General features: G+C 40.4%; 1 protein-coding gene, 2 long non-coding RNA genes and 1 other non-coding gene across 7 annotated transcripts; 1 reads left to right on the forward strand and 3 right to left on the reverse strand.

Moving 5' to 3' along the window:
- Positions 1–22,778: 22,778 nt before the first annotated feature.
- Tsc22d2 (TSC22 domain family member 2) lies at positions 22,779–76,411 on the reverse strand. 4 transcript variants are annotated; one of them, XR_005726759.2, is made up of 5 exons: positions 73,512–76,411; positions 62,288–62,359; positions 49,614–49,772; positions 30,903–30,954; positions 29,179–29,220 (listed from the first exon to the last, which is right to left on the reverse strand). XR_005726759.2 is itself a non-coding variant. In XM_005339905.5 (4 exons), the coding sequence occupies exons 1-4, from the start codon at positions 75,488–75,490 to the stop codon at positions 28,960–28,962; spliced, it is 2,364 nt and encodes a 787-aa protein (XP_005339962.2). In that variant the 5' UTR covers positions 75,491–76,409; the 3' UTR covers positions 22,779–28,959. The 4 variants fall into 4 exon arrangements, 2 of the variants coding, with proteins under 2 accessions (XP_005339962.2, XP_005339963.2); XM_005339905.5 differs by lacking the exon at positions 49,614–49,772 and having other exon boundaries at positions 22,779–29,220; positions 73,512–76,409; XR_005726760.2 differs by lacking the exon at positions 62,288–62,359 and having other exon boundaries at positions 73,512–76,410.
- LOC120884724 (U6 spliceosomal RNA) lies at positions 45,086–45,192 on the reverse strand. The gene has a single exon (XR_005727134.1). It is a non-coding gene; the product is annotated as a U6 spliceosomal RNA (small nuclear RNA).
- LOC144376305 (uncharacterized) lies at positions 75,657–77,811 on the forward strand. The gene is made up of 2 exons (XR_013436614.1): positions 75,657–75,794; positions 76,561–77,811. It is a non-coding gene; the product is annotated as an uncharacterized LOC144376305 (long non-coding RNA).
- Positions 77,812–101,844: 24,033 nt separating this feature from the next.
- LOC120884351 (uncharacterized) lies at positions 101,845–110,370 on the reverse strand. The gene is made up of 3 exons (XR_005726761.2): positions 109,880–110,370; positions 109,572–109,642; positions 101,845–105,569 (listed from the first exon to the last, which is right to left on the reverse strand). It is a non-coding gene; the product is annotated as an uncharacterized LOC120884351 (long non-coding RNA).
- Between the last annotated feature and the right edge of the window lie 33,809 nt (positions 110,371–144,179).

Genomic DNA, 144,179 nt, shown 5'->3' on the forward strand with positions numbered 1-144,179 from the left:
TTTAGTACAACGATTGAATTCTTCAGCTTCAAAATTTGTTTGATTTTTCTTTATCATTTCTATTTCTTTGTTAATATTCTTATTTTGCACATGTATTGTTTTCCTGACTATCTGTATTCTTTTGGAACTCACTAAGCTTCTTTTACATGATCACTTTTAATTTTCTGTCAGTCAATTTATAGATTTCCATATGTGTAGGGTCAATTACTGGAGATTTCCTTTGTTCATTTGATTGTGTCAAATTTTCCTGTTTTTTGTTTTATTTTTATTTTTTTATGTTCCTTGTAGCTTGGCACTAGTATTGGCACATTTGAAAAAACAGTTCCCCCCCCCCAGTCTTTGTGGACTAGCTTTAATTGGGAAAGACCTTCCCCAGTCAGCTTGGCTAGAGATTCTGGTTCTTTGGTCCTAGATGCCCCAGGCATCTGAATTTTGTTTTATTTCACAGCTCACAATCTCTTGCTTCCCTTGATGTCTGCTCACATGGGTTCTGTCAGCACTCTGTGTGGCATGAGACAGAGCCTGACTGTTGGGCAGTACACCAGAAAGCAAGGATGTTGAGAGCATGTTCTACTTCCTATCCCCCCTGGAGGAGAGGCCTCAGTTCTGTGCTTTCTTCAAGCCCCGCAGATCTGTGCTGGCCTTGGGAAGGTTTCTCTCACACTAGCTGCCCCAGGAAGCTGGGCTATGCATGTTCTTTCAGGACTCTGTGCAAGACAGAAGCCAGATTCCTGAGGAGTACACTGATAGGCCAGAGACATTGGATATTCACCTGGCTCTACCCCCAAGGAAGAGTCATGATGTTCCTCATTACTGAGCTGATGCAAGTTAAGTGAAATTGTTCATCTAATCCATTTCAATGTGACTGACCCTGATTTTGGCTCCCATAGGAGCACTTCAACTTCATAACAAGCTTCTGAACTTCTCATAGAGGTAATTTTGTTATTTATGTCATTGTCAAATCTGTGTTTCTGTGGGGAAAGAGGACTGGGACTTCCTAGCCTGCTCTTTTGCTGATGTCACCATTCAGGTGATGAACAGCATATGCTAAATTTTGGAGCCACTGGCTAGAGCATTTCTGGGATTCTTCCAGTTGCACAAATGTAAGTTTGTGTTAGTTATTTGTATAGTTAAGGCAGCATTTAAAAAATTTATCTGCGCATAAGAAAAATACCCCAGAGACCCTAATTAAGCAGAACTTGGGCAGAGAGGGCCTTGGAACTGTATTTTTAACAAACATCCATGGTGCTTGCTTCTTGTAAGTTGTGGGAGATACTATAGAAACATGAAAACTTCAAAGTCTGTAGAAAAGAAGTATTTTCTACATAAGAGAAATGACTATTTTCTAGAGCAGAAAAAAACTGTTATATAGAAATCAATTATAAGGAAGGAAAATGAGCTATTTGAAACAGAGCCTTAAAAGGTAAGAATTGTCTGAACATTCTAAACTGAAGGGAATGAACTTTCTTACATTTTGAACGCTGAGACTGGGACGTTCTCTCTGGAAAGCTGGCTCCGGAGCCTGTGAAAGTGCTTTAGGTCTAGACCTAGCAGGTGCTGAAAGGTGCCACTTGAAATGAACCCTGTGGGTCTATAGGGTCTGCTCCTGAGGCCCTGGACCCCAGAGTGCTTGAGCCAGGCATTGAAGGAGGTGCTCTCAAGTGTCTCACTGTGGGAGAGGCGACTTCACACGTATTGGTAGGGTGAGACTTCACCTTCAGAAGTGACAGATTCATCCAATGTGACAGACTTAAAATAAAAGGAAGCAAACTTAAAATAGTGTTCTGGGCTCACGTTATCACCTCACTAAATAGCTACTGTACTGTTTTTTGATGAGGAATCTTATATACATTAGAACATCAGATTTGTGGCTGTGCAGAGTCTCGTCACAGTACCATAGATGAAAATCCCCCTTGTACACAGGACACTGTGGTGCAGGAAGGAAGGAAGGGTATGCAGAGTGCAGACATTTACAGTCTTCATGTATTTTTGACTTACATGCTTTTAAAATTCTTAATTAAATTCTCCTTCATAGTTCTTTTTTTTCTAGAAATCTGTGGGTTTCATTTTTATGTTGATATGTCTCACCATTTTGCTTCCTTCTTTTCGCTTTAGATCTATGAGGAACAAGGGGTATGAGTGTTTATTTATTTATTTATGTTGTTAATTTTTTTTTTTTTTTTTTTTGGTGGTTCTGGGAATGGAGCCTAGGGCCTGTGTATGCTAGGCCAATGCTATACCACTTAGCAACATCCCCAGGTGTATGAATGTTTAAAAATATTGCCAACATCAATATCTATCTCCAGTGCATGTGGTAATCATGAGATGAGACACCTATCAATGGATCCATCATCCAGGACAGGATTGTGCAAGCATTTCCAGGCCCGGGTGCTCTGGGAGACATGGTCACATGCTTTCTTATGAGTTATTTTTCTCTTTTAATTTCCTGGCATTCTGGAGTGGAAGGTAACCTTAGTATTCTCTGTGAAGCATTTTGTGTGTATTATTTCATTCAGCATCGAAAACGCCCTGGGAAACTGGAAATCACCACATGAGGGGAGGTGAGCCAGACTCTACAAGAGAAGCACCACTGTTTTCTCTTGTGATGAAGCTTGTGGGAGATTAAAAAAGGGCACCATGAAAGCAGAAGGGAGACCGGCAGGGTAGAAGGGAATGGGGTGAAATGAGGAGTTGTGTCACACACATGCCCCAGCAAGCCACAGCAGCCCACCACCTGCATGCTCAGTGGGCACCAGTTAGGACCCCCAAGACACTTCTTTCTCTTGTGCAGAAGCTAGAGCAAAATGAAGGAAAGGCGGGGAAAGATAGGATAACATGCAGAGCCAATCAAATGCAAATTAATAAGGAGCCAAAGGAGGTTTAGAGGGTGGAGAGCCGGAGGGGGAAGGCGGGCGGGTGGGGGAAAGGGGGCATCTTGAACCAAACTCAACTCTGTGGTGTATGAGTTTGTGGGAATGAACCCAATGAGGAGGCATAACTTAACAACAACAACTACAACACACACCCTGTGAAGCAGGTGCCATTTTACAGAGAAGAGACCAAGGCTCAAGAGAGGTAAGGTGCACATACAAGTTGCCTAGAATTCAATTCATATTTGACGTCAAGGCCCTGTGCTAGCCATTTGCCCACCGCTAATGTTTTTTTCTATATGTATCACTGTTTTATTCTCACTTAAGATATTTTTAAATAGGCTTATTACTTATATATTAATTTTGGTTTTTATGTATCTACATTTTGAGAGTCAGTTTGATATTGGTGATATTAAAATGGGTACCGAGACTTCACAAAGAGAAGCAAAGAAGGATAACTTTAAACAATCAACTCTCACATGTCGGCTTCCGTAGACACTGTGTCCTAACTGGGATCTGAGAACACACTGTCTCCCCTCCCCCACCTTATTCTTATTGGGCAGGTTTGCCCTGGGGTACACAAATTTCAGGGACCCAAGCAAATGACAATTTGAAATATATGCTCAGGTTTTATTGACTGGATAACAAATCCTTCTGCTAGAAAGGAATTTCTCACCTTTTGATTTTGGCAAAACTGAAGAAAGACCTAACTGAGTTATGAACTTCTTGACCACTAAAAATAATACCTGATGAGAGATCATGATGTAGATTTTGGCATAGAACTCAAATGGCTTAAATATTGATATTGATGTAACAAAACTCCAGTTCTTATCTACTTACGTCAACAAGATTTTTCAGAGATGACATCTACAAAAAAGAAAAATAGAATTGATGCTAGATCTCTCTTGCTCAACCAGTAACTATTCTCATCCATGAATAAATGAGTTAACTCAAAAAAATTCTAGCCATGGGGTTAGAGGAATTGCTCGTTGGGAGAGCACTTGCCCAGCATGCGCAAGGGCCTGGGTTTGGTCCCAGCATAAAAAAAATTAAAAAAGAAAGAAAGAAAGAAAGAAAAAATTACCAACCATATTGCCATATTCATTTTATTAGAATATGCGTTTTTAGTACAACTTTTTAAATTTGGAAGTTGTCTATCAAGCTGGACATGATGGTCAATGCCAGCAACTTGGGAGGTTGAGAAAAGAAGATGGCAATTTCAAGGCCAGCTTCAGCAACTTAGAAAGACCCTAAGCAACTTAACAAGACCCCCCTGTTTGAAAATAAGAATGAAAAGATCTGGAGATGTGGCTCAGTGATCAAGTGGCCCTGGGTTCAACCCCCAGTATCCTCCCCAAAAGTTAACTATTATAATTTTTAATAGATAGATATAGGTTTTTTCCCAGTTGTGTATGAATATAATTGTGATAACTGAGAAAACAATTTAATACCTTGAACTTTATGGTTATGGGCAATAAACCATATTTTGATTTATAAGCATATTTTTATAATAGACAAAAGAACATCATATCAATAAAACATGTTTAGGCTTAAGAATGTATTGCATGAGGTCAGCTGTTTTTTAACTTCATCATGCTGGGGAGGGCATGTGATTCTCTGCTGTACTGGGTGGGGAGGGGGAAGGCTGACCTGTATTCGTGGGAACAGTTAGCAAACACCTGGGCACTAGTAGCACCTCCCACAAAGTGGTCCGGATGTTGCTAGAAGTTCCCAAACTTTCGGTGGGGAAAATTACCCATGGTTGAGACCCACTGCAATAGGTTAAGTTCTGTGGGGGGAACAGAGTAGAAAAGGGAAAATCAGGGCAGGGGTGTGGCTCGGTGGTAGAGCCCATGCCTGGCCTGTGTGAGATCCCAGGTTTGATCCCCAGGCCTGCAAAAACAAACAAACATGAGTCACCTCTGCTGTTGAAGAAGAGCTTGTTTATTTTTGGATGATGATGAATAATAGTGAGTATCCAGTCCCTGTGGAATTTAGATTCTACTAGGTAAGTTTAAAAGTGAGACCTAACACTTCTTTTTTCTCTTTTCAGTTGAGGCGCATATGTACAAAGTAGAAACGGATGTATTATTTCTATTTCAAGATACCAATTTTCAGATAGCCTTCTTGAAGCTATTATCATATATTGTAATTATGAACACATTAATTGTTGAGGTTCACAGGTTTCACGGTGGCGTTTGCATACACACATGTGGAACTTTGATCACGTCCCCTGTCTCTTCTCCTTCCCTTCTCTGTGCCCTCTCTAGATCTGGATTGTCCCTCTTCTACTTTCAGGTGAAGAGAGAGGAACCCTGCACACTGTTGGTGGGGTGTCAATTAGTTCAGTCATGGAAGACAGTATGGAGGTCCCTCATAGAGCTAAAAATAGAGCCACTAAATGATCCAGCTTTTCCACTCCCAGGTACATTTCTGAAGGAAATGAAGTCAGCAAAGAAGACACCTGCATGCCCATGTTCATGGTAGCAGTATTCACGTCGCCAAGTCATGGCTTTGGGAGGGACCTCCACAGTTTTCGGGGCTGCACTCATGGACACTCCACCGACAGTGAGCAGGATTCCTCTCCCTTCACACATGACCTTGCCAGCACTTGTCACTCTCTCTGTGCTTTGGTAATAGCCATTCTGACCAGGTGAGATGGAGTATCAAGGTGATTTTTATTTGCCTTTCCCTGATGGCTAGAGATGTTGAACATTTTTTCCACATATTTATTGGCCATTTGTACCTCCTCTTTTGATTCAGATCATTTGCCCATATATTGATTGGATTGTTTGTGTCTTTGTTGCAGCCTTTGAATTTTTTTATTTTTATTTTTTGTGGTGCTGGGGATTGAACCCAAGGCCTTCTGAATGCCAGGCAAGCGCTCTACCAACTGAGATATATCCCCAGCCCATGAGCTGTATCCCCAGCCCCCTGAATTTTATATATGTTCTGAATATTAATTCTCTGTCAGATGCACAGCTGGAGAATATTTTCTCCATTTCCTTCCCTCTGTTGATGTTTCCTTTGCTGTGAGAGACTTTTTAATTGGATATAACACATCTGTCAATTCTGGCTTCTGTTTCCTGGGCCACTGGAGTCCTGTCCAGGAATCCACTGCCTGGGCCACTCAGGGCCTGAAAGTGCTCCCCTTCTAGAGGCTTCAGCTCCAGATCTTAGGGAAGGTCTGTTGTCCATTTGGAGTTGATGTTTGCACAATACAGTGGGATCTAGTTTCAGTTTTCTCTGTGTAAATCTGGAGCTGTTTAAAGCACTGTTGTGCCGCAGTCTGGCTGGGCACAATTCAGGAGCCACTTGTCAAAAGAAACTAACTTTATTTTTAGAACTACACACGCCAAACAAAACAGCTCCTCAGGAAAAAAACCCTCAGAGCCCAACTGCCACCACCGGCTTCCCACAAGCCTCTCACCCCAACACCAGCCTCCCCACCTCCCACAATCCTCCTGCTCTTGAGGCCAATTGGCTGGGATGCGTGGGCGGAGCCAAAAAAGGCCCCCAATGAGCAGCTCCGGGGTCTGAAAGGGCAGGGAAACAGCCCAATGAGCATCACCGCAGAGGAGCCAATCAGCTAGATGTTGCTGGGGCCGCTGTGAGCCAATCATCAGCCAGCAGCTGGAAGTTTGCTGGCAGCTGGAAGTTTGCTGGGGCCCCTTTGGCTGTAGCTCTCAACATCTCCCCCTCTCTGTTTAAACAACAAACATGTGGCTTAGGGACCGTGCCTGCCTTAGGTTGTCCAATACTACATATGGTCCTTACCCGTCTTCAGATGAGCTGACCTCAGGGTGTCAGCCTCCTGTCTTAGGTTGGTACCATTGTAATTGGATCTTACCCGTCATTGACTACTGGTCCAGTATACAGCCACACCTGTGGAGAGGTACAGGGGGGGGTGAGGTTCTTTGCCTCACCTTTGTTGGCCCCCAAATTTTAGCTGAACGATCATGACAAGCAGAAGGGAGGAAGATACACCAAGCCAATTGATGGCTCTTGTTGGAAAAATTGTACCACCGATGACATCATCAGCAAAAATACCCCAACACTACCACAAGTCGCTGCACCAACAGATAGTTCACAATGCATACAAGTGAGTTCACAATGCATACAAGTGACACATAGTCTAGGCAAGTTCTGCAAGCAGTTCAGTGATGGCTATTGCAGAAGCTGTAGATTAGTTTTATCTTTGTCTTCACTGGCACTAGGATGAAGATAGGAATTCTGGCAATAATGGCTAAAGAAAAAATTATGTAACATTCCAGAAGGCACTAAAAGAAAACAATTTTCTTAACAATTTACATTGTCTTCACTGGCACTGGGATGAAGATAGGAATTCTGGCAATAATGGCTAAAGAAAAAATTATGTAACATTCCAGAAGGCACTAAAAGAAAACAATTTTCTTAACAATTTACATTATCTTAAGAGAATTATTAAATATAATGAAAAGGAAAGGTGAAAGTAAACAAACAGATCTGTTAACCTCCTTTTTTTGTTCACATATTAAAACAATCCTCAACAGTTGTTTACCCAATTTAAATTAAACCATTTAAATCATGTGAATAAAAAAAAATTTGGATCCATTTTTTCATGAGCGCTCATCATATATGATATATGGACATACGAACATTCAAACATATAACACAAAACACAAGTGTGCACACATAATATAATACATACAACACATAACATAATAGTAAAGGCCTTATAACTTTTTACAGGTGAAATCTCCATTGCAATGTTTAAAAACTGTATAGTCAAAAAATAGAACTGATCAGCAAAATATTAACCTAGGTCTGTATGAGCTCAAAAAACAAAATAGAACTTCATGATATGGGAAAGGGCAATAATAAAATAGATATTGAAAAAAGCATCCTGGTTCTGTTTCAGATGAAAGAATAGCCAAACTGGAGTTTTGGATATCAGCTGTTATGGATTTGAGTCAAATCATCTTCTTTTTGGTCTGTAGAAATTGCTTTAGTTAATCTCTCTGGAATCCAAATCGGCTGCTCTTCTTCCTGTGGAAACACACAAACAGACCTCCGACTCCATACAATCACTGGGTCAGGACCTTGTCCATCAGATACCTCATCAGACAAACCAGAGGGAGCGCAGGGTTGGACATCTGCGCCTCCGCCAGATCAGTACTAACTCCAGAGATGGGAGTTCAAATCATTCCCACAGGGGTGAAAGGACCTCTTCCCCAAGGAACAGTAGGCTTATTATTGGGACGCAGCTCTTCTACTCTAAAAGGACTTATGATAAGTCCTGGGGTAATCGATCCTGATTATGAAGGTGAAATAAAAATTATAGCCAGTTCTCCAAAGGGTATATCAGTAATTTCACCAGGAGATAGAATAGCACAGTTACTAATAATACCAAGCCTGCATGATAAATTTTCCAGTCATGCTGTAGAAAGAAGTTTCAAGGGATTAGGCTCCACAGGTGTAGATTGGGCTATGCTTTCTTTAAATTTAGATTCTCGGTCCATGCTAAAACTAAATATTCAAGGACATGAATTTAATGGGCTACTGGATACAGGTGCAGACCTTAGCATCATCTCTCTTCACTCAAACGCTTCGAGGCCTAGGAGTGGCGACTAATCCCCATAGAAGTGCAATGGTATTAGATTGGAAGGATCCTGAAGGATGTGAAGGAACTATACAGCCATATATATTGGATCATCTTCCCATAAATTTATGGGGACGAGATGTCCTATATCAATTAGGTTTGACATTAACAAATAACATCAATCAAAATGCACCCACTATTATGGCTAGACAAGGTTTTAGGAAAGGAAAAAGATTAGAAAAACAAGAACAAGATATAGCAGCACCAATACAAATAGATCAAGGAACAGACAGACATGGGTTGGATTTTCAGAAAGGGCCACTGAGACCGTTGGTTGAAGAGGCTGTCTTCTCCAACTTGGGCTTCTAGCTACAAGTGGGTCTATCTCTGGGTCTCCCCTTCTGTGCTATTGGTTTGTGGGTCTGTTTCTAGGCCAGTGCCGGATGCTCTGACCACCAGGCTCGAGGTGTGCTGTCAATCTCTTTGTGCTGCCCCAAGCATGGCTTTGCTTCCTTTTTTCTGAGCACTGCTTTTGCTGATCAGGGTCTTTCATGTTGCCAGGTGAACTTCAGGGTGATCTTTTTTTTTTACTTCTGTGAAGAACAGCATCGGTGTTTTGAAGGGGATTGCACGGAGTGTACAGATGGCCTTGGGTAGCATGGACATTGTCACAATGCTAATCCCCCAGTCTGTCAATGTGGGGGATATTTCCAGGGTCTCTTCTGTGTGTTTCTCCAGTGTTTCATAATTTTCATTGTAGTCTTTCACATCCTCACTTAGGTTTAGTGTGTGTGTGTGTGTGTGTGTGTGTGTGTGTGTGTGTGTGTGTCTAACTACTGGGACTGGGACTGTTTCCTGATTTCTTTCCTTCTCAGTGAGTTCATTGTTGATCTACGGAGAAGCTACTGACCTCTCCATGTTGGCTTTTTACCCTGCTGCCTCACTGACTGCTCATCATGTCTTTTGGTGCCACCGGTGGGATGTTCTAAGTGCAGAGTCAAATCGTCAGCAGTCAGGGGTCATATGACTTCTCCTGTCCTAGGTGTAGGCCTTTTCTTTCTTTCTCGTGCCTGATTGCTATGACTGGCACTTCTAGCACTATACCAAGTGACAGAGATGAGAGTGACAACCTTGTCTTTTTTCTGATCTTAAAAGATATGCTTTCCGTTTTTCCCTTTCCGTATGATGTTGGCTGTGGGTTGGTCATGCAGTCTTTATTATGTAGCGGCATGATCTCTGTGTGCCTAATATATCCAAAAAATGTCTCCCTTTTATCATAAAGAGATGTTGACTTTTATCAAAGGCTTTTTCTGCACCTATTGAGATGACCATGGATTTTTACCCTTGATTCTATTAATGTGATATATTTTGTTTGTTGACCTTTACTTGTATCCCCAGCATGAAAACAATTTGGCATATCAATTTTCTAATGTGTTGTTGAATTTGATTTCCAGGTATTCTATCAAGGATTTTTGCATCTATGCTCATGAGGAACATTGATCTGTAGTTTTCTTCTCTTTCTCTTTCCCTTTCTGTCTCTCCCTCCCTCTCCCTCCTCCTCCCTCCCTCCCTCCCCCTTCATCTCTCCCTCCCTCTCCCTCCCCTTCAGCTCTCCCTCCCCTTCAGCTCTCCCTCCCCTTCAGCTCTCCCTCCCCTTCAGCTCTCCCTCCCCTTCAGCTCTCCCTCCCCGTCCCTCCCTCCCTCCCCCTTTATCTCTCCCTCCCTCTCCCTCCCCTTTATCTCTCCCTCCCCTCCCTCCCTCCTCCCCCTTCATCTCTCCCTTCCCCTCCCTCCCTCATCTCTCCTTCCCCCCTCCTTCCTCCTCCTTCATCTCTCCTTCCCCCTCCCTCCCTCATCTCTCCCTTCCCCCCTCCTTCCTCCCCCTTCATCTCTCCCTCCCTCATCTCCCCCTCCCCCTCCCTCCTTCCTCCCCCTCCCTCCTTCCTCCCCCTCCCTCCTTCCTCCTCCTTCATCTCTCCTCCCCCTCCCTCCCCCTCCCGCCCTCATCTCCCCCTCCCTCTCCCTCCCTCCTCCCCCTTTATCTCTCTTCCCCCTCCCTCCCTCCCTCCCTCATCTCCCTCTCCCCCTCATCTCCCTCTCCATCTCTCCTCCTCCTCCCTCCCTCCTCCCCCTTCATCTCTCCCACCCCTCCCTCCCTCATCTCCCCCTCCATCTCTCCTCCTCCTACCTCCCTCCTCCCCCTTCATCTCTCCCTCCCCTCCCTCCCTCATCTCCCCCTCCATCTCTCCTCCCCCTCCCTCCCTCCTCCCCCTTCATCTCCCCCTTCCCCTCCCTCCTTCCTCCCCCTTCATCTTCCTCTCCCCCTCCCTCCTCCCCTTCATCTCTCCTCCCCCTTCCTCCCTCCTCCCCTTTCATCTCTCCCTCCCCCTCCCTCCTTCATTCTCTTCATTTCTCCCTCCCCCTCCCTCATCTCCCCCTCCCCCTCCCTCCTTCCTCCCCTTCATCTCTCCTCCCCCTCCCTCCCTCCTCCCTCCCTCCTCCCTTCCTTCCCCCTCCCTTCCTCCTCCCTCCCTCCCCCTCCCTACCTCATCTCTCCCTCCCCCTCCCCCTCCCTCCTTCCTCCCCCTTCATCTCTCCTCCCCCTTCATCTCTCCTCCCCCTCCCTCCCTCCTCCCCACTTCATCTCTCCCCCCCTCCCCCTCCCTCCTTCCTCCCCCTTCATCTCTCCTCCCCCTCCCTCCCTCTTCCCTTCCTTCCCCCTCCCTCCCTCCTCCCTCCCTCCCCCTCCCTACCTCATCTCTCCCTCCCCCTCCCCTCCCCCTCCTCCTTCCTCCCCCTTCATCTTTCCTCCCCCTCCCTTCTTCCTCCCCTTCATCTCTCCCTCCCCTTCCCTTCTCCCCCTTTATCTCTTCCTCCCCCACTCTCCCTCCTCCCCTTCCTCCCCCACCCTCCCTCCTCCCCTTCCTCCCCCTTCATCTCTCCCTCCCCCTCCCTCCCTCATCTCTCCCTCCCTCCTCCCCTCCCCCTTCATCTCTCCCCTCCTCCCCCTCCTCCCCCTTCATCTCTCCCTCCCCCTCCTCCCCCTTCATTTCTCCCTCCCCCTTCCTCACTCATCTCTCCCCCTCCCTTTCTCCTCCTCCCTTCATCTCTCCCTCCCCCTCCCTTCCTCCTCCCCCTCCCTTTCTTCTTTGTCTGATATTGTACCAGGGTGATCTAGGACTGGTAGAACAAGTTTGTAAGTCTCCTTCCCTTTCTATTTTGTGGAATTGTTTTAGAGCCTTGGTGTTGGTTCCTCTCTAATGTCTGATAATACTCAGCAATGAATCCATTGGTTCTGGGGCTTTCTTTATTGGGAAACTTTAACAACTGCTTTAATTTCATTACTTGTTATTGATCAATTTAGGATTTTTCATGTTCTCTTGATTCAATTTCAGCAGGGATTATGCATCCTGAAATATATCCATTTCTTCTTGATTTTACAAATGATTGGTGTGAACTTTTTCAAATATTCCCTAATGGTCCTTTGAATTCCTGTAGCATCTGTTACATGATCTCTTTTTCCACCTGCAATTTTATTTATCTGGGGCTTCTCTCTGTTTGTTAGTTTAGCTAAGGGTTTGTCGTTTCATTGATCTTTTCAAAGAACCAGCTCTTAGTTTCATTGGTCCTTTGCATCATTCTCTTAGTCTTTATTTCATTTATTTCTGCCCTGCTCTTTATTATTTTTTTTCCTACTGATTTGGAGTTTGGTTCTTACTTTTCTAATATTTTGAAGTGCATTACTAGGTTACTTATTTTAGATGTCTATTTTTATTTTTTTTAATATTTATTTTTTAGTTGTAGTTGAAAACAATACCTTTATTTAATTTATTTATTTTTATGTGGTGCTGAGGATCGAACCCAGGGCCTCACACGTGCTAGGTGAGCTCTCTACCATGGATATGTAGAATTCCATCAAGCATCTTTGTTGGTATGTGGTGCTGAGGATCGAACCCGGGCCGCACGCATGCCAGGCGAGCGTGCTACCGCTTGAGCCACATCCCCAGCCCAGTTTCCCCAGATTCTTTCAGGAATAAATAAGGAAAAAACAGGTTGGAGATCACTGCTTTCTATCACTTTATAAGTGGAAAATCGTTATCCTGGTCTTTGGGTGTTGAATTGGTCCCTCCCCTCCCAAAGGAGTAATCAAGTTAAAATGGGGCCAGAGGTTGGGTTCTAATCCACTATCACTGTTATTCTTATGAAAAGGGAAAATCTGGGCGTAGACACTCACGGAAGGAGAACCATGTAGAGAGGTGGACTCCTGGTGACTGAGACAGAGATTGGACTAACAGCCGTGCATCAAGGAAGGTCAGAGGTCGCTGGCCACCACAGCAATCAGGCCGAGCCTTGGGAGGAAATCTACCCACAGGCTCACACCTCAGTTTTGGACTTCTAGCCTCCAGAACTGTGAGGCAATGATTTTCTTTTTCTTTTATTTTTTTCATCCAGGTTGTGAGTCCTTTGTCAGGAAAACCTTCACCAATTCACACACTCGCCATAAAATTATATAATAAGAGTGTAATAAGAAGAAGACGATGCCCTTGAATGTCACGAAATTCCATCAGTTCCCCAAGAGCCCACTGAAGACAGGCCTGAGTCTTTTTCTTTATTGGAAGGAGACTTGGCAGAGGCACCCCGTGTTCATAGCTGCTTATCTGCCAGCTAATAGGTACAAGCAACCCCAAGACCATCAGTAGATGAACAAATAAACAAAATGTGGTACCTACGCATGGTGGGGTGTCATACAGCCTTTTAAAGGGAGGGAATCTTGATGCAGCTGCACTGTGGGTGGAGCTTGAGGCCACTATGCTGAGTGAGATGTGCTGATCACAAAGGACAGCTGCTGCATTACTGTCCTTTTATGAGTCCTGCAGAAGAGTCCAAGTCATAAAGATGGGACACTAGAGGATGGCTGGAGGGGCTGGGGAGGCGTTTCGAGGTACTGTTTGGTGCATATGGAGTTCCAGCCAGACAGGCGAAGGGTCCTGTGGGTGGTGGTAGGGACGGTGCGGCTAATGTTAGCGTGCTTAATGCCACGAACTTAAAAACGTCCAATGTCTAGGTTATGTATTTTACCACAATTGAGGAAAAAAAAAACAGAATAGTCAATGTCAAGAGAGAAGTTAAAAGCATAATTAAGACAAAATTGAGGTGGTTACCTTGAGCTAATCAGGAAAATCAGGCAAATTGGAAGTGAATTAGATTTTAATAGCTTTCTACGTAGTCCATGTTATTTGTTTGCTGGGCAAATGTCTACATATCACCTAAGGTCATCCCACACAGTGGAGAACTATACCCTACTCAGGTGGTAACTGCCCATAAGAATGTTTTACACCACAGAGAGCCAGGCCTGGGGATCGAACCTCAGCCTCTGGACTCTCCATCAGTATGCTTTTCTTATAATATAAAAGTTCTTATTTTGAAATAATCATACTAATCATAATAATCATAATAATGTTCTGAGATATTAGACCATAGCACCAACTCTGGGTTCAGCTCCCCTCTGCTAGGTTGGTGGCTGGAAGCAATTTGGGGTGAAGGGTAAGAGAAAGAAGTAACCCTTTAATTAGCGGAGTTTCAGGGGGAGATGAGGGGGCATTAAAGTAGAAGTAAAGTGCTAAAGTGAAGAAGAATGACCAGAAACAACACACAGTCTTTGTCATATCAGTGCAACGTAACTGGAGACGAAGGATGAGGACCCCGACTTGTGCACTGTCAAATATAGGTTCTCTTGGAAACTTAAGTTACTGATAACTGTCTCTTTTGCTCCTAGTTTGTTTGATGATTCTGGCCCTGCAACAAACATAGGTAGTTACTCAGGGAGACCTGGAAACAGACATTAGAGACATGTAATCTGGGACTAGAAGCAAGGAAGGTTGGAGATGATTTTGAGAAGTGTAAATTGGAGTACTTGAATATTTTCAGAGTAGATGTTATTTGAAACACAATCATTACACCTGAAGAATACACACTTAAAATGCTGATTCAAAACTAGTTTAGAAATTATCTTTAAGCAGGGTTGTGTAATTTTTTTGAAAACTGGCTCTCATTAAGGAGGCTTCAGGGAACAGCTGGATACCCAGTGCCTGCTGGTGTGATTCTGCAGGAGGCCCAGGCATTGTGCTGGAAGCTCTAGGCAAAGGATGAAGCTTGCCCCTAAGCACATCTCTAGAGGTAACTTTTTTTTAAAAGTATTTATAGCTTATAGTACATTTCCTCTAGTTTGTGTATTTTCTGAAAGATTCTATACAAATTTGCATGCAGTTCTTTGCATTACATTTACAGGATTCCACTACATGAGCAATTTTCACTGATGCTATTAGTTACAATGACAACCTTCTCATATTTTTCGCAAATGCAGGATCTCGACCCATTGTGCATTCCTATCCGTGGACCGACTTGTCCTTTGCCGTTGTTCCTTCTCAAGGTTTCTCCCCATTGAGTGCTCTTTCACATCTGTGAATTGAACCAGGAGGACCAGGGGCACTCCCATATGCTTAAAACTGATAATGAATTCTCTGCATTATGCATAGTCATGTTTTCTAGAAAAGTCCTGTGAAAATGAAGCTGTCCTACATTCTGTGTTTAGGGTTACTCTCCAGTGTGGTCTTCATGTTTGTGAAAGTAACTCAAAGAAGGCTTTCCCACGTCGTTTGAATGTGGAGGGTCTCTGCAGGGTGAGTTCCTCCGAGTACTTGCAGAGCAGTGAAACAAATGGAGTTTGGGACAGCATATCAGTGCTCCCAGTGTTCCCAATACCAGATCATTTAACTATGAAGGATTTCAGATATCCCAATTATGGTGGTACTTTTGTTTGTTTGTTTGTTTTCATACCAGGATTGAACCCAGAGAAGCTTAACCACTGAGCCACTTCCCAGTCCTTTTTGTTTTAAGACAGGGTCTCACTAAGTTATTGAGGCTGGCTTTGAACTTGGATTCTCCTACCTCAGCCTCCCAAGTCACTGCACCCAGCTCAGATATCCCAATTATAGTCGATCAACCTATGTGCATTTTGGAAGGAAATTGCCTGGGATTAAATCATATTGAAATAGGCTTATTTACATCACTTGCATCTTTTGAAAATCTGCTGTCATTCCAAGGTTCTGAAAGGACATTGCTCTTTTTTTAATATTTATTTTTCAGTTCTAGATGGACACAATATCTTTATTTTATTTTTACGTGGTGCTGAGAATCGAACCCAGTGCCTCACGCATGCTAGGCGAGCCTGCTACCACTTGAGCCACATCCCCAGCTCCGACATTGCTCTTTTTTATGAGTGCAATTACCTTAGATTTCTTCTGGAATCTTTATCATCATTTTCAACATTCTGGCCTACTTTTCTCCCTGTGGAGCCCAGCTGCCTGAAGGCTTCCCACGTCCCTTGTCTTCCAACTTCTTCTGCAAAGCATCCCTCCCAGCCCACTTCTCTGGGGTGGAGTTCTCACCCAAGTCCCCACAGGTCATTGGGTCCATTTCCAGCTTCTGGGTGTCCTGGTGTCCTCCCCAGGGCTCCTGAGGTCGGTGCTGGTCACAGTGCGACAGAAGCTAAGCCGCTGGACCTCTCTCAGCTTGCAGGAGGGGTCCAGACGCCTTCTCTAGAGGTAACTCTTACTTATGGAAAATGGGGAAGAGAATAAAAGGGTAGATGATAACATCAGAGCTGGGATTTGCTTTAAAACACTTCGGCAGAGAAAAAAGGCAAAGCCAATATGTACAATATGCATTTCTTCCCTGGGGCTGCCATAATAAAGCACCAAAAATCTGGTGCAAACTCTTCTCTTTCAGTCCTGCACCTTTCCCAGAGACTTTCGGGGAAAATGAAATAAAGTGTACACTTACTACCTGAACCATTAATAGGTCATTATCCACGTGATGTGAAAATAGTATCTCACACAAAGACTTGCATGTGAATACTCATGCAATTTTATTCAAAGTAACCCCCAAATGGAAGCAACCCAAATACTCATCAACACTACTGCATAAATTGTGGTATATCTCTACAATGAAATACTCAGCTGCACAGAGAAATGAATCTCTGATACACACAATGTGTATGAATCTCCTGAAACATGTCACAGAGTGAAGGAAGCCAGCCGGTGCAGAAGGTTAATTCTGCCTAACTCCATGCATGTGAAATCCAAGAAGAGAGCAAGTTAAAGTACCAGACCAAACCACCTGGGCCAGAGGATGGGTAGCAGCTGGAGGGCACAGCCCCACCTTGGCTGTGGTGGTGTTGACTTGGCTACGTCAATAAAGAAACTCATCAAACCGTTTATTTAAAATGGTGCATTTTAGTGTACCAAAAATATCTCAATAAATTGGTTAAAATTGGCTTAAAGTATATTTTGAGTGTTTCCCTGCTTTGATCAGCTTCTTGGAACACCCAGGGCCTGGCCTTTCCTGCCCTTATCTCCAGGTCTTCCCCGGAGGGGAGGCTGTAGTTATGCAGCTAGATGCAACAGAGGGGCACAGGGTTCAAGTGGAAGAAACAGCTCTTTGACATCTTGGGTGTCTGGGTTTTTGAACTAAGCAAGGAGTTTTCTACCCTAATTACACATTAAACAAACCAACCAACCCAAACTTCCTTCTCTGAACCTCAGTCCTCTGCTTTTCTATGGGGAAATGGCCTCATGGCTCTGCCAGCTTCTCCTCTTAGCCACGGAGGCGAAGCCAAAGCACTACAAGAAATGTTGGCCATTTCCTCCTAAAGAAATTCCCATACCACTAGGCAAAGATGCACAGAGAAACAGTTTCCCTTATAGGAAAAACAGAGTGTCATCTAGATGCCCATAAACGGGAATGCCACGTGCTGGTGGCTTTTTGTACAGTAAAACCAGCCATCTAAAAAGCTAAGGACAGTCTCCCAGTCACAACATGGAAGGATGCCCACAGTTACTGAGGATTTGTAGAACGTTAAGTTGAAGGGGAATATGTTTAGTATGACCCAGTTATGTTTTAAAAAATTACAAATATATGTGTATCTTAATTAAACACACAGAGAACTATTAGCACAGATTAACTCTATAGAGTAGGACTGAAAGTGAGTGAGGAGGAGAAATTTTGCTTTCTTTCTAAAAAAAAAAATCTGTTTTTGCAGTACTAGGCATCAAACCCGGAGCTCATGCATGCTGAGCCTGCGTTTTCCCACTGAGCTACATCCCCAGACTCAGATTTTGCTTTAAAATGAACAAAACCAGCACCTTCTTCATTAGATTTTTCCAATGAATACTACTTATTAAGAAAACACACGCTTCTCACCTTCCCTGCACTGGTTTCAGGGCATGGAATGAGGTTCCTTTGGAGGCAGACTTACCTGTCACCCTTCCCAGGAGCCATCTGCTCTCACTTGGCCCATCCCATGTGGCCATCTCTTGACTCACAGAGCCACCTCAATGAGATCACACAGAAAAATCACTGGGAATGAACCATGTGTAGCTTCAACAGTTTGTTCCAGCAAAGGAGTGCCTCCTCCTGTGACCTCTGACCCATCTCATCAGGATGGAAGAAGTGGAGCGCACCCGCCCTGGCCACAGTGCAGCTCTTCCACCAGGAGACGGAGATCCTGGGCAGGTCTCAAGCCCCTTGGATTCTCTGAGCCTGTTTCCACACCTGTCCAGTGAGCACACACTTGCCCTCCCAGGTCTCCCTAGTGCACTTGTGAGGTTCTACAGAGACGGGATGGGGATGTGGGGCAGGGCAGGTTTTGTGGGAAATGCTGTAAAACGTGGGTGTGTTATTACTTGGAGAAGGTGCTGAATTTATCCAGCTGGCCTGATTTATCAGAGGTGCTATTTGCAAGGCCTAGAAAATATCCCTTTCTTTTTTCCAGAGCTTCTATTCAAAAAGTGGTGAGGAGAGAGAGCCTGGCTTTCACCAGATGCCCCAAAAGAGGTCACGTGGAAAGTGAGAGCGGGCACCTAGTGTGCTCACACTGGCCTGGTCCCTGTTAACTGACATATTTTGCGTATTTGTCTCAGACTACAGTTTACTGATCGGAAAACTCATGAATTAAAAAAAATGTAGATCGAGGTGAATGTTCTCTCATTTGTTCTTTCATTGAATAAGTCCTAGGTGCCAGGAAGTCCAGCAGTGCACTAGGAGTCCCTGCTGTCACAGAGGTACCTCACTCAGGGGCCTGTTTAAGTTTCCCGGCTCCAGAGGGCGAAGGGGAACTCTTACCCTGTTTTGGCACTCAGCTTCTGCACCAAGTGTTGGCAACCTGGGGCCCTGGTCTCCTAGGCCGCTCCCCATGCAGTCCCAGGACACCCATGCCTTTCCTTCTCCTGCCCTGGCCTCCCCACCCTCGGCCCGACAGGCTCAAGTGGCCAGCGTGGAAGCTTGTTTCCACCAGTGTCTCCTCCCAGGGTGTGATCCTGGACGAGGCCTGCAGGAGAGCCCTTTCCCAGATGAGTCAGGCAGCCGTCATTACCTAGTGCTGACCCAGGACCGTCCTGGAAGCTGCAGTCAGCAGAGGAGCCAAGACTCACAGGGTTGGAACTCAGCTTCAAGCTAGGGGCTGGCCAGGTTTCCACTACTGCTGCCAAGTCTCCGCTTGGTCATCCTCTGGAGAGCAGGATGAGGCAGTGGTAAGAGTCCCGTTTTACCAAGGCTGATATTTCTGGGGACTCCTTTTCAGTCTTTCTCAGTGAGTGTGTTAGCAAGGATGGGCGATAGGAGCAGGGTGGGAGGCAGTGCTGCTCCAGAAGATGGTGAAAGGAGTGGTCTGTCAGAGGGCCACTGGGACCCAGCCCCTTGTGCCAATGCCAGACCCCCTCTGCTGGGATCCCTAGGGGTTGAGCCCAAGGCCCTTTACATGGGGCCACCTCCCAGCCCTTTGTGATTTCCTTATGGAGACAGGGTATCCCTAGGTGGCCCAGGTTGGCCCTGTCTATGCCATTCTCCTGCCTCTGCCCCGAAAGCAACTGGGATTTCAGGTGTGCCCCACAGTGCATGGTCCCCAGCGAAAGACCCATCACTGAAACTTCCTGTGTCAGGGACAGCCTGGAGGGTGAAGGGGGTGTCTTCACAGAGTCCCGGTGGCTGACAGCCGTCTGGCATGGGATGCCAGGGGTGCCTCCCCAGGAGGAATGCTGCTCCCTAGAGGTCATCCACCAGGCCCTCTCTCTCTGAGGAAGCTTTCTGCCTTGTGAGTTTGTAAGGACCACGCCCAGTCCCTGCAGGGGGACATGCGCTGGCGATGACTCTCACCTGTGTAACTCTGAGGACTGTGTCCAGTCCCCTGTGTAACTCCGAGGACTACGTCCAGTCGCCTGTGTAACTCCAAGGACACCTGTCCAGTCCCCCCAGGGTGGGACGTGTGCTGGTGATGCCTCTCACCTGTGTAACTCTGAGGACTGCGCCCAGTCCCCTGTGTAACTCCAAGGACACCCGTCCAGTCCTCAAGGGTGGGACATGAACTGGTGATGCCTCTCACCTATATAACTTTGAGGACAGCATCCAGTCCCTGCGTGCGCTGGTGATGCGTGTGCTGGCAGGGCCTCCTCACCTGTGCAACTCTAAGGACACTCGTCCAGTCTCCACTGGGTGGGACGTGCGCTGGTGGTGCCTCTCATCTGTGTAACTCTGAGGACTGCGTCCAGTCCCCTGTGTAACTCTGAGGTCTTCGTCCAGTCCTCCTGTGTAACTCCGAGGACAGGACACCTGTCCAGTCCCTGCAGGGTGGATGTGCGCTGGCAATGCCTCTCACCTGTGTAACTTCGAGGTCTGTGTCTACTCTCCTGTGTAACTCCAAGGACACCCGTCCAGTCCCCTCAGGGTGGACATGCACTGGCAAGGCCTCCTCACTTGTGTAACTCCACTCCATAGGTCCTCAGGCCACTCAGGCTGTGTTTTCCTGGCTCTTGTGAAACAGCTGTGGCTCCTGCAGCGTGGGCTTTCTCCCCTGCTCCCAGGTGCAGGCCACCTTGCAGACTGTGGCTTTGGTGCTGTTCCCTGGCCCCTCCCTCCAGACACCTGGGGTTGAGTGTGCTCCCCAACTTCCTGCTTTCTCGGTTCCTTCTTCTCAGAGTGAACTATAAGAGTTCGTTTCCCTCATCACTCCACATGGATTCCTTTGTGGGTACTCAACTTGTTACTTGAAGACTGGAAATAAATGGGGAGAATCAGGTCCCTACCTTCCTTATAGGAACCGAACCACAAGGTAACTAGACAGTTGAAAAGGACACGTTTCTCTTTAGAGCAGTGTTTTGCTAACGAGTGAAAAGGAATAACAGCATTAGGAGTCTGAAGGGTCTGGGTAATGACCATCAGTGCTGCCCACATCACCAGACAGGGGCAGCCAGACATCACGTGACAGAGTGTAGACCACTACTTACGAATTGATCTTGACAAAATGGGAACCTGAATCTGATTAGGCTAGAGATCTAATTTATAGAAAATACAAGGCACGGAGGACTCTACAGGACTTCAGTCCAGAAAACTCAGACTTCAGGAAAAGCAGCAGGACAGACCACCCAGATTCTTGAAGAATATCAAGGCGAAAAGGGGGGCAGGGTTGGGAACCTATGGATAAAACATTCAGAGGTGTGCCAGCCAATCCAATATGGGGCCCTAACTTTAACCAATATTCAGACCAATATGCTAAGAATTTTATGACAAGCAGGGAAACGTGGACATTGGGCTTTTGGTGACACTAAAGTATTACTGTTACTTTAGGGGTGAAAAATAGTTATGATCTTTTTTTCTAAAAAATTCTTATATTTTAGATATATGCTGAAATACACATATATATGAATATAAGTTTACGATATGTTGGATTTCCTTCAAAATAATCCAGAGGATCATAAGGGAAATGGGCAGGAGTGTAAGCTCAGCCATAGATAACCATTTATGCTGGGGGGATGATGGGACACAGGAATTCATTACACTTCACTTTTGCATAGGGTTAAAAATGTCCAAAAGTTAATATAAGAATTTAATATAACCATCAGAAGAAAGGATGTGGAAGGTACAACCTCCTCACCATAAGAGAGGCCCAAAATGAGCAAAGCCCTCAATTGAACGAGGCAGGAGGGGAGAAATGGGAAGGGCTTGGGAAGCATTTTAAGGAAAGAACATAAAGTCAGATTCTAGTAATAATAATAAATATGAATGAACAAAATTTGTCTATTAAAATACAGATTGGGCTAAAAATAAAAAACATTCAGTTATAATTTGTACAGAGAACTTTTAAAAAATTAAAAAGGAAAATAAAGGCATAGAAAACATCTACTATGAAAATTACATGGCAATAAACAGAAATGAGGTTCAAAGAGCTCAAACAGGTAAGAACTGAAATATGTGAAGTAGGATTAGCAGCAAATGACCAGTGGTGTTGTGAAGGGCAGCTTCAGGCTGCAGTGGGAGCCACAGCCGGGCTTCGTCTCCAGGAAAAGCAGGCACGGGGGCGTGTGTGTGTTAGCAGGCCACGAGGGCCACCCATCTGTCTTGATCTATGTGTGGAACCTGGTGGAATTTCCATGTGAAGATGCAGAGGAAAGGCAGAAGTAGAAAATATGGTGGAGACAGAAACCTTTCTGGGAAGAGAAGACTGAAGATGCAAGACCCAGAGCACCGGGGGTGGGGGCAGAGAGAGTGGACAAGAAGAAAAAAACGCCTTCTATTTTATTTTTTCTAATTTATTAATTTGCCATTACACAAACAGTACATGAATGCATATTCATCAACATGAAACATTACAGTTAAAGCTAACGCACCAAACTCCTGCTGGCAGTCCGGTGGTATCCTGCGGGGCCTTGAGTGTGTGCCCAGCACACTAGTGCACACATTGGAAGTACAGTGTGCGGCATCCGCACGTGGGAACACGGGGCTGTGTGTTGACAATGGTGTCACATGGGTTACATGTATTGCTCTTCAGTTTTTACTCCCACAACTTTTCACAACTTAACTTTGTATCCCAGATCTTTCTGTGATGGTGCACTAGGCCTCTTGTTTTTCGTTGGTACTTGGTACTTTATGACGTGTACTGTATTCTACTCCCTTGATGGGTGTTTGGGTTTTCCAGTTTTATACTATGACAAGCAAAGGTGCAAATGACATTACTGTGTAAGCCGCCTTGTGAGCACGTGCATTTCTTTTGTGTATATATTAAAAACTAGAGTTGTCGGGTCACAGGGCATGTGAATATTAAGGTTTAATTGTGCCACCCAATTGCTTTGAAACATAGCTGGGCCAACAACCTGTCAAGTACCAGCAAGGTGGGATTCCTGCTTTCCACACCCTGCCAGCTCTTGATTTACAGATTTATATTCTTTTTAATATTTGCCCCATTGGATCTGAGATGGTTTCTTGTATTTTCACCTGCATTTTCCTTATTTTGCTGAGGTCAACTCTCTCTTCCTGTAATTATTTGCTTTTCCATGGTTCAATTTCTACAAAGGATATGTGACCGAAAGAGCAGAAGGCTTCCTGCTAGTCCTGGTGGAATCCATTTTTGTGAGAGATCTAAACCTTTTGCTTTCTTCCCATATGGCTTTGCTGTCTCAGTACAAGTTGACTAATTCCTTCTTTCCCTACTGATTTGAAACACCACTTTTGTCATATACTCAGTATACCTTTGTGTTTCTTTCTGGATTCTCAGCTCTATTAAGGGATTTGTTTTTGGCATCAGGCACCTGAGTTATTCTTAACTTGGTTCCTGAATGGTAGCTGCTTTTGTCAGCCAAGATATGTTTTTTTGTGAGACAATAGACAGTATAATTCATGACACACAAATCCTGTTCTAGCCAAGTTAGATTTAAATCAGTTTCATTATCTACTAAAAACTTAGGGTATTAAAAAATGTGTAAACTTCTATCTCAGGCTAATTTCTCTTTTGCGGGAGTATCTCATAGCCTCCAAGTAGAGGTGGGAGGCTTTTTATTTTTAACCAGTTCCTCTTTCTAAAAGCATTGTTTAATGTTAGAGCTCCATAGGTGATTTGAAGTTGTTTCCTGGCAAAGGCACAGAGTTTCACATGACATGGCAATGTCACTGTTATTTACATGAACCTTTATCTAATAAAGTCTGAGGTCCACACACTATGACCCTGAACCTGAAACTGGCACTGCACTGCTCCAGCTTCGGCCTGTCCATGGATCCTGAGCTCTGGGAGGGCACGGATCATGTCCCTTTCATCTTTTTATCCCCAAATGTCTCGTACAGGGCACAGCACCTACACTAAAAGAGAATGGAATCACATTTCTACAATGTTTTTATAAAACAAAACAATGTAACCCAAATTCCTCCTGAACTTCACTTTTGGCTGCTTTATAATTTACACATTTTTTTTCTTGTCTATACAAGTCTGCCACCTGATTAAGTGATACTGTATATTTATTTCTAGTAGTAATACTAGAACTAGACACTGACCTGATAGTACCTCGTGCACACGTATGGACTTGCTCTGGTTTGATCTATCTATAGATGCGTTGCTTGCCTGAGAATGACAGCAGAACTGTGATCTAGAAAACATTCTGTATGGCAGTGGGAAAGAGCACTTTGTTGTTACGTGGGAACATTGCAGGCATTCTGGAGGCTGGAATGAGAAGGTAGCCTCGATTTTTTTTCATGGGAGAGTTGTAGGGTTGCATTTGTCTTGTTTTAAAATTCAGTTTTTTCCAAGTTAGCACACCTTTGCCTTCCCTTTTTTGAGGGGTAACTATGGCTTCTGTAGGCAATGTCTTAAGTCTGTAAATCTCTGGATCTGAGACATTAGGCTGCAGGAAAATACTTCAAACAGCCTAATCTATCAGTTTCCCTGTGCAGAGAAAGAAAAATAAAGCTAACTCACCCTCCAGGTATGTTAAACCAATTCAATGACCAAGTGGACTGTGCCAGTGCAAAACACCAGCTTCTTACTTTGCCATCACTAATCTTGAAAAGCTGTTTTAGTTTCTTTATCTGATGATTCCATTAAGGGGTGGGGGTGGAGGGGGAGTGCAGATGTCTGTGAACTTAAACTTGCTTTATACAGTGCCTCACATAGCATGCCATACTAATTGTACCCCACTCAGGAAATAGTAACCATAGCACTTATATAGGTGATCCTTCCACCTACAAAGAGAATATATGTATTTGAAGAGCAGATCTCCGTATGGATTTCTGTGACCTGGTACAGAATTAATGAGACAAGGATATATTCTGGAATGTCAAAAAAAGATAAACTGGTGCAACTGTACCTCACAGAATAATAAATGAGTAGTATTGCTAGAAAATAAAAACATGGATTACTAGGAGGCTGGAGAAGGGCAGTGGCAGGGGGCTGCTGCCTGAACTGGGGACTGATCTAGAAGTCTGCTGGATTGATCTCCCTCAAAGGACAAAAGGCTAAAACTTGGCAAAATCTAGTCTGACTAGTGTTATCAGGATCCAGAAGCCATTCATCCTTTCAGAGAGCAAGAAACATCTCTTTAGGGAAAGGCTTTGGAATTATGCTAATCCTAGTCACCATAAAAGGATTAAATTTTATTAACCTTTAGGGCTGAACTGACAGAGGCAGAAAGTGATCATCAAGGTTCCTACATGTCCCCCACTCTTTTATTAGATTCTTGAAATTTCTTTTAACAGGAAACAAAGACTTTGATTTCATAGAGATATATGAAATATATGGCTGTTGGACATAAAAGACGGACTCAAACTTTCAAGTATGAGTTGGGGCTCTTTGATTTTCCTTGAAAGGGCAAGGAAACAAGACATCTGATGTTGGGAATGGAACATCCATTGAAAAACGACACAGAAAGTCCCAACACACACTTCCTCCACCAGCTTCACAGGAACTGCCTGTGCAACTTTGCCTTTTCATCATTTCTTCTCTGAATTCCTATTGTCCCTCCAAAATTATTTCTTAGCTTCCAGTTTCAGCCCGAAATCGACTTCCCATCTGCCACTGTATCTGAGCACATATCATACTGCTTAGAACCATTCAATAAATCATTCTTGCTTTCGAATAGGTGCCAAGACCACCAGGGCTAGTGGGGTCATCACTGCCACTGTTTCCCAGGAAATTCTGGGGCTCACTTAAGACTCTTATTCATGTTTTCTGCTTTAAACCTCTGAGCACTGTTTTCTTGTGCTTGGAATGCCTTTCCACTTGGCTCTTGTAACCTAAAACTCAGATGTCACCTCTTAGGAAACCTACTCTGACAAAGCCATCTTTTGTACAAGTACCAAGTAAGGTTTTCCCCCCCAACTGGTGCTTTGTATCTGTTGTATCTGTTGTCTGTAACCTTAAACTGTAAATCTTGAAGACTAAGCTTTGTCTTTTTAACAGTATTATTGAAGAGAATTCAATCATATCAACCACTGGGCTATATAGCTTCATTTATAACTTAATTATAATTTGAGTTAAAATAAATTTTTTTTTTTGGTGTGTTGTCTTTTGAGATGTTGCAAGTTCCAACATCACATTGGAATTATATAAGATGAATTTTCTTTGGGGAAGATCATATTTGAATTATATAGATACAACTGTATTACAAAAATTTCTACTTTATGAATTCCTGGTTGCCTAAATAAACCAACAGAACACTTATGTAGCACCCAAGTCTGTAGACACTACATTGAGAAATTAGAGATACACAACATACCTATAAGACTGCCCCCAAATTGAATTTCAACCAGTTAATATTCTATTTGGAGCAAGACCCAAAGCTTCAAGGTAAAACTGAAAGTTACTCAAGATCCTAAACAAACTAACCCATTGGGGGAATGCTCAGCACTTCCAAATACAAGTCTAATAGCTTTTCCACTTTATCCCCGAATGCGAGGTGTGGATGTAGGGACTTCTCTTTGCAGCTTTCTTTTTTTTTTTAGTGGGGGTGGGAGGTGCTGGGCTAAAGGGAGAATTTTGAGTTCTGATGGAAGGAGAAAGTAAGCAGAGGGCAGGCACAATAATTTTGTATATCTGACATTGCACCAAGAGTTCTTACATCACTGAACTGAAAAGACTATTATTATTTAAGGCTCTTGATACATATTGTCAAATTTCTTTCTCAAGTACACAGAAAAGCCTGACTTACTACATTAAGCCCTGTTATTTAAAAGACACAACAACTGGTTAAAAATATTAACTTGTATTTCTTAGGTTACTAGAGGTTGAAACTTCAGAAACCACTTTATTTCTCCTGTGAATGCTTTCCTCTCCTTTTTAACATTAGTAGTGACTGCTGTTACCATTTTAAACTTTAACATATTAATTTTCTTGATCACAGCTACTATCCTTTATAAAATATTTCTGTCCCCAGAACCAAAAATTTATCTCTTACTTTCACAAAAATTGCAACTTTTTTTTTTTCTTCCCAGTATTGGGGTCAACAACTGCAGGGCCCTACACGTGCCAGGCAAGTGCTCTCCCACTGACAACATTCCCAGCTCTCCCAAGCTTTTCTTGCATGTTTTTCTTTGAGTGAAGCACTCACTGTTAGCACTGAAGGGTGCACGCAGCACATCTTTTAGTTAACACTCCCACTTCACATTCTATCTTACCCACTGTGGCTCTACTTCACGTTCTTAGGGTGACTATCAAGCCTATATAGATAATAACTAGAAATATTTGAAGGAACTAACATTAAAAATGTGTTCGCTGAAAATACATCCTGCAGCAACTAGAATATAAAATATTTGGTAATCCCATGTACATCTCAATTTTATGCCTTTTGTTTGTGGATAATCTGATTAAGCTTTTATTTCAAATAAAGAACACTTATCCTCTTTAACATGGAGAGGTAACTACCATTTCTCATTAATTCCTGATTAGTTCACTGGCTATAGATAGAGCATGTAAATTTCTACAGGCACCTTTCTGAATTCAAGTAAAAGTTTTGGTAGACAAGGATTTCCTACTTAATGTAATATGATTATTGAGTACAAATATTGCTCACCATTCTAGCAATCTTCAAATTATTTACTTTGAAAATTTAAGAACTATCATTAAATCATTAACAACACAGGTTTTCACATTTAAGGAATACTCTGAACTGTGAAAATACAAATCTAGTCAAATTTTGAACACATATAGAGCCACATATTTCAACAAAACTGCAGTTTAATTTCAGAAAATGTGTTAAAATATATATTTATACATCAATTTCTGACATACACTTAATGTGTTAGTATACACAAAATGATGCTTTCTCTTGAAACTGTATTTATGAAATGTACATTTTAATTTAAATACTCAGTATACACTGCACTTAATCTGCATGTTGCATTTATTAAATACATTAAAATCTGCAATGTAACAAAACGTTTTCTGCATATGAAATTCAAAACACCATTTTAAATGAACAAAAGATGGCTCACTTCATTTTTGTTTTTGTACAACTAGCGTTTTGCACACTAGCTCAGCTCCACCAAACCACCTGTTCGTTCTTTTTTTTATTTGACATTGTTCACAGACTAGTACATATTACAATAAGAGTGCTGGATAAAAACATGAGGTACGAAAGTGGTTCAAAGATTATAGGTCATGCAGATCATGCTAGACAGCAAAGAAAATTGTGACCGAGAAAACACTAAATAAAAATACATAAAGAATGTGCATTATATATATAAAAACAAAACAAAACAAAAAAAAACAAAACAAAAAACAAAACTCCATTACACAGCTTTGCTTCTTTGGTTACAAAGTAGGTTGAACAATTTCACAGCTTTTTATTCCCAACCAAAAGAAAAGTCATACGAAATGTCAGAAAGCAGAGGAATCGTGGCAATTTCTCTATTAGAAAGTAGAAACAAATGAACAAAGTTTTCTTCATCAAAATAGCCCAATTATTTATTATATCACAATAACTGGTGACTACCTGTACAGCTGCACTACGTTCTTCATACTTACACTATACAAAATTTACATTCAAGCTGGGTCTTTACTACTGAAAATAAATACCAAAGCTAAATTGCCATTAGTGTTAGAAATATGCCAGGATTCTTTTGTTCAATTATTGCCTAAACGTTTTATCTATTAAATGCAATCCTGTCTTTCAATTCCTTTACTGATATTTATAATTATTCAAAAAAATTAAAAAAGTTCTGTGACATTGTTCATGTACATTATGAAAATAGCAGCCCTGTAATAAATAAAACACAAATAAATGAAAACTTATGTAGGCAAATGTTACTGATGTTGAAAGAAAAGTGGCTCTTTAGATGAACTGTTACTTATGATGTGGTAAGAAGGCTCAAGGTAAATCCATGGTAACAGGAAACATGGAGAGCCACCAAAACTCTTAAAGACCCTACTCATGCGCACCAGGTGAAATGCAGACTTCTGCTTGCTTTAGAAAACCCCATCTATTTTTCTCCGTGTGTACTGATGACATAGAACTGGACATCGACAGCGCTGCATGACATCTTAGAGAGGAAAAGCTCTTGTAGAATGATTGTCTAATACTGAAAAGGCCAAACACACAACCAAAGCATGGCTACTTGCTTTCGTATAAAGTGGGAAGAACAGCAGTGGCACACAGATGGATTGCTGTCAGTGTTTTCCTTAGTGAGGCTTAAGAAAGCTTATGCTGAGGAGACATTCGGCTGCTGCGGAGGCTGCGCAGGCGGTGGAGGCTGTGCTAGCACTGCTTGCTGCTGAGAACTGCTACCAGGATTGGCCTGTTGGGCTGGGAGCTGGGATAACTGATCATTGTTTGAAAGAGATTTTAACAGTGCATTTTCTCGTTCAAGTAAAGAGTTTCTTTCAACTAATTCTTTTATTTGTTCCTTTAGAACTTCCACTTCTTCTCTTACTGCATACATCAAATGGCTTTTCACCAGATCCTGTGAAAAACAAAATTAGGAATATCAAAAATAGAAAGGAAAAGGCATTGCTTTTTGGTTCTAGACTACTTGGTGCCCTGTAAACACAAAGTGTTTTTTTATAAACAGTGTTTTTATATGTTTTCCTGCTCTTGCTTTTAATGTTCCTGCTATATCATGACTAGGCCTATGGGTGATGGGTTGAGTAAAATCTAGTTCTCAACTAGAGCAGCAAGTCCCCAGTTTTTTCTTTTCTTTTTGAGACAAGTTCTTGATATGTTGCCCAGGCTAGCTTTAAATTTGCAATCCTCCTGGTGCCTCAGCCTAAGTAGCTGCGATTAAAAGTATGCACCATCAAAGTCTTCTTTTCAAAATTTTGGATGATTTCCAGTAATATTCACTCCCTCAAATCAATTTAAGCTTAGAATTAAAAAAAAGGTTTTAAAAAAACCACATGCTTACATGTTGGAGTAATGCTCCAATGAAAAAATGATATTAAATCAGCCGCAGAACTACTTTAGAGAGAGATAAAGTGACAGGGATTTAGATTAGCATTTACTTGAGAATTCTGATTATACTTTCTCTATTTTTATTTCTACCAGGCAAGATTGAGTTAACTCTATTCTTTGACATATTTAACTATTTCAAAATGTTAAGCTTTAATATCAGTTTTAAATAACTGAAAAAACTCTAAAATTGTTTATTGCTTCTTTTATGATTAAAATCCTGTAGCAAAGGAATAGTTACCATGCTATTTTTTAATCTAACAAACTCTTGTCCTTTATTTCTTTTACAGAAGAAACAGGCTTACAAGATATGGACAATGTAATTTCCAACTCTAAAATCTTGGAATTTATTTTTCCTAACAGTCTGAGATCAAGAGTCCTTATTTATAGCTCATCTATACTTATAATGATCTTTTTTTTGTTTTTTTCCTTGTGGTGCTGGGATTGAAGTCAGGGGGTGCTTTATCACTTTATCCTATCCCTTTGTATTTTCTGAGACAATCTCATTAAGTTGCTTAGACTGGCCTTGAACTTGTGATCCTCCTACCTCAACCTACCAAGTTGCTAGGATTACAGGCATGGACCACCATGCCTGGCTACTTTAAATATTCTTGAATCAATGTATCTTAAGGGAACACCCTCCCCCTCCAAAAAATGATGGCAACAGCAGAAACCAGAACCTGAAACCAGTCAACTCATTGAAGCTCATGGAGACATGGCCTTTGATGAAATCACCATGCTCAGCTGCGTGATTTCACTGGTCCCTTCCAATGGCCCTTTCTCAACCGTGATGCATGAAATATAACATGTCCAAATGGGAGAAATATTTACTCAGCTTGTATCTTTAGACTAAAAATTCTCAGTGTTCTAACATTTTCAACTAAATCTCATTACCAAAAAATATAATCTAGTCAACTTTTAAGAAATTAGATCTTGGGCTGGGGATGTGGCTCAAGCGGTAGCGCGCTCGCCTGGCATGCGTGCGGCCCGGGTTCGATCCTCAGCACCACATACAAACAAAGATACTGTGTCCGCCGAGAACTAAAAAAATAAAATATTAAAAATTCTCTCTCTCCTCTCTCACTCTCTCTTTAAAAAAAAAAGAAATTAGATCTTTGTTATCTAGAATTGATAAGTACAAAGTGCTTCACAGGACCCACAATCTATGAAATTAGAGGACTATAAACTTTTACTTACCATTGCTTGTTCTATTTTGTTGTCAATGGCTACAACACCTCCCCCAGATGCACTGGAAAAAATTAGAATATTTCATTAAATTATTCTAAAAAATTTAATCTCCCTTCCAACTCTTAATAATGTAAAAGACATTTATGTTTTATTTAAAACCAAATATGATTGCATAAAATAGCTTATTAATAAGTCTATTCTCCCAATTTCAAAACTCAAAGAGTTCTATTAACAAGAGGATCTCAGTAAATGGATAACTTCTCAAATTCCTTTGTAGTTCCAACATTTATAATTTGCCTACAATATGCATATGCTGCCTTAAAAGTAACTCTCAATTTTATTCAGAAGATCTCATTTCAGTGGTCTTCAAAGGATAGTTTGAATGAGTAGTACCCTTTTATCTCTTACACTCCACTCTACAATCAGTCTCATCCCTCTCGTGTGGAAATCCCAGTGATTACTTGTTGTGTTAAAACTCAGATGATGATTTAGAGATGGCCTCTAAAAATAATCCAGAGGGCTTTGGGGGCACAGCTGGTTAACAAGGAACTCAACATTCTGGCAGACCTACATGCTTTGATTATAGGTTACCTGCTGGCAAAAATCACGTAATAAGGCATGTGGGTTAGACCAGTTTTTCCTGAAAACAACTGAAAGCAGTCTAGCCAGGATGTACACATCCCAAGTTTACATGCTAATTCAGCACTTGTTTGCTAATGACTTAGAAGGCTGAATATTTGTCCTCTTTGGTGGTTTATATTCTCCCATGTATTAAGTAATAAAAGTAGGAAGACTATATTTTCTTATTGGTATTTTTATCAATTTTGAAAAACAGTAGGTTTTTAAAAAAATCACTCTTGTAAAAGAACATCTGATAACTTTATTATGTAAATATAAAGGTCTTTAAAATAATTTTTATACAAAACATTTCTAAATATACAAAGTCAGAAGAATTTGGTACTAAAATACCAGAATACTATTTTACTTTAAATGGTTATATCAGATTAAGCCTCAGAAATATATTGTTCAAAGTAGTTGTATCTTTTAGATTGTGATCAAAGAAGATCTGGTTATAATTCTGGTTCTGCTACTCACAACTCACCCCTGTGACCATTAGCAAATCATCTACTTAACTTCCTTGGACCTCAGCATCCCCATTCATAAAATGAAGGTGTTGGTGTCAAAACTTTAATGAACTTTCCTCTTCTAAATCCCTGAAACTCTGGGATTTAGAAATTGAATTAATACCTGGAAAACACTATGTTTTGTTTATTTGAGCATTAACTACATTGATTACAGCAAATTGTTTCACTCATTGCTGTTGCCATTTCTAAGATGAAAAAGATTTTGTATACCTAATAACTGGAAAGGATATACAGATCGTTAACAAATACTTTATACACAGTGGGCTTTAAATGCTTGTAGAGGGCTGTGCAAAGTAAAATAAGACTATATGCAACTATAAATTACAGAAGCATATAAACTATGAGGATATAGTGTAACATTCAGTGCCAGAACCAACCATACTTGGGCAAAAAAAAAAAAAAAATGGTGACAAGGATTTAGATGAGCATTTGCTTGAGAATTCTAATTATACTTTCCATATTTTTATTTCTACCAGGAAAGAGTTAATTAATTCTATTCCTTTGACATATTTTATTTAAATACTTCGATATGTTAAGCTTTAATATCAGTTTTAAACAACTCAAAAAACTCTTAAAAATGGTTTATTGCTTCTTTTTAAATGATTAAAATCCTGTAGCAAAGGAATAGTTACCATGCTACTCTTTGAATGTTAATCTAAAAACTCTTGTCCTTGATTTCTTTCACATTAGAAACAGGCTTACAAGATATGAATAATGTTGTAGGTATATAGATGCATATTCCAATTTATGGATAATATTATAGGTACATATCCCTTGAAAGGTACTAACCCATTTTGTCCCATTGTACTAGATGTGGAAAACCTCAAAAACTTAAATGCTGTATATATTTAAGTATATGATAGGTGATCATATATACTGCCACTAAAAATTAACTATGATTATAATATTATAATATATATAAGCTCTAGAATATTATTGCCAATTTATTTTAATGTACATGTGTAATTCTGTGGAAATATTTACAGAATTGAAAACTCGGGACTTTATGGGTTAGTAGTTCAAGTCTGTTGAGTGCTGTACTCTTAGTAGAATTAAATCAGTCACAGACATGATTATTAACACTATAATGACCTGTGACTACTGATTGCTGTTACTTTACTCAGTAACCTAATGCAGTGGTCTCAAGCTAGCATACAGTCATCTGGAGGTTTGGTAAAAACAGACTAGTGGGCTCTGCCCACCCACCAGTTTCTGATTCAGCAGGAATAGGGTAGACCAAGCAATATGCATTTCTTTCTTTCTTTCTTTTTTTTTTGTGGTGCTGGGGATTGAACCCAGGTCCTATGCATTCGAGGCAAGCACTCTACCAACTAAGCTATATTCCCAGCCAATATGCATTTCTAACAAGCTCTAGATGATGCTGATTCTGCTACCTGACCATATTTGAGAACCACTGGCTTACAGAGATGACAGTTATAGAAGGAAAAAAAAGGGGGGGAGGGGAAGGAAAAATATCCCTAATTCTAATATAAAAATTTCAAGCTTGGTATACAAAATTCTTCATGATCTTGACCTATGCCTTATATGGTCTCTTTTTAGTTCTTACACTCCATCTGGCCTACTGCATTATGGTCTTATATAACTACCTACAATCTGAGGAATATAAGCTCTCTCGGGTTTCTTTGGCTTTGAAGAAAATAATCCCTCATTTGGAAGTGCAACTGTATTCCACTTATTCCTTAAGATTCTCCAGTGTCATCTCTGATACCTTTTCTAAGAGTCAATTATTCTACTCCTCCTGCAGTCCACCAATATTCACATTTTTTTTTTTTGCAATGCAGGAAGGTAGAATAGCAAATTCTGGCTCCTCCATATACTCACTGTGTGAATTTTTAGAAATTATTTAACATTTACAATTTTTTCATCTATAATAAGGATTATATGCACTAATTCATGAAACTCTTATGAGGATTAAATGAGTTTTAGTAGTACTTGAAATAGTTTCTAGCACACTGAGCATTAAATATATAATAGTGATTATTTTTACCACTATAATACTGCCACCGTTGATCCTGTTAGGCTGATCACCCCCTGACACATACCTTTTTTTTGGTATTGGAGATTTAACTCAGGGCACTATACCACTGAACCCTGAACCATATCCCTTTCTATTATTATTTTGAGACAGGATCTTATTATGTTGCTTAAGGGCCTTGCTAAATTGCCAAGGCTGGTCCTAAACTTGCAATCCTTCTGCCTCATCCTTCCGAGGTGCTGGGATTATAGACATGTGCCATCATGTGTGGTTCCTTTGGCTAAATTCCTCAGGAGGTTCCATATCTTCACTTCTGTGAAGATGTGAATACAGTGTTTGGCACATAAGAGCTCAAATGTATACTGGCAGTAATTAGAAATGGTAGTGATCAGATCTGAAACAAACACTGGATGACATTGGCAAGCCATCCAAAAACATTTATTAGTTTGGGTTATGGGGAATGACTCCAGGGGCACTTTACCACTGAACTACATCCAAGCCCCCTAACTCCCCTTTTAAATTTTGAGACAGGGTCTAAGTTGCCGAAGGTCCCACAGACTTGTGATCCTCCTGCCTCAGCCTCCCAAGTCTCCAGGATTACAGATGCACACCACCATGCCTAGCCAATTTTTAGAATTTTGATCAATCCATAGTTTTCAAAGTGAAGCTCCTAGATCAGAGGATCAGCATCATGTAGGAACTCACTAGAAATGGAGATACCTGGATCTACTCTAGACCTACCGAGTTGGGTACTCTTGGGATGGGGCTACTGATAGGAACCCTCCTTGTGATTCTGATAAACTAATGTTTGAGAACCATTGCTTTAAACAGAAGATTTATAATAAGGATATCAATATGGCACTCTTTAGCAAAAAGAAGGTACTATTATATTTCAATATCCAAGAGTAAGGTTTAAAAATACCTTATCAATGAGGGTAGAAAGGTGTATTCTATGGTGTTCAAAGTTAATAGTGATTTAGTTTTTAATATGAGAAAGATTAATAAAACTAAATGAATAACTCCCTTTCAAGTTTCTTTTCATCACCTAATGTTATAGTATCACAACTTTTATTATTGTATTCATCACATCATATTTTGATGGTTAAGGAGTTTCTCAACTTAAGCTACCTAAGGCTTCCCGTCTTTCTTTTTAGTACTCTCAACAGAGTGTACATATACCAAGTACACAATTAGGTACCCCAAAGGCAGTTAAGAATAAACCGTATGCTTTAGATGAAATGGTGTGCATATGTACAGCCATACTCAAACTGAAACAAATAAATTTCAAACCAAGTGCTATTATTACTGCCTCAGAAGCATGGGGAATATGAAGAGTTTAGAATCTTCCCTTTTAAACTATTATTATGTACACTGTAAGTGCTGAATAAAGCCAAAGAATAATTTTAAAAAAGAAACTTTCTGTTTACTATGGACCTTGATAGCATTTACACATAAATTAAAAGTTGCAGATATGGAAGAAATGAACAGAAAAACAGAACTGTGCAAAGATAGTAAGAATGAATGTATTATCTTTTATGTGATAATTTTTTACTTACGAGAATTGCCCTATAAGAACCAAATGAGCTTGAATTTAGTAAATAAAGCCAACTGCCAACACATTTACAGGAGAAGTCAAACTGAAGGTATCAATGCTGGGGGAAGACAGCATAGCTTCCTGTGCTCTTCTAACTTATCCCAACTGGCTCCCACCACAGATTTGTTCTCAGGTCTCCTTAATATTTAGGAGAGCCCTTGCAACCTCACTAAGAAATGAGGCTGGGTAGGTAAGAACCTCTACTTCACAAGTTAAAATCAGTGAAGGCAAGGATAATCTAACTTGATTTCACATTAAAAAAAAAAAAAACTCTTCATGAGAAATCAACTTTTATCTTTATCTGTAGTGATGTGGACAGATAATCATAGTTATTTGTCTAAAATAAGACCAATGCAAAATTTTCCCCAAGTGGACATATTTTGACTACTTTGTCTTCTGTCCTCTTCTCTATACAAATGCTAATTAACAAAGCAATAAGGTAGAGGAAAATAATAATTAATCACTGTACATTTTATGGCAGGCACAAATTATTTAATTCTTATGATTAAGCCTGAGCAATATTCTTGTTTTACAAATAAGCCAAGTAACTTGCTCAAAGACACACTGCTAGGAACAGAATTCAAACCTAGATCTAATGTCAAAACAGGTTTCCTTCTAAAACAGTAAGGCTGTCAAGAAGGAAAGCAGCGCTCTGTGACCTAGAATAGACCCCAAGTCACACATATTATGAAGAATGCTTTAACTAAACACCAAATATGAACTGTGAAGCCATAAGCATAGATCCAAAGATCAAACCACATTCGTAATACCATTTATCTTATCTAGCACATTCCCAGAAAAAGTTCAACTCTGAGGATAAGGGAGAAAACTTCTTAGAAAAGGCTCTTGCTCAATGGTCTTTACACAGCCAGTGTAGTTTACCTATTCATTAAGAAGCAAACTGTTGTTCTGGTTTGTCAGAAAGCTAGAGATAGATAAATATAAAACTGTAAAAAAATTATCCTGTTTCACTCAAAGACCCTTCTAAACTTTCTATGAATCACAATCATAATAATACATCATTACTACCAAATGGCAAACAGTAATTCTAACCTGAGTAACAGTTTGCCTGTTCTTTAAAAAAAAAAAAAAAAAATCCATGTTTTCTTTAATTTTTAGGGGAAAAAGTCATAAGTTGCAGATTATAAAAAGTAAATCTAATGAATGTATAGTTCAGCAAGGTTGTGAAAGTTAAACATAATTTAAAAAAATTCACCCCTCTTCTGTAAGAGAGGACTACAGAATATTTACAGTTTAATATAATATAAGAGAAAATATAAATTCTTATTTCTAAAGCATCTAGATTAATTCATACAGAATTAACCTCTGGCAAAACACAAACTTCTATTATTAAGAATAAATTACTAGATGAAATTAACAGTAAATTAAGCCAAGAACTTAAAAATTTATGTATTTTCTGAAGATAAATTCTACTAATGTAAAACAATCTGCTTAATTTTGTGATTAAAAAACCCCCCACAAAAATGCCCCATGATTTTTATTAGCAACACAAGACAAGTGATTTTAAAGAAATTATTCACCCTGAGCAAGCAGGTAAATGGCTATTTACAAACCTTACATTATTATTTTCTTAAGTAGCCACTCTTACAGTGGTATGATGAAAAGCATTTATCAAAACACGATTAAAAACCAAGCTGGGGGGCTGGGGTGTAGCTCAGTGGCAAAGCACTTGCTTAGCATGTTCAAGGCCCTAGGTTTGACCCCCAGCACAACAAACAAACAAAGGCTAAATATTTATGCAATGATGGATAGTGTCATCATTTCTACAAAAACACTGGTCACCAATGCCTTCAGTATATTTTATATTCATCCAGTCAATTTTAGGCCAAATTTCTGGTCAGGAGGTAGAAATAAGAAACATGTGAAAAGAGAACACATGCAGTGGACTGCATTAATATCAGCTTCCTGGTCTGGCCCTGTGCGGTGGTCAGGCAAGATGTTATCAGTGAGAGGAACTGGGAGAAGAGTGTACAAAAACTCTACCCCATTGTTGTCTTTTTTACAATTTCTTGTGAGTCTACAATTACTTCAAAATAAAATTTTTTTCAAAAAAGAACATTCTCATGGTAAAAAATACATCAAAGAGTATACTTTAAAAAGTATGCATCAACACAAAGTCACTTTTCTACCTCAGACCCCCTTGGTCCAAATCCAACTATATTGTTCATATTAAGGAGCATTTCGTTAATACTTCAGAGTCTCTATATATTCCTGAAAATATAGAAAAATAAAAACCTTCTTCAGCAATTTTCCTAATATATAAAGTGCTTCTAGAAGTCTAAGACCAGGAGCCCAACAAAAAATTTGGAGAATTCATACTGACAGTCCACAAGAAACACATGAAAAAATAATTTCAAACACGATAAAAATACAGATCAAAACTATAATTCAATACCATTTCCAACACATATTCCCCACCCAACTCTCATCCGCCCTTAAACCAACAATCCTACATCTGAAAATTTATCCTATAGATATTTACATACACAGAAAACACCATATTTATAAGGACACTCATTGTAGCACTGTTTAGAACAGCAAGGTTTCTGTCAACAGGAAGCTGGTTAAATAAATCATGGCTCAGCCATCTACTGGGTTTAAGAGTATATACCTATTGAAAACATTAAGATGTTTTTCTATGTATTGAGATGGGAGCAGCAGCACAGCTGGAGATCTTTAAGTAAAGGTACAGAGATATGCTCAATATATTGTCAGTTACATGAAGGGATAATATATATTGTGTTTGCTTTTATGTGCATAAACTGTGAAATAACACACATGAGCTAAGTGTTTACCTGTTGGGAAGGTGGACAAATGGAGGACAGAATAGAGAAGACAGACTAATTGTATCACATTTTTGGGAAATACTGAAAAATATATTCAAAATGAAAATAACTCATGAAGGAGTCATTACTCTATGCAGTATACATTCAAGACATGAACAAATGGCAGACAGGAAAAGTAACAACAGGAAACAGAAGCAAGGGAAAAGGAGGGAAGAGATATAAACTCTTTCCTTCTCTAGAAGCTACTTCATTCTGTAAGATAAGGTACTATATTTACCACTGGAAACAATGATCAAGAAGTGATATTGTGATTTGTAAAATTCAGGTCCTTGGTTTAGGGTGATTTATAGCTGCCTAAAAATACACCAATCATGTTTATTATTCCCACTATGGCTCTCCTCACTTTCTTTCTTTTGGGACTAGGGATTTAAGCCAGGGGTGTTTTACCACCTTTCCCTACCCCTTTTTCTTTTTAATTTTGAGATAGCTAGAACCTAAGCAATTTAGTGAGACCAAGTTGCTGAGGCTGTCCTCCAATTGCAATTCTCCTGCCTCAGCCTCCTAAGTCACTGGGAATACAGGCATGTGCCACTGTGCCTCTGGCTCAGTTATGTCTATTTATTCAAAGTCAACATGATAAGTAAATAGACAAAATTTAAGGTAAGCATCTATGATATAATAGGCTACATAAACTTAGATGTTACACTAAAAAATGCTTTCCAAAGAAGGTAAGGATGAGATTAACATAACCTTATTTTTCCACGTGTGTTTATATTTCTAAGTTATGATATTTTGAGAGAATCATTTCAATTACTAGAGAGTAATGGATACATACTAAAGGGTTTGAATCATTTCAATTACTGAGGAGCAAAGGAAACATAACAAAGGTTTAAAGTCAAATTAAGAATCCAACACCACATTGCTGAGCACTGTAAATCATTCCCTGGAGATGGAGAAAATAACACAACTGACAGTCACCTAAACTTAGAGGTACACTGGTAGCTCAGAGAAAAAGGGGAAAGGAATTAGAGAGGGTTTTAAATTCTGCTGAATTACATCTAGCTTACAGCAACTGACTATAATTATACAGAAAAGGAACAAGTGGAACACAGTTTCATACATTCATTCTAGATATTCTAAAACCATTCCTTTAGTCTGCCGGGATAGAAGCTGATGGCTAACCAAGCTTCTAAAAATTCAGATCAGAATTTAGTGATTAAAGTAAACCTTAATGTAATAAAGCATTTTTCAATACTGATTTTAAGGGACTCTTTCCTTGAAAATACAAAATTTAAATTAAAAAAGGGAGATAAATCCAATAAAAATTCTTAGTTTGCATGAATATAAGAGGTCAAATTATTTTAGGTGGTTTAGGAAAAGGATAAAGATAGACTTCCAATGAAAGGACTATGATTATTAACAACCATTTTATAGTTTGTAGTTAATGTTAATTTTCCTTTAAAAGGTTAATTACAGTATTCCTTTCCTTAACTAAAAGGAAAAATAACATTTAAATCACCTGAAAAACATGGGAAATTTTCATGATGTGACTGTATAAAAATGAACAAAATTAGAGAAAGAACACGATAGAAAAGAATGTCAAGGAAAGTAAAACAAAAAAGTGAAACTATATTAATATTCATATTTCACTTCAGAAACCAACAAGCATTGGATAATCTTTCACACTCAGATATATCCAAATCCACCTAATCTTTCTAAAACTCAAAATTCTTTAGTAATGACATAAAAATACCCCCCCCATCAGTAACTAGCTTTACACTTATTTATTTAAACGATTATTTCCTTTTTTGGGTGGCGGGTACCAGGGATTGAACTCAGAGGCACTAGGCCACTGAGCCACAAACCCAGCCCTATTTTCTATTTTATTTAGAGACAAGGTCTCACTAAGTTGCTTAGGACTCTGAAGTTGCAACTTCACAATCCTCCTGCCTTAGCCTCCCATGCTGCTGGGATTACAAATCTGCACCACCATGGTGGACTAGATTGTACACAAACTTCACTTCCTATCTCCTATAGAGCCAAATCTTAGTAGCATTTATCTTTCTGGGTAACACTCCTATAAAAATAACAGATTTGGGGTTGGGTTTGTGGCTCAGCTGTAAAGTGCTTGCCTAGTATGTGTGGGACCCTGGGTTCGATCCTCAGCAACACATAAAAATAAATAAAGATATTTTATCCAACTACAGCTAAAAAATAAATATCTTAAAAAAAATGTCAGATGCCACTCAGTATTCTCTATACAATGACTGACATTCAACAAATACTGGCTGCAAGAATATTAAGTTGGGCAGTAACCATTAGTGAAAGATCACTAGATGTGGAATTAGTAAATCCACATTACAGCTTGGCCTCACCTCAAGAAATATGTCCTTTTTTTAAAAAAAATTTTTTTTTATTTTTAGAGAGAGAGAGAGAGAGAGAGAGAATTTTTAAAAAAATATTTATTTTTTAGTTTTCGGCAGACACAACATTGTTTTTGTATGGACTTTTTTTTAAAAATCAATTAGTTCAGAGTTTTATGGAACTTAGTGTAGTCATATAAATATTGTTTACTTTTCATTCCTTTTTTTTCAGGGTTAGAGTTGGACAAAAGGAAAGTTACTAGTCATATTCAAGATAAGTCTTGGGAAAAAGTTATTGAAGTAAACAAGGGGAAAGCAGAACTTCGGATAGCAGAACACTGAAAAATGCGTGATCACAGTTTGGGAAAGTGCTATACTGAGGTCAAGGAGAATAGTTTTTTTTTTTTAAACAACAGAAGTATGGTGAATCTGTGAGGTTAGAGAGATGGTGGAGGAAAGGGATTCACCTATGGATGAAGAAAATGCCAAGGAGGACTGAGGTTTCTGAGCTGGAACAACAACCAGCTGGGAGATGGTCAGTGTGTCCTAATATGGAGGCAGCCAGATATGGGTGGGATAAGGGGGGAGTGCATAGTGGAGAAACCTGGGAATCTTACTGATAAGAACATGTTTATGTTCCATCTGAAATGGAGATCCAGGTGGAGGACTACCTAAAGAAGCTATAAGAAACAGGTATCTAGCATTTGTCCTCGACCTAAAAGACTAGATTTGGCAGGTGGCTCATACCATGGAGAAGATAAGTAGGGCCACTGGAAAAAACCAAATCTTAAGAAGAAATACGGAAAACACGGGGTTAGGAAGAAACTGCCCTTCTTTGGAAAGCTAATGATCTAATATCTCGTATTTGCCTCCTCTTAAGCATTCTACGTAGTCGTAGCATTTTTCAACTAAGCAGCCATTTCCAAAGAAATCCTCTCAATTACATTTATATAATGACACTTGAATGAAGTGAATATAAGACTATTCCATTGTACACCAAAATCCAAATACCAATGAAGAACATATCAATAGCTTCTGGTCATTTTTTTAGCTAACAATTTCCTTTATGCCTATTTCTTGAAGGTGCAGGGATGGCATTTAAAATAGCTTTAAAGAAAAAGTCTAGCCAGGTGTGGTGCCTCATGCCTGCAATCCCAGCAGCTCAGGAGGCTGGGGCAGGAGGATCAGAACCAGCCTTAGCAATTTAGCAAGGCCCTGAGCAACTCAGACAGACCTTGTCTCAAATTTAAAAAGGGCTGTGGAGGGGCTGGGATTGTAGCTCAGTGGTAGAGTGCTTGTCTCACATGTGTGAGGCACTGGCTTTGATTCTCAGCACCACATATAAATAAATGAATAAAATGAAAGTCCATTAACAACTAAAAAAAAAAGGGGGCTGTGGATGTGGCTCAGCAGTTAAGCGCCTGTGGGTTCAATCCCTGGTACCAAAAACCAAACCAAACCAAACCAAACCAAAAAAACCCCAAACCCTCGAATTCTATGGACAGTATATATGAGAAAGTAAAATTATATTAGACTAGCCATTAGGATTAATAACCAAAGCCCAGTTTTTGTTCCAAAGTTAATTTATTTTTTCTTTGCTATTTTATATTTCTTTCTAATCTGTCCTCACTGTCCAGGGATGGCAATAAATAAAATGAAGATTATCAAGGGATTTGTTTCAAAACAGTTAAACCCAGAATAAGACAGTAACAAGAGGTTTTTAAAGAAACAGTTGCTTGATTCTTGTTTAGACTAAGGCACAGCATCAAGCATGGTCATTGCTCCTTAATACAATGAGAATACTGTATTGGGGAAAATCTGACCTTTACTTTTAACAAATCCATGAATGTTTTGCATTTGGAATGTTTAAAAAAAAAATCTTACCAACTTAGAGCTCTCAGCAAAGAAATCACCTCCAATAAACATAAAAGAGAGCGTGGTGAATGTATGCCTTGAAAAGCATAAAGCTATCTAGGTCATCAGCTTACTACCACTTGGTTGAAGTTCCCTTTGTTCTCTATTTCATGCTGGGGTCACACATTCTGGGAGGTAAAACCTCTCAGAAGTTGCCTAAGTAAAAAAGCTGAATTCTCCAAGAAGTATTTCAAAGCACAGGCTTTGAAAGAAGACAAGCTGCTTTAAAATCCAAACTCTACCCACTCACTAGTAGGGTGATCCTAACAAGTTTCTATATATACAATGGGGTCACAGTTTTATATACCTGAAGGACTGCTGTTAAGGACTAGTGAGGCTGTTACCATGGGAAACAAACCTCAACTGGTTTCTTCTATTGTTTGTATCAATTGGAGCTCTGACACTTTATAAGGGCTACTTCCCCAGTGTATCTTATAAAATTATAAGTTAAATAAAAGTCAAGCTCCCAAGGCAGCAAGGTATAAATACAAATCAATCAGTACTGAGAAAAAGGTATTATAGTTATGTCTCACCAAAAGAATTAAACAATCCTAGTTATGCTGTAATAAATTTACTTGATATTTTGTACTCAATTAGTCTAATGTTAAAGACTTAATCCAGTCACAGAATACATGCTAATAAAATTTGTTCAACCTGAGATTTAAATTAATATTGTGGCTTAGTAAACACAAAATTCATGTGGACTGAACATTAATAAAGCTCTTACTGATCCTCTTTAGAGTCTCAAAGTTGCATTGTTTAGAATAAAATATTCTTAATTTACTTGGGGAAATTTTTTCATAGGTTGCTGAAACATATCTGGATTAATTTAACTCAATATAAAAGTTTCCAAAAAATTGTGTAACTAAAATATCCCAGGTAGTACTTTCACGTGAAATTTCAACAAATTCCAACTGAAAGCAAATAAAAAACTGTGGGATAAAGCATTGTTTTGCTTTTAAATCACTTCCTGTCCTTGTCAATCACTGCTTTACAATTACCTAAGTCAAAAAGGGATTATGGTGTAAATGATAAAGTATAAAATAAGACTACTATAATAGTTTTTCACTCAATAAGAACTGTAATAAATACACTATCAGTGACAAAAAGTTTTTAACAGCTAACAACATTTTCTCATTTCAATTTAGATCCATGTCCTTGATTTCTTATAGGAATAACAATTATACAGTTTAGACATGACTGAATTTTACAATGATGTGCACATGTCTGTGTAAAATCTTTTATGATTAAGTCTTAATTTTTATCATGACCTGGAGTTTGTTAAAATCAATTTAGAGGCCACATGGAGGCTGTCATCTGAAATGGTATGCCTCATTTGCTCTCTTAGCCCTCTTCTTCTCTTGCCAATAGGCATCACCTCTCTGAGTCTTCCACATTTTTGTTGTTTTTATCAGATGTTCTCTCTTGAATTAAAGCTTAAAGACTCAAGGATCTATATTATAACACTGTGCATGAGATACATATTTGATATGAGTTGATATAAAATAAAATATATTACTCAAAGAAAAATATTGAATATGACATAATATTTGGAAATATTTTATATTTAACACAGGTAATAATATTTTATTACCTAGTTGCATCTAATAAGTTTGTCATGATCTAATGTTATGTTGGGCTTATCATGGCAGGACAATGATCTAAGAAATTAACAATGATTTAAACTATTAGAAACTGACAGAAGAGTTACCATTGGAACACAGTAAAAGTAGTGGAAAACTTCATGGAAAATAAAGTGGAGTTTAAAAAAAATTCTACTGATGTTCTGGATAAAAACAGTGACAAAGACGTTTTCACATAAGAATCACAATTTAGAGAAGAGTCATCTGTAAATCTATGAGTTCTCTGAGTGGACCAATCTCAATCTAAAAGGAGAAAGTGAAAGGAACCAAAGGCCAAAAAGGTTTGCAGGATTAGTCTAATAGAGAAGATGTTGGCACGTGTTTCAGCAAAAAAGTAGAAGTTCTCGGTGTGCTAGGAGTCTGAAGAAATTCTGATATACTTCACATTTTATTTGGTGGATGGGGCACAAATAAAGACCTCCAATGAGGACATTACATCATTACAATAATTAAGAAGTGAAGAAGATATCCTCGTGATCACTAAGATATTAAACAATGTCTCCTTATTTTTAGGGGGGATGGGGAGGGTTACCTGGGATTGAGCTCAGGGACACTTAACCACTGAGCCTTGTTCTCACCAGAATCTTGCATTTTATTTAGAGACAGTTGCTTGGTGCCTCACTGTTGCTGAAGCTGGCTTTGAACTCATGATCCTCCTGCCTCAGCCTCCCAGGCCCCCAAGGTTACAGGCATGTACCACTGCACCCAGCTCTCTCTATCCATTTTTGTTTTTAATATGAAATGCTTCACGAATGCGCCTATCGTCTTTGCGCAGGGGCCATGCTAATCTTCTCTGTATTGTTCCAATTTTTGTAAATGTGCTGCCGAAGCCAGCACCCCTCATCTATTTTTGAAAAATAACTTTTAAACTCTGTTTGTACTAATATTGTTGACTTACATGGCCAATAACTGGAATCCATATTACTTATTAGGGCAGCTCTAAAAACACAGAAGTAACTAGACAATGTACCATTTCAACCCTTCCACAGAATTTGTAGTGCAGCTAACATTCTTTAATGTACTTCAAATGATGGCAATCATCTGAGTTTTCTGCTTCACATTTTAAACTTCTCTGTTGTACAGGAAGAGTTTATAAAAGGTTTAAACATGAAACTGATTTTTTAAAAAAATGACCATGAGACCAAGGTAAATGTGGTGTTTAAAGATGACAACTTGCAAGGTACACTGTTGACATGATCCAAGTGGGCCACTAAATTCCCTTCCAACACAAATGTATAATTCTAGACTCAAGGTAAGCTGTGAGAGGTGGTAATGAATAAAAGGGCTTTTTATCTGGAGTCACACCTAAGCTTGAATTTCAACTCCATTACTTTAAAGATACTGACTTCAGGCAAGCTATTCAGCCTCTCAGGAGATAAAAACAAGACTAGGTAATGGGACTCAGTGAGATAATACATTAGTGTCTGGCTCATGGTAAACACTTAATATGTTATCTATATAATTTGTAGTGGTAAATTACAGTGGCCAAAATTTAAACATCATGAAATGACTTAGAATAGGTGATCAATTTCTACATTTGTTTCTTGCTTCTAATTGTATTTAATTTCTGATATTCTTTACAGATACTGATTTATGGGATGCTACATTCAGAGGGATTTTAATATATTTAAATATTTACCAGACACTGCAGTTATAATGTCAACTGAATATAACCCTAGGGTTAGAGCTTACATTTTTACATACCGAAGACATACAAATTATAGATATGGCAAATGCTAAGATAGGGCAAGATTTTAGAGGATGTTTGGGGAACAAATAATATCTAGGGTCAGGAAAAAATGTTTAATAGAGAAAGTGTCATAGCTGGGTGGAGAAAAAAGAACATTTAAAAAATTGTTCCAAGTAGAAAGAACAGGGGGATGGGAAATGGGACAGGATGAAGAGACACTCATCAGACTGGCAGACTGGCAGTACTTTGTTCAGAGAGCTGTGGGAGATCAGGGAAATGAAAATACAAGGAGAGCCCTAGGCTGCAGGGAACAGGTGTGAGTGCCTAGAGAACACGTCTGCCTACAGCATGAAGATAAACACAGGCACTAATGTGCTCTTGGTATAAGGAACAATGCTAGAAGAGGGTATGGACAGCATCCTGAGGACTCCAAAAATATTTAGAAGGACAAACAGAAAAAAAGCCTGCCAAGGAGTCTGAGTAGAAACTACCAACAAGGTGCAAGAAGAAAAATATGAAGGGACAGTATCACAGATGTCAAAGTATCACACATCAGTCCAAATTATAAACCATTCACCTATCAGTATTAACTTTAGTTTTTAATTAAACATTTTTAAAACTTCTGAAAAGCTACTTATCAACCACAACTCCAACTATGAACATTATATATGTTCACAAAGTCAGGAAAGGAGGATACAAATGCTGAGATAGTAACTGTGTTAAAAACTTGGTCTTACTGTCCAAACTTTCCATAGTTTTAATCTTGAAAAGTCAGATATATTACTACTAAACAAGTTAGGATACAAATGCATTATCAAGAAGAATAAAACTATGATTTTCATATTCTGATGGGATTTATGAAATTATTTGTATATTCTTAATCATGGCACTGAAAAAATTGAGTTTCTACTTATCAGCAAACAAATTCAATTTAACTGAAAAGCAAACAAATTCTTACGGTTTTTCACTTGTACTTATTTTAAGCAGTATTATTACTGTAGATTTAACTTTAAACCCTATTTGAACACACAGGAACCTTATTACAAATACTTAAATATAGGGAACAGGTTATAAGGTTTGGAGCTCATATGAGAGAAAAATTAAACAACCCAAAGGGTATGTACAAAGGTTCTCGTAAGAAAACCTCATGTATCAATAGTGATTCTTTCTTTTCCTCCCTCAAATTCTTAAAATAGGCATAAAAGAGGTTTCTCAATATAATTATTCAAAACTAAGGACAAATGAGAAATTCTCATGAAGAATTCAGTAGGGAGTTTCATATCTAATAATATTTCCAACTTCTACATGGAACATTGGCAGCTCAAGAAAATTTTTTAAAATGCCATCTAGTGTTTGCTATTTAAAAATTCTGAATATTAAGGAGTGAGTTCCTTAATGGTTATGTTATACTTAATACTAATAACATTAATATATAATATTAATATAATACTTAATACTATAGTACTATTCTAGTAAGTACTAGACCTTAAAAATATGTATTATGTAATACACATTTGTGCTTACAACCATAAACATTAATTCTGAACATATTTTCTAATGCACGAAGTAATTTTGAATAGTAAGCAACTTACAACATGTATTTTTGGCCAACACTCTAAAAGATGACATTTTAGTAGAGGATGACTCATTTCTATTTAAGTTCAAGGTAAATCAAATTTATTCACACCTTCATAAAATATAAAATCCTTTGTCTTACCATTTCAAGTAAGCCAGGGTCACTCTGCATATAAACACTCTGAGAGTCTATGCTCCAGTCAGAAAGTTATATCTGAATCCTAGCTCCCACTCAATGGCCACGTGACTTGAGCAAGTTACTTAACCTACCTAAGCTTTTGATTTCCTTTTTTGTTAAACTGAAGATATTGATAGTATCTAAAAGTTAAATGAGAAAATGTGCCAAAAATACTTAGCACAATGCCTGACACATAATAACCACTCAGTAGCAAAATCGAAACTCCTTTGTGGAGAAATCCAATCAACACTTGAGCACAGGGACTGAAACTATGAAATTCCTAAGCCAGAAGCAGCTAGGCTCTGATCTGTCCCATCATTCTTATGGTTACTTAAAATAAGCTAGTCTTGGATAAATATCACTAAGAATCATTATAATTGTTGAAAATTTCTCTCATATACCACTTACGTGAGTGCCCAATAAGGCTTGTCCTTTTAGGCACAAAATATTCCCTAGCAATATTAACTGTTTTGAAAATCTGACAAATGCTCTGAACCCTTCACAGAAACCTAAACATATGAAAAATGCTACCCCATATTCCAGAGTTTCTAATACTCTGAAGCCCTATTAAATATGGATATCCTAGAGAAATTATTCTCCTTATAATCATTTATGTAGATTTGTTATAGAAAATAAAGAAAACAGAAAAGTATACAGGATAAGAATCAACTTATTGGTTTGTTGTATTTCCTTCCAGACTTCAATTGATCCAAATACTAATTTAAGAAACTTTAGTTTAGAGAATATGATAAACATGAAGCTATGGAATACTATATCAGAAATAATTTAGAATATTATTCAAAAGATAGAATGGTATGAGTGCATAGAAGGAAGAAAATAACCCACCTCTGGTTAAGTTTGAAATACATACTGCCTATTTAGTTGGCCAGGCCTTTTGCCCCCCATTCCTATTTTTTTTACTGGTTCATTATAAATATACATAATGGTGGGAACTTTTTGGCTTTTTTGGAAAATAAAGAACTTCAAATAATTTTTGATGGTAACCACATTTTAGTAATATTAATTCTACAAATACAATAATTGGACATAAAATCTAACCCAGATTCTTTTTCTTCATTTGCAAAATATGGTGATTTTCAGTTTAAAATTTTAAATCTTGAGCTAAATTATATTATTCTAAGAGCACCCCCCATACAGCTGTGTAAACAAAAGCAAAATAAAAATGTACACAAAACAAGTTAAAATTTATTTTTTTTCTAGGAAGAGTACAATTCTGAGAGGAATTAATTTTCAGGGCATACGAAAAAAAGTGTATTGACTTCTAATATATCATTTTCAGGTGACACTGGTATCTTAGGTGTTCTTGATGTAAAAATTTTGGCTTTATTTTAGAAACATTTAGAAGAAAATTGTCTTTTTATCAAGAAAGTAAAATCCTCAAAAGCATTAATAAAATTAATCTAAGCTATATTTTATGAAGAAATGGACTTTTTAAAAGAAAAATGATATTATTTATCAAATATCTCCTGGAATAATAACTCAAAGTATTTTGGGCTCTCCACTATGCTGTAAGCATCTACAGCAGATCCAACAGCAACATTTAAAAATTTTTATGTAATTCAGGATTTCACTTTCTTTTAAAAACTGATGTATTTATTGAACACCACTGCAAAGATATGGCCTTAAGGCTCATATAATAAAGATTACATACTCCAAGTATTTAAAATTTCAAATTTTAACTTATATTTAATACTATACTCTTAGTAATACAATGTGCTCATTTTGTTCATAAATAGTCATGTCAATACAATAACATCAGGTATAATACATAAAATCTAATCCATTAAGTCTTACCAATTTATGACCTGATGAGACACTCTTGTGGACAACATTCAGTCCTTAGAAGCTAGAATAACCCTCCAACCATGTGAGGGCATCACAACTTTTAAACTTTCGGCTTTCGATCATTATTATGTCACATTCCTCCTCCGATGCTGAATTCTAAAAAAAATTCTAGCAAAGAGTTTAAGTAAATAAGTGTTTTAATAAAATAGCCTTTAAAAATCTTTTATAGCAAAATTTTATGTTTTACCATGATTACACAACTGATATTTTGTACTTAATATTTTTAAATGTAAAGTAATTTCATATTTGATTTGGTTACTTTGAACTTTAAATTTCAACATGGACTTTCAAGGCCATCAAGAATACTTGTTAGTGAAGACTCAACTAGAAATGAAACCAATTAAAGGTTTAAGATCATGATCCAGAAATTATGATTTAATACCACATAATCTGAAGTAGAAAGTTTTGTGGTCCTATGGAATGGCATTTGAGTTCTACTTTGGGTCCACATCCACAGAAAAGATTTTAGAATTAGAGCTGGATCAGTTATGATATATGTGAATCATTAAATGCTTACAATAGCAAAAATTTGATTTTTATTCTTAAATCTGAATCTGTCTCCACTGCCCAATTATTAAAATAGACAACATGTTAGTATGAATGAATTTTTAAGTACTTTATATAGTAGACATAATAATGTATTCTACTCAGTAGTGGTCCTGAGTATGGGCAATGGAGAATTGGGGATAGAAAGATTTAATAATGACAAATACTACCTTGTTAAGAATATCATCCTAAATTATATTAAATTTTCACCAGAAAGTTTTCAACTGGGTATATTTTTTAATCCCTGAAGAATAATATCATTAAAAACACTGTTTGATACGAATGCACATTTACACTTTTAGTTGCCAGTAATTCATGGAAAAGACAACCCATATTTGTGGGCATATTTTACCTAAATTAGCCCCCTAAATAAAATGATATATAATGGGGCAACAGGGAAAGGGGAAAGAAAGAGGCCATTATTGAGGAAGATCAGTATGTACAAAGTTATAGAAAGCTTCAAGAGTATTATAAAGGAAATTCCGCAGCTATCTCAAGATAGATTTGACACACATGTATGGACTGGGTTATGCTGTTGCAGACCTGAACTTCCAAGGGAACTCTTCTGTCACACTTGGTTATTTACAAATATGATCTTTCCAAATGTAATCTCACAACACATTTGACTTCAACAAAATCACACAAACACATTTTGTCTTTTTTCAAAGCACAGTTTTACAATGAAATCACCTGGTGAAGGCAAAAATCCATATTTATGAGGATAAACAACAGCTTAAAGTTCTGGTCATTTCATTAACATTTTACCAAATATTTGTAGAAAGGTTTTATGCAGCTCTTACTTCCTCTCAACCAAAATATTACCAAAAACTTTTTTAAATGTTTATTTTTGATGATTTATTATTTGTGGGGCAAATTCCTTGAGAAGATCCGGTATGCAGTCACATTTAGTAAAATCAGTTCTTCCTGAAATGTCTATCAATAATGCTGGTCATTTCCTTGTGTGCAAGGCTTTGATGAATTGGTAATTTAAAGGGCAGAATGTTTGACCCTCTGTTAAAGGGTTTGCCAGCAAACATGCACTGTTATCATAAATGCCTGGAAAGCCTTTGGAAGACAGAATTACACCAGAATGAAAGCATTTAGGTATTTACAATGAAACTTATAGAAGAAAATTTAAAGGTGTGTGCATTATACGAACATGGCTTATGAGCTCTCTACACTTAAAAAGATACAAAACTTTTATATCAAAATTTTCCTGAATATTTATTATTAAAATTAGTTGTTACCAAGTACAGGGGTCATATTTGAAGAGTTTTAATCACTAAATTCCAAATTGAAGAAAATTCTTATTAAAAATCTGAAATGAAACTGGGTAACTGAAATGTTTTCATTCTTTTTTCATTTTTGAGGAAGAAAAATCCCATTTAACTGACAATGTGCCATTAAACGTTCTTATAGCTCAGTAAGAACTAGGCTTATGTTTGTCATCACTTAGCTCGTTTTCTTTCATAGAAAATCTATATTATTAGGACAAAATAGTAAGCAGGAGGGCAAAAAGATGAATGATTTGCCATTTCCAAGTGATTATCTGAAAAGTGAGTGATATGCAAAATCAATTTGCTAAGAGTTTCTAAAAGTATCCTCTCTACCCCCAACCTTTTATTGGTGCCATACTAGGGATTTAACCCAAGGCATCACATGCGTTGGGCAAACATTCTACCAGAATGTGTTCAGCTTAGTTGAATATCAAATTTTACTTTTAAGTGTAAACAACATTTATTTCTTTCTTTTTGAGGTGCTGGGAATTGAACCAAGGACCTTGTACATGCAAGGCAAACACTCTACCAATTGAGCTTCATCCCCAGCTCCCTGTAAGCTACATTTCTTTAAAAATATTCTAAAAATTATCTAACACTAGCTATTAATATTTTGCCACATTTTACCCTGCTGTTCAAGAAAGTTCACTACACTGTTTTGGGGTTAAAAAAAAAAAAAAGCCTAACCATAGTAAATGCTTGCTCTTGAAGGTCTGAAATGCTTACTTTTTAGTGGAGAAAGGAGAAAGTTTTGCATTTTCTGTATGCCCCAAATACATTAAACATAGTTGTTCCATAGATTATGTATTGGGAAATCACTGTAGAAGAAATATCAAAGATAGAACTTATTTTAAAAAAATCAGTCCACATGTACATAATAAAATAACAACACTGGAAAGAAAGTTATATTCCATGAAGTAAATGTATAAAAAGACACACAACTGTAAGAAAGCTCATGTTATCTGTGGTTGAGCCAAGATCTAATGAAAGAGACAACTAACTATTAGCTATACTAAAAAAAAACTAAAAACATCCATCTTTTCTTGGTGTTTGTGGTAATGGTTATCAAAACCAGGGCTTTGGGTATGCTAGCAGGGGCTCTTTGACTGAGCTATACCTGTCTGGGAGTGTGCACATACGCACAGTGTTAGGTTGCATATCAAATGCACCTACTGGTGAAAGATATGCAAAATACAATTTCATTAAGCTCTAAGCTATTTGTTATTAACAGTTCATGTTTATTCACAAATGAATTCTATTGCTGGTCCTTTCAAAAGTAGTAGAAACATATACAAAACAATATACATATTTCTCAATATGCACTTAGGACCTGCATACTTTGTTAAAAGAAAAACTTAGAGCTTATTAGTAATAGTCAATATAAAGGAAAAGAAATGTAAAAAAAAAATTAAGAAATATCACACATTATGCTTTTGAGAAGTGGTATCTAATTTCTTGAGACAAAGTATGTTATGACCATCCTAGATATATACTTAGCAACATTCCTGGACTTGGCAACATGGAAAGTAGAAACATCTGCTGCAAATAAACATAGAAATTTTGTGATGACCAAGGGTTAACAATCACTGTGAACAGAACAAGGATTAGTTACAACTCTTTTCCTTATTTCCTTATTCCTCTTCCAATAGTGTGTAGGACTAGAGAGAATATACTATTTTTATTTTTCTAATTACTAGTTGTACATACAGAAAGATGTTTTTGGTTTTCAGGACAAGTTCTATTTGTATTCCTAAATGTGTGTTGTGTGTGTACATAGAGAACAGCTTACTATAGGTAGAAAATACACACTGTGAACTGTACCATTAGTCTTGACACTGAAGTTGGAAAAAAAAAAAAAATCCTCAGTCTATGGACTTCAGTAACTGTGAACAGATGAGAGTCACGCTGCCTGAACACATTTTGTAACATACTGAGGACACCACTATTTCTAGTCCAAATATTACAAATTAAACACTGAAAAATATAAGGGCATCTTCCAAATCTTTTAGTATTTGTAATCAATGACCTTTAAACTTTGAAAGTAATAAAGAAATAAATTGGCATAAAAAATGCTCTTTCTTGAGGATATTTAGCATTGGGTATACATTCTAAATTATTATCATTTAAATTTATTTCTGTCCAATATGAAAAATATTTTAGAAGTAGTCAAGTAAAGCCTAAACACAGAAGTTAATTTCTAATTTAAAAGGTTTATACCCATCATAAAAATCTAAGATATTCCCTCATTTGAGTCATTTGGGATATTTCTAGGAGCATGAGCACACATATACCTACAAAGAATGTGAGCTATACTAGAAAATGAGGCATTTTTCGCCTGAACTACTTGAAATTCCAATCTTAATGAAAACAAAAATTTTACCACCTTCTCATCTGATCTAAATTTCACCCTGAAAATAACTGTAATGACCTCTCAGCAGATTGGGGTGACTCAGGTTGAGATATTTATTAAATAATGATGGTGGTAAGCAAATACACAGAAACATGTAATGATGGGGAAACAGTAAAGGAATAATTTCTCACTGTCAGTTCTGAAGTTTAATAATGGGCTAGAAGTCGATGTCGGTGTGTTGGGTGTACCAGTTCACTTAGTTACAGAAAAACTAAGAGAAGAAATGTCAAGGAACCAATGTAATACCAGTTCAAATAGTGAGATAAGATCTCATTATTTAAGACGTAAGATCTATGGTTAACAATCTGGCAGCAGACAAACCACCTAAGTATCAGTATTAAACTAAGAGGACAGGACAGAATATAAATGATAGTTAATAATTTGTAAACCCAAGTAATGATGTAAAAATGTCTTCTAATTATACTTCTTTTTCCAATTCAAGATAATTAAAATTACCAACTTAATACATATGCAAAAAAGTCACCATGTGCAGGAAATAAAAGTACATGAATATACCTCTTGCTATTCTAAAGGACACATTCATTTTAACATCTGCATACTCTCCTTCTCTGAAATTTCTCCCCCAAATTTGAGAAATAACAGAACTTTCCTTATAAAACTTCTCTAATCCTAGTTGTTCCATCTAGATTTCAGGCAGTACTCACTTGTCTTTCATTCCCCAAATAATATGAACTAGCTAGGCAGATATATTTTTTCCCCTAGTATTTTATCCAGAACAGCAGCGCTCTTTTTTTTTTTTAATCAATATTTACACTTCAAATAATCGTATAAGAGACAACAGAATTGAAATACCTGTTACACAGGACTTTATAATTAAATGTAATCTATGGTTCTGTATTGGCTTTTGGATCAGGTAAAAATGATTATGAATATTTGGGGAACAATTGTTAGAAACTGAATAGAAATTGCATATTCACCTTATACAACAGCATAGTAATGTCAAGTGTCCTAAATTTGGTAATTATTCTGTTGGTATGTAAGAAAATATATGTTGAAGTATTTGAGATCAAATGATTATGGTATCTGAAACTCACTCTTTTTTGGAGTGGGGGTACCAGGGGCTGAACCACTGATCAACATCCTTAGCCCTATTTTGTATTTTATTAGAGACAGGGTCTCACTGAGTTGCTTAGTGCCTTGCTAAATTGCTAAGACTGTCTTTGAACTTGCGATCCTCCTGCTTCGGCTTCCTGGGCCACTAGAATTATTACAGGTATGTGTAACCACACCCAGACTGCAACTTACTAAGTGGTTTCTAAATATTATGATGGCAAAGCAAATATAATAAAATGCTAATAATGAATCTTGGCATGAAGACTATTAAATTTCTTTGTTTTATTCTCACATTTTTTTCTGTAAATCTAAAATTATTTAAAAATAAAGATTCAAATATTTTCCCTTCTTTGGCTAGAAAACATATTCCCAGGGTGTTTTTGTCTCTAAAAATCACTTATCCTCCTCAGACTTGGTCCTGTTCTCTAAACATCAGTGGTGTTGCTTAAAGTCCTGGCTTGACCCTCTTACCCTATTTTCCTTCTTCGAAATCTTGGTCTTTATTAAAGCTTGAACTCTAAAAATAAGTAACAAAGTAAAACAAAAGATTCTTTTAGTCTTAATTTCTCCACCCAGCTGTGTGCACCCTGAATATTTCCACCAGCTCATCAATTTATCTATAAAATAGTTAAATACAAAAACCTCATCACTTTCTTCTTTCCAAACTAATTCCTTCACTAATACTTTCTAATAGTACCAGAATTTCCCAGTTAGGGTTTTTGACATTTTGAAGTCAAGTTTGTGTGCTTCCCTATAGTATTCAAGCAGCTGTAATAATTCCTTCTCTCTGGTAATTATTCCTTCTTCATCTGGGGACCTTTCTAGTATTTTTGGTCTCTATCCAATTCAGCTTCTCTTTTCAGCTGTCTTCAAATATATTAGGCACCAAACTGAACTATTCTTATCCCACATATTCTGTCCTTTTGCAGTGGTTCTGTATTTCCTCTAACTGAACTGTTCCCTTTTCCTCAGTTCTACAAGACCAAATTCTACCCATCTTTTAAGTTTCCAATTAAAAAGTCACCTTCTGAAGCAACTTTGACCAATCCCTCCAGCTGTTCTTGAAAGACAAAATGCTTGATTCTACAAGACAGATCACTTTTAATCTTGTGATAATGTATTTGCCCATCTTTTTCCATAGTAGACCCAGCTAATCAAGGTCAGTACTGAGTTGTCCTAATCTTGTTCTCTCCCAGCATTTACTTTTAGGAATCAATAAACTTTTGCTGAGTCAAAGAATTGCATATTTCTCTTGATATTCTCCCTTAGCTTCATTCTGTACTATTATGCAAAAGTGAAATTTTAAGACTTTAGTCTTCTGGTTAGGAAAGGTGATCTCTCAGAAAACACTTAAAATGGCAAAATGAAAATCTTTTGTCAAGCGTCTATAATTTGGGATAAGTATTTATTGCCAGTTTTTCCTTGATGTCTGCAGGTCAGATGCTCAAGTTCCTTATGTAAAATGGAGCAGTATTTGCATATAATCTATATACAGTCTCCTGTATACTTTAAATCATCTCTAGATTAATAATAATACTAATGCGATGTAAATACTTAGAAATAGTTCTTATACTCTATTGTTCAGGGAGTAATGACAGAAAAGTCTGTACATATTCAGTACAGATGCAATTAAAATTATTTTCTGAGGTATGCTGAATTCAAGGATGAAGAACCCGTGGATACAGATGACTGTACTTTATGCAATGACCAAACATCTAATACTTTACTGAAATTTGTAGGAGGGTTTTTTTCCAGAACACTGCAGCATGGTTTTCACAGTTTTATGCAGTCTTCTCTCATTTTTCACTAAAAGCCCCCAAACCTGCATTCACCATCTTTATATATAACTGTATTTCCTTTCTACATACTGTTCTTATTTTTACATAACAAGAATTTGACTTATATCTTGACAGCATCACTTTGATAACCATGTATATGGCTTTTAAAAATTTGGAAGATCTGTTTTTTTTTTTCCTAAGTATTTTATTTTTAGTGGTAGCTGGACATAATACTTTTATTTATTTATTTTTTTTGGTGCTTGAGGATCAAACCCAGGGCCTGGCACCTGCTAGAGGAGCACTCCACTGCTAAGCCACAACTCCAGCCCCTGGAAGAGCCGTTTTTATGTCCTACAACTATGAACTGCATGTATGATTCATGCATGTATGTATGTCCATGCATGTATGATTCATGACTTGAAGGAAGTTAACTTTCTTAAATTTCTACCTTTATAACACATAAGTACCCCCCACCCCAAAGTTACTTTCCCAATGTCTGGCACCACAAAATGAAGAATTCTGTAGTATTTAATATGCTACTGCTCTGTTCTATGTGAGGGCTTCATTTACTACCACGGTCCATGGCAATTCTCATTTCCAATAAGCTTACTGTCAGAAGGAGGCTCCACTGGTTCCCTATTCAGGACCCCCACTTGCTAGTCTGACAAGGGGCTCTTTCTTAATGAGGCACAGCAGTTTGCTAGCCTTCCACTCCTTAAGCAAATATTTAGCTCTTTAAGATCTGCTGATAAGGCCAACAATGACAAAGGAGAAGTAAAGGAGCTTAATTCCAACAGTTACCTTTTTCCTTTCTCATTTAGAACTACATGGGGGACCAAATTCAATGGAGCAGGCATTTTAAAGGTAACTGAATCTAAACTTCAAAAAAATCAATTTCCTGATTAACACACATGAAGACAGATTTATTATTTCTAGTGAGGGCAAAACTATTTCCCAGGAGCCCCATTTACTTTCTTTAAGTAAGCCCAAGCGTGCTTGTTAACATAACACCTTCCTGGCTATCCAAGTAGAAAATAAGGAAAGTAACTTGTCTAGTTTCTATTATTATTTTTTTAATTTCAAACATATGCCTTTAGTATGCTTTGTATTTAGATTTACTAGCCTACAGAAATGTAATACAATGTCATTATCTTGTCCTGTTTTATTCTACCAATACTGCCTAAATTACATTAATATTTTATGCCTGTTACTTGTTCATACCACAAAAATTTTGTCAACTAATAACACATCTGTACATATTTTTTACTTCACCTACTTACTCAACCTAGATTTCAACTTCCCTGAATTTCCATATTCAGTTCTTTCAATTTCTCAATTTCGGTACATGCCTTAGACTGGTGAATAAATGTCATCATTCAATAATGACTTTATTACTTGCCTGCTTTAATATCATCTGAACATTTTATAAGCATGTCCTTAAGTTTTTATCTAAATCTGGGATCTAACAATGAGCTTTGAAGCGAATATGTATAGCTTTCATCTGATCCTCAAAGTATTACTGATTATCTGCTTGTCCTACCTTGGCTCACCTCTTACATAAAAACTACAGAATAAGCTAGCAACAAAAACATTTATATAATATGATACAAAGGAGTCCTGTGAGCGTAGCCACTTTAGTAAGTACTGAAGGAAAACCTGGAAATTTGGAAGTATACTTAGTTAACTGAATCTCCACACCAATTAAGACCAATATATGTTACCCTGAATATATGTTTACTGGGGAAAACTAGGTAAACAGTACACGGGAACCCTCAGCATTATTTTTTCAATTTTCAATTTAAAATTATTTCAAAGTAATAAATGGGGGGGGGGCAGGGGAAGGAGGGAGGATCAAAAGGAGGGAGGTGAAGAACACTAAAAGGTCATTAAAAACCTGTCCTTGTTGGCTTCTTGGACTACCCTCTACTAGATGTCCTTAAGTGAAATGTAGATAAATTATTAGGTACTAAGGACAAATTATCAGGGACTCTATTTGTGGTGCTACAACATGGTTCAGTCAGTTCTATATTCTTAAGGTAATTACACATAATTATTGGGAGAGAACATTTAACCAGTACCAATACCCAACAAGTATCCCACTATACAGATGAATCTCAAACATAACACTAGGCACTAACATAGTATGGAAGTACACTAATTACATAGTGTATCGGAAGTTAGGACAGGGAGAAGGTGACTAGAAGCGGGTATGAAGAGGCCATGAAGGAGGGTTATAATATCCTATGTCCTAATCTTGGTGCTGGTTACACACGTGTTTTCAGTTTCAAATGAAAACATTTATGAATGGTGTACTTTTTTGATACAAGTTGTGGTTCATTAAAAAGATTTTTAAATATTCCTATTACTGAGCATTCAAAAATTATATTACCCAAATTGTAAAATATGTTCTATTATATGGGATAACAAGTATTGGTTAAAAATAGACCCAAGTTTCTTGGAGGATGAACAGAACAAAACAAATTATTTTATACAGTACCCATGCTACTGATATAGAAACATTTAGTGCTAATTCACTTCTAGATTCAAAAATGAAATCTCATAATGTACAATGAAAAGAATGAAATTTTTTTCTAACACAAATACTTGGGTTAAGGATATACTTTTTTTTTTAGCCAGTAATTTAAAAACCAGATGTAATTAGATATAAGTGAATAATCTAAATATTTTAACAAAAACCATCAAATATTTACTAAAAGACTTTCTATAAACTTACTTAAGACATTCATTTTAATAACCCAGTTCTTCTATTCTCCAATAATTTCTTTTTAAATAGTGGTGCTACCATAAAAAAGAACAAGCAGACTCAAGGGGATGGTGTACCTAACAATTGCTACTCTTGCTACATTTATGCAATTTCCTCATGAACATGAAAACATTGCAAGTGCTTATCAATGAGAGTAAATTCTTACAAGCTACCTAATTTCTTCCTTTAAAGTTTCTTCTCCCTAGTTCTCCTTCAGCCTTATTGACTTTGAAAGCTGTTTGCTTTTATATTTGAGAGCTGTTTGCTTTTATAGATTCCCAATGAGAGCCTGATCCTCAGTGACTAGCAAGATAGGTTCTAAATTAATTCTGTAGATTTAAGAGAGCTAATAATTAAATTTGCAAAGTTTAAAAAAAGTCATATTTTACAGTTACTGCTCTGAAACACTAACACACGAGAACATCGCTAAAAAATTGACTTTACGACGAGATATATTTCCTAGAAAGTTAATCGTGTAGCTACATTATTCACTATAATAAGTAGGCATTCCTAAGAAGAGGTTGATTATTTTTGAGCTATCTGTGTTGACTGTCCCAATACTTGAAGATAGTTTTACTGATTGATTCCCTGAGGATTTTGCAAGTAGGGAAGTCAGAAACTATGATGGCATATACAGAAAGAGGGAAAAGGCAGCTTGAGAAGAGCTTCAATATTAGTACAATTTAGGAACCCCCTGGATATCCCAGGAGAGAATATCTAAATACACGAAGAGGCAGCTGAGTTGTTGAAAAGCTTTTCAACTTGCTAATTTAAATAGGAAAGGAAATGAAGGACCATTGGGGAATTTTAAATCAATACGAGAAAAATATATCACTTATATTTTGGTTAAAAAGAGACTCAGCCAAACTCAAGGAATCCTTGAGATGGGGGTTGGCGGCGGCCAACCTGAAGCCTGAAATATAATATCTGGCCATACTGACAGGCAAGTTTATGCCTAAAATAAGTAGATTATGTAGTAGATAAAGTAAGGGACTTTCAGTCCCCTAAACTTCTGAATGGATCTAGCAACCACAGTTTTTCTCAACTGAGTACTTAATAAGCTAGTTGAAAAATCAAAAGGAAGCCATTAGTCAATTTCCATTAGGTTGGGGTTGTCACCTTGGTATCAATGGGCCAATTTATAGTGAAAAATGGCTGATCTAAAGATCTAGAATGTAAGTGCTGATTACATTTTGGCATTAACATAGACAAGTAGCCATTAGCTTCTTTGGCTTTGAAGAAGAGAAAATATTTTAACTCATGAAAAACTACAGATAAAGCAACTTGCCTCATTTCTGACACCTTAAAATTTCTGGTATCTATAAAACAAAAATAAAGGAGTATTTAGCTGTAACAACAAATGAGCAGTCAACTTCTTTGTTGTTTTGCAATGAAACAAAGGAAGCCTTTTAGTATTAGAACAGAATTATACAAAATAAAGCTCAAATCTTTTTATGCTGCTTTGAGAAAATAATGTATGTATTCACGCTGCTATGGCAGCTTGTCAAAATTAGATATTTGAAAACTCATTACATTTCAAAATAGAGTGCTAATTTTCCCTTTTTCTTCAGATGAAGTATAGATGCATCCTAAAGTATTCATACTCTGACTACACCCAGTAAGCTATTTGAATAATTAAACCTTCATGCTTGTTTCATGCTGTAATTTACATTTACATATTAATTTGTACTACTAGCAGAAATACCTAAAAACTGATTTTATAAACTTGGTGCTACAAATTTTAAACATAAAGTTCAAAAAGTGACTGTTTAAAAACACCTTTGGTGAAGTATTTTTGTGTTAAGGGATACACCATCTAAAGGTACTTTGTTAGAGAATACCTTTAGAGTACAACACACACAAGCAAATCACGCCTAAGGATTAAAAGAAAGTCTTACTGTTTTTAGGCAATATAGATCATGTCTTAATATGATATGTACATGCACTTAGCAATACTTTTTCTAATAAGATGGAGCAGATTGTTATCCAAAACTATACCAAAAGACACAAATGCATTGCCAGGCAGAGTAAAAGAATCTAACAAGCTTTGTGTGAAATTTAAAAACATTGCTTGTGCTCAACTTTTGTTAATTAAACATAGAATGATGTAGTGCTAACAAATATTCAGCAAAAATAATTGAACAGAGCATACACTCACTTAAAATATATGCTAAGCAGAAAGATAAACCAAAGTATCTTTTCTCAAAAATCACTTCTGAAACTATTCTGTATTTTTTAATGTTGAAAGTAAAATATGTAGATTTCTGTGAGAAAGCAAACTGTTTTGGGGCTTAGCAAATCAGTAATGTATATCTAATGAACTCCATAGAACCAACTTGGATATTTGAACGTCTCATCAAAAATTAAACAATGACTACTCTGATACCTTGGTCTTGTCTTTCCTCCAATTTTAAAATTTGAAATAATATTTTGTTTTACGTTATCATGGCTTTTACATAGAAATCATATAGAATAGCACAAAATTAAAATTACTACAGAAATATGTTTTTGATTAAAATAAGTGGTTATTTAATATAAGATTCACACACAGAACATATAAATCCTTCAAAAAAAATAAATATAAAGTGCACAAAATTCAGTTAAAAAAAAATGTTTATAAAATATATATACTGTCCTTTTGGTTTATTTTGCTGCTTTGTCCCATGCTAGATACCATGTGATTTTCCCTCTTAAAACAGCAAAGATCAGTTTTATGCAAAGCAATTCATGCATACATTTTTGCATGTATGCATTCCATATGTAAGTATTCATACCTATCCCAGAGGCTCTTTGATTCCTGAAACGTGTTCAAATGGAACGCTTGGTAGAAAGCAGTTGAAGGATTCCTGTGAGATCCGAGAATCAAATGGAAATGAGGTTGAGAATATACAGTAAAATCACTACTTTAAAAAAAAAAAAAAGAAGGAAAATTTTAGATTTCTAATACAGTGCAACTGCTTTATTGAAAATAAAAAGAAAAAAGCATATAAAGTTGTTAAAACACTTTGAAAGAAATTAAAAACTAGACAAAAATCCAATAGACTCCAACAATAATTCAGGATCAATTTTCTAAAAGGGGTAATAGATAAAACTTTAAATGTTAGTTAGCATCCAGTTGTGACATTGTGTTTACGTATGAATGTGACTAGTCTACAGCCCATCATTTGCCTTTTAAATATAATATCTACTAGTCTAGCAGTTTAATAAAGCTATTCTTAAGTGTTCATGTAAAATGTTAAGTCATACCTTTCTCAGAATATGCTGAAGTGGGAAGTATTTGAGAATGAACAAGAATCCTTTCCTGGGTTGGACTTGACACATTTCTACCTTCAGAATTCTCATATTTACATGTGGTTTTTCTCTGGGCTGGTGCAAAAACTTTGGTTGCAACGGCAGCTTTCTAGCTTGCATTAATACAACACCCCTTTAAAAGGTAAAAGCTTATTTACAATAACTATCATTCACTTTTACCATTCTGGCTAACAGCACAGAATCCTAACTGATGGCTCACCTGGGCAAGTCCCAGTATGTATGATTCTCCTTGTTTCAGGACTAGTTTCTTAGGGAACAAAACCTTTGACAAACCAGCTTCTTAATAGTTCACCCTCCTCTTCAGCATGGTTCTAGTCTCCCTAACCACCAACTTGTACTTTAGGGGAGCTAACAAATATCTGTCACATCATTTTTACAATTCTTGATCCTTTCTGCAGCAGAATAGCAGCATCTAACAATGTAAATGTTTATTGCACAAGAGACCCTGTTCTAAGTGCTTTATGTTTATTAGCTCAACTTTTGCAACAGCTCTACCTAAAAGGTCTAAGATTTATATATTCCTATCTCACAGATCAGAAAATTGGATCCAACAGAAGTAATCTGCCTAATGCCATAGACCTAGAAAGGTAACCTGGTTCCAAAGTTTACGTTCTTAAACCATTAAGTTAAACATGTAGCAGCACTAAATTTTGACTTCTTTAAATCTCTGTTAACAGCCCCTCAGGATGACTGAAGAATTGAGACAATACCTAAATCTCTTGGAATACAGTCAATGCTCAACAGCTATCATTTTGTATACAAAATGACACAAATGTAATTCTGAGGCCCTAATAATGTGCATTTAGAAATTCTGCAGAATTATGGGTACAGTTAGAAAACTATTTCTAAGGTCTACTGCAAGAGTACTCAAGTATCAGTGATCATCAAGACAAATGCACAACAGAACTCTGATTTCAAAACTCAGATGAAGGCTAATTAAGTTGTGTAATGTAACTGTACTTAGAAGTCAGTCTGCCAAATCAAATGAAAACCAGCTGAACCAACTGGAAACTCAACTGGGTTTTTTTTTTCCCCCTTTTTTTAAACCAGGCCTGCGTAGGACCATATGGGAACTAGTTTGATGTCCTCACAGGTCTGTTTAGAAACCCTAACTTTAGACAGAATGACTCAAAGAGTTAGGTAGTAAATACTTCCCTTCAAAGTAAACTTAGAAAGTTATTCTCCAAGTCTGGAATTAAAAATTCATAAACAACTTTAAAGATGCTCAAATATGAGGATGACATTTAAATAAAAAAACACTTCAGATTTTGGCCAATTTATCTGCCAAATAAATTGGTTTTAATAAAGTCATATGACTTAAATTACGGAATTCTAGCATTTCTTAGCATAACAGCAAAATTTCTCTTATAAGTTAAATGTAAAGTGGAAAAAAGAACATATCTACAGTGTGAAAAGAACCTACAAAATGAAATAATCAATGAACTTATCTTTAAAATGTCAAGAATATTGCAAAAGCTGAAAATTAACACTTATTCTATATATACTCAAAATGAAGAAGGCATTTGGAGTTATACAGTCTATTTACCATAGAAAACTTAAAAATAGTCTAGATTCTAAAGATAAAAAATTTAGAGTGCCTACTTATGAGACATGAGATTTTGGAATGGAATGAAGGTAAGTGACAAGAGTGCTTGCCTAACATGCACAATTCTAGCAGGCACTGGTGAAAAGAAAAAAAGCTTTTTTGGTTGTTGTTCCTGGAATACTACTTCAAGTAAAATGTTACCCATAAACTGAGTGTCCCCCTTCCTATTTTTAAAGCAAGTAGCAACACTTTAGATCAAAATATTAACAGGCGTAGATAAAAGATTTCAAATCTCTGAGACCTAGCTTATCAAGAAATCTAAGGGAAAAAGAGAAAAAGAGCCATTTGTAAATACTAACAGGCCTGATCATCAGACTTCTGTTTTGAAATGGCATAAAAATTGAGAGGATTGGGCTGGGGTTGTAGCTCAGTGGTAAAGCACTTGCCCAGCATGCGTGAGGCACTGGGTTGGATCTCCGGCACCACATAATAATAAATAAATAAACAAATAAAATAAAGGTAACATGTCAAAAAATGAGGGATTAAGAGTCCAAGGAAAACTGTTAATAGGATCATTTCATAGTTACAGTCTATTAAACCCAAAAATATCAAAAGGTAACTGAAATGTAAAAATTTATTTAAAAAATATTGAACTTTATATAGTTTGGCCACAAACTGTCTTCTGTCCAAGAAACAAAATTTGAAACCAGTTTCCTAACCATTCTAAATACAGAACCAACAAGCAATTCTTAGGACGACTGTGGTGTTTCAACTACCTAAATGAAAATATTGATTTCCTAGTTGGAGCCATTTTCAAAATCGTTGAACAAAATATATTCTTCCTTGACTTTATATACTAAATGGTCTATCACGACTATTCAAAGTACATGAAAATAGGGCATCAGAAAATGACACAAAACACTTTAGTAAGACACTATCTTTGTCAGATAACTATGACAGGGAGGGAAAAAAAAATACACACATATCCACACTGTAGAACAAAGCTACAAAAGTTGATGAGGCTTCAAAGGATATGTGAGTCCTGAACTCAGTGAACATTTTCGTTTATTTATGTCAAAATTCAACTTCAGAGACTCTTTGAATAGAAACCAGGGAAATACAATAAGCAGATGATAAACAAGGGCCACTTCGATATTACTATCTAGGGATTATAAATGGTTAAAAATATCCTTTAGATAAAGGGTTACAACACAACACATCAGTGGCTACAGTAACTTTCCCTTCCTCCCAGTATCTCATCCTCTGCCAAGTAATAAAAGCAAAAACTTCCAACTCTGGAAACACACAAGAGCACTAGTGTGGAGGTTGAAGACCTAAGCAAGAGACTATGCTTTATCACTTAACAGCCATGTGTTTCAAACTTCCAGAGCCTGGACTTTCCTAATCTGTTAAGGGAAAGGAGGAGGGCAGGAGGAAGAAAGCACTTCTTTACAGGTTACTACAAAAATCAAATAAGATTATGCATACAGAGAGCCAGACACTATTAAGCTTGGTTTGTGTTTAATATAGGGCTATGGTTTCCAAATTATGTTGTATAAAAAACAACTTTTAGTAGAGTATCTTAACATATACCAAATGTTTCATCTCCATCAAGGTAATACCCAGGCAAACAATAGTTAAGTTTAGAACTAGGTATATCAAAGTATGTAACACATTCCACTGAGTATTTTAATTTGGGGGACTCAGTGCATCTCCATGTACTCCCAAAACATAATTCTGTTGCAAGATTTTAATTTAAAATACAATGATCACTGAAAGGAGTGTTGAAATGGCTACAAAATAAGTATTACTTGAACAATAAAAGCTTCAAGAAACACATTTAATAGCAACCAAAATCTTATAAAAATTTAAATTTATCTAGATTGTAAGCCTTTCATTCTGGTTCCGGTCAAGTTAATCAAATCATTTTTCAAAATGACAAATTTTTACTCTTCCATGTCATTGCACAAGCTGCCCTTTCCCTTAGTTTGGAAAAGCATCCCTTTCTCTTATCAGTAACCTAATCTAAATGACCCTTTTAAGATTTCAAGAGTGGGTCTCAGAAACATGCACATATAATGATTTGACTCTGAGAATACAAACTAGATGTCAGAAGAAGAGAGGTGGCAGAGAGCTTTCAATTTTTCCTTTTGCATATTTTGAACTATATAAATATATACTTATACAAAGAATAACTTATAAACAGAAGTTAGTCTAATACCTCGTAATTGTTAAATGACTTGATGTTTTAAACTGTCCCCATTAGCACCTTATATTTAGAGTCTACAATGTATATATCAACATATATATATGATAATCACTTTCATATAGCTTGAGATCTTGGAAAACGGGAGTCTTATTTTTGTATCTCAGTGCTTACTATTCAGAAAATACAATGAAAAATGAATGATTGACATATTGTTACTTTAATGTTTACTTAGACATTCAATCTGCTGAATGAATATTTGCAAATCTCATTTACTATCACACAATGGTCTTGTGACCAAAAAAAAAAAAAAAAAAGGTTTAAAACAAGAGAAAGGTTTAAACTAGCAGCTCTCTCATGAAGCTTATCTTGTTAACTCAATAGAGCTAGAAGGAATCTTAAAATCTGAGCCCTTAAGTCTAGCTTTACCAATAAGGAAAATTGAGAGAAGTTAAAGAACTTGACCAAAGAAACCAGCAAAGTTGTGGCAGAGCCAAGTTTAGAACACAATTTGCTGCCAGATGTAGTGGCAAATGTCTGGAATTCTCAGCAACTCAGGAGGCTGAGGCAGGAGGATCACAAGTTCAAGGTTAGCCTCAGCAACTTAGCAAGACCTTGTCTCAAAATAAAAAGTGAAAAGGTCTTAGGATATAGCTCTGAGGTCAAGTGCCCCTGGGTTCAATCCCAGTTCCAAAAGTGGGGAGGGGGGGGAGAATGGGAACACCACACTTTGTTATACTTCTTACTACCTCATGACCTTACTGGCCTAAAACATCTCCCTTTCTCTGACTACATCCATAACATATAATTACACTTGCAGAATCAAAATTGAAGACTACTGATACAAATTGTAGCATGTCAAGAGGTGATTTGGACAGATAGTACTTTGGATGCAAAAATATTCATATTTCTATGATGAATACTTGCCATACATATTACCTTATATTATTTATTATTAACATATCATTGCAACCATTATTTAATACTTTAAACCCTCCAAGATGGGTATTATCCTGTTTTATTCAGGGCAACAAGAGACAGGGCAAAGCAACTACTTTAAAGTCAAATACCTCAAATATGCAGCACAGTGGATTTCAGTCCAGCTACATCTGATTCCACTGTCTGACTGTAATGGCCACTCTTACATGGTATGTTAAAACATAATTAAATTGATTTTGTTTGATCAAGAGCCCCCTCCCCTTTTCTGTCTTTGTTGTTTTCAAAAGGTAAGTCATATATAAGATCTATTTTATTGGGTTTAAAATGTGAAATCAAAACTGCTTGGTAAAACTGAATTCTATTTTAGTAACTATTGAGCTTTAAATTTGCTTTGGAAATCCTTTATTCACAGATTAAACAATTTACTTGTAAATAATGAAGCTGGATAGTCTGAAACATTAAAATAACATTTGCAAACACTAGTATTACTAAAATGACTGACACATTTATCACAAAATTTATCTTCGACAAAGCAATATTCACTAGCTAAATTCTAGTAAAAGCTATGGGATAGGAAATTTTAAGTGATTTTCACTTATTTGTCCTGCCTACTCTAATAGTAGGTGTGTGTTCTGGGCCACCACTAACAGAATTACTCTCAATTACCTGTAAAATTTTCATTAACCATCCTATTATACACAAACACCTAGAAGAATGAGATCTCTTTTTTAATTTTTTAAAACAATTATTAGTATAAGTACAAAGAAATAAAGGTAAAATACTTAAGTCTAATTTGAGGTTTTAAATTTTGAGAGGTTCAGAGCAGCATTTGTGAAATTGAATTTACCTGACTGAAAAGTAAAAAGTATGCCAACATTTTTTTAGAGATTCAGCGGCCAACTAATATACCTTAAATATTACCAGAAAAGTTCTAAGTGCGCATATTAAAGTATATTTATTAGTGTCGTGGAATGATGCAAACTGGATTCTGTTCTAAAATCTTTACGTGACAAACCAAGTTTCGGCCCTGAACAATGCCAGATAAAGAATATAGCAAATATTGAGACTATTTTAAGAATTGCTGTGGGAAAGACATCAAATCAATGATTCAGGTATGCACATTTGTGGATGCAGTAATTAGCATTATGCCATCAAAAATAGTAGCCTCAAATCACAAGCCACTGGTTGAGTATAAGGAAAAATTACAAATGGAAAGGATTTACTCCAATTTAGGAATTTTGCTGCAAATCCCCTATAAATACTGTCATTTCCTAAGATTTCTTACTGGAAAATCTGCTTTCCCCATTCATAAGGAATTACTTGGGGAACATCATTCAGGCAACATTTAATCAGAAAAAAATTAAATTGCTATCCTTTACTATTAACAAGTGTTCCTATTCCTTCTAAGATCATGTCACATGTTATTCTGCCATATTTTCTTCCATCTTGGTTATCTGTTATCACTTATATTTCCTGGCCTCCAACTCCTTATCATTTTAGGAAAGTTAAAATTATTTTACACTCTCCTAACAACCATTCCTGTTAGGAAAGAAATTATTTTGATTTATCATTTGGTGGGGCTACTGCTCATTACTAGAAGATCTGAGAGCATGACTGCTTCCACTCTTCTCTTCTTCTGTGCAGAGAAAGATAAACTCCATTCAAAATTACCAAGTACCAGACCCATAAATCCAGTATCATGCTACTTCCAAGTTAGTGCTATCAGAATCTAGAAGAATAAATCTCAGGGAGTACATACATACCCCTACTACCAGACCTATATAAAATGACTTATTCCCACACTGATATGCCCTTATGTTTTCTAAAAACATTAACCAATATTTGGCCTATATTAATTAAAGCACAAAAATTTTTAAACAATACATGTCACTGACTATAAAGGTCACACTCCTACTGATATAGAAATTTCAGGTACTCTAGGATATCATCCAGCCTTTCTGGAAATCTATAATTTTCTTTACGTCAAGCCATGTTTATGACTAAAATATATATTAGTAATTAGGCACTTCTGATGAATACACCAATAAATATTATTTTATACTAAACAATGTCACATATGCATATAATCACATATGCACAGAATTTTACACTTGGATTACTCTTTGGTAAAAATGCCCTCTCAAAGGCTTATGTGGCATAAGCCTTATAAGATGGCATCTAATACGTGATTTACACATCAACTGAAAAGTTGGATGAGAAAAATTACCTCTAAAATTCAATATATAAAGAAATGTAAAGCCCAGTGTGGTGGGCACAAGCCCATAATCCCAACTAACCTGGAGGCTGAAGCGGGAGAATCTAAAGTTTAACGCCAGCCTGGACAATTTAGAGAGACTGTCTCAAAATAAACAATCAGAAGTGCTGGGAACATACACGTGTTCAGCAATGGAGTGCTTGCCTAGCATGTGCAAGGCCCTGGGTTAAGACCCAGTCTGCAAAAAGAGAGAAATAAAAGCTTCCAACAAACACAGATTCAAGTAAGGAGTATCCATGTTTTTGACTTGAGTGCAGTGAGATTTTCATGTAATACAACTCTGAAAAGTACCTATAAGTTTTAAGTTTTACAGTAAAGAAAGTTCTGCCTCTTGGTACACATTTATATAATCCTCTCAACTTCAAAAAAAAAAAAAAGAAAGAAAGAAAATTCCATTAAAAGTACATATACACATTTATATAAATGAACAAAATTTGTATTTATAGTACATACCAGGGCACACCATTTAGTATTCACAATTTATACTCTGTCAATCAGTAGTCATTAGCAAACTACAAAAATAAAAACCATTAACTAGATACACACACACACACCACTAAGGGATCCTTACAATTAGGTTTTTAACAGTCTTCAACTGCAGTTGACAGTTCACAATTGCAGCCATTCATGGGAGTTCCTGGAATATGGCCTATAGAGATCCCACTGGTCAGTTATCTATGGAAAGCAATCTCCTACTGTGTTCCTTTTAGGGCCAGTAATATTTTACACTCTTCCCCCATTTAGAGGAGTCTGTTGAATGTATAGGTAGTTGTTTAATACAAATTCTATACCATTCACTGTAAAAGTGATACACAATTCTTTATAAAGTATATTTTCAGCCATTGTATATCCACCAGTTTACATAAAATCAATTTAAAGAGTCTCAACAACTAATCATGAGCCTTTTTAATGAAAATGTCTAAAAAAGATATCATGGTAATTAATAACATAGTAAGCAAGTAATGAAATTTGAGAACTTTTGCAATACAATCATCAGTCCTTTCAAAGGTATAACATTTAAGATACATTAATATAAGGCCTGGTCCTGCAATATAAATGACCTTGAAATTGAACTTATAGAGTCTCATATTAGGTAATGGAACCAAAAATCACAAAATAAGAGTTTTCGGCCTACAACCCACACTAATTTTTGTTTTCCCTCCTTTTCTCAAAAAAAAAAAAAAAAAAAAAAAAAGAAAGAAAGAGAAAAAAGAAAAAGAAAAAAAAAAGATTACATTATTGCATTTACCAAAGTCCTAAATTTTTTAAATTTTCAAATATTTCCTTGGGATCTAAAGGATTTGTCAACTAGTCACAAAGTTTGTCTTAATTACTCAGGACCTCTCATTCCGATTTATTTTACTTTGAATGACTGCAAATAAAACTGTGTAGAATTTAATAAGGCAATCCAAAACCAATGTACTAAAATTGAGATTTTTTTAGTAAAACTGTAGTATCCCTAAAAACAGTCATCTTATAATTTAATTTATGCCTGGAAAACTTTATGATTTCAAGCTTAAAACATTAAAATACCCTGTCTTTTACAAAGGCTTTTGGTTTAAAAAAAAAAAAAATTACTATTTCTATTTAATGGATTCAATCCTTCACCAGGTGTGTTGGTCCTGTGATAAAACGTCAAATGTGTAAGATTACATCTTGGAAACTAGCATGTTAAATTAAAAACCAATGAAAGTTTGTAATAAAAATTAGAATTGCACATTTGATAAGCAACACAAATTTTAAAAGACTGGGGAGAGGGAGGGAAGTCTCATGTTTAAAACAGGACTACACACGTATCAAAACCCTTGCACTAGATTAACTGCTGCAAACTGCTAAGAATGTATGATAGTATCTGTAGTTCAAACATGGAGTCTGTGAATGATTCTTCAGATGATCAACTTTTAACACAGTAAGGACAAACAAATGCATCTCTGAGGTCATACCCTAAAGAATACATTTCAGAATTTCAGAGATGTCAACAGATCTCTCTGCTTCAGTCCATAAAATCTCACTAAAGTTCTGAGAAGTATAATTACATATTTACAAACTAAGAAAGGTGTGATGTATTTTTCATTCATAGATATACTTGTGCATGGAAAGAAGGAGTGGTTGGTAAACCAGTCATTTTTTGAAGAGATATCGGGCAGTGCACAGAAACAGAGGTAATTAAAAGGTTATTTACCAATTTATCAGGAAAAAAAAAATTGGTGTCTTGCAACTAGAAGAGGTATAAGATGCCTGTCAATTATTTCAAAGGTGAAAAAAAAATGGACTCAATTTGATTTCGGGTTTGCCCCTATATGTGGAAATGGAAGCATCTATAAAAGGAGAGAGATTTTTCTAAGTGGCTTGTGGAATCAGTTTCTTTACTTGGTAGTCTCACCCATGTAAAATTTCTCAAAGACTAGCTAGCTGAGCTCACTGATGGGCATGTGGAGTTCTCAAGTGGAAGAAAGACTCCCCACAAGCAAGTCACCTATAAAAGAAGATGAACTTTGAATTACAAAAAGTAGTGAAGATAAAAGAATTTCAGTGAGCATTTTTCAAACCAACAGAAGTATATAACAAAAATACAAGGCTAATTAGAAATGGGAAGAAAAGAATGTGAAGAAACTAAGAAACATAGGTAGAAAAATTTTTTTAACATTTTACTGTATCTTTCCACATAAACCTACAAAAATAGTTTTGTTTAAAATTAATCTGGCTCAAAAAACTCTGTAAATAAATATGTAACTGTAAAATGTCTGAACTCACTCTGTAATTTTTAAATGTAATTTAAAATGTTGTAACAAGTATTTTAAAATCTAGTGTATTTGTAGCATGTCAAACTTCCCTGCAATGTTTCTTCAAAACCACTAAAAGCCCTCATTAAACTATAACTAAACATCAACTCTTGTAGAATGATGTAGCAACACACAATTTTCACTTAGGCCATTAAAAAAGCATCCCTTACATAGAGGGAGCCAATTATTGACATTTATACTATAAAATTACTCCCAATTCCAAGAACTACATGTTCTTTAACTATGTTAAAAGAATTTTCAGGCCTTTCCTTTTCTATATTAAAAGGACTGATGGAAGATAAGAACATCTTTCCAATATATTTTTTGTTTAATAAAACAAAAAAATAATATCTTAGAAAAGTCACTGGGAAGTCTCACAACCCTCTTCTATTTAAAGGTTGAACTAAGTATGATGTTTGAAGCTGAATTTGACACTTCACTCTCTCTTCAGCCTTTCCAGATACACTGGAGACCATTCCTTACCTGTATTGTTTTTGCTGTTGTTGTTGTTGTTGTTTTTTTGCTAGAGGGGCAGTCTGGTTTCCCAGAATGGAAAACTTAATTCATGTTTCAGCACCAAAATTCACACTGGTAAAACTGCTATAGTGCTCAAGTGTGATTAATATCTAACAAAAGAACAATCCTTTGGGAGCATAATAGCTACCACCTCTAAATTATTAAGGTTACACTGAAATCCATATTTGAATAAAGTGTTGCATCCCCACCCATTTAAGCACTTTTTAAGAAACCGTGACAAGCCCAGTACTCTCATTACAGGCTTTTACTTAAACAATTTAAATCAATTTTAGTAAACTAAATCTTATATTTAAAAATAGAGAGGCCTCAATTGAAAAAAGAAAATTTCCCAAAGCTGCAGCCTATGCTATGATGTTTGGCCAAGCATTCCTATCCAATATTTAAAATAAGAGTTCCATACCTGTCTTCATCACCATCAACAGGAATAGCTATGCTGAACACAGAGGTGGCGAGGTTGTTCATAGGTGTTAACTGGAGGGGGTTGGCCAGGGCATCTGCAACAGGAGGCTTCACAACAGGCTTATTTTCAGCAATGAGAGAAAGTGGTGGTTGAGGTAGGGGTTCTGATTTTCTTCTAGTATCGTCAACTTGCCCGACTAAAGGCTGGGTCTGAGTTTGAAACTGGCTTAGGTCAGACTGTGGTAGACTTGTTGGTGCGCTGTGAGTGCCTTGGGCTAAGGGCAGCCCAACATGCTGAAGGAGGCTGCTGCTCCTGCTGACTGGCGTATGGCTGCTCAGCTGCTGCGTCTGGGCCAGAGGCGCGGGTACATTTGGCATAGTAACAGAAGTGGTAGACGACACACTAGGCACGCTTGGAGCGGGCAACGCTGCAGGCACGTTTGGAACTCCGGGCACCACGGTGTGAGGGCCACCAGACACGGCTGACAGCTGACCACTGCCACCGATCTGCGGCGGAGGCACCGACGGGGGCTGCCCGGGCCCCGCAGGACCCATGCCCTGCTGCACCACGCCTCCCACAGCAGCCGGGGGCACACCAGCTGGCTGACAAGGCGCCGCCTGCCCGCCCTGCGCAGGTCCCGGCCCCGGAGCCACAGCTTCACTGGGCTGAGGAGACGCAGTTACTAGCTGCGCGGCTGCCGAGGCGGCGTTCTGGCCGGCGCCCAGGGGAAAGCTGGCCGCGGCGGAAGGGGTCGCTCCGGCGCTAGTAGACGAGGGCTGCGCGGGGCTCGGCGGCTGCAGGCCGGTCACGTGCTGCTGCAAGTACTCACTCTGGCCGGAGGGCTGGGCCGGCAGCAAGTGCCCAGGCGGCATCTGAGGCTGGGGGTACGAGAAGTGCTGCGGGTGCTGCGCGGCAGAAGCGCCGCCGGCCGCGCCAGGCTGCGGAGGCAGGGGCACAGCCGGCTGCGCCAAGGCTACATTCGTTGGCGGCAGGACCTGTCCCCCGGGCCCCGGAGGGGCGCCGCCCGGCCCAGCCCCCTGGAGCTGGCTCGGCGGTGCGGCTGCCATCATGGGCTGCGGCCCGGCAGAGGCTCCAGCGAACGGCGGCAGCGGAGCGGAGCTTGGAGCCACAGCCCCACCTACGGGCGGCGGCGGCTGCGGCTGCCCAACGCTGAAACTCTGCGGCTTGGCTGGAGCGGGCTGGCTCATCTTCTCCAACGGGGGTGGCTGTGACACAGCGGTGGAGGAGCTGTCAGTTCCCGAGTCGGGCCCGTGCGCCCCCTGCATGGAGGCCACTACCACCACCACCGACCCTCCGGTGGCGCCCAGGCCGCTGTCCCGCTCAGCAGTCTGATCGAAGGTATTGCTATGCCGAATGCAGTCCCCGGAGCGGGTCAGGACGCTGCTATCCGAGTCCCGCTCGTAGTACTCCATGCACGTCCATCGGCCGCGGCGGAAGGGTTCCCCGCTGCCGTGGTCCAGCTTGATCACACGGAAACGAGAACTACAAGTGGTGGGGGGCTGCGCTGGAGGGGCTGTCCCTGGTCCGCTGGAGGAGCCCGCCACTGGGGGGCCGCCGGGTGCTCCCGAGGTGGGGGCCGAGGTGGCGGCCGCCGCCAGGGAACTGGCGAGTGCCCCGGCCACGCTCCGGGCTGAAACTGCTCCTCCTCCGTTGGCAGGCGCAGCGGCCGCGGCCGCCAGTTGCCCGTCCAGGAGGAGGTTCGGGGAGACAGTCCCAGGAGTCTCCGTGTCCCCAACATTGTTGAGCGTCTCTTCAGAGGAGCTGCGCTCGCAGACCTCCTCAGGGCCGTAATCCGTGGCTCGGGAAACGTCGAATATCTCGGAGGAAACGTCCTCGGTGCGTGACTCGTCCGGGTCGTCCAGGCTCTCGGTGTCCTCTGTGATGCTGGTGGCCACCTGGGCAGTGGTGACACTGGTGATTTGGAAGCAGCTCTTCTTCTTGGCCGGCATCTTGGACATGGTGAAGAAGGCTGGCGAGCAGCGAAGACCGCGGCTCCTCGGGGATCCCACTGGAAACCGCGGAGGGCAACGCAAGGCCCGCAGACAAAGTCCAGTTCGCTCTGGTGCGAGGCCCGCCGCCCTACGAGTCACGGGCCGCTGCGGCCGCCGGGCGAGGCATCCTCCTCTCGCTTCCTCCTCGACTCCTGCGGCGGCTCCGCCTTCCTTTCAGTCCCGCGGCCGCGGCGCCGCAATTCAATCCCAGCGACGGCGAGCGCGGCGGCAGGGGCGGGCCGGCGGCTTCCTCCGGGCGCGGGCTGCCGAGGTCTGTCCAGCTCGGCGCTCGGCAGTCGGCGCGGCCGTAGGCCCGGCGGGGGCGGAGTGGGAGGCGCGGGCGGCGGCGGCGCGAGGGGCGGCACTGCCCCGCTCTGGCTGCTCCGGCGGCGGCTCGAAGGAGGGTCGGCGGGCGAGAGCGGAGCCGCGGCCCGCCCTCCCGGCTCAGCCGGAGAGCGGCCCCGGAGACATGTCGCCGTCTCCGGCGGAAGCCCGCTCCGGGGGAGGAAGGGAGGCCGGCGCGGTCCTCCCCTGACGGGGGAGACACCCGCGGGCGGCGGCGGCGCGGCCTCCCCTCGCGGCTCCCGGGAGAGAGAGGGGCGGCGGCGGGCCGGCGGGCGGAGGCGCCCGGGCTGCGTGAGGGAGCGGCGGCGCCTCCCGGCTCCTCCTCAGCGAGCCCGCCTCGGAAACGCGGAGAAACTGAAATTCAAACTGCTGAAGCGGCGGCTGCAGCTCCCTCCCCTCGGCCAAGATGGGGCTGAAATGGCCGCGCCAGGGATGCTGGGAGGAGCAGCCGCAGGCCCGCTGCCGCCGCCGCCGCCGACTAAAATGCCGCCGCTGCCGCAGCCGCCGCCAGCGCCGCAGCCGCCGCCGTTCCGTGACGCACCGGCGTCGTGACGTCACCGCTCCGCCCCCTCCGGTTTCCTGCGGAGCTGTGCGTGAAGGCCGCGGGGAGGGAAGTGGGCGGGGCCAGGGGTTAGAAAAGGGGAGCGGTTTCTTTATTTAAAAAATTTTTAAATTTAAAATGTGCGCCGCAGGTTCCTTGAGAGTTGAGGAGCCGGAGGCAGCTGCCATTCCCAGCCTCGAGGAGCGCCCCGCGCGTCGTCGGCTGTCCCACGGAGGCTGAGGCCGGAGGCCGCGTGTTCCCCGTCAGTCTCCGCGGAAGGGTCCTGAGAAGTGAGTGCCAGAGGCACCGGCCGTCGCCCGATGGCAGCTGGCCAGACCGAGCCCGAGCGGGCCCCTCGGGCTGGAAAGCCTGCCGCCCGCGGTGGCTTCGGGGCCGCTGCCCGGGCGACGTGGATTCCCGGACCGGGAGTTCCCGGATCCGCTGGGTTCCAGGAGGAAGAGCCCACTTCAACTCCTGAGGCTTTTTCACTTTCAGCACGAAGTCAGCTGTGGGTTTCGTGGGCGCAGAACCTGCAGTGCTCAGAGTCGCAGGTCTGCCTTTTGTTTACTCTCAACTCCTAGCTGGAGCCGGGACGTCGTGGGGTCCGGATTGGGCCACGAATGACCCTGCTGATCAGACAGCACTATTCCTTGTCCTGGCAGAGAGCAGCTATGAAAGTACTGTGATTCGATTATCTCATAGCTACTCTCAGTAAAAGAAGGTGGTAAGGCTGTCCTTTTAAACAATGGTGGCTCTTGAACTTTGACATACCATACTCCTTTAGGTAGGACCCAAGAAAGCTTGATGGAGTTCATCTCTATTGTAGCTTCAGAAATCACATCAAGACTTACATAAATCAGTACATCAACCGTTCTAATCACTTCTTTGAAAAATAATAGTCTGAAAAATAAAAAGACTTTTTATCCCAAAACATGTTTTGAGAATTAAATTTGCACAGAATTTGTAAAGTCTTTAGTTGTATTTATAGAGATAGTTTTTTTGTTTTTAACTCAGTATGTCCTTCAAACCCAACTGACAGAGGTCAGGATGTGAAATAAGACCACATAATAACATCCCTGTTTCTTAAGGGGGTAGGAGAGGAAAGAGACAAAGTGTAACATTATGCTGCTATTGTGGCAGAGATAGCTACTGGAATGTTTCATTTCCAAATCTGCAATTTTACTTATTGTTAGAGATAATTTTTCATCAATAAATTAGATGAACTAGTTAAATCCCATATGAAATTATAAAAAAGTTAATTTAATTTTGAATTGATTTACCAGATTGTTAAAAGTGATTTTTAATGGGTGGTGTTGACTGGGAGGTTTTTGGAAAAGTAAATATCATATGCCTGTTTGTTCCATTACATTATGTTATTAAACTTCTTGATTATTTGCCATGATACTCTTAAAGCACACATTTAAAGGGGGAAAAAAGTAATCTGTAAGACCATGTCTCCTTAAAGAATATCTATAGGATTTATTATGAAATGAAAGTAAAGATAAAGCTAATTTAAGAAAAATCAATAAGTAAGCTACATTCTGGTACAGAGAGGTTAAAAGACATTTTAGGATTATAAAATTTAAATGTTTCACATAGCTACTTAAGGATTTGTGTACATGTGTGTGTGTGTGTGTGTGTGTGTGTGTGTGTGTGTGTGTGGTGTGTGTGTAAACTAATAGTTCTCTTTGAACATAGTGTTTTCCAGAAGTTTAAAGATCCTACCTTCTTTCATATCTTGTTCTTTAAAAATATAGAACTCAGGAGGCTGAGAGAGGAGGATCACTTAAACTCAGGACTTTTTGAGGCCAGGCTGGGCAACACACTGAGATCTTATCTCTTAACTAACAAAACCAAAACCAACCAACCAAAAACCAAAACAAAACCCTGGTTTAAAAAAAATGTAGAGAATTTATTACACTGATCCATTAGGATGAATTGATAAGAATTCTGATTGTTGCAATAAGTTTGAAATCATGTACAGAGGACTAAAAGTGATACTGCTATATCCAAATTACAAAAGGACATCCAGTTCATAGTTGGTCCACAACAAACTAAAACCCTTCAATAACTAATCAAAATGACAGAATGTGGGATAGACACACAAGTACCTTGCTGGGTGTATATAGATAGTTGTTAGTACAATGGGACCTGACTCACTGGAACTGGAGAGGTGCCTGGAGACCCCAGCGCCAAAGCTGGGGTCTTAATGCAGCTACCCTCTCTTCACACCTGCACCCACAAACCCTAGGTGAGGCTGAGGAAATCCTTGATTATGGCTTCCAGAGCCCCAGCTTGATCATTTGTCCTACATCTGGTACTTCCCTCAAAGATTTCAAATTGCAGCAGATTATGGGAAGTACATTTAGGAAGAACAATGTGGGGGAAAACCCACTAAAAAACCAAGGACTATTTTCACTGATAAAAAAACACTACTTCAGCAAGATCTCATCATTCATAAACATCATACCCTTACACTACTAGGTTATTATCTAACCATATCAGTACCAGATGGTGAATTGTAGTCCCAAGATCCTGAAATCTGAGTTACAGATAGAGATACAGAAAACCTGATTGCCCCATGATACTTATTATATTTAAAATAACAATGATATATTAATCTAAATACTCTTGAGCCAGCGAAAAGAAACTAATACTATTTTGGTAGAAATTAAGGAACTGGCTAGGCTAAGAGAAGTCAACCTTTAGCATTTACGCTGTCAGTCATACAGTGACATTTACTGTTCATTCCCTGCATATATTAGGAACTGGGCGGCCTATATCTTGGCCATCAAGTTTTTCTGGGGTTTAGAAATAGTTTACGTTTTCATCACCAAATTGTTGGAATAATACAAAGTGAAGGAGTCATTTTCAGGTTCTGAAAAGCATCGCTAGAAGTAAATCTCAGTTGTCTAAATAAGTAGTACTTGATCTGTTTCTGTGATTTTCCTGGTGTTCCATTTCTGGAACAATATCATATTAAGAAACCCTTGCAGTGAGACCATTGTGTGATATTATCCAAAAATGAAAAAAAAAAAGGGCAGTGAAAGAGAAGGCAGGCTGAAGAAACTCCAGGACCACTTTATGAGGAGAGTGCAATCTGATGGAGGTGTGCAAAGTCTTAGAGGTGTTTAAGATTTTCACATTTAAGAAAACTTCTGTTAGACTCACTTAGAGTTTGATAGACTATGAAATGATGATGTCCTTCTTTCTTTTCTTTTTCTTTTTCTTTTTTTTAATAATGAAGATTTCCTTGAATCCCATGACTTTTGAAGTCCAGGCAAAATGTACCACTTGTGGAAGAAAAGGGTGCATTTTGAAATAATAATAAATACAATGTCCTTTTATAGCCTGTTTTATTTCATCATGAAATTTGGTTTACAATCTTAGAAAACTAAAATGTTAGTCCTCCATAGGACTTTAGCGTCTATCCTAAATGCTTCCCTGTAAGGCAACATGAGTAGAAATCTGTTAATGACTCCGGTACTTCCTCTTTTTCATATAAGGTATGATACCTCTGGGGATAAAATTAAAGAAATCTACATGGCCTAATTGGAGAGATCAGAAGTAAGCAAATTTTGCCTTTGCTCTAAATATGTTTCATGATTGCTGATGAGTCTTTTAGCCCCTCAGTGTCCCCATTCCTAAAGAGAAATAGTATTGTAGCGAAGAGGCATTCCAGTACAAAGCCTCCAAAACTGTGTGTGTGTGGGGGGGGGGGGCGGGGATAAGCCACATGGTAGCGCTTTGTTATCTTTGGAAGAAAAGATAACAACTCCAAGGGATGCTGATGGAAGTACCGTTTTCAACACCGTTTGTTAAATTAAAAAAGAAAGCTGTTACTAGCTATTTGTGATTAGTTGTTCTGTCATAGATGAGCTAGCTGTTAGCAGATCTGCAATGGCATATCCTGTGATACAGCGAAGCGTCACTGTGTATTCTTTCTTGTATATCAATTTGCTGTGTTCACAGGTGTGATTATGTATTGCTTACAATGATGGTATGCCTGTAATTTTAAGTTGTAACTTCAGCACTCATGGAAGAACATTGAAAGACATTGCTAATTTCTAGACTTCTGGGTTATGAGTCCTTCTGTCCTTTGTATGTTATTATTATCAGCTTACACTGATTTTTTTTTAAAAAAAAATGTTTGAATGTAGAAACTTGTATGAGTTGAATTTAGATGTGAAGGAGGGTCCAGATGTTTCTGACTGATAATCTGAAGGTCACTCTAACCTGGCTGATTAGGTACCAAGTATTGAAAGGCAAAGATAGACTTGACTACCCTGTATTTCCAGTTACATTTTAATTCCAAAATAACTAGCTCTTTAGTCACTGAAAACAAAACACTTTTAGCCTCTAACTTTAGAATACTTGAAATCCTACTTTGAAAGCATTCATACTCATTAAAAGCTCAACTCCTGATCCATGTTTGCATAAGGATTTGGGTATTACTTAAAATAGCCATATAACGAGCTACTTCTTAGCAAATTAATACTCACCTCCCCATCCTTAACCTGGGATATTTAGAAGAGAAGGAAGCCACTAAGCTGAAGACACTGGAGGGAAATACAAAATCAAGATGAAAAGTTAACCTTAAATTCTAATCTGGGCCATCAAATTTCTAGTGAGTAATAGTAATAGTATTATTTTGATACCCACTTTGTGAGAGCTTCCCATTTTTAAACTAAATTGGCTAGATATAAATATATTTTCATCTTCTAATGTTTAAAATTTTTATCTTTTGCCCCATTTTTTTTCTGGATTTGGAAAGTAATCTTTCTTCTTGGCATATTGCAATGGTTCTAACCTCCAAGGAAGAAAAATAAACCCCTCTGATAAAAATACATATTTTCAAGAAAGATAAATTATGTGGAGATGATTCATTCATATTATTCAAGTATTCACCAATGAACTTCCTTAACCACTGTGATCAAAATAATTTTGCCTATCAATATTTCATTTGAAATATTTTATTTTGGTGTAAAAAAGACCTCATGATAGCACCAAACTTATTTCTTGAACAACCAGCACCAAATGTAAAACATAATACTAGTTCTGCTTATTAATTCATTGATCTTACATGTAGAAGCCTACTCTGTGCTGGACTTGGTGAGAACAGTTGTGAATAGTTCTGAACTAGACAATAAAAGTTCTTGTTCTGATAGGTCTAGTATTTTAGGAGGGGAAACCAATGCCAAGGACATAAAGAAATGTAGTATAGTTTCAAATATTCATAAGTATTAAGAAGAAACAGAACAGCAACGCGAGGGCACTGCCACTTGACTGAGTGTCTACAGATAGGCTTGGGAAGGGCTCTTTGATCCAAGGACAGGCTCATCCATAGCCGAGGAGGGGCTTTTTAGAAAGGAAGACTGGCAAGGACATTGCCTCCTGGTGGAAGCCATCATAACGGGCAGGGACTGGGAGAGGCAGGAAGGGGCAAAACGATGTGAAACTTGTTAGTGGAGATAAGGAACATGTTCTCTATTTTAAACGTAACAGGAAGCCACAGAGGTGGATAAGCAGAGGATTAAGTGATCTGACTTGGATTTAAAAGGAATCCTTTGTCGTCTTTTAAACACACACTAAGTTTTATATTATGTTTGAAAACATCTTTAAAAATATATTAAATATATTTATAGGGCCATGATATTTGTGTCATATTAAAATAGTAGGAATATTCAATAATCTAAGTGACATTTTGCATCAAAATTTTCAATAACCTTGTAGCAAAACTAAGTACCTGTAGGAGAGATATCTTTTTCCCCATGAAACCCCTAACTCTAAGTTAAAAGCAGCAATTTTGATTACTTGAGATGAAATTAAAATGTCCTGCTTTTTCTTCCCCCAGTACTAGGGTACTGTACTACTGAGCTATATATATCCCCATCCATTTTTTTTTTTTTTTGAGAGAGGGTCTCCCTAGATTGTCCAGTTTGAACTTGAACTTGCCAACCTCCTACCTCAGCCTCCTAAGTAGCTAGGATTACAGTGCCACCCACACCTGGCTGAAATGCCTTATTTTATTTATTTTTGTTTTTTTTAAGGGGTGCTGGGGATTAGAACCCAGGGCTTGTGCATGCGAGGCAAGCACTCTTCCAACTGAGCAATATCCCCAGCCCCCAAATGCCTTACTTTATAAAAAAATGAATAAGAAGTCATTTCATATAAATGTAATTATTAGATAAGTGTGATAGAACCACCTGATGAGAACTTCCAACAAGTAGAACTAATTTTGGGGAGGCTGGGATTAAGTGCCATTGTTTTCAATGAGATAAAAATACACATAGACAGGTCCAGGGACACTTTGAAGTATTCAGAGACGTGTTTTGGTGTTACTGGGTCACTTTTCTTTTAGAAACCACTTGAAAGGAACACCTGAGCAGCAGGTGTTGGCATGGCTTCAGGGCTATTTCTTTATGACTGAGGTCACATTCTGAGGGACTAACCTGGGTACTTGGTCCACATCTCCTTTTCTCTCCTCGCAATTCCAGGCCTAAGTATATGAAAGTTCAGTTTATTTTTACCAAGGCAAAACCCAAAGAGAGTCACCGGTCTGTGAGCTTCAGCAGAGAGATGCATAGACTGTGATTTTCTCTGGAACACACATGGTTCATCTGCTTTCCTAGTGGAATGTGGGAGAAGAGACATCCAATGCTCTGTACGATAGTCCCCTGTGGGAATGTAACAGGTCTCTCTACATTCCAAACTGAAAGGAGAAGAAAGTTTGCTTATTTCATCCAGTATTTTTAATATATGTTGATTATAATTTGATAAGTTGATATTTCCACATATGATTATACAGCATTAAGATTAGAAAATGAAAAGAGAAGTGTGTCATAGTTTCGGTGCAGATTCTTTGAAAAGTATACACGTTTCTTTGCTGCACTTTTGTTAAATATCATTCTAAAACTCTTGGTTTGTTTTGCACCTTAATTGTGAAACTCACAAAGACTGAACATATCACCTTGCAATAGCACTTCTTATGGATGGACAAACATTACCCAAACTTCATAGTCTACCTTATTAATGAATTTTACTTGTAATTAAATCTTATTTTCAAAAATTAAAACCATTTTGAAGGTGAATATTTTTCAGTATTTGATGAGAATTTTAAAAAATGTTAAACATGGTAGAATAACAAGTGGAAAGGGGCTGGGGCTATAGCTTAGTGGCAGAGCACCTGCCTCACATATATGAGGCACTGAGTTCAATCCTCAGCACCACATAAAAATAAACAAATAAAGATATATATAAAAAAAAGAATACCAAGTAGAAAACAATACTGTGCCTCACCTTTGAAAGAAAAGTACACGTATACGCAAGAAAGTAATGTGGGCAAAAATGTGCCAGAATGATGAGATTTGGGTCTTTATTTTAAAAAAAATATTTTTGCAAATTCTCTACTATTTTTATACTCTATTTATTATATATAGTATATATAATATATATACTAAAATATGTATCTACAGACTCTAGACTAAATCAAAGGTATTTTGTAGAGGTGTGACAGTCAAGACTACAGTTTCAGTGAGATGTGGCAGATGGCACTCAGAAAGGCTATCCAAGGATAAATCACTCCTTGGGAATGCCATCAAAGATAAATATTAGGGTGATTAATGCCTTTTCAGTTGAATCAAACTAATGCAGAGAAACTTTTAAGAGTTTAGCAAGGAATCAGGAGGACATAAAGGACAGAAAATCATTAAAATAGGAGAAGTGGAGTTGAAAGAATAGGATGTCAGGAAACCTTTGTTCTGTTGTAGGCAGTCTTCCTTCTGGACATACGTCCTTGAACAGGTCATGACCTCTCTGGTCTTGGTTTCTTTAACTGGGATGTAAGGAGGTTGACCAAGAGGATGACTATTTTTAGTGCTATGATTTTATGAATCTAGATTCCCAAAGGACAAGTTTAAGTTTTTGGTTTTACAGGAGACAGTCAACATATAAATGGGCCTACACACTGCCTATGCCGCAGCCCTGGTGACAGCTGAAGGAAGCTGATCCTTACCTGGTGCCCCTTCCCTGTCTTCGCCCTGCTCTTGGATGCACTCCTCTGCATTCTGGGAAAACGAGGCGATGGCCTTCATCACTGAGGGGCTCTTGTTCTTTGGAGATCTGCTAGCAAGAGATCAAGGGCAGTGGCACTCAGAGCAGTGGGTATTCCTGCCCTCCTCCCCCTTCTCTGCCAGGCTGGGTTACGCCTCTGCCCAGTTACAGCTCCTACCAGATCTCCTTCCATGGCTCCAGCTTTTGTCCATCTTCAGTGTTCCTTGTGGGATCTCCTAACTCTGACCACATTTCTGTGATTATTATTTTCATTAATTTGTCCCAAATCCCCATTTGAACTGTGCTTACGATATCCTGCCAGGACTGGGCGAATAATACATTCAAGGGATTCAAATTTTTCTGATTCCTACGACTTTGTTCACACCCAGTCTTTCCCATCTCACTTAGGGTAGGGGCCCAAGCCCTGACAATGACCCTTTGCTCCAACCACCTCTGTCTCCTTGTTCTTCTTCCACCCCACTGAGAGACTCCACATAGAACCTCTATGCTAGCCATGCTGTCTGCTGAGTCCCTGAGCTATCTGCCCGGCTAATGTACTCACCTTCAAGTCTGAGCTCAAGGTCAGCTTTTCAGTGAGTCCTGCCCTGAGTACAGCGAGGCTGCAAGCCTCCCTACCCTGATTTTTCTTCTTTCTATAGTACTTATATTTTAGCATACTATTTTATTACTTATTTTGTTTATTTATCTTTCTATACTAAAATGGATTACTCCAAAAGGGAAAGAATTATCATCTGTCTTACTCATGCTTATATGCCTGGAGTCTGTGGCAGAGTGTGGCACATGTGATAGTCTCAGCAAATATTGTGTAAACGAATGAACTTTTCATAACACTGTACAACATTTCACTCAGTATTTTGGAAGTAAAGAAATAAGCGTGCCTAACATCAAGGAACATTGGTACACTGGGAAATTCTCTGCAAAGATTTTATTCGTTTAAAATGTATTTTGAAGAAGAAAAAAGAGATCATTTTAATTATTAGACAAAAAAGGGTTCTTTACATTTTTATTAAAGCATTTCCTTCTTTGTAAAAAATTTCAAAAATTGCTGGATATGGTGGCACACACCTGTATTTGCAGTGACTCAAGAGGCCGAGACAGGAGGATTGAAAGTTCAAGACCAGCCTTAGCAACTTAGCAAGATCTTCTCTTAAAATAAAAAAAATTAAAAAGTACTGGGGATGGAGATCAGTAGTAAAGTGTCACTGAGTTCAATCCCCAGGACACACACACACATTTTTTTTTCAGAAAATATGCAAGCTACATATTAGATCATATGCAGAAGTTTAAAAGAATACAGTATTTTTAGTGTTCTACAGACAGCAGATGAGAAAAGAATACACATTACTTGACATTAGCCATTTTTTAAACATATTTGATTCAGGAACATTGAGGTTTTAAAAATATTTGGTATAGCAGTTTAAGTAACATTTCCTTTACCTAGAAAAATCTAATAAATAGAACTATTCTAAAGGTAAAAAGTTCTTATTTAGTATTGTGAGTGTAGGCATATAGATAAATCACTGTAGTAACAGTTTCATTTTGAATTCCCAAAGTCTAAGTGCTCTGGCTTAATGAATACCTAGGTTTTTTTTTTTTTTTTTTTAAATGTCTTTTATGGGCTCTTTGGTTTTTTTTTTTTCCTCTTCTGTTTGGTTTGGCTGCTCTCATTTACATACTTGTTCTCATTAGGTTTGAATTTCAGTGCAGGCCCCCTCTGCAATGGGAACAAATGTCTCACCATGTGACCCAACTTTCCATTACACACTGAGGCATGTGCCCTCCCAAAGGCAAAGCGTCCATAACCGGTACACGAGAGAGGGAACCATCACATAAAAGAAGTCAAATTTGAGGACATTTTTCCTTAGTGTTAATATAGTTTCACCATAATAAGAACTCAGAATAATCAGCTAATGACCACAAATGAATTATTGTTAAAACATCGTTTCCTTGGCATAAAATACCTAATGTTTCTAATTGGATGGTAATTTTCATAGCCACCATGGCATTTGGTATGTCCTAACCACCTTTCATCAGAAGCCTTCAGACCCCTGGGAAGAAGCTCATTAAACCCTGAAACAGTTCTGGGTATGAAGAACAAGTTTGGCTGATGTTCTGTATCCATTTTTAAAAATTTTTTTTATTTGTCAATGGGCCTTTACTATTTAATTTGTTTACATGGGGTGCTGAGAATCGAACCCAGTGTCTCACATGCTAGGCAAATGCTCTACAACTGAACCCTAGCCCCAGCTCCATTCTGTATTCACTTAGGTGCTGTATTGTGTGGCAAAGATTTAAACTGCACTAGGAGACTTCTCGGTAATGCTTCAGCCAAGTAGGAAGCAGAGGCAGCAGGAGAGATTCAGAAGAGCTGAAAGTCAATCCCCTACCACGTAAGAGTCTGGGCAGAATTCTGAAACTCATTGTTTTATTCTTTTTTTTTTTTTTTTTTGAGAGAGAGAGAGAGAGAGAGAGAGAGAGAGAGAGAGAGAGAATTTTTTAATGTTTACTTTTTTAGTTTTTGGCGGACACAACATCTTTGTTTTGTATGTGGTGCTGAGGATCGAACCCGGGCTGCACGCTTGAGCCACAACCCCAGCCCAACATTGTTTTATTCTTTAAAAACTAAGTAAATAAATGAATTGTACAGGCTACTCCAGTAGTAGGGTCACTATTAATAGCCACAAAAATCACTCGTTGTATTTCCAGGGAGCTCTATGAGATTATTTTTCTGGTGGCATGTATTATTTTACTTTTGGCTAGAAAGTCAAGGTCGAACAATATTAAGAATAGCTGTCAATAAATTGAGAGTATAGTTCAGTGGTGGGGCACTTGCTTGGTAGTAGGAGGTCCTAGGTTTCTATTCCCAGCTCTGAAAAAAAAAAAAAAAGAATAGCATTAAATAAGTGTAAACCTCATCATAGCTCTTTTCATATCTCTGGTCAGACCTTCTACACATGGAGCACTTTATGATCGTCAGAACTTACCATGCATTATATCTTTGGGTCCTTGTAAACCTATATCTGTGTGACCTTTGGCAGGTCACTGAGCTGTAGCTTTGACTCCTGTTTAGTAAGCTAGATTGAATAGATGCCCTCTACCATTCTTGGGAATGCTTCAGAATTAATAACAGAGTACTTGAGCACATTGTGACCTCTTTCAAAGAAAAGCATTGTTACAATTACAAATCTTTATCATCTTTGTAGTTTAGGAAACTAAAATTTAAAGAGATTAAGTAAATTGGCCTTAAGTATTTAGCCACATGAGTCTCAAGAAACACACAGAATTATAGATTAAAAGGTTGATTTTTATAGTTTAGGTAAGAAATTTGAAATTTAATTATATAGGGCAAAATATTGCCTCATAAATAGAGAATGGAACTTTCTAAACAGTATAATCAGATATTCATTCTGAGCCATGAACTCATTAATTTTAATTAACTGTGTCAAACCAAATATGATCTCATCAGTTATTGGTTAGCATTCAGGCTACATATGACAACTGATGAAAAGATACAAACTTGGAGTTGATTAATCCCAGAGTTATTTTGAATTATATAGGCTGAAAAGAGAAAATATTGTTAAAAATAATATTTTCCAAATATATATATTCAGAATAATATTGCATTAGCACAATTAAAATGATTATCCTTGCCTCCAATATTATTTCATGTAACTTAGACATCAGACTAAAATCTTAAGAATATTGGATATTTTATAAAATGTTTGAGTTTGAAGGGGATGATATCCCCTACCTTGAATTACTGAGATTTATTACAAATATTATGACCTAAATCCATATGATTGAAATATTATTTGTATTTAGTAAACATTAAGATCAGAAAATGATCATTTGAAATATTTTAAATTTTTTTTATAATGGAAAATGAAAATACACAAATATTTCAAACATTTGTAAAAATAGAGAGAACTGCCTAGTGGATGATAACACTGGCGTGATCTGCTGGGCTCTCAGAAGAAACAGAGACACTGCGGAGCAGGGAGAGGTGGACCCCTGTCAACCATGAGCCAGGCAGAGTGGTAGGTGCTTTATGGACATGTCTTCTTTGAGCTTTGTGGGATAACTACATGGGATAAAGAGGAGCCATTATGGGGATTCTTGTTTTGCTTGGAGACCTCAGGCTGGTGGAAGCAGGTAAGGGATGGCCGGCCAGTGGAGAAGCAAGGTGGCTGCTGGGAGGTTCTTTCCTGAGGAGTGAAGGGGCAGGAGGGCTGCTCCCCCTGTGAAAGCAAGGGACCAGGTAGACCTGGGGTGCCACGGCTGAGTGAGCAGGAATGGTGGGCACCATCGCTGTGGTTGGACAAGTTTCTCTGGAGGACTTTCTATTTCCTTTATTAAAGAGTGGGCCTTTGTAATACTAGATTTTTTTCTGTTCTTTAAAAAAAGGTGGTGGTGGTGGCCTGTCATTCTATTTTAATTCAAATGCAGATGTGTCTTTATCTGGAATGTATGTGTAACTGTGTTGGAATTAGACTGTCCAGAGTCAGACTATCTCCACACAGCAGAGGAGCAAATTCCCGGGATACCAGGCAGTGCTTTCTGTAGACTGCCACTGTCTCCTGTCCTAGAGAAGAGAACATTTGCTTCCAGCCCCGGCTCTGTAAGGGGCAGGTCACCTCACTCCTCTGGGACCCTGCTTTTCTTCCTCTAGAAATAAGGAGACTACACCCCTTCATCCTAGACCCCCTTTCCACCTTTCTGTTCTGCAGTTCCCTGAGACAGAAATGGCAGCTTATTCCTGAGGCTTCTTAGGAGAAAAAAGCCCCAAACAGCTACCGTAACAATCTCTGCTCCACACATTTTGGTGTTCCAAAGATTTAAAGTTTTTAAAGTTCATCAATTCTGTAGACCCTGAGGGAGGCAGAGCCATTGATATTTCCAGACAGCATTTGACTGTGTTTAGCATTGTTAGAAAATATTTCTTTTCTTTTCTTTTTAAAGAGAGAGAGAATTTTTTTAATATTTATTTTTTAGTTTTCGGCGGACACAACATCTTTGTTTGTATGTGGTGTTGAGGATCGAACCCGGGCTGCACGCATGCCAGGCAAGCGCACTACCGCTTGAGCCACTTCCCCAGCCCAAAATGAGATATTTTTAAAACTGAGTACACTCCTAGAAAAATTTCACCTTAAGAAATATTTTCTTTAAAAAAAATAAATAAAATATCTCATTTTGAAATTTAAAGTAAACGACTTGTCTGTGGTATCCTATTCAGGTGCTTTTTAAACCACAAATAATCTGGTCCATCACCCACAAAATTACTCTCCATCTCAGAAGTTACTTTAGGGACCTTTGTTGCTATATGAAGGGGAACAGATAGAGCTTTTTGTTGTTGTTTGTGTTTGTTTTGCAGTGCTAGGGATGGAACCGGGCCTCACACATCCTGGCAAGTGCTCTGCCACTGAGCTACACCCCTAGGCCCTGGATGAACGTTTAAATGTTATAATATTTCAGTTATCCCAACATACATTACTTGATGAATATATGCTAAATGGAAACATTTTGCTATAGTTTTACTTCATACTTTTGTATTGTAAATTTTTAAGTTCAAGAATGGGTAGATAATCTTGATGAAAAAAAAACAGATTTTTAATTTCGTGGAAATACACATTCATCTTTTTCCCGAGGTGACACCTGCTCTGTAGTCCCAGGTCGAGTTCCTGCTGCCTTGATAAGCACAACTCTACTTGCCTAACGGACAAGGATGAGTAGTCCATGCTTCGAGGCCCTGGAAAATGAAGAGTTAGCGGAAGATGTTTGTAGCCCATCTGGAAGAAGAGAGCTCATCAAGTTGTTTCTACTTGATGATCTTGTTTGAACCCATTGGTTGGTATTATCTACTTTTACACATGGAGGACACCGAGTCTCATGGACGTAAAGTTATTTTAATGGTCAGCTTGTTGTAACTTGCTCAGTATTTTTTGTCCTCTTAATCAAGACCATGCCTGTCTTCTTTTGGGAGCCCCAGTGCCTAGCATAATACTTGGTATATAATATCAGTGGCGCTTAGTCCCTGAGCCACATCCCCAGCCTTTTAAAAAATATTTAATTATCGATAGAGACTCACTAAGTTGCTTAGGGCCTCACTAAGTTGCTGAGGCTGGCCTTGACCTTGGGATCTTTCTGCCTCAGTCTCCTGTGCCAATGGGATTACAGGGTGCACTACCATACGTGGCAATGTCAATACATACTTGATGGATTAGTAACTGTGGATTATTAGTTGTATCAAAGAAATATGGGCTGGTAGAGGATTAGCAGTTCGGATCTTCTTCCTCTCCAGCAAGGATTCCTGCACTATGCCTTGCTCCCTTTCACTCTTTCTGTTTAGTATTAACAGGATAGTCGCTGGAGATCTGGAAAAAGAATCATGTAGGGTCTGATTTTTTAAATAAGGGGAGAGATTGCCTTTGAAAAGTAGAAACTGAACATCCTAGAAAAAACACTAGGATCAATCTTCCAGAGCTCAGACACTGGGAAATCCAACCGCAAAAAGCATTCTTTCTTTACAAAGAAGCAGTTATGTCGTGTGTATCAAACTTTCCCCTTTAATGGCTTGGAATCATTTTAAATTGGCCATTAGCAATGATGGCAACAAGTCTGAGAGTCTAGAAGTGTATTTTGTGCTTTATCAGTAATTTGGATGGGATTTGTGAAGCTCAACATGGCTGATGCTAAGAGGCAGGGTTATTTGCACTTCAGAATGGAAGAATGGAATTAAAATGACCTTGAAAAAATGAAGTTAATTCTAAATGAAGTTAATTTCACCTAAGCATGAAAGACAGATGTGATACTGCAATGTACAACTGGTATAGAAAGGAATTTATAGCACCCAAATTCAGGAATTGCAAGCTAATTCTTATATTACAAAGAACTGCTGCAAACTATTACAAGAATATTCTGGTTAGTTTAAGAGATTTGCAACACATTGTATGAAAGTCAGGTGATAAAGAGTAACTGAAATTGAGAATGTGAAAACACAGAGAAGACGTTGAATTTCAGTCACTTAAGTTCTCCAATAATTTTGCCCCTCGAATACTCAGTCTTAGAAGCTACTCCAGGATGTGCTCCACCAAAATGAGGGAACACAGCAATTCAGAGGGAGACAGCAGGTACAAGAGACAGGCAAGGTGTTCCCAGCGAATGAGGAAACCTTGCGACTAGGTCAAGGCACGTTACCAGGGGTGAGCAGAAATTATTTTTTTTAAGAAATAAAAATGAAAGAACTTATGTATTTGAATTTTTTTTTTTTAAAAAAAGGTTAACAGTTGATGGGGAGTTTGGGTTAAATTAGTGACAGTACACAGAATGTTTGGCAAAACAAACAAAAACTGACTCCAGGGCAACACAGCTTTGAGCCAAAAGGGAAAGAGTTACAGTGCATGTGCTACAGAGCTTAGCTATAAATAACAGCGCGTCTTACAGCAGTGCAAACACGAAGTGTTCAGCTCACTTACATTTGGATATAATGAAATGGAGTGGATGAAGAGATGGGAATGGTTGGTGTGAGGTTTGGGAGGGAAGGGGTTGGAGAAAGCTGTGCCCTTTTAGTTCACAGTGAGAAGATGGAAAATGCCTACACTAGAAAAATCAAATTTGTACCATAAGCAAATATCGCATATGAGTTATGGATGTCAACGCCAAAAGCACCAACCAGCCAATCAAACAGAGGAACAGAATAAAATTGCTAAAAACTTTGCGGTTGCCTCTGGAGTGGGAAGAAATGGGCCTGGGGAAGTTCTAGGAACCACTATTTTTTATAATAATCCCTACAAGTTGAATTCTTTAAGCTATAGGCACATATAACTTTGATTAAAATGAACAAAAAGGAAATCAAATGACATAGTCACATGTAGACATGGTGAAGGTGTCACCCTGTGATATCCGAACGTGGGTGGCTGTCCTGTCCTGGGGGAGGCAATGTTTGCTGCACTGTGCAGCCAGGCTCTGGATTCCATGCTGTGTCCTGGCGAGGGCTGCTCTGGAGCAGTTTTTCTTTTTCTTTTTTTTTTTTTTGGTGCTGGGGATCGAACCCATGGCCTTGTGCATGTGAGGTAAGCACTCTAGCTATATCCCAGCCCCTAGAGCAATTTTTCTAGGCAGATGATGCATCTCCTTCCCTGGACTGTGTGGGACTAAGTGCACACGCCACCTGGTGAGGCTTCCACCATTGTAAGTGGGGCTTGTGGGCTCCACTCTGGGCCTCCACAGAGGATTGGGGGCGGAGACCCATATTGCATTCATGGACACACAGCCTGAAAGGCAAACTGCAGCTCAGACATGTGCTACTCATGTGGCCTCTGAGAACGTGCTGACCTCTCTGGGTCTTAGTTTGTTCATCCGTAAAATGGGGCTGTATGATACCCACCTCAGAGCAGTGCTGGTGATTAAATGAGATTGTTTTTAAAGCACTTGAAGATGCTCCAGATGTATCTGTTTTCTCCTGTCTGAGGTGGTGATCTCCTCCCAGGTTTAGAGCAGGAATCATTCAAATCATATGATGACGATATTTGACTCTTACATAATCATGTAGAGAATTAAAATATACATTTAAATACCTACTTATTTTTCTTTTTGTATGACAAAAAACTATAAGTTCTCCTATCCAGAGATAGATATGCTTTAAAAACAATTTATTTGGTCAAATTATATAGCTTTTTGGGTGTCCAGTTGACACAACCAGAGTGTTTTCGTGTTACATGGAGCATAGCAGGTGAGAAGACCTCAGGAAGCTCAGGGCCTTCGGGTGTTGCAGTGGTCAAAACATGCCCCATCCGGCCAGTCTCCAATTGCTAAGCAGCCCTGAGAGACCCAGTGAATCATGGTTTATAAACAGCTATTCATAGACACAGGCATTCCCTGGGGGCATTATTTATATGAAGCTGTTAAAGAGCAACTTGATTTTTTCCCTTTGTCATGCATTGACTGTAGCACCTGACTCATGAGATGGGCAGAGGGAGGAAGGGTCCACGGAGGGAAAAAGAGACCCTGTGCTGAGAGTGGCAAAGAAGAGCTACTGTAGAAGAGAGGCCTTCCTAAGGAGCAAGCCCATGTGGTCCTCAGGTCCTCTGTAGTTCAGAGGGCAAGAAAAACGGCCTGGTTGCTGAGGGGTGACCTGCCCCTTCCTGGCTTGTGCTGGTGCCTGAGGTGGAGTTCAAGATGAAACCCTGTCCATGCTGCCGCTCAGAGCTGCCTGGATAGAAGCAGTTATGTGGACAACAGGAAGCAACTACTTTCACATGGAAATCCTCCCATCCAGTGAAAGAATATATATTTTAAAATAAGTAGCAAGTAAATCCCTTCTTTCCTTTCTTCCTTCATCCTCCTCCTCCTGCTTCTGCTCCTCCTCTTCTTTCTTCTCCTTCTCCTTTCCTGTGGTGCTGGAAATCAAATCCAGGGCCTCAGACATACTAGGCAGACCCTCTACCACTGAGCTACATCCCCAGCCCTGTGAGTAAATATTTCTCATTTTCCATGATTGGCTCATACTAAAATCGATTTCTCACTTTTGATCTAGGTGAAAGACCACTGGATTCCAATTGAGTATTATTCCATTTTCTATTCCTCAAACAGGAAAAAAAAAATCCTTCAATGATTCATCCATCAAATGATCAGACCTTTTTGTATTGAGCCCTTACTGGACTCTGGGGCCACCAAGGTGACCAAGACAGAAGCTACCCTAGCAGAGCCCGGATAGAGGGTGATAGTGGAGAGATGCAAACCAGATTTGCAAAGAGGCAGTGGTGGTAAGAATGGCGGCCAAACCGTATGGGAAGGTTAAAACAAATGCTGGCAGGCCAGCCCGGGGCTTTCTGAGTGGGCTTCCACAGGAGAGGTGAAGTTGTGACTTGGTTTCAAAGTCCTCTTGAGAATTTGGCAATCAGCAGGGGAGATGGTGAAGGTGCTCCGGAAAGGTAACACAGGAGCAGAGCTGAGGGGCAGCAGTCTGTCTGGGGAGTGGCATGAAGCTCCAGGGGGCCGGTAAGGGAAGCTTGTGGGAAGGCAGCAGGAGAAACAAGACACAGGGTATGGACAGGGATGACAGGCTCCACGACGATGCGTTGTCCACAGGACACTGCTTGTGGTGAGGATCGGCTGGGGTGGGGGAAGCCACTAATCAGGAATAGTCCAGGTGAGAGGTATGGAGTTCTTGAATCATGGGAATAAGCATATCAAGGGAGAATGGTAAGTGATTACAAATCCCCCAAACATTTGAAGTACCACGCAAAAATCCTAAGAAGATGTGAATTGTCTATCCTAACTTGGAGTCTATTGTGATGACCCAGCTCATGTTGAATAAATAGTGCCCGTGGCCGCGTCAGTCAGTGCACAGTGCCGTCAGCAGCAGGAGCGTGTTGCCATCACGCAGTGCTCTCCTGACTTCCTGGGATTTACGATGGTGGCTATTTATGGAACAAGCCTGTTTTAGTCTCTTTAAACATCACAGGGTAAACTGAGTTTGCCCATTTTATTTCCTACAGAGGACCATTAACTTTGCTTCCAGCATAAAAGATAATGTCAATATAAAGTGTCTGGAATTGGTAAAATGGTGGAAATTGAAGTTCTGTGATCCTGTAGGTTTTTCACTTAGATGAATGAATTGATGACTTGGCCAGAGCATTCCAACATTCCGGGCTTGTGATAAAATGGAGTCCAGCTCAAGTTTCTTTTAATTTTCCACTTTAGGAACTTGTGATTCAATGTGTAAACATTTATAAAGATACACGTTTGGATTTGGTGATGATTTCACATCTTAACTACTAGTACACTCAGTGAGGGAGACAGCTGAGGAGATGCTTTCTGGGGGAGTTTGTCGCTGTTCTTCATTGTTCCTCAGGCAGGAAGCCACAGGAAGCAATGCATTGTGGAGCGCATTTCCCTGCAGGATCCGAGGGTCATTCATTGTGCAAAACTTTGCTTCCCAGCTGCCTGGAGTTCACATTTTTGTACTTGATTTTCCCTCCAGGACAGTTTGTTGAAGTTAGTTCTCAGAGATGGAAATATCTTCTTATTTTTTTAAAGCCACAGTTCTCCCAACCCTGGCCCATGGAGAGATGAACTTGATTAAAAAGAAAAGACCTAAGTGGCCAGAATTGTTTTGACATATGAAACAACCCAGACTGCAATATGAAATAGTCATTAGGTGTTCTTAATAATCCTTGGGATAAGTGCTTTTGGATGAATAAAAACAAGATCTGTCAAAATTTTAGATCAATTTAAGATGTAGTGAGTCAGAAACAGGAACATGGAAATGAAAGCCACCTTTCCCCAAAAGACCTTCAGTGAGGATGACTTTAGGTCTCTGTGCTTGCGTTTTCTTCTTACTTTTCTACATTCCTTCTTTATTAGAGAGTGTCACATGGTACCCACTCAGTCATAGAATAAGATGCTTTCAGGTAGAATGAATACTCCTAGGTTAAACAGCTGGTTTTTTTTTTAATCTATCCCAGTACTTTCTTTTCTTCCCTCCCCTCCACTCCCCTCTCCTCCTTCCCTCCCTCCCTCCCTTCCTCCCTCCCTCCTTCCTTCCTTCCTTCCTTCCTTCCTTCCTTCCTTCCTTCCCTCCTTTCTTCCCTCCCTCCCTCCCTCCTTCCTTCCTTCCTTCCTTCCTTCCTTCCTTCCTTCCTTCCTTCCTTCCTTCCTTCTTTCTTTCCTTCCTTCCTATTAGATCTTTAAGGTTATCCATAGTAGTTGGGTTCATCCCAACATACCAGTGGTTTTCCACCTGCCTATGCATTAGATCACCTAGGAAACTCTCACAGACTACCCCCACACAGACTTGGTCCCCCCAAATTGCTAATTTGATTGGCATGGGGTGGGACATGAGGGTTCCTAGGCTGACTCTACTGTACAGCAGAATTGAGATCATTAATTTTGACTGTCCTTTGAAAATGGTGACCCCAGGCTGTCTTACTACCAGCCAGACCTGACTTGCCTGTTGCCCACTTCAAGCTTAGTCTGGGGATAACTGTGAGAATCAAGCACTGTGTTCTCCAAAGTGAGGGGCCTGAGATAATGGATTAAGGTGTGGGAAAATATGAGAACTTTCTTTCTTTTTTTCCTCAGTGCTGGGGATGGAGCCCAGGGCCTTGCGTAAGCAAAGCAGAGCTGTACCACTAAGCTGTACCCCTAGCCCCCGTCTCTTTTAAAATCTCATTCTTGAATGATGTCTGTTTTTCTGACTTGTGAGGGTGCACGAGATGTAAACAGAATAGAGCCTTTGCCCCAGATGTGGGGCTTCTGATTCTGTGCCTTCCATGAGGGCAGCTTGAATGTGGATTTTTTTTATTATTGCTATTTTATTTTTTATTTGTTCTTTTTAGATATACATAAGAGTGGAATGTATTTTGACTTATTACACATACATGGAGTAAAACTTATTCTAATTAGGATCCCATTTTTGTGATTGCACATGATGTAGAGTTTCCCTAGTCGTGCATTTAAATACAAACATAGGAAAGTGATGTCTGATTCATTCTGCCTTTCCTATTCCTGTCCCCTTCCTCCCTTTGTCCCACTTTGTCTAATCCAATGAACTTCTATTCTCCCCCTCCCGGCCCCCATTGTGTGTTAGCATCCACAAATCAGAGAGAACATTTGGCCTGTGGTTTTTGACTTAGCATGATAGTCTCCAGTTCCATCTATTTACTGGCAAATGCCATAATTTCATTCTTTTTTATGGCTGAGTAATAATTCATTATGTATATACACCACATTTTCTTTATCCATTCATCTGTTAAAGGCCATCTAGGTGGGTTCCTTAGTTTAGCTATTGTGAATTTAGCTGCTATAAACATTGATGTGGCTGTGCCACTGTTGTATGCTGATATTAAGTCCTTTGGGTATAGACCAAGGAGTGGGATAGCTGGGTCAAATGGTGGTTCTATTCCAAGTTTTCTGAGGAATCTCCATACTGCTTTTCATAGTGGTTGTACCAATTTGCAGTCCCACCAGTAATGTATGAGTGTGCCTTCCCCCAACATCCTTGCCAAGGATGTTGGCTTTTTGATGTGTACTGACTGCTACAAGCTTGTCTGGAGCCAGTGTGAAGTCTTACAGGATGCCTATTCCCCATAATGGCTGCCTTCTGTGGCCAATGGTAGGATGTAGTCTCTCTGGTAGGGACTTTGCTCTTCCAGGCTCCTGATATAGCTTTACTCTTGGCCCCTTCTCTAGTCCAACTTCCCTTTGAACTTCTTAGCTATTCTAAAATGCCCAAGCATTTTGGGGGTATAGTAATAGAAGAATAAGCTTTAATGTGGAAAAGGCTTCCAAATATTCCTTGATATTTTGTGACTGTAGGAATCATTGCAAGGTATAAAAATGTTATTGTGATTATATTTTTTAAAATACAAAAGGAAAATTTATCTTTTAGAAGGATATTTAGAGGTAATGTTTATGGACCGAATGGCACAGTATCTGGAATGTGTTTTAAACTAATACATGACGATGTGTAGTCACTATAGTTAAAAAGAAAAATCTAGCCTGAGGAGGGAAATGGATGGAGGGTGGGCATGACGTGACTAGCCAGGACCCCACCATCACTGTCAGAGTCCTGGGAACACGCAGGTCATTGGTGGATCTTAGTTACTTTTTTGTGAGCTTGATTTCTCATACTTAAACATTAAAAAATCTTTGGGATTATTCATGTTTCAATTATCTAAAAAGAATATCCCCCAGCTCAAAATGAGAAGGGCACTCCAAGCCACACTCTAGCATCAAACCCTGTATAAATCTACTTCGGGGTGGGAGTTCAGACGTCTCCTGAGGCTAACCCCCCACCACAATATTACCCATTGACTTTCTTTCATACCCCTCACAACCCTGTTCCTGGAGTTATCGTCCTCTCTTCTACTTGCCATTGTGTTCTCTGCCTGGCCCTAACCCCCCCGCCCCCCACCAGACATCCAACAGTCAGAGTTGGTCAGCAGCCTTGGCCAGCTTCTCTCCCAACACCAGTTTTGTTGGCAGCTGCCACAGCAGCCACTCTGCACCCCCCCCACCCCACCCGACCCCTGCTTGTGGGCCAGCAGGGCCAGCAGGTTCAGAGGGCCAGAAGGGCCAGAAGAGCCACTTGCCTGCTGCTCATGCAGCTCAGTCTCCCATGTCGGCAAGGAGGCTCTTCCAGGTTCTCCATTCTTCCAGCCTCTATCCATCCTCCTTCAGGGGGTTTCAGACACTGTGGGCTAGGAGCTGGTGACCTTTCTGCTCTGTCCCGCCAGGCCTATCCCCTGCCCCACCTCCTCATCGAGGGAGTGGGAAGTCTAGATGTAGGTTTCAGAGCTTGTGTTAGGGGGTTTCTAGGGTGTCTTTTCATTTTAGTTTGTGTCCCTTTTAAGTATTCCAGTTGCCTGAAAGTCCCTCTAGCATTTAGCGTCATGATTGCAGGTTTTCAGATGACTTGGCCACGCACTGTCTGTCCTTCTCTGTCACTCCTTTGTGGCAGGCACAGCATCTGGTTTGCATTTTCTGTAACCACAGGTGAGAAGGGCCTCTGGCCTCCACTCTACTGTCTTAGTGGTTCCTTGACCCTAACCCCATTCTGGCCCCATTCCCAGCAGGGCTCCTGATGAGCTACTGCATCACCACCTCCTTTCCCCCAGTGCTCTGTGACCTGCCTCAGGGATAGTGAAGCCTGGTGGCTTCATTCATTTTGACCTGAAAATGCTGTCAAAGGCCTGGGCTGGGCACTGATGGGAGGCTCTGGCTTTGGCTTGCTGGAAGGGAACCTGGCAGCATGCGGCGCTGGGCTTTGCTCCCTGGTGCCCAGCACTGGGCCGGCGGGGGCTGCAGGGTGCTCTCCTCCACTGAGGCGCCTGCCTCTTTCTCGGAGGCCCCGGGATTTCTTTGACCCCTCCGTCTGTGACGGGCATTGGCGTTTGCCCATCCTGAGCCCGCAGGAAGGGCACCTCTCTGGGCCTCTGTCCCTGCCTTCTCCTGGACGTCGGGACCCTCAGGACAGGTGTGCGGGCCTGCGCGGTCGGCACGCGGGGCTTTGTAGGTAGCTCCAGCTCTGCCAGGGTGCCCACCGGGCCGGGCCGGCGGGAGGGGAGGGCCACTCTTACACGTTCCTGCCAACGTCTGAAGTTTCAGTCCCAAGCACCTCAGGAAGGGAAGTGCTTGGAAGTCTCCAGACGGGGAGGGTGCAGCTGTTCTTTTTGGTGAGTTTTCGTGGGAGCCTATAGGTGCTTTTAATACAAGGGTGACCTGCTCACTGAAGGGGACCCAGGAAAGCTCTTGTTGTCTTGGTGGGAGGGTGGCAGTCTCCAGGAGACTGGGACACTCCATCCTCTGCATCTCAGTCACCTGTGGTCCTGTCTGTGGGATGCCCGTCTAACTCTTCTACCGACCTGTCTGCTATCCATACAGACTTATGAATAGATTCCTAGCAGATTCTGGGGGAGTCTTTTGCCAGATTGCGTGGGTACCTTTCCCACCAGGCCTTGCCTTTGCTCTCCTAATGGCCTCTTCGCATGGAACACGGGTTTTGATTTAATGCAATCGGTTTATCCACATTTTCCTTCAGGGTTCCTGCTTTCTGTGAGGAACCTTGAAGGAAATTCTTGCCAATTTCAAGACCAGGACAATGTTTCTTCCCAAAAGTCACATTATCCTACTTTTCACATTCAGGTCTACGATTTACTGAAATGGACTTTTTGGTATAGTTTCAGACAGATGGCCAAGACTCTCTTCCCCATGTGTATCTAATTGAGTCTTTATCATTTGTTTAAAAGACCATTCTTTCCACCCATAATGTGAGTTTCAAGGAGCTCTTGGTATTCGATCAAGTGAATGGAACATTTAATCATTGAGAGTACACTTCAGTTGAGCATTTTCTTATTTATTCTTTCTTGATGGTTGGTCTCAAGTGACTTTTTAAAGAAGGCATTATTGGAACGAATCCTAACATATTTTATTCTATAAAGAATAAAATTCAACTCAAAGTGGATCCAAGACCTAGGTATTAAATCATAAACCCTGCACCGATTAGAAGAAAAGGTAGGCCCCAAACACCAACATGTTGGCTTAGTAACCAACTTCCTCAACAAGACTCCTAAGTGCTACAAGTAAAATAAAAAAAGAAATCAATAAATGGGATGGTATCAAACTAAAAAGCTTCCTTCAGAGCAAAGGAAACAAACAAAAGCATGAAGAGAGAGCCTACAGAATGGAAGAAAATCTTTGCCACCCACCTCTCAGGTAAGGCATTAACTTTTAGGATATATAAAGAACTCAAAAAGCTTAACACCAAAACAAAACAAAAAACAAAAAAAACAAACTAACAAACAAATAACTCGAGGAATAAATGGGCAAAGGAACTGAACAGACACTTCTTAAAAGAAGAAATACGAACACTCAACAAATACATGAAAAAATGTTCAAAATCTATAGCAATTAGAGAAATGCAAATTAAAACTACACTGAGATTTCAGCTCACTCAACCAGAATGACAATTATCACGAATACAAGTAAACATAAATGTTGGTGAGAATGTGGGAGAAAAGGATACACTCATGCATTGCTGAGGGACTGCAAATTGGTGCAAACACTCTGGAAATCAGTATGGAGATTTCTCAGAAAAGTTGAAATGGAACCATCATTTGATCCAGTTATACTGATCCTCTGTTTATAGCCAAAGGACTTAACATCAACATACTTCAGTGACACAGCCACATCAATGTTTATAGCAGCTCAATTCACAATAGCTGAACTATGGAACCAACCTAGGTGCCCATCAACAGTCAAATGGATAAAGAAAATGTGGTATATACACACAATGGAATATTACTCAGCTGTAAAGAAGAATGAAATTATGGCATTCACAGGTAAATTGATGGAACTGGATACTATCATGCTAATTGAAATAAGTCTATCCCCCCAAAACCAAAGGTGGAATATTATGCAGATGATAATTCACAATAAGGGAGGGGAGGAGGGAAGATAGAAGTACTTTGGATTAGACAAAGGGGGATGAAGAGAAGGGAGTAGGGATGGGAATAGGAAATACTGTGGAATGAATCTGACATAACTTCCTGTGTACATGTATGAAAATACCATGGTGAATCTCATGTTATGTACCTCCACAAGACTGGGAGCCTAACTAGAATAAGATACACTCCATGTTTGTATAAATATGTCAAAATAGATTCTACTGTCATGTGTAACTGAAAAGAACAAATAAAAATAAAAAATAAAAACAAAACAAAAAAGAATAAGTATCAAGATGTTGAAAATGGCCAAGCATTTGTTAAGTATGATAAAATTCTTGGTTATAATTCTGAATTGACTGTTACAGACCAAATAAAGTGTAGACTTTATTTTATTTTTTATTTTTTAAGAGAGAGAGAGAGAGAGAGAGAGAGAGAGAGAGAGAGAGAGAGAGATTTTTAAAAAATATTTATTTTTCATTTTTCGGTTACACAACATCTTTATTTTATTTTTATGTGGTACTAAGGACAGAACCCAACACCCGCGCATGCCAGGCGAGCACATTACCACTTGAGCCACATCCCCAGCCCCAAAGTGTAGACTTTAAAAAGTAAATTTTCTCTGGAGACTTGCATAAATTAGTGTTTTGGGGCAATTTAGATTAATTCTTGTTAATGGTGATGCAGATCTTATTTTATGAGGTGTACATTAATCAGTTGAGTAATTTGGGTTTATCTTCTATATTCTGAAGACCAATTTTGGGAGTGTAACAAATTATTTGGTATTTATCAAAGGAAACCTGGTTTGAAAATGCATCACACTATTAACATTTATGGTTTCTACATTACTAACATTCATTCACTCAGTGACTCATTTTAAGGGAACTTTATTTGAGATGATGTCATTTTTTTTTTGTTACCAGGGATTGAACCCAAGGGCCTTTTTATTTATTTATTTATTTATTTAATTTTGAGACAGGTTCTCATTAAGTTACTTAGAGCCTTACTAATTTTCTGAGGCTGGCCTCTAACCTGTGATCCTGAAATTATAGGCATGCACCGCTGTGCCCAGCAGAGCTGACATAATTTTAGAGGTATTAGAAAATTGAAAATTTATGAAGAGTTTCACAAAGACAGCTAAAACTTACCTAGGAAGTGAGTTCTGTATACGTTCTAATGACAAATGTATGACATTTATGTTTGAATTTTAACATTTTTTGTGTAGACTTTAAAAAGTAAGTTTAAAAAGTAGATCAACCATTTTGTAGGGTTAGATTTATTTTAATAAAAGAAGCATAAAGTCAATATTACAAGTAGACTTCAAACATAATATAATTATAGACTAGTATTGGACAGACTTGCCATTAATCTTATTTTTAGCTACTAGGAAAGTGTCACTGGTATTAATTAGCCTTTAACATGGATTTTTGTCCTTTATTAAGTTTCTATATTACAGTGAAATCTAATGTATCTAATTTTTAAAAATTAAAGTGCCTAATAGTTCTGCCATCTAAAATGGTTGTGATCACAATAAGCCAGATGAATAAAGTTAATGATGAATAAAATTAATTTTTTTTGCATTCATTGAGCAGAAATTATTAGCTTTAATTTAAAAATCTTACTAATTCATGCTATATAAAATATATTTGAACTGGATTTTTACTTTTAGAATTAGATTTTTTTTCACAAAACTTAACATTAGTATATCTTGCACATATTTGCCTTTATATGAATTAACATTTTTAGCTCTGTTAAAATTACTTTAAGGTGAATAAATGTGGTGAAATTAGATCTGCCAAGACTCTTGCACCTTTTATTTTCACACCGACAAACCAAACTACTGTATCTTTCCAAGAGTCATATTACCTTATTTATTTGATGATTCCACTGAACAAACTAGGACTGAAAACTAAGAATTACCACAGCCTGACTGTAGGTCGTGAAGAGAGGTAGGCCAGGGCTTCCCAAGACGGGCTGTGTAGACTACGGGTTGGACAAGGCAGTGCTGTCTTCAAATTAAATGAAACGAAACAGAACAAAGCAAAACAAAAAGGAGTGCCATTAGTTTGGAGGATACAGGTGAACCATGCTTCCCAAGGGCTGAGACGGGCCGGGCCGAGCTTTAACAGGCTCACATGGTTTGTGGGTGGCTGAGTGGGAATGGGTGCGAGTTGGGAGAGACATCAGGGCAACACCAAGGGCTGGGGCTGTGTTTCCTCTAAGGTCACAGCTGAGCCTCTTACAGTCTCCCAAAACCCGAGTCTGAAACAGATGTGATAATTCTGGTACTTTTCTCCGTTTTATACTTCCAGACTGAAAAGTTACTGTGCTCCTGGTTTCTGTATGGGAGGAACTGACTCCTTCCTTCTTCCAACAGTTGTGAGCACCTCCTTTTCCTTCAGCACTGAGCAGCGCTGCCCTTGATATTCCCCAGCATCGGGACCCTTGACTCTCTGCCCTGACCCGCGTGTCTTGAGTTGCCCTCCCCTTCCTGACCACTCTCAGCACCTTACACCATTTAACCTCTTCCTAGCACCTGGCACTATCTGAATTCCCTGGCTTGGCCCCCTGCACTCAGGCCTCGAGACATCAGGGACTATGCCTCTTGTGTTCTTGGTGCCTGGGCCCTCCAACAGTGCCAGCACACAGTAGGTCCTCCAGAGACCCAGCCTCTGTGGTCAGTGAACTTGCCTTCTGAAGGGAGAGAGGTAGAAAACACCTTTCCTTCCGTCTCCAAGTGCTCCACTTCCCACTGTGTGAGGCCCAGGTTGAATGAGCAATGGGGCCCTGTGGACCCTGAGAACTGGCTCTAGGACCTGGACTCTGTTCCTGGGAACACATGGGAGGAGAGCGTCCTGATCATTCAGCTTTGTCCCCGGTGTTCTGGACTATGTGAAATCCTCCCTCTGTGCTAGGCACTGTGTGAAATGCTGTGTTTACAAGGATATTCTATGCAGGTCCATGGCTGCGGCCAGCGTCCCTTGATGGTGGGATGTGTTTTGAGAAGCGTGTGGTTAGGCGGCTTCATTGAATGAACATTGTGATGTGTCCTACATAAACCCTGCTGGCTAGGTCACTCGCCAGACCCGCCTCCATGTGCTCATGAGCCACAGTAGACAGATGCATGAGGTGTGGCCAAAAGTTGCGGCAGGCTGTTCTATTAAACATTTTCTTAAAAAAAGTCAGAAGAGAACATTCCAAAATATGACAGAGGGTGGCATGTGTTCTGAACATGATGGCGTGTGCTTGCGTGACTGGCCCTGCCTTGGTGTCACCACATACATGAGAGCCAGTTCTGTGGTTCAGCATCACGAGGGCCATGACATCACCGGGTGACCCAAACTTCCAGGTCCATTGTAATTGGATGGGACCACCACGTGGGTCGTCTTTCATGGCTGCGTGGGCGTGGCAGTACCTGCATGCTAGGTGTTATAGATTGGTTTTCAGCCAAAGCACAGTTTCACCACCATTAGTGAAGACTGAACATGGAATATGGGAGTCTGAACAAAGCAGCATTCTCTTGTGAAGAGCACTTGATTAAAAGGCCACAGAGCTGAGTCCAGCCGATGATGAGCATTGACCATTTACCAGCTATGTACCTCACAGGACAGGTGGAAACACTGTGGGTGAGGGGTCTATGCTAACTATCCAAGACCACTCAGCTTGGATCTTGAACCCAGGCCCTTATGATTCCAAAGTCAAACATTTTAACCCATTGGAAATGCTCCTCCAGGTGACTCTGGTGCTGATTTGTTGGAATGGCTGTGACTTTGGGTCAGACCCCAGCTCTGTCACCTGAGACGATGGGATTGACAGTGTCTAGGATTCTTGTTGCTCCATGATCGACTCCCTAGGGACCATCCTGGATCTCTTGTTGATTTATCCCCTGTCATTCATCTTTCTACTTTAAATTGGATTTACTCCCTCAAATGGTGAGAAACGTGAATAGAAATCATGACCTGGATAGGCCGTGTCCAGGGTGACTGGGGTGGAGAGCAGAGGGCTGGCTCCCGACCAACTGGAAATTGAAAAAGCACACAAGTGATGACAACCCCAAGCCAAGCTCCATCAGTGTGGAAGAACTGGAGATCACTGCAGAGACGACCAGGGCGTTTGAAGGTCACGCGAAGGCCCAGTGAGAACCCTAGGGAAATAATAAAAGGCATGTTAGCAACCAGTACATGTGCGGGGTACTGTAGGGCCAGGATTGAGAACGGAAGTCAGCCAAGAAAGACCAGGACTCGGTGTGTCATCTGTGGAGAGCACATTGTGCTGAGAATAAAGGCAGAGCGAGGAAAGCAGGGCAGTCGGGTGACACCTGAGCAAGGCAGCGGGTTGAAATGGAAAGATCACGTGCCATCTGGGGACACTTTCTGGGAAAGGTGTTTGCAGAAAACCCCAGCTTTTGTAGATAAATCACTGGGAAGTCTTTCAGGGGGTAAAGACGCAGGTCACGTTTATGTGGATAATTGGATCATATTTATTTAGGGCTTTAAAGGATGCAGTTAGTAATTTGCTGTCTTCAGGTTTTCATATCAGGAAAACAGAGTATAAAGGGTGAGGTTTTAAGGGAGGGAAGGAAAAAGGCTTAGCTGGCTCGGGATAAAGAAAAAAAAATAGAAACCTTTGTTGTGCAATCCTATGCAACACAACTGCAATAGATCATGAGCAGGGAGCCCCCATTCCCAATCCCGCAGGCCTTGCCATTGCTCAACTCTGAAATATTGTGGCAAAGTTATGCAGAGTACAAGTTGTTATAGACCCAGAGACATTCTTGTACAGGAATGCTTTCCCATGTTGTAAATTTGATGAAATTCCATTCTTTTTTGAAGACTTTATCTAGTCAAAACTGGAGTCCGATAATTAGATACCTGTTCATTAGCTTTCTAATTTTCTCCACGAGGATGAAAATGAGGCTCATTTAAGTAAGTTGGGCTTAACATAGAGAGACGAGTTTCAAACCAGAAATGCAGAAAATAAAGCCAGGACTCCTATCGACATGCAGATCAGGAGGCAGAAAAACAAAATTGACCTTTCTTGAGTCCTAAATCCTATGAAATGGGGTTCTGAAAACGTGCCCCAACTGTAATGAGGAAAGAGCCAACCAAACCTGTTCGTCTGGGGGAGGATTCTGTGAAGATGGAGCAGGAATTAAAGAAACCACTTTTGAACGCCTGGTGGATGATGTGAGGTGGTTCTCAAGAGACAGAGGCATTAATAACAAGGTGGGAACTTGAGACACTTGAGAGGTGATGGACGTTTGGGACACAATGGCACCTTCCCTAAGCCCAGCAACACATGTGACCTAGTGCTTAATGTACAGTCTCTGCAGCGGTTCTTCCTTCTCCCTTCCTCTGGCCCCTGGTAGTGAATGTGGCCGAGAGAGACTATGCCTGCCTCCTCCTCTGTCTCTTTGATGGGACCAAACCAAGGACTTGAGCTTCTCCAGGGAGGAGAACAAACATTAATAGGACCAGGACAAATTGTGTTAGGAGTCGGGAGAGCATAGTCTGTCTATTAAGTGCTCTTTTAATCCCAGGAACTTTGCATTAGAGATTTCATTTTATGCTCACAGCAATTCCTGTCCCATGTTGAACATGGGAATCAGAGAAGTAACAGTTTCAACACTGGGCCAAAGTCCCATAGCTGCAAACATGGCAGAGTCGGCACTTACCTCCAACCAACTTCCATTCTTTCCTAAACCATCCTATCTTGAAAATCATTGCGCAAGTTGCTGAAGGGCAACTCTGTGGTGGGTGGAGGTATGATCGCCAGGCTGACTGACCTCAGGAATGACCTAGAGACGCCCCCTGCTACCACCCTGCATTCCCATGTGTAAAACAATAGTGTCATTATTTTTCTTTCTGCAAAGTTAATTCAAGAAAAATTCCAGGATATTTAAATATTTAGACAAGCAAAAAGAAGGTGAAAAAGTGATCCAAATCCTGCCACAGAGATATTCAGAGTTAACATTCTTATATTTATCTCTCTAATTCTTGTTCTGTGCTTAGATATTAGAACATACTATATCTATACAAATATGTATTTTACAAAAGGTGATCATGATGTGTATACTTGATTTGCAACCTGATTCTTGCGTATTTAAATACATTGCATATGAAAGAAGTTTTTTACCTTAAAGTTAGTAGGATTGGGTTCTATAGCAATATTTGGATAAATAGTTCATACCCATTAGAACTGAAAGTTTTACAAAATTTATTAAATATATGGAGATATCAGAGACGAAGTAAAACTACTACTTAATTATTATTAACTAAAATGTTATTTAGTTATATGTACTAAAGTAATACTTACTATAGGAAGCATAACAGCCTATAATCACACAAATTTGATGTCCAATGCTAATATCAGTGACAAAACGGCTGTGTACATGAAGTCCAGCCCTATTTCCTTTGAGACAAGAAGTTTTATATACCTATCATCAGCAACTCAGAGCAACACAGTACCTTCTTTTCAGACATGGTGAGACCTCAAATTACCTGCTGCTGCACTGGAGGCCTGGCTGAGAGAAATATTCAGAGAAACTTAAGTGACATGCCACTCATCTACTCCCTGGGGTATCCTAAGTTCTATCCTTGGGTCAAATAAGGTCTTTAGATTATAATGTTTTTTGTACATCTTGAGACATTCAGTGACCTGAGGATCCTTGTAGGAAGCAGGTTTTTTAAAATTCACTCTACATTTACTGCATTGATGCTACAGAAGCGACGGGTGCCACATTGCTTGGTGACCCTGACATTAAACTTTGTGAGAGAATTTGTTATAGATCTCAGTGCTGTGAAAAATGGGCTGTTGAGAAGGGTATGTGGTTCTTCCTTCACTGTGACAGCTGACTTGATTGATTATGATCTCCTCATCTCCAACCCTGAAGCTCACAGCCAAATCTGACAACAAATCAAGGAAATTATGTTAATCCTTAATATTAGAATGCTTGGGTTTTCTTCTTCCCCTGTATTGTTTGCTGGTTTCATTTTGTTACCCTCATTGTTGTGTTAGTATAGTTAGTTCTTCCTATTTCTTTTTTTTTTTCCGTCTTAGAAAACATAAGCAGATATCTTTTTGCTGAAGGAATGTAATATGAAATATTGTGCCTTACAACCTGATTCCTTTATTTTTTTCATTTTGCTTTGCCGTGTGGGTGTGATTTTTTAAGGTTTCTCTCCTGATCCTTGGACTAACTCTCCTTTTAATAATTTTACCTGGCTCTTAGTGAACTCTTTGACCTGAAGTCTAATCTCTCTCTTTAGGTCAGAGAAATTTTTTTGTTTCTTTGATGATTGCTACGCCTTCAACTCTTCTTTCATGGAGCTAAGTTTTTCTTGGAATCAAACACTCCTAAGGTGGCCAATTCATCTAATTTTCCTGGACTTTTCCAAATTTTAGCACAAGTAGGACAGTTGATCAGCTTATGCTTAACTACGTTATCCAGAGACCGAGGACATTGGTTTTCAAACTCTTCATAGTGACAGAGGAAGTTTTTTTTTTTTTTTTTTTTAATTTCGGATCCATTGTTAACTGATATTTTGGAAATGCAATAAAAATAAATATAACAAAAATAAAACTAAAACAACATGCAAAATACAAGCCTGGTATTTTAAAAGTATAGGTTCAAAAGAAATAATATTACTTTGTCAGATTGCTTTGGAAGCTTGAAATGCTTATCCTGTCTCTGTTGGTAGCTTGTAAAACCTGCCCTTGTCCCTGAGCAGCGGCTCCTGGACTCCTCTGCTCTTCCCTAGTAATCCTTCCATCTTCCCCACCCACATTCCATTCCCCAAGCTCTGCTAAAGGACTCTTTGTGTTTGGATCCCCCATTAGCTAAGGCTAAGCCCTGAGCCCCTCGAAGGCAGGGATGGAGTCTCATTTCTCTGTGGATGGCAGCTCCTTCACGCTGCCAGACAATTGTGTGGCCTGTTGTGTTCATGGAGTCCTTATTGGGACAAGAAAAATTACAATCAAAGTTTGAGTTGTGATTGTTTTAAGCAGGGTGGGATTATGGGGGCTTTCCTTCTTTTTTGTTGCTTTTAGTATTTCCTAATTTTTTCCCAACACACACATTTTAGAGATGGGAAAATGTAAGCACTACTTCAACAACTGACATTGCAGAAGAAGGGATAGCAGTTACCTTGCCGTGGCTCAGGGTCAGTAAAAAAGTCCCCTTTCACTGTGTAGCTGGATCATAGGACAGAGGCCAGTCTGTGGGAGAAAAAGAAAACAAGGATAAACAATGCCTGCTGTCGCCGAGGAACAAGGTCCTATTCTCATCCTACTTGGACTGGGAAAACCGCCCAGAGATTAAGATGACTAATGTTAGAAGACAGTCAAGGAAATGCAGTGCAAATTTCCTCCTGGAAATAGAGGGTAGAAAGTGTTTCCTTTTCACTCCGTGTCCTTTTTCAAGTGGCCAGTGGTGTAGTGGAGCCCAGTCCCCACCTCCTCTGCATCACCCAGACGCTGAGTGATGGGCCTGACTTCCCCTCCCAGACAGCAGTGCTGTTTGAACTGCAGTTAATCACAGCCTCAAAGTGGCTGATCTCTGATGCACCACATGACTAATTTAGCAGCTAAGCAGTTTCGTGGCGAGCCTGGTGTCAGTGGAATTCCTGTCACCTTTCCAACAGTTAAGTCATATTGCATAATTGTGGGGTGACATCACGGGGCTACGAGATTATTGGCTGAAGACAAAGAAAAAAAAGTTTCCTGGACTGTGAGCCTTTCCGGTATCTGAGGGAGAGCCTTGTCTGTGGCTGCGGTGCAGCCAGAAAGCCAGAGAGCCCCAGGGTCTGCAGCAGGCTGGGAGGCAGCTCCGTCTCACTGCGGCTCTTCCCTCCTGCAGCTGCCAGGGTGCCAGTCCTGCAGGTCTGGGGAGAGAGAACCCACAGAACGGTGTTCTCTTGAATTGAGGGCACTGGACTTTGTGAGACTTTGCAGTCTCCTCCTGGGAAGCAAGAGTTCACAAAATGTAGTTCACATCTGCTATACACATTGACGCTGGACAGATGGTCAGCTGGGACCCCGTGAAAACTCTGATGGCTAAAAGATGGCTTATTTCCAAGGGAACTGATAGTCCAGATTAACCACCACTGAATAGTTAAACTAAGTATTTTGGATTGTACAAAATATCTTGCTTTAAAAGAACCCATAGGAATGCCTGGAGCTGGAGCTGTGATAGACTGGAATCTATAATGATAATGGCCAGTGTTTGTTGTTACCAGGTTCCTGTCGGTAATTTGCATACACTAGTTCATTTAACCCCACGAAGTACACACTGTTATCCCCAAATTACAGAGTAGGGATTGGAGGGTCTGGGGTCAAACAGGTAAAGTTCAAAACCATGACCTGAGTCCACGTGGTTTCGCACCAGAGGAGGGGTCTTAGCTGTTGCCCTCTGTACATCCTTTGTGATAATAGTGACAGCAATAAGCACAACTTCTATGGCAGCCACTTCCATCCACTGAATGCTTGTTGTGTGACAGACTGAGTTGTAAGCACCATCTTGCTTCATCAGCTCTGTGAGCAGATACTGCACTAGAAATCACAGTCATCAGATAGTTTTAAAAAGTGAGGCACAGAGAGCACTGGTCACCAGGAAGTAGGTGACAAAGCAAGAACTGCTCCACCCAGATCCTGACCCTGGGATTCTCACCAGGGTGCTGCCCTGCTGTTCAGCAGCTGCTGTTTACTGAGTGCCCCACGACAATCCTGATCATAGATACTCTTAGCTCCAATCTGTAGATGAGAAAACTAAAGTCCCACCAGATCCCTGCAGAGCCAGACCCCGCACAACCACTGGACTCCATCGTACCAGATCCCAAGCCCCAGTCCCCTCGCAGGTGGGCAAAGGTGAGTTAGGTGAAGGGCTGATGGCTCAGGAAGCCCCGAGTACACAGTGACATCCTAGTGTGGGCACCCCCAAAGAGAGGGGCCAGGTAAAGAGAGCCAGAGGAGTCCTGGAAGTCAGCAATCCACGAAGGATGGCACTGAGACGGAGACAGCCTGCTTTGACCGCCTCTGCCTCTGCCCATTCTGGGCCACCTCCAAGTGCAGCCAGGCCCCCTCTGCCCCTCCACCTCCCTTCCTCTCTTCTTTTCACTGCTGTTCCGGAGGTGCACTCCCTGCTCCCCTTCCTCCAGTACAGAGCCAGGGAGCTGGAGTGCTGGGTTCTCTTCCCTCATGAGGACTCCCCCGCCCAACACTCCTCATTTTGCAGCACACACTCAGTTCTCTGGAATGCGGCCACTCATAAACATGACACACATAATCAGAGGGCCTTGGAAGTGCATGCAATTCCTGAATTTAACTCTGTTAAAGGGCAAGTGTGTCAACACCACACATGTGTAACCTGTTAATTTCAGAGTATGGGTACTGCCTTCCAAAGCATAATTCCAAAACTCTGAATTCACAACAATGAGCAAAAATAAACAAAGTTTAAAAAAAATTAAAAAATGGTTTGAATATTGCAAAAATATTTACTGCACAGTTTTCAAGAGTAAAGATCCCCTGTGGTGAATTTAAATTCTTATTCTATTAAAGGAAATCGAATGTATCCATTTAAGGAATATTTATTTTGGGGATGTGGGGAATAAAAATATGTATGACATGTCTTATATGTAACTAAATACTTTAAAAATGAGGTTAAATGCCCTAAGAGTAAAAAAATATATATATTAGCTAATGGTGTTTAAATAAAGAAGCAAGCGCTTGGTCAGGAAAATCTACTGAAGGAGGAGATGTTGATGGAGCTAGATGGACTGGTGGAGTGACAGTGGTTGACACCAGAGCTTAAGAAGTGGCCGTGGAGGGCTGGGGATGTGGCTCAAGTGGTAGCGCGCTCGCCTGGCATGCTTGCGGCCCGGGTTTGATCTTCAGCACCACATACCAACAAAGATGTTGTGTTCGCCGAGAACTAAAAAATAAATATTAAAAAAATTCTCTCTCTCTCTCCTCTCTCACTCTCTCTTAAAAAAAAAAAAAAAAAAAAGTGGCCGTGGATTCTCTGGCAGGCACACAGCTATTAAGCAATACGAGAATCTCATGTAAAAATCTACAAGGATGATCAGATATTTGTTTAGCTTTTATAGAAAAAGGAAAATCGTAACATACTGATATCCCATGAGCTGGCCATCTCCTGACCCCAGGGGTCACCCCTGGAGAGAGATGGAAGAAGACGCAGGAATGTGAACACCTCATGGCACCCAGAGGATGTGCTCACCTAAGACTCACTCTGGCAACTCGCAGTGGACAGGATGTATGCCTGGGCTGTCTGACCCTCCTAGTAACCTGAGGTCAATCACCCATCTTCCCTGTTCTCAGTTTGTAGTTCTGAAAAATGATGGGGTTCTTCTTTTGCAGGGAATGAGAGGGGGAAAATAATCTGTGGAAACCTCTCTCAAGGGACACACGTCCCTGTCACCATACCTGTTGTACCACATTACAGCACTGTTGATGATCCTAATTGAGGTGGGGGGGGGTGACATTTTCTAGCCAAGGCGACTTCAAGATGAGTGAATTTGTTCAGTTCTTTGATCACTAGTGCATTGGGATGTGTAATCCTGATGCCATTCCTTCATTCCTTCATTCAGGCTTTGCATGAGGCCTGCCGGGGCCGGGAGCTCCCCCCATGGCTGCTGCCTCCTGGCAAGCGTGTGCCATGTAGTGTGGTACAAAAGGTATGGTGACAGGGATGTGTGTCCCTTCAGAGATGGATTATAAAAGAAATGGAGGCTGGCGCCTTCTCTTCATATCAGCTGCCTACTCATGGGGACGCTCAGCAAGCGTCCCATGGTGAAGAACCAGCCTCCTGCCAACAGCCCAGGAAGGTCTGAGGGTGCTGTCAGCAGTGGTTTGAGTGAGACATTTTGGGAGCTCAGTTACGTCTTCAGGTGACAGCGAATGATGGCGACCCTGGCTGACACCTGGATTCCACCCTGAGCCAGGACCCATCTTGACAAACTGCCTCCACATTCCTGGCTCCCAGAAACAGGGGGTATAATAAGAGTTTCTCACTTTTACCTGCTAGTCCTTGGGGCATTTTGTTCCACAGCCATAAATAACTGTAGGCCCGTCCTCTGTCCATTCCTATGTCTGAGCCTGGGGATGAAGACAGCTTATTTAGAGGAGGCCCTCTAGAAGTGAAGAGTAGTTAGGAAACACAGAAACCACCACAACAAACCCAAATCTCGACAGAGGAACACCTAGGACAACACAGCACACTGTGCTCTGAGGGACGTCCCTATCGAGGTGACAGGAAATAGGATGATGAACCTTATCTGGAGACCAGAGAGGTCCAAATAAGCTTTATAATTTGGAGATTTCTAAATTTGTCTCTAAAATAACATCAGTACTTTTGGGGGGTGGGCGGAGGGGGAGAAAAAAAATACTCTGAAGGGTTTGTGCAGAGACCCCAAGAAGGAGACCAGCTGCGCCATGTTCAGTTCCATGTAGCTGTGACGGAGGAGTTACCTGAGGGTTCCCCGGAGAGGGAAGATGGATTTGTCCTCAGACATGAGAAACTTCAGCAGGTTTCGAGCAGGAGATGGACAGTCAGATATGTGTTCCAGACAGACAGCTGTGTGGGTTCACTAGAAAGGCCTGGTGGGCCTCGAGGGAGAAAGGGGTAGAAGCTGGTCTTCCCTACAGTTGCTAACCATCCTAGAGACGATGGCTTCTGACGTGTTGGTATGGCTCATAAGATAGTCTCATTTTTTAAGGTTTCATTTTGACATAATTGTGGATGTATCAGGAAGTTGCAGAACTAGTACAAGGAATTCCTATACACGCTCCACCCTGCTTCCTCGTGTGTTCATGCTTTATGTGATCACGAAGGTCTTTTGAAATCAGAACGTGATCACTGACACAGGGTTAGCTAGCCTGCTGGACTTCTTAGAATCTTAGCAGTCACTGGGTTAATGGAAGGTTCTGGTCAGAATTGTACCTGTGTCCTCTTCATGTCTCCTTAGTCTGGGACAATTCTATAACCTTCCTGTGCGTTTCTCAACCTTGACACTATGGAGGATGCACCTACTTGTTTGTGGAATGTTCCTTGCTTTGGGGTTATTTCTCTCATCTGATGTTTCTCTGTGCTTGAATTTAGGTTAGACATCTGAGGCCGGGACATCCCAGGAGTGATGTTAGGTGTCCTCAGGGCATCACATTGGAAGTTGTGGCTCTGATATGTGTCATTATTGATGAGGCTAATTTTGATAGCTTGGTCTCGGTGGTTTTGGCTAGGTGTTCTTCCGTAACATTATTGTAACTAATATTTTGTGAGAATATATGTTCAGACTGTACACTTTTCCTGTTTCTCATCAAACCTTCACCCAGGAATTTTTTTTTTTTTTTTGGTACTGGGAATTGAACCCAGAGGTACTTAACCACTTATCCATATCCCCAGGCTTAAAAAAAAAAAAAAAGACAGGATATTTCTGAGTTGCTTAAGGCCTCATTAAGTTGCTGAGCCTGCCTTTGAACTTGTGATTCTCCTGTCTCACCTCCTAAATTGCTGGGATTACAGGCGTTCCATCAGGAATTTTTAAATTATTGAATTAAAATCACTTTATTGATGCCCAAACTAATGATTACTTGGCTACTTACCAAATGGTGAAAAATCATCAGGTCTTAAATTATGTTTTCTGGTGTACCACATTGTTTTAAAGATAAAAATCCTTCTAATAACGGAGTCTCCTTAGGGTGAACCATGATTGTTGCCTTGTTAGTAAGGAATGGAACATGGCAGAAGGGGTTTCTGAGGCCAGAGTTTAGGGGCACTGTGATTTGTCCTTGCCCTCTTTGGGGAGGACAAAAACTGTCATGTCATGAAGACACTTGAGCATCTCTCTGGGGACGTCACATGGGCAAGGACTTCACCCCCTGCCAACAGCCAGCACTCACTGGCAGGCACAGGCATGCACGGCCCTAGAGCAAATCCTCTGACCCCAGAGGAAGCCCTGGGATGACTGCAGCCTGGGCAGACCTATGTTTGGCGCCCTCAGGAGAGACTGACCAGAACCACTCACGAAAGGCACTCCTGGATTCCTGACCCACACAGATGAGTGTGTGGGGTAGTAAATGTTTATTGTTTTAAGCCATTAAGTTTTGGTCTAATTTGTGATGCAGAAAAAGATAGTGAATACATGCTGATAGGTGGGAGAGAAATCACCAGAAGAAAGTTGAAGAGGAGCTAACAACGGGAAAGAAAGGATCTCTAAAGCCATGAGGTAGGAATGCAGAGGGAGTGATGGTGAAAGTTGAGATGAAGACGTCTCACACACACTGCTGGCCAGAACACCAGCTGGTGCAGTGATTTCAGAAAGTAGCTTGACATAACCTGGTAAAGAGAAGGAGCACACACCCACGAGGTGTTACTGGGCTCTACTCCCAGACATACAGGGACTAGGAATAGATGCTCAGGTACAGCAAAAGACTCATTCATGAACATCCAGGCAGTGTGATTGTAACAGCTGGGAACTGGAAGCAACCCTGGTACCCACCAGCAGTAGGGTAAACAAATTACGAGATGCTCATTCACCAGGTCATGTATATATATATAAATCAAACTACCGTTGCAAGATAGGGAGACAGGATAGGATAGATGGACTGATATCCTGATTCTATTTATGTGAAGTTCAGAAGAAGGCAAAGATTAACTATGTTTTTAGAGATGATTTCGTAAGTGATAAATCCACAGAGAAAAACACTCTGCTGGTTTCTTGAGGGAGGAATATAGAGTTGGGATTGGAAATGGGCTGTGTGTGCGTGTGTGGGGCAGGGGTGGGGTGGGGTGAGAAATACATCATTTCTTTAAAAAAATCATTCTTACTGAGGTTTATTTTAATACAATAAATTAATGTAACTTTTTTGCATTTTTGTACATAAAATGTAATTTGACCTGCATATAAATTACACAGGTGTTGGTAATAATTCATTGAACGGTACTTTTGTATTCTGTGTGCGCTCTGTGTTATGTTTTACAGTTTAACAAGTTTAAAATGGAGCATGAAGGCAGCCCAGGATCTGGGGGTCAGACTGGATCAGAAGGGATCACAGCCAGCAGCTGGGGCCCGTTGACAGACACCTGGCCCCTGGGAGGTCAGAGTAATGGAGCGCAGCTCTCTTTCTGGTTGGTGTGCGGAGGTGCATCACCTAGGCCCAGAATCAGATGTCCTAGGCAAAGGCTTGGGTCCTGTGGCTTACAAGATTTTCACCCAGAGACCAGGAAGTGGATGGGCTGGGAGAGGGGAGATGGGAACAGCAAAGTTCTGCCCCCTTGTACTCTACCCCAGGTGCTCTGCTGCCCTGTCATGGCCTCAGCTTGTCGATTGTCCTGGCTGATGGAAAGCTTCCCTGTCTTACCTTTGATCTCTGACTACGAATGAGAGGTTTTGTGTCCTATTAAAGATATTTCCGACCTTGGTGGCTGGTTGAATGAGATATATTTGGGTGAAGTGGTCCTGCCTGCCCCTGAAGTAGCACCTTGTGAACTCTGGTGTAGTACAACCTGGGGAGAAGGTATCGGGCAACCTCAGGACATCACCCCTGTGATTCATGGATGACAGCCTGCATCCTGCATGACAGCCTGCCTTCTCTCCACACCCGCCCCTCACTGGGAACCACCTCTGACAGGAAGGCCACTCACTGAGCGGATATTATACATATCTGTCCCTCCTCTTCCACTCATTGGACAGCTGTTCCTTGAGCTGCCCTGTGGGTCTGGCCTGGTGACTCAGGGTGGAAAGAAGGAGGAGGGATCCTGCCCTTCTGGAAATGGTTTAGCACAAGACACACATTGATTAAATCAAGCAGATAAATGTGAAACTACCACTCAGATAAGTGTCGTGAATCTGATTTTACTCATCATGAATAGAGGCAAACTGGAAGGGGATGGTTAGCAATTGCACACCAAGAAAAGACAGAAAAAGACACCAAAAGAAAAGAAGTTGGCTTTTAACTTAAAGAATTTAAAATAATAACTATCAGAGGGCCTGCTTTAGGCCAAGCGTGGTGTTAAGTGGTTCATAATATCACTTAACATAATTATTATATGTCAGTAATTATTATACATCAGTATTTATTAAATTGAACATATTGATAAAACCTCACAGAATCCTAGAGATAAGAAATTGAGAGACTACATAACCCAAGGTCACACGGCATGCAAAAACACATATGTATAAATAAGTGCTTTATTGATTCACATAAAATCTTCCCTTTGAAGTATGCAATTTGGGGGTTCTTAGTATGCTCAGAGTTATGAATTACCACTGTCTAATTTTAAAACATTTTCATCACCCAAAAGAAACCGCAGGGTGTCTTTCACTTTTCATCCCCCTGCCTCCCACCCCAGGCCCTGGTGACCACTGAGACGCCGTCTATCTGAATGGAGTTGACCACTTTGCACGTATCGTGTGAGTGCCGTCAGGTAACATGCAGCCTTTGTGTCTGGCCTCTTAGAACAAAGGTGTCAAGATTCATTCATGTTGTAGCTTCCATCAGCATTTCATTTCTTCATTTCCCCCGAATGATATTCCACTGTATGTTACAACCACATTTTGTTTATTTATTCATGGACATTTGAGTTGCTTCCATCTTTTGGGCGTTATGAACAATGCTTCTGTGGATACTTGTATATACTTTTTTTGCGTGGAAATACATTTTCATTTCTCTTGGCTATGTCTAGGGGTGGAATTGCTGGGCGGGCCATCTGTTAACTCTATTTCAACCTTTTGAGAAATTTCTAGACTATTTTCCACATCACTGCCCCACTTGATATCCGCCAGCAGTGTATGGGGTTCATGCTCCTCCATATCCTCACCAGCATTCATTGTCATCTGCTGTCCCATGGAAGTCACCTAGAGTGTGAAGTGCTATCTCTTTGTGGTTTTGATCTGCATTTCCCTAATAGCTGCTGAGGTTGAGTGAGTTTCATATGCTTATTGAACACTCATCTGTCTTCTTAGACTGTCAGCTCACATCTTTTGCCCATTTTTAATTAGGTTGTCCTTTTATTTTTGAATTGTAAGAGTTTTTATGCAGTCTAGATATAAGTCCTTAGATATAGGATTTGTAAACCGTCTCTACGATTCTTTTTCAACCTCCTCCCTTTTTATGGATAGGCCACATTTTGTGTATTTATTCATCAACAGATGGACATACAGGTATTATAAAATATAATAATTTTCTCCACTTCTTGGCTGTTGTGAATAACATCATGAACATTTACGGACAAGTTTTTGTGTAGACCTATATTTTCTGTACTCCTGGGTATATTGGTGGAGGAACAGTGGCTCCCCCTGTTTCATGCCCTGAGGGACCGACAAAGCTTTTCCAAAGTGGCTGCATCATACGAGGAGGTTCCCATTCCTACCCATCCTTGCCACCATGTCTTAGTCATCCTAATGCGTGTGGCACAATATCTTCATGTGATTTTTGTTTGCATTTTCAGACAGTTAAGTTTTATTAAGCTTAGATTCAATTCCAGGCCCACAATGGTAACCATTGTGCAATAACATCTCTTTTTTTGCTTCTAGAAGTAAGGAAGGAGTTTTTGAAATAAGATTGTTACTCATTGGATTCAGTTCTAATTGTAATCTGTGTGTTCACTTCCAGAAAGTTTTAAAAACAAGGTTCTTTTTGTTTTTGTCTGGAATTAAGTACATCCAGTGATGTCCTGGTACATGGTTAACAACACGTTGTGGGGCTGGGGTGGAGTGGGGTAGCTGCAGGAGCTCTGATTTGTAAGTCTCTGTTGATTTCCATGGTGTGAATCCTCCCACTCAGTACTAGTTTCAAGCTACTAACCTGATGTCTGTCAACCAGCTTCCAAAAACCCTGAAAATATAACACTCATCTCTGAGTGATAAGAGCCAGAGCCAGCGCCAGAACACTAATTCCATAAATTCAGTTACTCTTTGAATTGCAAATGTCTTTTTCATGTAAAAGAACACAAAATGATCATTAGTCACAGAAGATATAATTACATATGTAAAAAATCTAAGAGAGTGTAGAATTATAATAAGCAATAAGTAATTTCAGCAATGTGACTAGATACAGAATAATTATACAAAAATTAGCTTTCCTCATAAAAATAGTAACCAGTTAGAAAATGTGAAGTTGAAGGTTTCCCAGTTATAGTAACAACTGAACATCAACAGTAACAAAACCAGAAAATACATGAAAATAAATTTAACAGGGAATATAGAGTTTTTATAAGAAGAAAAGTCTAAAATTCTTCTGAGGGGCATTAAAAAAACCTGACTAAGATGGAAGATGTATGCTGATATCTTATGAGAAGACTTAATATTATATAATTGTCTCTTTTCCCTGAATTATTTTATACACCACATGAAAACTCAATTAAAATCCCAAGACATTTTTGGGAACTTTACAAGATGAATTGAAAGTTTTTCTAAAGGAAAAAAAAAAAGCAAAGCAACAAGAGAAAGGGGTTCAGGACAATTTTGAAAAAGAAGACAAGTGGGAAGAGAACTCTATTAGCATATGTGAAACTATGTTTAAGAAAATGGTAGTTACAATAATGTGATATTGAAGCAGGAGTTTATTTGTAGATCAATGGGAAAAAATAGGTAGTTTAGAAAAAACTAGAGTTTCAAATTAGAAAGGAAAATTCCATACATGGTTTGGGGACAATTGGACGACTTTTTAAGGGGATTCCATAATTCATCAAAGTTTCAAGTACAGAAAATGCCCTAAAAGTGCTACGAGAGAAAGTATGGAAGTAATTATTTTTGCAATTTTGAATTGGAGAAGTTGTATTTTTAAATTAACATGAAACCCAGATGCCACAAAGTAAGCTGCACAAAAATTTTAAACATAAATTTTAACATATAAAGGACAAACCAAAAAACAACAAAAACCTAGAAAATGTTTTGTGCTGCAAGTATCAAATAATAACATGACAAAATTGTTACCAATAAAAGGGGACATTTTTAAGAAAAGGCTGGAAGAAAATGAGGAATATTTAAATATAGGAAACCAGTAATAGTGTTCAAACATTTAAAAAATCCAATCTCACTAATAATTAAAATACAATTGTGAACTAATACTTTGTGAATTAAAATAGTAATGTTAAAATCATTTCTCTCCTTTCACATTCATGAAGAGATCTATAATAGCCATGATTGGTGATGATGTGAAGAAATGGAAACTTCTTTCAGATGAATGCACAGGTTAATTTGTCAGATCTTCCAGGGTACAAATGGTCTACATATTTGTAAATTTCTAAATATGCATACACTTTGATCTGAAAATTCTACTTCTGGGTATTTGCAGAAGGAAAAAAAAAAGAAGTCCAAGAAATAATTTTTCAGTCAAGAAAGGCGTATTGTATAATAATATGTTTGATATAATAAATTTCTAAAAATACAAAAGAACAATACTAACAAACAGATACATGAAGAGCTTAATAAGATTATGTACCAAACTGTTTAGCAGTGGATATAGCTGCTAATAGGGTCATGGGAGATATCCACTTCTCAAGTTCTATTTTCTGCACTGTTAATTTTTATAAGAATAATCATACTTTTTATTTTATAATTAAAAAAACAAAGCACAGTGAAGTTTATTTTTGAAAAGCCCCAAATCTCTAGACCCTGGAGCACCAGAGAATTTCTCACTGTGTTCCTTCTCTTGAATTCAAAATAGCAGGACAGCATGGAGGGAGGGTGACTCAGTGGCTTCCTAAGTGTGTTTCGAAATTTATTTCCCTTAGAAATGATGCCATAAATCACGTTGAGGTCCCAAGGCTGACCCAGCTCTACTGGGGGTGATGTGGGGCCTTCTAAGCCCTGTCGTGTAAACCTGGCTACCAACTTTAATATTGGTGATCACAGGATGCATGTGTCCTGATGTCCAGATGGCTGGCTTTTGGGAAGCACTTCATGATCAGCAGGGAAATACCTTGCGGAGTAAATCAGACGAGCAAGCTCAGGGTCTTGAGTGTGAAGAGGGCAGTTTGATGTTTTTTATTCTCTTTCGCTGTATAATGTGGTATGATTTCTCCCTGGCTCTTGGTGTTGACAACAACCACAATTATGTGTCTGTTTCAGGATTGTGAGAGACAATCGTGAAAACAGAATGTTTAACTCTTTCAACCTATAGTGTTTTCTTCATTTTGAACAGATCGATTTCCAGCATCTGAAGGAAATGAGTAGTGCGTTCTGGATTAGAGTATTTTTTCATATGTTTATCATGGAGTGAATATTTATGGGCTATTAGAATCCCCTGAAAATGGAAATGTCCTGTTCTTGTATAAGTGCAATACTCATTACACCTGGCAGGAAACACTAAATTTAAACTAACCTTTAAAAACGAGTTGAGAGGAGCTTAATTTAGTACTAATTCATAATAAATACTCTGAGGGAATATTTGGATCCCTGTTATTTACTGAGATTGTAGAAAATGTGTATGATGACCATGCTGATTCTATCTCTGGGCACGGCATTACTTTTGGTGGCTAAAAACTGAACTGTCTCTGAAGCTCTTGAAATGCCTCAAGTGGAAGCATCCAGGCTCTACGTCAGCTTGGCTGTGAGGTGGATGTAGTGTGTGTATCTGTGCTCATGTAACCAGTCCTTAAAATTACTTGGAATATTAACAAATGATCTTCTTCACATTCCATGTTGGATGTAGTCATGGTGTAGTCATGCTGGAAGGGGACATGGTGGCTGCGAGACCCTCCAAGCAACTTGCAAGATAGTGGTTACCTCCTGATACCAGTGTTGGAGGCCCCATCAGCCAGCCCACAGACAGTGAGCTAGTGACAGGCTCTGGAGAAAACAGAGCACGTCTCTGTCCACAGAATTCCAGGCGCTGGGATGAACACATATGCCCTGTATACTGAGCATTTTTATATGACTCAGTATAAATGTATACATTCAGAGCATCATGAGTGCATGTCTGTAGAGGGTCTGAATAGCTTCATGCATTTTTCTCACTACAAGTGAGTTCCCTAGAACGTTTACTAAATCCTCTACTATTCCTGGATAGGAAGTACTAAATTTCTGAGGTTTTAACAAATATCATGTTTCTCTTAATAGCGTGGAAGCTGTCTCAGCCTTTGTACATGAATAGTTTTACGTTTTTGATTTAACATTTATTATTTTTAGATAACATATGTAATACATATTTATAATGGAAACATACAAAATACAGGTAAATAAAAAGAATATCATACCTAATCTTACTATCTGGAGATGCAGCAGCCATGATAAACCCAAGGTACCTCCCTTAGACTGAGCTGGGGGTAGAAAGAGGGGTGGATTATAGCCCAGAGACAGGAACCCAGGGGTTGAGTGAGAGGCTGGGTATCTCCATACTGCCACTGAGAATTCTAAGTTCAATTCTATAGTCCAAATGATTTTGGAGCTACATTTTTTAAGGTAAAAAGAACATATTTTATTTGATAACTTTCTGTGATTATTTAAAATTATTTCAGCATCTTGTTGAGAGCCACAGCCGAGTTGGAATGGCACCTGGCATATTACCAGAAGGAGTGGTTGAGAGGTGACTCCAGCCATTAAGATGATGATAATTAAGTTAAGCTGTGTATAATTGCTGTGACTGGATGATGCTGGATTGAAACAGGCTGTCTATTCAGTTGTATATAGACCCCTGCTCTCTGGCAATAGGGCGTCTCCTGCTGCCTCTGCCCCCCCCCCCCCGCCCCCCCTTGAGTTCCCCTTGAGTTCCGGTTGAGCTCTGGTGGGGATTCCTGGAGAGTTTGAGTTGGTTGGTGAAGTTCCGGGAGAGGGAGTTCTGGTTGGTGTGTGGTGTTCCTGGGAGGCCACGTATGTGGCAGTTGGAGGGGGAGTTCCGGCAATAAAGGAGTTCCTGATTGAACCTACAAGTGCCTTGTGGCGGCTTGGTTATTTTGTGCCCAGCCAGACTGCGGCAGCATCTGATAGGTGTGTGTTTCTCTATTTATTTTATTTTTTGTGTGTGGTGCTGAGGTTTGATCCCAGGGCCTTGTGCATGCTAGGCAAGTGCTCTACCATCAAACCAAATCCCCAGCCTTGTTTCCCCACGTGCACTCCAGGTGGGTCCCCAAAATGTCAAGAGCAGTTATGAATATCCACATTAAATGCCTTTCTGTGTGGCTGCAAAGAAGCAATACATATGAGCATTCATGGCTGACTGGTTGAGAGTCAGAGAATATTTATTGAAGCTGTGTCATACTCCATGTTGCCCTGGGTACAGGACAGGCAAAACAGCCCACAGAGTAATTAATATGTGCATCAGACAAGAACAAGGGTGCAGAGGACCGGGACTGAACAATCCGCAGGTCAGGATCACTGGATCAATTAATTTAACTGGTCAACTACAACCTTACAGAAATCTTTAAAACTCTCTTCAGCTCATCCCATTGGAGATGAATTGTTAGAAACCCTCTAAATAGTTGAACACTTGTATGTTTTTGATGAGTTTAGTATTTATTTGACAAATTGATCCTTCAGTACCTCACTTTCAGCAACTGGCTTTTATCTGGCTGGCCGGTTTCCCCAAGGGCTGGTCTCAAAGACATTCACAGAAACTGAGTTGGGACTTAAAAATGCTTAGGGGCTTGAGTGGGGGGTGGGCAGGGGGACGTGGTAAGGTGAGGAAGGGAGATGGCAGCTGGAGGTGTGAGGGGCACTCTGAGGACAGCAGGGGGCTACACTGCTGGGCAGAATAGCACGAGGGGCAAGCAGGTGGAGACCAACAGAGAAGGAGGCCCTGGACCCTTGTGGGAATGGAATCCGCTCAAGGATGGGAAGCGGGGAAGTGAGGACACTGGGTTGACATTTTGGACAGATCACTCCAGCAAAGGCCGGAGGACAGACTGAGGGAGTGGTGTAGAGGGCAGGGTCCATGCCGAGGGCAGGATCTATGGGGTTGGGAGGAGGGACAAGCTCTGGATGCAGGGTGCTGGGATCCAACAGGGAGCCTGGCATTTAGCAGCTGTGTGCCTGGGCAAGTCCCCTCGCCTGACCTGGTTTCCTCAGCTGTAAATGCAGATAATAATAGCTGTGAAAATGAGAACAAATAGCGCACATAAAATGTTCAAGCCTGAGCGAGCCCCGCGGACAGCTCTCCATCATGCTAGCTGTGATGGCTGTGGTATTCCAGAAGGCCAAGTGAAGTTGATGACGGCCCAAACTCAGGTGGACGTGGCAGACACTGTGCAGAGGGCCTGGGGATGGGAAAGAGAGAAGGGATCTGACAGTGTCTAAGGGGATTAGATTCAGGAGCAAGGAAGATTTCTAGCTTGGATGATTGAGTGGGTGATTTTGGTTCCAGAAAATCTGGGAAATCAGGAGCAGGACAGGTTAATTGATGGAAGAGAATGGATTCTGTCTAGGACATGATGAGCTTCAGGTACTTGGAGATGGTCAGCAGGCAGATCAGCACGCAGGCCTGCAGCTCAGGAAAGAGAGGTGAAGGCCACACATGCTAAATGCCAGGGTGAGATACTGACCAGAAATAACTGCTGTACCCATATTGACGTGGGAAAGTCACCTCATCCATGTGGCCCTGATGAACACCTTCCATCAGTGTTCTGCAGGAGGGGACCTTAATGGTTGGCTGAGGTGCCATCTCCACCATCAAACTTCCACTCATCAACCCAACCAAGTGGGATCTCTGGGCCCTGAGGCCCTTTATTATGGGCCAAATGATGTTTGTCTCTCCTCTGAATTCACGAGGTGAAGACTAAGCCAGCTGGGGCCTTGGGAAGGTGATTAGGGTTAAGTGAGGTCTGGAGGGTAGGGCTCTGGTCTGGTGGGATCACTGCCCTTGTAAGAAGAGACACTGCCCTCTATACAGGTACATACAAGAAAGGCCACCTAAGCACACAGGGAGAAGGTGGGCAGCCACAAGCCAGGAAGAGAGCCTTTACTAGAAACTGACCCTGCAGGAGCTGGATCCTCAGGACTGTGAGAAAACTGATTTCTGTTGACAAGCCATCTGGTCTGCAGTATTTTGTTACAGCAGCCTGAGCTGACTAATTCACATCCATACAAAGGATCCTGTTTCTCCTGGGGTGGGGCTCCCTCTTTCACTCTCTGTGTTTGGATGTTTCCTACCATCCCCTCCAAACACAGGCCCTGGCACTCAGTTGGCACCTCCTGCAGCGCCCTGCACCGGGCTCCACCCAAGGAGCTCAACAAACACCAGAGGCCAGCTGGGAGCAACTCAAGATCCTGCAGCAACTTGTGGAGAAGTCCCTGATAGTGAGCTTAGAGCAGGGCACCGGCAGGACCCATGGACAAGGTCATGGCTGTGGTTCTGGTGGAAACAAATGGGTTGTTTTCAATATGACATTTGGAGAGCAGCAAGAAAGACTGAGGTTCTCAATGATCAGTAGGAAGAGTGAAGCCAACACATCTCCAGTAGAGAGGATTCTTTCCTGAGCGTTCGTACCCTATGGCCATCACAGAAGGCTGAGGGTGGCCTGGCTCTTGCAAATTGACTTTAAACCTTGGGGGTTTTGAATTAGGATCTATCTAAAGCGCAGGAGTGTGAAGTTAAAATCAACAATAGTTCATGTCCCTAATAATTTGAGGCAATTGCCAGCATGTGCCCATACACATAAACACACACATAACCAATAAACAAAGAAAAAAAATCACACAAACAACAATTAGCAACAACAAAGCCACAAAAACACAACCAATCAACAAGAAAATAAAAAAACACATAAAAACTCAATAATGGCAGTTGTGCCCCCAAAACAAATTGAAACAGAACAACAAACATTATTCTGCTACAAACAGCAAGGACTTCCTGGTGTCATCCCCTCTTTGGCCCCCACAGCATGGAGGATGGCAATGTTGTACACTTGATTCTGCCTGTATGTCTTCCCAAGAGCAGGCAGAGACACTTGAATCGATGGGTGGTACTTGCGGCTTTCCGATGAGTGCTTGAGATTTGGCTGATCCAAGTGGGAATGTTCACTGGATTTCAGAGCTTAAACTGTAAAATATTCACACTAGCTTATTAATTAGCTAAGGTAATTTTTTGGAATATATTAGGATAATTCAACTGTTATTAAGATTAAATCTATATGTTCTCTTAGTTCTATTTTAAATATTTTCTTTTAGTAGATGGACACAATACCTCTGTTTTTATTTCTTTATTTTTATGTGGTGTGGAGGATCCAACCCAGTGCTTCACATGTGCCAGGCGAGTGCTCTACCACTGAACCCCAGCCCCAGCCCAGTTCTCTTACCCTTTGAACCTGGCAACTTAAAAGTTTAAAATTCCAGACGTGGGTTGAATTATATTTCTGAGGGAGCAGTCTAAGATTGCTGCATCAGAAGGTAGATGCACTTCCTGGTCTTGGCAGGATGCACAGTTTACAGGAATCTGTCCCTTCCCACGTGACTCATGCCCAGCTGTGTACAAATGCAGTTTTATTGTTTGTGTAATAGCACTCTTGCACATTCAGAGAGCCTTTCATTAGAACACCTCAAACATTCATTAATCCTCACTGGCTAGCTGAGGAAGACTGGTGTTCTCAGCTCTATTTTGTAGGTGAGAAAGCTGTGGCATGGGAGATTTCAGCTTTGGCCTAGGGCTATCTGGAGCAGGATGACGAGGCTCAGAATAGAAACTGAGTCACCACAGTCAATCACACACCTAGCAGCAGATAAAACATATATCTTCTGGTTAGACAAACCCTTTCCAGGTAGGAACCATGCTACTTCCAGCCAGTAAAATGTTGAATGTGCAGAGATCAGGACAAAACAGTGATGGTCATTGCTCTCAGATCTAATCCCTTCTGGTGTTGACTTTTAGGTAAAGTACAAAAATGGCAAGTGGTCTTTTTAATTGTACATGATTTTCAAATGACTTCTGGGAGAGCAATAGCTGTCTCTTGGTCTGGAAGCAGATAAGCACAATCCACTTTTGATGAGTTCACTTGCTTTTAAAATTCAGTTTCTTAGTTTTGAAGCGAAGATGCTGCAGGCCAGGCCAGAGTGTGTTGGTCTAGACTGGATTCCAGTCTGGCACAAGAGCAAGGCCGCTTTGGAGCTCTGTGGTGGCCCGGCGGACATTCTTCTGCCCTCTCTGACTCCGATAGTGATCACCTTTCATAAGCACAAACACCAGAGCTTTGGTGAGTGAGTGTTCTCAAAACGAGTCCAACTTCATCCACCATACACGGGAGGGAAGGTCATCAGCACAGACATCAGACTCTGAGCAAAAGCTACTCAAAGCAGGATTGTTTTTCTTCTCCCTGTTTTTTAATTATTTTTTTTTCTTGCACCGAGTTAATAAAAAAAAAAAAGGCAGAATAGAATCTATTACAGCCTTGAGATGACATTCCCTTTGACACTGATGGTCAATGCTGCTCTAAAATATGGGGCCACTGGTGGACAAGAGTGGGAAACAGAGGTTATAGAGATCGTTGATTCATTCATTGGCTCGGCAGGCAGTGAGAATACTCTGTACTATATATACCCACTGAGAGTCCGAGAGCCCATGGTCTCTACGTTTCCCTAGCTCCCTTTCTTTTAAATACAATGTGAGTGATTGTGATATCTCCCAGGGATGGTTGCAGGGTGCCTGTTTCCACCTGTATGTGTCCCACAGGTGGGCAGTGTACTCACACGGCACCCTCTGCTCTCCCCCACAGGGCTCCCCACCAGTTCTCATTGTGTGCTCCGATCCGGTGGCAGGAAGTGTGGTGAGTGTTGTTGGAAGGTTCTTCATTGAGTCCTGGATGCCTCAGAGCATGAGAGCCTGCTTGTGGGCACACGTCTTGGAGCATCGGCCCCGCCTGCCTTCTGTGTGTCAGACACATTCCTTCACTTCCTTCACCTTTTGCTTGAACCAGAAAAGTGGCTCAGAGACATTCATGCGTGGTTCCCAGTCATCCCCACCCAGCAACGTGAGGCTGGAGGGGTGGGTCTGAGCAGAACCCCAGCACCCAGGGTGTCTTTGACACTCCAGGCTCAGAATGGAAGGGAGGCCAGGCACGCACGAGAGTGAGGGTCACAGGCTAGAAAGTCCTGTGGGGGGCAAGAGCAGGTACTGAGAGGGGAGGAAGGCTGAGATAGGGGAGGTGCTGTGGGCCTGTTGAGACCTTTGGAAACTCTTGTCTCTGCAGCTCTCGTTGGTGGCCACTTCCTGCTGCTGTTTGCTCATGTGCCTTCATTCCATTCAAGGTTGCAGTGCCGTGGGTGGTTTCGTGGGCGGTTTTGTGGGCTTTTGTAGCAGTCTCTGAAGTTCAGATCATTTACACAAGCAAATCTGGTTGTTCCAAATTCATGGCATTGAAAAGCATGGAGAGACGGGCTTCCCATGCCTGAGTGGATGCCTGGGAGCCTCGGCGTCGAAGCAGGTCTATAAGAACACATCCTCAGTCTCTCAGCAGCGGGGCCACATCTAGAGCAGCCAGATCTCCAGGGAGTATTTTCTGAATGGCAATTGAACAGACGGTGGGGATAATCACTTCCAACTTAGATCTTTACTTAAGAGTGACTTAGGCAAAAAATATAAATTTTTAAGTGATGAAAAATTGAAGTAATGAGAATATAATCATACTTGCACAGAATTAATGAATTGAAGCCACTTGACAGCAGGAGAAGCCGGGGAGGAATAATACACTAATGGAATTTGAGAGTGTTAAGAATTTAGAAAACAAATATTTTCCCCTTCCCATGGACCCTCTCAGGCCCGTTCTTGGAATGGGGCCCCCAAGTTTTCTGCACAACCACAGGCCTCTCCACTCCCCAGCAGCAGCAAGGCCTCGCCAGGGCAGGAGCTTGGCGCCTTCTGCCCAGGCTCCAATTCATGCCTGCAGAATAGCAATCTGCTCTCGGTGCACGGAGCACAATGCAGGCCCTCTGAGCTGCCACTCAACCCAGGCCTGTGAACACTCCAGGCCCTTGTTTCTGATTCTTGGCATTGTTTGGGGCAGGAGTGCGGGGAGAGTCACACACTTCCATGCTGGGAAAGGCAGGGCCCCTGGAGGCCCATCAAGTCATCAGATGGCTGGGCTGCGGCAGCAGCCAGGCGAGTAGCAGGCAGCTTACACCTTTGGCAAGGTTGCTAGACATTTAGGAGTGTTTGGGGACCGTGGTTCTAAAAAGTCCAGTTTCTTTCCCCTTTATCTCCCGACTCCAAACACAATGTCAATGACAAGAAACCATCTCTCTTCCTTAGACAGGAGAGACTGCTGAAAGTCTGATTGTACTGCTTATGTCTTTTTAACATGCTGCCAAATGTCAGGGCTAACAAGTCCCCAGAAGTACTGGGGCAGTCACCAAGGTATGTAAGCCTGAGCTGGATGGACAAACAGTGCTGCCATGAGGGTGAGGGCAGAGGATAGCACAGGCAGGCAGGGGACCTGGAGTCCTGGGCATTGCAAGCTCATTGCTGATCTTGACACTTAGGAAAAAGCAGTAACACATCAAGAATGACGACTCTGTCAGGTATTCATCACAGGAGGGAACACAGCAGCCTGAAGCTCACCATCAGTAGCTGTCCATCAGAGGCGAGGCCTGAAGCTGGCTTCACAGAGAGACTGGTACTGATTCTTTGCCAGCTTGAAGGGTGAAGGGGACCCTGACACTACCTTATAATAAAAATAATAGTGGCTACTTTTTGAGCCCTGTGTTCTAGGGGTCTTGAAAAAAAAATTCGTGTAATCTTCTCCTTTGAAATACTTTTTTAAATTTAAATTTATTTTAATTGATACATAAAAATGTAGAAGTATGTGTGATGTTTAAATCAGGCTAAACATGTCTATCTCCCGAAACAGCTATCATTTCTTGATGATAACAACATTCAAAATCTGTTCTTGTAGATTTCTGAAACACGAAGTACAGAATAGCTCCCTGGAGTCACTCTCCCAATGTGATTGCACACTGGCCCGTCGCCCTCCTGTCTGTCATTGAATGTTCATGGGTGCTCCTCTCAATCCCTCCCTCCACCAGGGAGTTTGAGTATATTTTTTAATTTACGCCTAACAGGAGCCTTCGGTTCCCTGGGTATGTACAACTGTGGATTCCGGAGCTCAGAGCGGCAGAAGGTTCTGCCCTGACCCTGCGCCAGGCTCTTAGCTTTGCTGAACTGAACTGCCTCTCTGCGGATGGACGTGAAATCAATGGATTGTTTTCCCCTAAAGAGTGACCACTTTCCTTGATCTTGGATAGCACTTTATCTTAAAGAGATAACCATAGTTGCTCTCTGAAGACAAGGTACGACATTTAACCCCGAGAAACAGTGAGCATTTCCATTTCTTGTGAATGAATTGAAACTGGACCAATGGAGTCTAGCCAGTGTGACGATTCTTTGTCTCCACCTTGACCAAGAATGCCTGGACACAGTGAGTCAGAGGATCAGTGCCCTCTTGACCTGGCACACAACCTGACACACCTCATTGGAAGAATTTGAAAACAGAATTGGACAGAGCTGCTACTCTCTTTATTTTGTTTATTGTTTATGTGTTTAGTGGTACTGAGGATTGAACCCAGAGGTTTGATGGTCCCAGCCCTTTCTTACTTTGAGATGGCGTCTCCCTAAGTTGCCCAGCTGCCTCAGCTTCCTGACTGGGGACCACAGGTGTGTGCCACCACACCAGAAGCCCCTGCTCTTGAGTTTGAGGAGTTTGGACTTCAACTCTTGTGCTTCTGAATATGGCTCTTCCACCTGCTCATTTAAATACAAAACGCTGGGTAAAAGTTCAATTAGTAAAAATTACCAAACAGTGAAGCCCAACGAAGTCTCTTCAGTCCCTTAGCTTCACTGACAGCCCTTTCTTGGGGATCCTTCTAGAACTATTCTAGGCATACATGCCCCTTTCCTTTGGTCTTCACAACTGTTCTGTGAATCTGTGCAATAGTCTGGGCATTGGTTTATATGAGGTTAGGACCAACTCTCTGCCCTGGAGGAGGTGAGAGACATAGGGACGTATGACTGATAATGGAGTTACTTGCAGGAGTGGTGTTGGTCTGAGTGGATCAGTGTGACTGCCGACTGTTACTAATAACTGATACTAATAATAAAGAACCGGTGTTTGCAAAATAGACTAAATCTTTTCCTGTAATAATTTGCATCCTAATTTGTTTCGGTGGGGAAAAAAAGTGTGGCAGTCAAGCTGCTTCACTGAGAGTGGTGGGTGATCCTGTATACACCCTAATGTGGATGATGACCTAGTGGACATTATGGGGAGATGAAAATTTCAGACATTTCAGGGTACAAGGGGGCACAATTCCTTATTTGGGATGGACCCACTGGAAAGCTCTCCCTAAGATCTAGATGCTTCCCACTCAGTTGGGATGTTGGTCTCTTGGTTACCCCATTGCAAAATCCACACTTATAACAGAAGCCGAGTGGGAAAGTGGTAGAGCCACCCATCTGGATTGAATACAGCTTGGGACAGTAGTTTGTGCATGGTCAGGTAGATAATGCTTTCCAGATTTCAGAGACAGCTGAATCTGTGCATGGGACGCAAGCTACTGGTAGAAGAAGGCTTGCGGCAAATCCTCTCAATGCTGGTCGGATTTGTGGGAGCTTCTCTGGAGCCTGCAGGCTTTGAAGAGTGGTATTCTGCTGTGATTTGGTTCACAAAGAGTTTATGCTTATTTCGGTTCACCTGGATTCTCACCCCAGATCGAGTTCTAGTTCCAGTATGCTTGAAAACCAACTCCTGACTTGGATGCAATTTCTGTTCCACATCTGATTGGGAGTTAACAAGAGAAAATAAAAAAAAAAAGCATAAATAAATTTCACATGATTTTCAATCCAAGGCATGAGCTGGCCTGGCTCCCTCCATCAGCCAGGGGCAGAGAAAGTTCTGCAAACTCCAGTGACCCTTGCAGGAAGCCTGGTCTACATCCTGCCTTCAGGAGAAAACCCAGAATGAGTTCGATGTGCCCTGTTTCCGTTTCTATGGCAGCTTGCCTTGCAGCCGCCCTGGGAGAGAATGTGGCTCAAGTACATTCTCAGCTTAATCTTCCCAATGTGCCCTCCGAGGGCAAGGTCTGCTGGTTATTATGACACACAAGGCAAACATGCATGTGGGAAGGAGGCGCAGCTGGGTTGCGAACGCCGTGCTGTAAAGCACAGTCTGTCCAAGGAGCTCCTTCCTCGGCCTCAAACAGCAGCCCGGCCTGACAGCAGGGGCTCTCTGCTGACCTGTTTTTATATCATGTCAGAAAAACATGGGTATCATTCTCTTTTCTCACTAAATGAGCCTCGATCCAGATTTGTACAGGTAATCGAATTTCAGTTGGAAAAAATACTGAAATATGTTACTACCTTTTAGAGAATCAACTATAAATGGTCTGATACAGGAAATGGAGTTTGGAGAGCCTTTCTGCTTTTCTTAAGAGGAAAGTAATATGAAGCAGAACTAGATCTGAGGGAGACAGTGCTTTTTCACCTAGTCCCCCCACAGCCCCAGCTGAGTTAAATAAAGCACAGAGTGTGTTTCCCAAGCACCTAACAGGATCCCATTCATTGGTTTCTTCCTTTTGCTTTGAAAATGACTCCCAAAGAGATAAAATTACTTGCATCAATTCCTACAGAAAAGCAGCCAAGGTTTTATTAAAAACATTGTCCTCCGAACTCTTACATATTTTCTCCCTGCCTCCAGTGGGGAGGATCTCAAGTGTAAAGACAGGGGAACACGCACTGCTGCCCTTTCAGCTTTGCTCCATTGCTAGAATCTTCCAACCCACCATCTTATTTTTCTCTATTACCCTATGAAGCCAGGAAAATGGAAGAGTGCATTTGAACTTCCAGGGGCTGTAGGAACTGCACTATCTCCGATTCTCATGAGCCCATTTCGCCTTGTATTGGGCATGCAAGACATTCTTACCTCGGGGAACTGACTCGAACTCCTGGTTTCCCTTAAAGCTCAGAATGCTAGAAGTTCGTATTCCTTGATGTGACTAGATTCTTTAATATTTAAGAAAAAAAGATGAAAGTGTCATTGACATCTGGTTGAAAAGCAACTTGAGAAAAGTCTGGAATTTCCTCTCAATTGCATACAGTATATTCTGGAGTAACAGCAATGCTTTCAAGTGATATGAAAAATAACTTGATGATAAAAAATAATTTAATAAAAAATGTGTGTTGACCTGAATTTCTTTTCTCTTTGAAGTAATTCTCATCCTAATGTTGCTCACTGAAACCTGTCCTGTCTAAACACAACAGCTCTCTGAAAGTTGCAGTTCTAAACCAGGCTTTGAAGCAAAACAGTGACAAAATGCTTGTTAGAAGTTCAAAGAAAAAAAAAATTCAAAAAAATTTTATTGTTGCAGTTGGACACAATACCTTTATTTTTATTTATTTATTTTTATGTGGTGCTGAGGATCGAACCCAGCACCTCGCACATGTGAGGCGAGCACTCTACCGCTGAGCCACAACCCCAACCCCCTAAATTTTAGGTTTTTAGAAAGAGACTAAAAGGAAGCATGCCAAAGGAATAGCTTGGAATTATTTGTTATATTTTTCTTTTTTCTGTTTTCATTCTTCCTATAATTTGGGAGAATTTTTTTTCAAACAACAATAACAAAAAGACAAACTGTAGTTTTGTATTTTTAATGTGTTTGATTTATCCTGGATCACCCTGAACTTGGAGATACAGACCTCTGACTTGTAAAAAATATGTGCTTTAAACTCGCAATAGCTTATCAGAAACTATCATTGCTTCTGATAATATCTCTGCCCTAAAAGAAAAATCTTGGAGCAGCACAGTACGTGCTGAGATAGACATCCTGAGAGCAGTGAACATCGAGATCATTAATTAAATGATGAGCACACCTGAATTTTTGGTAAGTATGACCCACAGCATATGGTGAAATCCTGCGTCCCTAGAGAGTGTCTCATCCTTACTAAACTTACTGGAATGAGCCTTTAGTCCATATAAAGCAAGGTGCCATCAATCAGGGGAAAGCTGCCAATCCCGTCAGGCCTGCCTACATTCCTTTTCCTCCGAGATTCCTTAGTTGAAGAGGGTTCATCCTTGGGGAATGTTTTAACACCCTTTGGAATCAGTGCCAAAAGCCAAGGCTTTGACAGCTTGATAAAACCTTATTTTATTCTGAGATGTAGAAAAATCTGCCTCTGAGAGGGGCTCAGTTATCAAAGGCAATGCTACGTAGCAGCCATAAGTTAACTGGCAGGTCTTGGGGTTGAGAGCCCCGTTGAACTTGCTGGGAAGTTTAAGAGCAAGAGTGCAGGTTTCTTGGGGGAGGCCTGTACCTTCTGAAGCACCTCAGGTAGCTTCCCAGCTGGACCAAGGGGAGGAGACAGGAATTCATGCTTAGTTTTTGCCTGGGGAGGGAGAAAATGCAAGATGTTGATGAGATAGTGCAACAGATGCTGCAAATGAGAAGCTGGGCAGGTTACTTTTCATGCGGTGTCACAGACCAGAATTCCCAGAATTCGGCACATCAGTGCAGAGAGGGGAGGAACTGGAACGAGCAGCCAGGGAGTCTGGGGATATACTGAGGCCACGGCCATTCCCTTCCTGGGGACTCTCTCTGAAGTCAGGGGATGCTGGGAGCATATGTGTTGGGAGTGATGGCTGGGATGGGACTCAGGGTGAGCTGGCCCTGTGGTGGTGCCATTTCCCCAGACATTCATGGCTCCTCTCCCTGCTCAGTCAGAAGGTGCTCCATGACCTCTCTCTGCCTGGTGCTCTGCTGGCCACAGGACAACACCACTCTCAGACTACAGAGGTAAAGTCAAATATTGACTGACTTCCATTCCTATTGTTAGTAGGACGATCAGCTCTGAAGAAGTAATGCATGGTTTCATGTTTCTGTAATCTTTGTCTCTAATGTAAAGACATTTCTCATTTCACACAGTTTTACCCTTTTTAATAAAGGCAATTCATTAAGTGTCTAAAAGTGCATTGAATTCTGATGTTATTTATAAGTTTTTTTAAACCTAAATTCATTCATTAGGAATGAAAATCCCAGGTGGAAAGACCTTTTGTTTTGACTGATGTTTTTTTAAAAAAATTATTTCTATATCACTTACATGACCCTTCTTTTCCATGGGCTGGAATCCATGGATAGTATTAGAAAGATATTTGACCTCTTGAGAGAGGTGGAGGATTTTTATTTTGATCAACTAAACATCTAGTTAGTACAAAGAAAACAACCACAAAAATATTTTGTTTATTTTTGCCTATAAAGGTATCAACTGGCAGTTGTTCAACCAAATTATAAAAGTGTTTTAAAAAATAAAATCTCTGTTTTACTACTTAATCCTCTCTGAAGGAAGGGGGGGGAATCTATTAGTTTCCCAAGACATGAAAACCAATTAACCAATTAAAAACTCATGTTACCTATTAGGGAATGATATTGGCCAAATTGCATTCTTACAGCATGTGCATGTGCAAGTATTTGTCAATGAATCCCATCGTCATGTCTAATTATAATGCACAACACAAACTTGGGAAAAAGTCACTCTACACTTGCAATCTGTAATAGGTTCAGTTTTCACAAGAGCCATTTCTGATCAGTTAGAATATGAAAGAGGATTCAAATACCTACTTCCTCCAAAGACAAAAACTACTTTGAGTAATAATCACACATTTCTTGCTTTATGGAAAAATTTGTTCTCATGAGCCCATGGGGATTGGACATGATTTTTAGGGGCCTCCAATGAATGAGCCCTACCCCCTGGATATTTTATGCTTGTACCATTGGGACAGCCACACCATCTCAGGATGAGTCCAAGTGACCAAAGTGCAGGGCAGACGTGGTGGTGTCTTTTCTAGGTTGGATCTTGAAAGTCATTGAAGCTTTCTCCCTCTCTCTCTCTCTCTCTCTCTCTCTCTCTCTCTCTCTCTCTCTCTCACACACACACACACACACACACACACACACACACACTCACCCACACATACACACAGGCTTCCTCCCTCCTGGGAAGCCAGCTGCTGAGCTGGGAGGACACTCAGGGCTGCAGGGAGAGGCCCAATGGCCAGGTTCCAAGGGCCCTGCCCACAGCATTGTGATTGCCCTCTTCAGCCCACACCAGCCATTAGATGATGAGCCCAGGGTTCAACCCCTAACCTGAGCCCCTCAGCTAAGGCCCACTGACTCTCAGCCCCCAGAAGTTGTGTGAAGTAATAACAGTATGCTCTGTGAAGCTTCTCAGTTTCAGAGTGACTTGTGACAATAGATAACTAATAGAAGGGGCTTTCAAAACTCAGACTCATGGATTCTGTCATCATGTGTAATGTTCTTTCTGGAGGCTTGAGAAGTTGAAATCTCCCTAGGTCCTCGCACAGGGCATGCATTCATTGATGCGAGTCTCATGTATATGAATAGATACAAAATTAGTGAGTACTTTCCTAAATGCTTTTGGAATTTCAGTTTCCATTTTAAAGGCCACACATATGTACTTAAGGGAAGATTCAAAAACACCTATGATTCTACAACCCGAAGTACTTCCCTTTATTTCTTTCAGGGTGTTTGTCAAGTGGCTGTGACCATGCACTGTCTACCTTGTGTTCATCCAACCAAATCCAGCTTTTAAAAAATAACAAAGCCACTAACATACCCTGCTTGTCCTGGCCACTGGGCTCTTCTCAGAGTGACAGTCCTCAGAGAAGTCAGAGGCAACTGTGTCCTGAGTCTGCAGAGGTCTGAGGAGTACCTGGGGTTGAAGCCAGGTCCTGGCAGGGAGTGACCAGTGCCTGGGGAGCCAGACACAAGAACAGTGATTTATTCCAACCAGCAGTTGTCCTTTGTGCATCTTCTTTTCATCTTCCATTCCAGCGTGTGGTGAAGGGCCCTTCTTCACCCCTTCAACAACTCAGGTTTCTATCTACAATTCCTGACCATGCAGTTATACCAGAAGCACTGTATTCCTTTTCTTAACAGTGCCTAAAAAATTATGTAAGTTTCAGGATCTAAAACCTGGAGATACTTCTTGGTCTCCAAATTGCAAAAAATTGCAACTTCCTCAGCTCTATACAATGAACATTATTTGTTATTTGCTAGTCTCATTCATCAAGTTAGTGGGAATTTCAGAGCCTTAAAAGTACAGAATTAGAGGATTTGAAGTTGCTCAGTGTGTTCCAGCTGGTTGTATGTAACTCTCTGGGCTGCTTCATCAGGATCCAGAGAGAGACCACCTCTTGTGTTCCCAGAACCTCGTCCATCCACTGTAGGACACTTTTAGAAGAAAATGGCTTTTCCTCCAGTTGTCCTCTGCAATTCCTCAGTTATGAAAGACCCAAATAAATTTAACCTAATGAACTCAACACCTCTGAACAAAAAAGGAATGAAAACTACACGGTACGAAGCAGGGGATTAACCAGCTGACTCTGAAAGATGGTACTGTACTCTGAAGGTGTGCTCATTTCACCCGTCAATCAGAGGAGTCTGTTCTTTTTAAATGCTTTTTGAAATCTTGGGTGACATCGCTTCCTGCTCAGCTGTTGGGATGCACTGTGTGGATGTCCCTTGGAGTGCCCCTCTGTGGGTGTGCTGCAGAGTGACAGTCCCAGCTGGGGCATGTGCTCTGGACCCTCTATGCTGTCCATGCTGAGCCTTGTGCTTCGGGGCTGCTCTGGGCCAGCGACCGAACACAGGGAGGAGGCCAGGCCCAGCCCGCCTGGCTGGATGCCCTGACGGGCAGCCTCCCTGGGGACGCTCCCTCTAGTCATGCAGCCTTTGCAGGGCTGCTCTGGGTTCTGAGGGTCTTCCTAGTGGTACTTTCCTGCTCTCCCTCTGGGCACAGGTGGCAGAGCTGACCCACACGATCCCTGCCCTGCCAGCTCCGACTCCCTCCGTCTTCACCCTTCCCCGGCTTGGCCCCAGTAGTGCCTGCCTTGCAGTTCCCCTGTCAGCAGCTGCTTCTCTGGGCATCTGAGTGGACCTGCATCCACTGCTCACAGTGAACCTCCAGGAAGCTTTTTTAAGAAGCCCCTGTCCCAGCCCCACCTGAATGCCCCCTCTCCAGTTCTCTCATGGACATCCATGTCCCCAAAACAATGTGTTGATGCCAGTTGTTTATATTTTATTATTCAAGTTGTTAGTTGTCATTATACTTCATCACATGCATACATATGTAAGTACAAGAAACATCTTGGTCATTTACTGCCACGTTTATGTCACATCTTTCCTCTTTAGTCATGGAGAGACAACTGACATAGAATAGACTGCAAACTGCATGACGAGCTCTGACATTATGTGCCCTGTGAAACTGTCACCACAATCACGATGGCATACCCACCCCCTCGTTTCCTCACACCCCTTTATCATGCCCCTTCCTACCTCCACACGCTCCCTGATCTGTTTTCTGTCACCACAGATTAGCTTTCACTTCCCTAGACTTTCACATAAGTGTACTAATATAGATGATACTATGTAATAACAAACATGCTAATACCCCAGTAACGTATCAGGATATACTAGTAACACACATAATACTTGTGATACGTATCTTATCAATATGTTAATTGGATAAGTATATGTATAAAGTGCCTACTATTTTTCTGACTTCTTTCACTTGGGGTAATTGATTTGCGATTCGTGCCACAGTTTTGTGGCTCGATAGAGCCCATTCTCTTTTACTGCTAGGTCGTGCATTCCACTGCAGAAGAGTTAGCACAATTTACTGATCAATTCACCTTTTCCTGTCTGATTTTCAGATCTTATTTGGCTTTACTTGTGATTCTAGCACCAGGCAGCACCCTGGAGCAGAGGTGGTTGTGAATGCCCCGAGCCACTCACCTTTTGATGGACATTAGGGCTATTTCCAGCAGGGACTATTACAAATGAAATCGCCATGGATGTTTGGATAAAAGTGTTTCTGTGGATCTGTATTTCTTTCTCTTCCTTCTCCCAGTGATTATCTTCCTCTATTGCCCATGTGAAGAGTCGTGGGTGCCTTTGTTTCGAGTCTACCTGGGGTTTCAGCTGTGTCAGGCAGGCTGGCAAATCCCACCGGACCTTGATTGATGGAGTATTGAAGTACTGCAGGCACCTTTAACTTACCACACTCTTCCTGCCACTCCGTGTGGAGTGTGAGACTCTCCAACATACCTCCGTTTTCCCCCTGCCTTTGCTTTTACCTGATTTAAATCCCTCAGTACATTATTTTCTTATTTCTCTATTTAATAATTTTAGACATTATCTGCTGATTTCTCAGATGTTAGATATGGATTTAGCTCACTTATTTTCATCCTCCAACCCTGGTCTTCCTTTCCTCCATGTCCCCATAACATTTTAGGACTATTTACAGACCCCTTCTGTAACTTACATTGTAAGTCTATACAACACACTCATATCCTTACGCACAATTCCCCCAACCCTGGCAGTGTCTCTTGATCCTCCTGTTTGTGAGAGAAAGTATGAATGTCCTAACCCCTTTCTCTATTTTTCTTATCCTTATCAAATGACTAATTTTAACATATGTTGTCAAGAAAGAACACCTTGTTCTGCCACCAGACCCACGTTTTTTCTTTTGCCTGGTCTGATGGTGGTGCCAAGACCTGAAAGGTGACCTGCTGCTGGGTAAAGATGGTCACATTGTAAAGATGTGACTACAGTCTCTTTTTCACAGTCTTGTTTTTTTCTTAGAATTTTTTATTGTCTCCCCATCTCCATCCCACTTCTTTTATTGAAAGAAGTTTTTTTATTGTCTCCCCATCTCCATTTTCTTTTTTGCATCTTGATAATCAACTTCTTAATATCAAACGTGTAGACTCTTTTTTATGCATGTTTGTTCGCTTCCCAGACACCTGCCTTTGAAGCTTTTATTCTACTGACTCCAGACTGAACTGTGCTCTTTAGACCTGGTGAGAAGTTATCTGAATAGGTCATTATTCCACGGTTTCTCCTGATGAGCTTAATTTTTTTTTCTTGAACTCCACATTTTTCTCTTTTTTGGTTTACTCTCCTGTTTTGCTGAAACACATCCTTGAATCACTTCATACAGAGCATATAAGCGGGAAATTTACTAAGTCTTTCCATGATTATGAATAATTATTGTATTCTTTAATTTCATAGATAATTTGAGTGTTGAATTTTTCATTTAAACTTTCTCCCTCAGAAATTTGAAGCTAGTGTTCCATTGTCTTCTAACACAAACTATGCATGAAGAGAACTTGGGTACCAATATGATTTTTTAAAGATAATTTATTTTTTTCTCCGTTTGAACCCTTTCTGGATTTAAAGAAAACCTTTGATATTCTGAAATTTCACCATTTCGTGATATACTTTATGGTGACTCATAAATAATCTTCATATTTAAAAAAGATTCCCTCTGAGAATGCTGATGTTAAAATGTCATTTTCTAGTAAGCATTTTAAAAATAAGTAAGTTTGTGTTTATTTTTCATAGAGAACAACTGTGGACATGTCCATGGACATATATTTCTCAAGTGCTGGCAGTTTTAAAATCTACAAGAGACATTCTTTTTCTTCTTGGTAGAGTGCAACTATTTTCTATATGAGCTGAGTTTTCAAAATATGGAGTCCATGTGTGCAAAATATGCAGTTCTTCACTGATCAGCTGCCGCATTGAATTAGCTGTAGTGAAAGTTTTTTTCTCTCCTTTCAAAAATTTGGTAGGGCCTTTCTTTTATTGCATATTTGTATTCTGTGAGTCAGTTGATGATCTGAGGCCAAGAGACCAGTACTAAGATAATGTGTTACTGGAGCCCAAATGGGCCCACTGAGCAGGCAGGTCAGAAGCCCTGCAAGTGTTTAGAAACCGCTGGGCTCTCAGAGAGAGCCTGGATGTGGGCTGTGGGCGGTGGGTGGGGAGGGAGAAGAGCCCCACTAAATGGTGGTGGGCTCTCAGCATCTGCATTTCTCCAGATGACTAGTTATGCCGATTGGGAACCTGCACGGAGATGCTACCGGTGCTTGTTTCTGGCTTCTGGATATGAAGTGTTCTCTTTCCTTTTATTAAAAAGTACCTATCTTGGGGCTGGGGTTGTAGCTCAGTGGCAGAATGCTTGCCTTGAACGCGTGAGGCACTGGGTTCTTCAATTCTCAGCACCACATAAAAGTAAATAAATAAAATAAAGGTATTTTAAAAAACACATATCTTCATTTCTAAATATTTTTACAGTGAACATGATTACTTACGCAATAATGATTTATTGTTAAAGCGTATCTATAAAGCTTTTTTTTCTGAATCTTCATTTACTATATTGAAAGTAACAAAAATCACAAGTAAAATAAATCAAAACAAGAATTTCAAATCGAGAGCACCAAATACATCCCTTAAGAGGAACAGATGACGACCCTGCGGTTGAGAGCTCCAGGTGAGCGATGGGAAGGGAGGGGGTGGGCGGGAGGAGGCAGGGAGGCCGGAGTGGGACCGGCCTCTGCCCCCTTCTCCTGCCTTCTCAGCTTAGCGATGCCGGGCTCTGGAGGGCATCAGGGTCACGTGCCCTCGTGGCCAGCGTTACTCAGAGCTGGTCACAGGTGGAGGGCACGGGCCTTGCCAACATCCAGCAGTCCTAAGACCCCCAGGGTCCCTGCTGGGAGCAGGCCTTTGGGAGGAGCCGCCTCCCCTGGCGAGGACACACCCATCTGCAGGCCTGCACGTGTGGGACCCTCCGAAATCTTCACTCAGAGGTCAGAGGTCAAGCTCTGCTGGACGAAAGGAGCGCACAGAGCACAGCAGCCAGCCTCCTGCAGGACCCGCAGGGACTTGGACTCCCGCATTCTCGAGAGAACGTGCAACGCGAAGGCTGGACTTGTAGCGCCCAAGGGACAGCCCTCGGTGAGGTCCCCGTTACAGTTGGGTGTGGAGTGGCCTTTTGTCCCCAGTGCAGTCACGTTCAGAGGCAGGACCTGGGGGTGCTTGGATCACCAGGGCTCTGGCCTCACCAGCGGAATAATCCATTCGGGTTGGGGGTCCTCACCTGAATGGGGAGGGGGAGGCCGGGGACAAAAGGAGGCGAGCCAGCAGAGGAAGTAAGCCAGTGGGAGGGTGCCCTGGAAAGGTGTGTCTCATCCCCATCCCTCCGCTTCCTGGTACATGAGAGCAGCGGCTCTGCTCCACCCTTACTCCCATGGCCGGATGCCCGCCTCACCAAAGGCCCAAAACCATGAGGCCAAGTGGCTCCGGACTGGAACTCGGAAACCATGAGCAGAACAAACCTTTCCTTCCTTAAGTTGGTTTTCTCAGGCATTTTGTCACAGCAATGAAGAATTAGCACACCCATGATTCAGGGATTTGCATCCATGGGCATTTTTGGGAAACAGGTATTCTTATAAATATCCAGTGGCTTATTGGGCTTATTTTAGACCGTTTGAGTCACACAATGATCAACTGGCCTTAGAGTCTTATTTTAACTTTCTAAGTATGGAGTACAAAAGAAGACTTTAAAACTAATCCCTAACTTTAAGAGAGGTCGAATTTCAGACTTGCAAAGTTCAAACCACAATCTTTTATTGTACATTTTATTTAGTGATTGTTGCTAAAAATGAATTAATAACACCTAATCACAAATCAAAGGACAAATGCTAACTCCAGTGTGCCTCTCAATATATGACATACCACTCAAACAGAGTCATTTTTGAGCTTGAGATTGGTACGGTGCTTTGCCACCACTTATCCCACCTTCTTTTATATTATTGGCCATATTAAAGTAGAAAAGTATATGATAATCTCAATAAATGTAAGAAAAGCATTGAAAAATATCAATTTTTTAAAAGAATCTGCTCATTAAAATACCTACCTTGGTAACGTACATCTCCTTAAAGATTTCAACCATCTTGAATCTCTAATAAAATTATATAGATTCCTCCAAACGTTTTTAAAAAATGTACCTTTTCCTTTCTTTCTAGTCTCAGCTATAACTGTAAATAAATATTTTAAAAATGAAAATAAAAAAAGAAAGAACTGAAGCTTCTCTAATTTGCTGTATTAGGAGATTAGGACCTGCAACCCCCCCCCCCCCACTCTTCCCAGCCCTCCCTCTAAACATCTCCACCAACAGCATACTTTCTATTGACTAGTTTTTAAGGGTGTCACCTTACCATCTTGGCATAACAGGTTTTGGAGAGCATCCTAATGCCACCTGTGTTTGAGTGCTCACAGTGTGTCCCGCACCATGCAAACACTTCACATGTATGAACTCATTTCCTCCTTACAACAGCCTGTAGTCAAGTCCAATGGGTGTTGTGGGTAAAAGTATGCCCCCCCCCAAAGAGGTATGTTGGAGTCCTAACCCCCAGAACCTCAGAATGTTACCTTGTCTGCAGAGACAGCCTCTCTAGGGGTAATCAAGTTACAATAAGGCCATTAAGGTGGCCCTAATAGCTAGTGTCCTTAGAAAGAGAGGAAATCTGGACACAGATACAGACTTACTCAGGGAGAAGACACCACCTACAAACCCGGGAGAGAGACCTGGGCAGCTGCTTTCCTCACTGCCCCTGGGAGGGACCACCCTGCCTGCACCTCCACTCAGACTTCAGCCTTCAGACAGGAGGTTTCTGGGGCGCAAATCACAACACTCTTGCACACTTATTTAATAATACTAATTTATGGTTTCTCCCATTAACACGTGAGGAACTTGAGGTTTGGGAGGCTTAAATGCAAAAGAACCTGAGCAGTTTGGCTCCAGTGTCTGCTCTCCTACCTGGCCAAGGTGTCTGACCTCCCTCAGGTCTACTGCTATAGACACTGCTGGGCTCCCACCTTCCCGACAGGTGGTGCAAGGTCAAGGTATGATGGACCATTGACTGAGGTGTGTAGAACAGAACAATAGAGTGACAACCAGACCCCGATTGACT

The sequence above is a fragment of the Ictidomys tridecemlineatus genome, chromosome 3 (genome assembly GCF_052094955.1).
Source record: "Ictidomys tridecemlineatus isolate mIctTri1 chromosome 3, mIctTri1.hap1, whole genome shotgun sequence".
Taxonomy (NCBI): domain Eukaryota; kingdom Metazoa; phylum Chordata; class Mammalia; order Rodentia; family Sciuridae; genus Ictidomys; species Ictidomys tridecemlineatus.

Bases quoted from the DNA above. Each gene is read 5' to 3' on its own strand.
- Tsc22d2 (XM_005339905.5), bottom strand. From the start codon at position 75,490: ATGTCCAAGATGCCGGCCAAGAAGAAGAGCTGCTTCCAAATCACCAGT. The intron at 30,955-62,287 runs GTATGAATACTT...AATTTTTTCCAG, and splicing joins TCAAAGAGCCTCTGGGATAG to TGCATCTGGGGGAGGTGTTG. The intron at 29,221-30,902 runs GTAAGTAAAAGT...TGTTTTTCACAG, and splicing joins ACAAAATAGAACAAGCAATG to GATCTGGTGAAAAGCCATTT.